The 144,179-nt window shown below is 38.2% G+C and overlaps 6 protein-coding genes across 7 annotated transcripts; 3 read left to right on the top strand and 3 right to left on the bottom strand.

The window, feature by feature from the left end:
• Positions 1–44,961: 44,961 nt before the first annotated feature.
• brd1a (bromodomain containing 1a) lies at positions 44,962–68,288 on the bottom strand. Of its 2 annotated transcripts, none has more exons than XM_084111348.1 (13): positions 67,979–68,288; positions 66,041–67,406; positions 65,741–65,897; positions 64,955–65,086; positions 64,715–64,843; positions 60,928–61,240; positions 59,586–59,825; positions 57,063–57,521; positions 54,023–54,131; positions 52,755–52,891; positions 51,969–52,078; positions 46,850–47,004; positions 44,962–46,157 (listed from the first exon to the last, which is right to left on the bottom strand). In XM_084111348.1, exons 2-13 carry the CDS (start codon positions 67,387–67,389, stop codon positions 45,974–45,976), a joined length of 3,474 nt encoding a protein of 1,157 aa, XP_083967474.1. In that variant the 5' UTR covers positions 67,390–67,406; positions 67,979–68,288; the 3' UTR covers positions 44,962–45,973. The 2 variants fall into 2 exon arrangements, with proteins under 2 accessions (XP_083967474.1, XP_083967475.1); XM_084111349.1 differs by having other exon boundaries at positions 44,963–46,157; positions 52,755–52,888.
• Positions 68,289–68,925: 637 nt separating this feature from the next.
• zbed4 (zinc finger, BED-type containing 4) lies at positions 68,926–78,630 on the top strand. The gene is made up of 2 exons (XM_084110719.1): positions 68,926–69,254; positions 73,813–78,630. The coding sequence occupies exon 2, from the start codon at positions 74,008–74,010 to the stop codon at positions 77,767–77,769; it is 3,762 nt and encodes a 1,253-aa protein (XP_083966845.1). The 5' UTR covers positions 68,926–69,254; positions 73,813–74,007; the 3' UTR covers positions 77,770–78,630.
• A 701-nt stretch (positions 78,631–79,331) lies between these two features.
• On the bottom strand, positions 79,332–85,886 carry alg12 (ALG12 alpha-1,6-mannosyltransferase; the record flags this gene model as incomplete). The annotated part of the gene is made up of 9 exons (XM_084110720.1): positions 79,332–79,651; positions 79,736–79,811; positions 79,895–80,064; positions 81,549–81,773; positions 82,484–82,586; positions 82,737–82,931; positions 84,780–84,953; positions 85,033–85,165; positions 85,728–85,886. The coding sequence occupies 9 exons, from the start codon at positions 85,884–85,886 to the stop codon at positions 79,414–79,416; spliced, it is 1,473 nt and encodes a 490-aa protein (XP_083966846.1). The 3' UTR covers positions 79,332–79,413.
• A 4,933-nt stretch (positions 85,887–90,819) lies between these two features.
• On the top strand, positions 90,820–103,208 carry creld2 (cysteine-rich with EGF-like domains 2). The gene is made up of 11 exons (XM_084110661.1): positions 90,820–91,178; positions 91,441–91,523; positions 91,633–91,743; positions 93,637–93,728; positions 94,889–95,065; positions 97,413–97,511; positions 98,558–98,641; positions 98,740–98,835; positions 101,580–101,663; positions 101,762–101,857; positions 102,852–103,208. The coding sequence occupies exons 1-11, from the start codon at positions 91,050–91,052 to the stop codon at positions 102,929–102,931; spliced, it is 1,131 nt and encodes a 376-aa protein (XP_083966787.1). The 5' UTR covers positions 90,820–91,049; the 3' UTR covers positions 102,932–103,208.
• An 11,754-nt stretch (positions 103,209–114,962) lies between these two features.
• LOC311082179 (uncharacterized protein) lies at positions 114,963–125,389 on the top strand. The gene is made up of 15 exons (XM_084112918.1): positions 114,963–115,221; positions 118,099–118,220; positions 118,846–119,075; positions 119,302–119,346; positions 119,465–119,509; positions 119,906–119,983; positions 120,224–120,271; positions 120,358–120,483; positions 120,575–120,745; positions 120,957–121,771; positions 122,079–122,389; positions 122,554–122,732; positions 123,333–123,505; positions 123,927–124,144; positions 125,099–125,389. Exons 1-15 carry the CDS (start codon positions 115,112–115,114, stop codon positions 125,350–125,352), a joined length of 2,925 nt encoding a protein of 974 aa, XP_083969044.1. The 5' UTR covers positions 114,963–115,111; the 3' UTR covers positions 125,353–125,389.
• Positions 125,390–126,108: 719 nt separating this feature from the next.
• LOC311081349 (uncharacterized protein) lies at positions 126,109–129,605 on the bottom strand. The gene is made up of 5 exons (XM_084111889.1): positions 128,161–129,605; positions 127,906–128,033; positions 127,476–127,638; positions 127,000–127,293; positions 126,109–126,902 (listed from the first exon to the last, which is right to left on the bottom strand). Exons 1-5 carry the CDS (start codon positions 128,262–128,264, stop codon positions 126,143–126,145), a joined length of 1,449 nt encoding a protein of 482 aa, XP_083968015.1. The 5' UTR covers positions 128,265–129,605; the 3' UTR covers positions 126,109–126,142.
• Between the last annotated feature and the right edge of the window lie 14,574 nt (positions 129,606–144,179).

Here is a 144,179-nt window from a genome sequence, read left to right as displayed (position 1 = left end):
CAGGCCGGCCGGCAGAAAATATTTATGCCGCCGAATGCAAATCACTCTGTTTGTTCCCCCGAGAGACAACTGCAGACGTGTTTTTTGCTGCCCACGAGCACGGCCGATGATGCTATATGTGTAGAGAAGATGCCCACTGCTAGTGCCCATCCCTACACACTAGCACAGCCCTTCACACAGGGCCCGCGCTCATATATTCGACTCGGGTCGATCACGCACGCAACATAGTGAACGTGCCCACTGCCTAGTGCCCACAAACACTATGTTCTGCATGCCTTGTGGTTTCTGTAAAGACGAAACCTGTGTGCATTCACTCTGCTCAGACAGACAGTGCACTCATTGCAGTAACTGTGCCCGCTCTCCCGCGCCCACACTTACTCACGGTATTTCTGGTGTCCCGGCCACGGCCGATGGTGCTATAAATGTAGTGTCGATGCCCACTTCTCAGTGCCCATCCCTACACACAAGCACAGCCCTGCACTTAGGGCTCGCGCAAATAAAATCGACTCAGGTCGATTGCGCTCCCCACATAGTAAAAGTGCCCACTACTCAGTGCCCACAAACACTATGTCTATCAGATCACAGGCTCTCTGTAAAAACGAGACCTATGAGCGCGCGCGCTGCTTACACAGGCAGCGCGCCCAAAGCAGTAAATGTGTCCGCTCCCAGCCCACATCTACTCGCACACATGAGTCCCACGGGACTCGCGCAGCCCTCCCTCACTCAGCCAAGCACTGTTGTAAGGTCGAGGACGAGCGCTCCGCCCGCTGTATTAAGCGCGCCCCCCGCCTCAAATGCCGCAGGCATAACGCCTACGTTTGTGAGCCCCGTAGCACCTCTGTCGCACGGCGAACAGAGCGCGCTCTGTATCCGGCCCTTAGCCAACCATGCAGATGCATGGGCAGCGCTTCCAGGGGTTTCGGACTGGGTCTTAGGCATTATAAAGAGAGGCTTCTCGCTACAGTTTTTTCGACGCCCTCCGCGCTTCATAGCGCGCGTCGAAACTTCGGTACCGCTGAAAGTAGCACACCTACTTCGCGCCGAAATATCAAAACTGATAAGCAAAGGGGCGATAGAGCTTATTCCCCGAGATCAAAGCGAACAGGGGATATACAGCAGATATTTTCTAGTCCCCAAAAAGGACGGCGGTATCAGACCCATTCTGGATCTAAGACGACTGAACAGAGTGTTAGTGAAACGCCGTTTCAAAATGCTCACGACCAGCAAAATTCTCGCGCATGTTCGCCGGGAAGACTGGTTCATGTCGATAGATCTGAAGGACGCGTATTTTCAAATACAGATAGCGTCACATCACAGGCGATTCTTGAGATTCGCCTTCGAGGGTCAGACATACCAGTATACAGTCCTGCCTTTCGGCTTGTCCCTGGCACCTCGTACATTTACGAAATGCATGGATGCAGCGCTCGCTCCTCTCAGACTCAGAGGCATGCGAGTGCTGAACTACTTGGACGACTGGTTGATCCTAGCCCAATCACGATCTCAGCTCGTAGAGCACAGAGCCATTTTACTCGATCACCTCGAGAATCTTGGTATCACGGTCAATTGGGCGAAGAGTTCACTGAACCCCAGTCAAACAATTTCGTTTCTGGGTATAGTTCTGGACTCACAGTCTATGACAGCGCAGCTGTCGCCACAGCGTGTGCTGAACATTCAGCGCGCGGCGAAGTCTTTCCGCCGCGGCGCTTTCACCCCGCTCAGGAAATTTCAAAGGATGCTGGGTCTCATGGCCTCAGCATTGTCAGTTTTCCGGCTGGGCTTGCTCCGCATGCGCCCGCTGCAGTTCTGGTTGAAAGCGCGGGTACCGCGCAGAGCGTGGGTGTCCGGTCAATTACGCCTCAAGGTCAATCAGGACTGTGTCACAGCCCTGGTGCCTTGGATGGCGAACGACTGGTACCAATCAGGTGTAAGCCTGGGGACTTCCTCGAGGGTTAGGATGGTGTCGACGGACGCATCCACCTCGGGATGGGGAGCGCTGCTCGAGGGCAGACCGTTCTTCGGCCTATGGTCGGAACGAGAAAAGCTCCAACACATAAACTGCCTAGAAATGCTGGCAGTGCACAATGCGCTGACGCGTTCTTGTCCCCACATCAAGGACCAACACGTCATAGTCCGTTCGGACAACATGGCTGTGGTGTCCTACATAAATCGCCAGGGCGGTCTGAATTCCATATCCCTGTACAGGCTGGCGAAACGCCTCCTACTATGGGCTCAGCACAACTTACGCTCGCTGAGAGCAGTGCATGTACCCGGGCTTCTGAATGTGGGCCCGGACAGACTGTCCAGGAACAACGTTCCTACAGGCGAATGGTCTCTACACCCACAAACAGTCCGGCTGTTGTGGGAGAGATTCGGCAAAGCGGAGGTGGACCTATTCGCGTCCCACGAAAACGCTCACTGCCCCGCATTCTTTTCAAAGACCGACAGCGCGCTGTCCCAAAGGTGGCCGCGCTGCCCGCTACACGCTTTTCCCCCCGTTTCCCTCCTGCCACAGGTGTTGGAACGGGTCAGGAAAACAAAATGCCCAGTGCTGCTTGTAGCACCGTTCTGGAAGAACCAGGCATGGTTCCCAGTTCTGATGCAGTTAGCAGACATCGCTCCATGGCCAGTGCCGTTGAGGAGAGATCTCCTCTCGCAGGCCAGGGGCTCGATTTGGCACCCACACCCGGAACTGTGGTCCCTTCATGTGTGGGCGCTCAACGGATACCCGTTGGTCTCGCAGAGGGAGTCATGAATACCATCACTGAGGCTAGAGCGCCGTCGACCAGGCGGCTCTACGCTTCAAAGTGGTCGGTTTTCTCCAGCTGGTGTACAGCTCGGAGCCTTTCACCCCTCGAATGTGAGGTAGCGGAGGTTCTCTCCTTCCTACAAGAGCTGTTGGATAAGGGCAGATCCCCTTCCACGCTCAAAGTGTATGTGGCGGCTATTTCAGCGTTCTCCGGTTCAACGCTGGGTCAGTCACTGGGAAGGAATGATTTAGTCATCCGCTTCCTCAGGGGAGCTAGGAGACTGAATCCACCCAGACCTCCTTCAGTCCCTATGTGGGACCTTTCTACGGTCCTGGCGGCCATGAAAGGTGCCCCTTTCGAGCCTATCCAGTCTATCAGCCTCAAACATTTGTCTTTCAAAACAGTGTTTTTGATGGCTCTCGCTTCAGTGAAGCGCATAGGCGATCTGCACGCGCTCTCTGTGAGCCCGACGTGCTTGGAGTTTGGTCCTAATGACTCTAAAGTCATACTCAAACCTAAGCACGGCTATGTGCCGAAATCCCTCAACACGCCTTTTCGGGCTCAGGTTATTTCCCTGGCTGCCCTGCCGGCGTCGAGTGAGGAAGGGGACTCGAGTTTTCTTTGCCCTGTTAGGGCTTTAAGAACTTATATGTTCCGCTCTGCTGCCTTCAGACAGACAGAGCAGCTCTTTGTCTCGTTCAGCGGACGTTCCAAAGGAAACAGAAAGTCTATCCAGATGGATAGTTGACGCCATAGCGCTGGCTTATACTGCCAAGGGCATTCAATGCCCGTTGGGAGTCAGAGCGCACTCTACGAGAGGCGTTGCCTCCTCGTGGGCTTGGTCCAGCGGGATTTCCTTACAGGATATATGTACGGCGGCAGGCTGGGCCTCTCCGTCTACATTTATCAGGTTTTATACCTAGAGGTTCCCGCCTTACAGGCTAAGCTTTTGTCGGTGTAATCTATTTACAGGCGCAACGCGCTACCGACTATACTGGGCAGAACTGTGTAAGACCCACGTTTTCCCACATTAGTGCAGGCTCCCTACCCTGGCTATGTGATGTCATATTCGCGTCTGTGGACATGTCTATATAAGGACGGAGGAAACCCCTCCTGTCTTTAGACTCTCCCTGTGAGGTCATGTTAAGCCTGCGGACGCTACAGTATAGGGAATTAAGGCTCCCCCCCTTATTCCCTGACTCTGTGTGAGTCTATCTGGTGATTATGCACTGTATGCCTGAAATAGCTTCCGGTGATCAGTGTTTTTATCCCAGCACGCACGGCGTTTTGCAAGGGGTTCCCGTAGCGTTTTGATAAAACGCAGTACGAGAGAACTCTCGTAAGAGAACGTACTCGGTTACTAACGTAACCTCGGTTCTCTCTAGAAGAGGGAACGAGTACTGCGTTCCCTTGCCGTGCGTTTGGTTCACTCTGGTTCGCTTCGGCGATCAAAATCAAGTGAATCAGCCTTCTCGAGCTCCTTTTATAGAGGTAAGCCACGCCCGTCTCGGCGGGAAGTGGCGAGGAGGGCGCGAAGCGCCCTCATTGGTCTGATGTTGCATCAGCCTGCGCTCGATAGGCTTATGCAGTTGCCGCAGAGCAGCCAATGAGCGGACAAGCCGTCTTGCTTCAGCTGTCTGCTGCTGCCGCAACGCGTTTTACATATATGAAAATTAAAGGATAATTTTTGCTTCAGTGTTTCGTGAAAAGAGACTTTTCCCGTAGCGTTTTGATAAAACGCAGTACTCGTTCCCTCTTCTAGAGAGAACCGAGGTTACGTTAGTAACCGAGTACGTTTCAGTTTTACAAAACATTGCAGATTAGAGTTTAATAACAACAGTTACAGTTCACACAAATACACAGTATTAATCTGTGTATTTGTGTAGGCCATTTTTTTCATAAATACTTCTTGTTATACTGGTTGAAACGCTCTTCACATCTTGATAGCAATAACAGAAGTGAAAATATTAAAAAATGAACATATATCTTCTTTGGAAGTCTCAGAACCAAAACAACGAGCTTATGCTGTTCACACTCTTTCGTAATTAACGTAATTAAGAGATGGCAACCTTTGACATTCTACTCTGAGCTGTTTACATCCTCAGACTTTATGCAGATTTATGCATTTCTATGGCAATATTATCAACGCTGAAATAAGTTTCTTAGCTAAATGATCACTTTTTGATCTATGATGTGCAATTTATCCAAATTTTAATAATCTCATGGATGTGGCTATTGTGGTATAAATGTGGCATTTTCTAATGGCTTTGACATAGTCCTTTTATATTTACCTGTATTAAATGCATATTGCCCACTTTTGCACTGTTTTCCTAAAGCCGGTGCTTGGACCTGTAATCTCTGCTTGCAGTTATACTTGAGTTTTGTGCTTGCAGTTATTTAAGTTTCTTCTTAAATTCATATTTGCATACCAAATCTCTTTTTTTAAGATGCTATTTTGCATGTGCTTCATATGAGTTTGGTAGTTTTGTGTACATTTCACCATTTCATCTATACTTCTGAAAACATACTGTATGTAAGCTCAAGATTTTGGATTAGTTCTCAGCTTAATTGGTTGGTTGTGATGATTTGATTTAATAGAGATCCTGAAACTGGTACTGCTACAACCAAAAACGTCATTAAACATCAAGCATGCTAGTACACTCCATTTACCACTATACCTAAACATTTTTAAATGCTTATTTTTGTCTTTATATGGCATATTATACTGGTATATCTTGATGGCATATCTTGATGGATGTGGAAAAAAAATTCATCACATCTGCTATGAAAAAGTTGGCTTTTTTTACAAAAATCACTAAGAAAGGTTTAAATCTACCAAAGACCTGGTTCAATTCAAACTTCCAATTTTTGCAGGAATATTAATAATGTTTTTAAGCAGTTTTCTTTTTCTTTTTCTTTTGACTTTTTTTATTTTAAACTTGAATCTCCCTACTTCCTATTTATCTTATAAAGTATCCAACAAAAAGCAAATTACTTTTTGGAATTTATGTGCATAACACATTATGTGTTAATGTATTTAACAGTGGCATAGAAGTGGCATATATCACATGACAGAAGTGTTTGCACAGTTGTGAAGAAAATTGGATTACCGAACAGTCGTCCTTTGGGTAAGAAGAAAGGCCCGGAAAATGTTATTCCACAGAGAAGTTTTACCGGCACAAACCAATCTGAGAGGCATAACAAGCCCTGTAGTGTTGGGATGCAGTGATGACAAGAGAGCTAAAGTCAACCTATCATTCCTCAGAGAGAAGAGGTGTCAAATGAGACCTGGGTACTTTGGCACGGCAGGAGTTTTGCAACAAGACCAGACCTCTTCTGTGGTCACCACCACATATTGAGATGACTGATGAAAAGAAATGCTGCCAATTCAATTTAATCATTGCTGACATGGTACACAGATTAAAGGGGAAGAAAGTGTTTCCTGGAACATTATGCCTATAAAACACTATATATGGGTACAGAGATACAGTATACAAATATGAAATAAAAGGAACTGTTAAATTATCTAGGCCTCCTAACCTTTAGCCTACTCAGTAGAACTGCATTCTATGGCGTGGGAAGTTTGTGTGTCAAATGTGCCAATCAAAATGCAATCAAAATGTAACTTTTTGAAACAGGCTGTCCTTAAGTAAACTGCTGCTATAGTATTAATGCTAGAAAGCCTATGCACATAGAAATTGTGATTTATTTTTCTTAATATTCTATCAATCAATTCTCAATTTTCACCATATAGAAAATGTTAAATAAGTGAACAAAAGACTGATTTCAGCTGCAGCTTCAGCGTCTTTTTATAATCTAGAGGTGGGACGCTTCATATTTTAGAGAGCATTTGATTGGACACAAAAACTGACGAGAAGCTGAAATGCAGAATGATGCCATCGAAATAATTGATCTGTATTGGCGGAAATGAGAGGCTGTACATTTTTAATCCATATATCTTCTAAATGCGAATTGTGTTCTTGTTGAGTACACTTCATTATAGATAACCTCCTTAAGGCTAACATATTCATGCTAAAAGGCAAAAAAAAACATTATTTGGATTTTCATGGGAATTTTTTATCATCAGTGGTATCAAACTCAGCTCCTGGAGGGTGACTGCCCAGCCGACTTGCCCAGCCAACCCTAATTAAACAAACCTGATCCAGCTAATCAAGGTCTTCGGGATTACTATTGGCCATTTCTCAATATGCATTCATGTATGTTCTTGTGGACTAGTGAAACATCATCAGTCGCTGCCCAAGTACTGTTCCAATTCCAAATGTCACAAAATGTAGTTTTAAGAGTTTTTCAGGCAAGAAAGTAGTTGTTTAAAGCTCATATTTGTGGTTTATTTATAAAGATAGTTCCTATTTGAAATTTTGATCTGACGTTTTTAGAGTTGTGAGATCCAGGCGATCACCGGGCGCTCAGCGCTCATTAACCCAGCCGAGAACAGCCTTAACTTGGTTAGTCCTTATGACGTTTGCAGCTGGCTCTGATGTCTCTGTAGTGGTTAAACATGAGATATAATTCATCTTGAGGCTATTTATCTAAGTAGCCTACACTGACTTTGTAAGTTTGACTGAATTGTTTGCTTTATCTCTTATTGTATAGCTTTTTATACCTTTTACTTTTATAATGGCTTTTATTGATCACTAAAACTGACATTTAACAAAAAGAGACATGTTTGTGTTTTATGTCATATTTCATTTTACTACAGTGAAGATAATCAGAGTACATATGCACATATTGCCTGAACATATTAATATGTTTAATATTTTTAAAACTTTGCATACTTGGTATTGAGAAACGCCTCTAGACACTTCCAGGCAGGTAAGTTGGAGCTGGTTGGAGCTAAACTCTGCAGGACAATGGCCCTCCAGGAGCTTGAGGAGTTTGAGACCACTGTCTTACAATCTCTTACAAATTTTAGTTACAGCAGCTCCGAAATAAGTGTATCATCTCATGCCATAGAAAAACAGATACCTTACGTGGAGACAGCACCTTGTTACATTTGCTGAGACAAGCTTTGGGAGCTTTGGGCTGTGGGTTTAAGATTACCCTTTCCTAATATCTCCCAGAATCCATCAACTGTCACAAATATGACATAGTGGAATGCAGGTGACAAGCCAAGCTCCCAAAGCATGATCAGGAGACTTCTGCTTCTCAATTTCCTATCTCACACCCTCACATTGCAGCTTTCTTGGGAGCAGTGGCTAATGGTGTCAAATGACCATTCAACTCTCTTAACACATTTGTCGTGTGATAGAAAGATATCACTTCGGGAATGAAAATGAAGGGGCCAAAGAATACAGCTCTAGTTGAGACCAAAGCTTCATTAACTCCTAACCACCAGACCTTGTGGTAAACACCTTTTGTTAAACACATCATAAGCTCCAAGTAACAGGTTGTTTTAGGTAGTTTTAAGAGGATGAGAAGGGTGACTTGTTCGGGAGGACAAGAATGAAGATGAATGTCATCCCAGAATGACAAGGACAATCATATAAGGAAAGGACAGTATGGGGGTAAGTACAGTATGGGGCAGTATGAGGGTTAAGGAAAGGACAGTATGGGGGTTAGTACAGGGTAGTGAATTGTGGATAGTCCTAAAACCATGCTTGCAAATTAATGGGATCTGGTAAAGAGACTTGATCCAGCATCTTGGTGTGGATCTGAGGGGCTGTTTACATGATACCGTTTTCAACCAAAATGTAAAACTTTTTATGTGTTTTGGCCATTCATTTACGCGACAACAGCATTTTGGGGGCCTAAAAATGCTTAAATATGTCCCCCGGGTAGACACACCCTTGTGCATTCATTATTAGCATTATTAATCATTGTGGTATACTCTTGCATATCTATTGTTTATAAATTTCATTCATTTTATCACAACTGTGTCTTCATTGTGTTGATTATCACTACTAGTTGTCCAGATTCTTACATATCCTTCAGATAAATCAGCTGACCAATTCCCTCTAGTTTACTTTAATTCTAAATTATCAAACAGCTCTTTTGGAAGTGTTCTTAAATTGTTAAGATAGTATTCTTGACTGGTGCAAAGGGGTCGGGGTCATCTGATACACTCATAACCACACCTTAAGTGACACGTGATCAAAAATCACTATGTCATCTGTTAATTGAGTAACACTGGGTTACGTCAATTGAAAAAGAAAGTCATTTTAGAGGTGGAGCAAGTTATCAGATTTTGATGAAAACATTTTTCTTTAGAATAATGTTCACTGAGAACGAAGAAAATAGGCTCGCTTTCATTTCATGTTGACTTTAAGCTTAGCATATTTTCAGTCATTGACCCCAATAACTTCCATTAGTCTATCTACAAACCTAAACAATTCTGATCATCTCAGCACTCTCTTCTGTAGCTTTCCCATTTCCAATCATTTACAGGCACTACTGATCAATCATGCCTCAATCCTCTAAATCAGGACTTTCTATATTCATTGAACAATATAAGCCAGAAGTGACAGGTATGATGGTGCCTTAAGCTTTACCAGGGGATCTAAAAGACGATAAAATCCGCAAAGACCAAAATCTTCAACAATCCTCAGGCAAGGGGATTATGGAAAGTGAAAGAAACCAGGATCCATAGAGGTGTCAGCCGGGGTCACTAATCTAAAAAAAATGGTGATAATTCATCTGCTGATAAACAGGATATTTGTGTGTCATGTTTCAGCTTGTGACTGGTTTTGTGCCACAGTCACAATTTCAGCAGAAAGAAATAATTGCATCCATGAGGGTGCATAAATTAGCTATTATTACTGCATATCCCAAGGAGAATCGCTCAGGCTTTGGTTTTGAATAATTTTCTTCAGTCCTAAATTTGAATAGAAGTCTCAGATGTGCAAGACTGATGATCAATCCAGGTATAAACTATCCTTTCCTTTTTATTCCTGTCAATGAGCATTTGATTATAGTCGATAAAAGTTCTGGATCTTACATGGTCATGATTGTTATATTGTAAGAGTGTGAAAATTTAGTCTTAGGCATTAAATTAGGTTTTTTTTAAAGTCTATATATTTTTTTTTTTTTACCTTCATTACACTGGCATTTGGAATAAAATCTCAAAATAACCAACATTGTATTATCTGAGCTAATTGCTTATCCTTGGAGTTAAGCAAACCACAAACCCTCAGTAGTAAATTGTGGTACATAATTCAACATATTGTTACAGATATGAATGATAGGCCAAAATTAGATTTTTGTTTGTTTGTTTGTTTGTTTTTTGTTGCTGTTGTTTGTTTGTTTTGTTTGTTTTTTTTAGTTTTTTTTTTAGGTGTGCTGCCACTGTAATTGTCATTACTGCTATAAGAAACTAGATTTCACTTAATAGTCAATAAACCCTCACAACACCCCTGCATTGTAGCAGCAACTTTTGCTGTGGAAAGCACCACTCACATAAGCGTAAAAATTTACTTTGCAACTGTCTTCTGCTGCCCCGCATTTGGCATCCATACAGTAAAAATGTTTTCAGCAGGATTTCATTTGCTTTGAGTTGTTTGCAGTCTCTTTTCCCTCTTAAGATAAAAACAAGCTTATAAAGATTATCCCGTGGCTTGCATGCCATTATCAGTAATCAGTGCATATTGACTGGTTTATCCTTTCACATTTCAAGTTCAGGTCTTAGTTAATCCACATTTCCCAAAGTAAAACTCATCTGCTTTGAGCCATCAATGCAGGCAAAATCAATTTGAAATAAGAACACGGCAAAAAAGGCTCGCTATTCTTTAACATTTCACCAATGAATATGTTGAATAAAAATAAGTTAGGGTGGCTCAGTGGGTAGCACTGTTGCCTCACAGCAAGAAGGTCCCTGGTTCAAGTTTGCATGTTCTCCTGGTGTCTGCATGGCTGCAGTGCTCCAGTTTCCCCCACAATTCAAAAACATGTAGTATAGGTGAATTGGAAAAGCTTAATTGGTCGTTGGTGTGAATTATATAATTTTATGAATCTGCACATCACAAGCAATCAGTTTCTGATGGTTGCCTGGCACAATAGTATTGGGATTGTAAATTTAACAAAATTCCTTTACTGGAATAGTTGCAGTTAACCCTACAGTAGAGATGTTTGCCTAGGTTCATAATGAGATATCATCCAAGCAATACTCAATGTAATTTGCTTTCAGCTTTCCTTGCCAGGCAACAGAGTTGCTAATTTCCCTAGAAGTCATTCAAATATAAAACTTTTTTTTTACTCCTTTTCTCCTTTTCCGCTGATCCAACATTTGTTTGACAAAGGGCCTCATTCTCAGTTAATAATTTTAAACGAAAATGGGGTCTTTACTACCCAGCAGCCACCTTCACTTCTTGTACAAAAACAGTTCCCTTTCAGTCGCTCACGTTCAACATAATGTCGACGTGACGATGTAATTGGGATCACTTCAGGGAGCCCTATCATCTTCGAGTGTCTACAGAACGAGCCAATGACCGTTGGCGTGCGTGAATTCACCTTTCACCTCACAGCGCGGGGATAAACAGTAAGCGGGCGCACGCACATATGAGGAGCTCTTTTCCAAAACGGGATAAATCCATTTCAGTAGTTTTCAGGAAAATTACATTTTTTACCTAGACCCACACATTTTGTGAATATTCAATTTATCCTGTTAAAATGTTTTTTTTTTTGGCTCAGTCTGAACATGTTGAACAATGATTATTAAATCAAACAACAATTTTGTTGATGATAAATTCAAAGTTTATTTATTTATTTTTCAAAACGCTATAAATCCATCAATTTTTGGAAAAAAATGATGGTTTGTCTTTTAAAAAACAAACAAACAAGAGAATGTGCAACATATAATCAGGTACTCATAGTATAAATTAATATAAATTAAATAAGTGCAAATGCATGAAATAAATAAAAGCCAAATAAAATAAATAGTAAAATAAAATAAATAGTAAAATAAAATAAATAGTAAAAATAAAATAAATATTTCCAGTGACATGTTCTAATATTGTCCACCACATAAAACAAATAATTTAAAAATAACACACATACAAATACCAGTCCTTAAATACAACAATGTTAAAAATACATTCAAATCATTTAGTAACACATTTAGGCTAATAGTCATTCGGTGCCGAACCTGAAAAAAGTAATAGTTTTTTGGTTTTTTTTAAGTTATTAAGTAATACATTTAGAGTAATTTTTAGTAAAGTGTCAAACCTGTAACAAGTAGGACCAATATGTCCACTACATATGCATGAAAAAAAACAAATTATTAAAAATATTCAATAATGATAACGATATTCAATAGGCAAGTCAGTCAGTAATAAATTAAAATAAATACAAACATTGGCAATTCAGTAAAGTGTCTAACCCCATTGTCTGCTTTACATAAAACAAATCACATAGTGTGTGTGTATGTCCTTTGAGTATGTGAGAGGAGAGAGCCAGTGAGTGTGTGTGTGTGTGTGACACAAGAGAGAGAGAGAGAGAGAGTGAGTGAGTGAGTGAGTGAGTGTGAGGGTGTGAGAGAGAGAGTCTTTTTTTGGGGGGTGTAATGTGTCAAGCCTATAACAAGTAGGACCAATTTGTCCAACAAATATGCATGAAAAACATTCAGTATTCAATAATGCATTCAATAGTGCAATACATTCAGTAAGGCATACAGTAAAGTGTCGAACCTGTAAAACAGTTGTCTGCTATACATCTAAAAAAAAATCACATAGTGTCTGTGTGTGAGATGTGCTTTGAGAGTGTGAGAGGACAGAGAGAGAGAGAGAGAGAGAGGGTGTGTGTGTGTGTGTGTGTGTGTGTGTGTGGATCACATGTTTATTTTAAATTTTATTTAAAAAAATAATCTCACCTAATGCTGTAAACATAGAGCGCCCAATCTGCTGGTATTATTAAAGTTTAAAAATAACAAATTAAATTAAATATAATGCAGTTTTTGTTATAATAACAATTATTTAATGACATAAGTAAAAATATAATAAATATGTAATATAGTGCTCAGCAAAATCTCCTCTCTAGCTATTTTTTCTATTCAATTAACATGCTATGGTCATTAAATGGCTTTCCTGAGGTAAATGTAACGTTATGTGACATAATTGTTCTCCTGCTGTTATATTGGCCTCTTTCCGTGGTTGAAAAACACTAATTGGTCGATATTATGTCGTCTTGCATCTTTAAATAAAAAAGTAACAGATGATCGGTTCACGTGCACTGAACTGAGGCGCTCAGCGATCTGTCACGTCACATTTACAAGCGGCAAAAGTATTTTTGTCTGAATTTCGTAATAAAATTGACGAAATCTAAGAGCTGAGAATTAGTTTAATATTAAAAGTACCTCTTTGATCCGCAATTTTTCTGTGCGTGAGAAAATGGATGTGTGGCGTGAGAGCGTGTGAAAAGTGTGAATTGCGTGAGAGTTGGCAGCCCTGACTTCTTTACAGGAAAATTATCTTTATCGCGAGGGGGAAACCTAAAAAACGGTATTAAACTAGTCAGTTCTGAAACGAAAGTTGTACTCACCAAACACTTTTATGAAGGTCGCCTTGCAAACGGGCACTTTCTCCGGATGTCTGTTGCACAAAAGACTGTACTTAACAGATACGTTCCGGTCTTTTTGTTTGTTAATGTCCTGGACTTTCGGACGCTTCCTTGTCACTTGCGTGATGTCCAGGAGATGAAGTATGGCCTGGTCCTGGTCAACCTTGTTTGGTTTTTCATACAAATATTTGAAATTTAACATCAGTTCGTCCGGCGACAGCCTCTCGGCCTGACAGAAACCTTTGGTGGCAGCTTTGTGTTGACATCCCACTGTTGGTATTAACGCACCATGAGTGACGAACCTTCTTTTTTTGTTGTTTTTTGTGATTTTCTTTGTCCAGTCTGCGTTTTCTACCCCCAGGTGTAGGTCTCACTGGCTCATCAAGGCCATCAAAAGTGTTACTACAGTTTAAAGCACTCATTTTGAGGAATGAATGAACATAAACAAAGTAACAAACCTCTGTTCAGATCACCGCCTATTTGGATTGCATAGAACGCTCACCGAATTCTGATTGGTCGAGAGGATATATCCCGTTTAGGCTAAAAATAGGTTCGGCACTTATCTCGTTTTGGAAAGAAACTGCATCTTGCAGTACATTTTAAACAAGGAAATATAGCGATTTGTCATGAAACGTTGATGGAGCAGTGAATAGGTTCAGTACACAGCAAAATGACATGACAAACTAATTTTTTTTTAAATGGCGTCTATCCCGTTTTGGAAAAGAGCTCTTCATATTGTCTTTCACTTCAGAGCCGAGCTTCTGTTTGTCTTCTGAAATCTACAAGACTGCTACTGTGTTGGAGTCTCTCAGTGTTGGTGTGACGGCGCGATCAGCAAGTGGTCGCGAGTGGCCACGAGCTTATGCTCACACAACTGCTGTATATTTCTTTGTCGGTTTCGGTGGGCGTTTCACTATAGTGTTTACAGCACTATTGTGAGAGTCTTTTGTAAAAGAGTATATTTTTATTTTCCTTTCACAAAAGAGCAACACAAGCGTGACCCTGCATCCTTTTCAGGATGTCATTCCGCTTGTGCGTTTCTGGGTGCTGTCGTTCCCTGGCGCCAGCAGACGGCCCCAATAGTTGCCTCACATGTTTGGGCATTCAGCATGCTGAGGCAGCTTTTGTGAATAGTTCATGTTCCCAATGCGGGAATATGACTATGACCGCGTTAAGATCGAGACTCGCTTACCTCAAGGGAGGTGCAGTCCCCTCGCCTATGCCCAGATCTAGCGTCTATTCTGCCCCACAGAATAGGCCTACTTCGGCCCTTAGCCAGGGTGATCTGAGGATCACCGTGAGGGTTTCCCCGGCGAGACAATCTCCGTGGGCCCCTCACGCCTCACAAACGCGGCTGCCACTGGAGCTTCCAAAAGAACCTGCTGGTCCTTCTCTTGAGTGACCAGTCATGATGTCTTTTGGTGCTCCTCCTGATGACCAGATGTCAATCGCAGCATCGGAGAGTTTCGCTCCTCTGGAGATGAAGATTTGGTTGTGTTACCCCCTTCGGGGTGTGTAGCATTGCCCGAGTCCGATCCAGAGTGGGCAGCTATGCTTTCCCGGGCCGCCGAGAAGGTCGGGCTTGAGTGGAACCCTCCACCACGTCCCGAAACTTCTCGGCTAGATGATTGGTTTCTCGGGGCGGGCCGTGCTGGTTCTCAGCGCGCTGCCTCGGTGCCTTATTTCCCGAAGGTGCACGAGGAGCTCACCAGGTCATGGTCGGCACCGTATAGTGCCAGACTGCGGCCTGCTGGCTCCTCCCTCCTCACCACCCTCGACGGCGGAGCGGGCAAGAGGCATGTGGATCTCCCGCCGGTGGAGCGTGCCATTGCGATGCAATTGTGTCCAGCGTCCGCTTCCTCCAGGCGGGGGAATCCACGCCTCCCGTCCAAGGCCTGTAAGTTTTCGTCCGGTCTCACAGCGAAGGCTTACAAGGCCTGTGGACAGGCTGCTTCCGCCCTGCATACCATGGCGCTCCTGCAGGTCCACAAGGCCCAGGCACTCATGGAACTGCACAAGGGCGGTTCTGACCCAGAGCTCCTCCGGGAGCTCCGTGTGGCAACTGACCTCGCCCTCCGGGTGACAAAGGAAACCGCACGTTCTACGTTCTATCGGTCAGGCGATGTCCACCTTGGTGGTCCAGGAGCGCCACCTTTGGCTCAACCTGGCCGATATGAGGGACACCAATAAATATCGGTTCCTGGATGCCCCTCTGTCCTAGGTTGGGTTATTCGGCGAAGCGGTCGGGAGCTTTGCCCAGCAGTTCTCGGCCGCCCAGAAGCAGACAGAGGCAATCCGTCACAAAACAAAACTCTAGAGCAGATGCTAATGGATAGTATGGCAGCGCATAGTGTGACAACCCTATTCTATAACCGTATGGACACCAGCACATTTTCAGGACAACCGCATTCTCGACAAACCCACGCTAAATTAACAGAATCACACTTGACGTAAGCCAAATTAGTTCCATAAATGCAGGTCCCATTGCATTTCTCTTAGATGTATTAAAGGGAACCTATTATGCAAAATTCACTTTTACATGGTGTTTGAACACTAATGTGTGTCCACAGTGTGCGTAAACAACCAGCCTATAATGTTAAAAAAATCTTTAACTTTCTAGAACTTTCTGGAATTTTCTAGAACTGATTTTCTAGAACAATACAAATCTTGGTATACATATATAGGAGAGATAGAGAGAGAGAGAGAGAGAGAGAGAGAGAGAGAGAGTGCTCAACTCAACTTGATACTTTTTGATATTTTTTTCAGTAGCAATATATAATATCACACAAGATATTTGATACTACCTTACCAGAAGAACAAGGCCATCTGGACCAATAATCTAGTGAAATGTCAGCAATCACATAGAAGAAGAGGAAGTGTGCCAATAGAAGAATCTTTACTAGAAGAAAAGTGCAACTTGGCTTTTCTCTGTCCAGCAAATAATTGTCTGCAAGTAGCAATACTGAGCCTTCTCCTAATTACCATCATTTTAATTGAGGTTGACAGATAGTGCTAATAATGCCAAGATAATCTTCTTCATCTGACTAATTCTAATTCCCATTAGCCGGTGATAATTCTCATTAAATTAACTTTACACTGGAGAAATTTCAAATAATGGGAATGAGACAAGTGTGTGTTGTTCTCGTGTCAGTGGGTCTGTTCTATTCTCAGATGTGTAGCAGAAATTGATTGTTTTTTTGTTTGTTTTTTTGTTTTTTTAAGAATAGCTAGAGCAGTAGTTATCCAGTTTAGCAGAGAAATGCAGAATGAGAGTGTGGAGCAGGGTGCAGGGCAACTGAGGCAGTGCCCCCTTAAAAAGAAAGCATTGACATACACATTTATTAAAGGGACACTCCACCCATTTGCATTAAGCTTTGCATTGTTAGAAACCCAGTCATACTGTTGAATGGTCGTGCAACACTCTCTCATTTTCCCCTGAGACGGGAGAAATCCGTTATTTACCTCTTACACTTCCTCCTACAATGATGCAAAAATCATCATTTTGCGTCATTGTAGGAGGAAGTGTAAGAGGGGGGGATTTCTTTTGAGACTACAGACACTCGTTCCTCATCTTTCCCAGGGGCGGGACCCGCTAAGCTACAGACCTATTACAGATCAGTGGGTGGGACTTTACTCTCTGAAACTGAAAGCAATATCCTCCATCTTGTTTGAAGCTAAGCTAACAGGCGCTGTGGAGACAGATGTAAAGTTATGACAATAGCGGAGAAGAGTGCTCAATATGATATAGAAGAAGAGGATTTCGGAAGTCTGATGCTTGAATCAGGTGTTTGTGGCTACCTTTACAAGCCGCATTATAGCGAAGAGCAGCCGAGGCAGAAGACCTGCCTGCCGTGGACGAGGAGCCCGGACTGGCTCGAGTTAGGGCGGACTGGTGGCGCCGGTGATCTCACTATGCAACTACGAACCGCTACGAACACAGAGATAGAGTCCGTCTGCGGCAAAGAATTTCAACGATGACAATTTCTCCTGGACGAAATCTCTGAATCAGACGAGGACACGGACGTTTGTGTTGTGAACTATCCTAGTTTCGCACCGCATATGTTCTGACTGAACATCCAGGTACCATGCAATAATTCACCTTTTCGAAAGAAATACAAACGAGGAGTAATGCACTAATGAGTTCGCCAACTAACTAGACATTTTGTGTGAAATGAATTTCAAGCTCTGGTGGTAGCTAGCCTTGTAGACGGAAGAGTGATTTCTCTTATAGGCAGATATGCACTGTTCTGGATTAGTGGGAGTGGCTTGCGGAGCTGTGCAATGTGGTGCATTGTGGGAGTTGTTGTCTTTCATACAAATGCGTCCTGAAGTTATTTTTTGTCTTTCCTCGGTCACGAAGGCACCAAATTCAAAATTTATTTTACATTTCGACTACATATATGACCCACTTTAAATAAAAAACAATGTTCAAATGGGTGGAATGCCCCTTTAACACTACAAAACAATTATTACAAAAATGTGAAAAGGAAAGTTTATAAAGTATTGAAGTGACATGAAGGCCAAGTATGGTAACCCATACTCTAAATTTGTCCTCTGCATTTAACCTATCCAACTCAGTGCACACACACACCTGGAGCAGTGGGCAGCCATTCACTACAATGCCCGGGGAATAATTGGGGGTTAGGTGCCTTGCTCAAGGGCACCTCAGTCGTTTCCTGCTGAGTTTTCTTTCCAGAGTTTCCAACTCTCTAAAACTCTCTAACTATCCTGTTCCTGGAGATCTACATACCTGAAGAGTTCAGATCCAAACTTGATCCAACTGCCCCTATTTAATAGCCCCTATTGCTATTCAACAGGGATGCAAAAAGTTTTCAGGGGAATTGAAAGTGTGACATGAATGTGAATGTGGTAACTTACAGGTGAAAAGTGAGTCACATGAAAGGAGGAAAGGAATACCTCCACTGGCTCATTACCCAGTCAAAAAACATACAGAATAAGTTTAAAAACGTACCACTTACACTGGTGTATGTGTGTGTTTCTATATTCTGTTTTACCTGTGTAAAAGATTTTAACCCTGAAGGCACGGAATATAGGCCTCAAAAGTTAAGCAAGTAAACATTATATACTCCAGCACAACTCTATTGATGAAATCGGAACCCTAGTTCCCTGAAGAGGGAACGAGACACTGCGTCGAAACCCTGTGGGAACACCTCTGCGTGATTGCGTCATGAAGCACGTATTAAACCAGTCCAATGGCTTGACAGAACGTCATGTGACGTCATCGACCAGGAAACTATAAAGCACATCTTAACCAAACAGTGTCAGCTTCTGATAGGCTGAAGCAAGTCGATCACGGGCATGCTGGGAGTATGGCAGGGTGACGCACCTTTCAAGGGAACTCGAGCTGCGTCGAAATGCTGTGGGAACGCTAATACCCACGCCTCCATAAGAGCAAGTGTCCGTCTGTGTGAAATCAATGCGCACATCTAGGCGAAAGCACCTGCGCCCCTGGATTGGTGCAGCCATACTCCTAGAGGAGTGGGCCCGTATTGCCAAAGGTGAAGACTGACTGGCCGACTCATAAGCAAGTGAGATGGCCTTGACCACCCACTTGCTCATCCTTTGCTTAGATGCCAGGCACCCCTTTGTGGGTACCCCAAAGCAAACGAACAGTGTTCAGACTTTCTCCACAGTTTCTCCCTAACTGGGCAGAGCAGATAAAGTTTCTCTAGGTCTGACGTCCGGAGGAGGACAGAAGGCCTGCAGTACTCCAGGTCTTACAGTATTAGTAGGAACCTTAGGAATGCAACCTGGTCTTAGGGTGAAGAAAAACCCTTTACCATACCAGGAGCAAATTCCATGCATGAGGGAGATACCGAAAGTGTTTGAATGTCTCCAATTCTCTTGAGAGACGAAATAGCGAGGAGAAAGACAGTCTTAAGAGAGATATTCTCAGAAACTTCCTCAATGGGCTCTTATGGCTCTAGGGAGAGGCCTTCGAGTACAACAGCCAAGTCCAATGTTGGCACCCTCGTGCGGACAGCTGGCCTCAGCCTCAAAGTGCCACAAAGGAAAAAAGTTATTAGTGGGTGTCTCCCCAAAGATACTCCACTCCAAGGGACATGGTAAGCAGCTATTGCCGCCACGTACACCTTCAGTGTGAAGGGGGATAACCCTGTGGAGAAGCGCTCCTGCAGGAACTCCAGCAGGAACTCCAGCACTACACCCACTGGGCAGTTAACCAGGTCCAACTGGTGCTCTCCACACCAGGAAGTGAAAAGTCTCCACTTCAAGGCATACAGTTTCCTTGTGGATGGAGCTCTGGAGTCCTGCCACAGACCTTGGGCTGGGCGACGTACACTCATGATCGCCCCCCAACCCGTGAGGGAAGCATCCATCGTTAGCGTGGCACGAAGACAAGGAGCTCCCAGCATGGGCCCTTGGGACAGGAACCAAGGTTTCCCCTCGGGGAGAACCCCTGAGCAACCACTGCAATGGTCTCATGTACAACAGACAGTAAGGTATAATGTTGGACGCTGCTGCCATCAGACCTAACAATTTTTGAAACTGCTTTACAGTGGCTGGCCTACGAAAGGAAGAACACAATATTGGTACACTTTGCCCACGAGTGTTGTGGAAGGATCGATATGTGGAAGTATGTGTCCTTTAGATCTAACGTGACAAATCAGTCCTCGGACCTGATTTGTGACACGACTTGCTTAAGAGTAAGCATCTTGATTTTCTGTTGAGCTTCCCTACAGCACATATCTAAAATCGGACAAAAGCCCCCCATCCTTCCTTGGGAACATGAAGTACCGGCTGTAAAACCCGGACTCCCTGCTGGGCGGAGGAACCCGTTCTATAGCCTCCTTTTGCAGAAGAGCTTTTACTTCTAGTTCCATAACCAGAGCCTGCTCGGGGCCAACCACTGAGGGTAGGACCCAGCGAAATATATTTGGTAGAAGTTTCCAATCTGCCAGAAGATCTACTAAGGATACCAGTCTCTCGTGACTGGCCTCTGGTGTATTTCGAACAGCAGGCACAGTGCCCTGAAGCGGCGCACCGGCAGGGAACAACTGGCCTGACCGCTCTAGAGCCCTCCTCGGAGGGACCGAGCAACCCTTGGGTAAAAACTCGTTGGGACCCTCTGTGCCCCGGCATGAAGGCGGGGTTGGCAGACCGGCCCTCTGAGGGCACCGAGGGGAGACGGGCACCGTATAATGAGGTGAAAACCGTCTTCCCCACGGAGGGGTTTACCCTCAGAAGCCCGACACCTCTGGCGTCAGGGTTTCTTGGCCTACTTAGAGATAATAATGGTCCTCAGATCTGTTTTACCATAAGTACGGATTTTAGAAAGGGCACAAAGCACTTGGCGCGTGCCCTTACAACAAGCATGGATTTTAGAAAGGGCACGGAGCATTCGGTGCGTACTCTTACCATAAACATTGATTTAGATAGTGCATAGTATTTTATACAGCTAAAAAGCCAGAAAGATACTTCATCTAATTTCTCAAAATTAAATAAAACCATAAACACTGATTTTAGAGAGGGCACGAAGCACTCGGTGCATGCCCTTACCATAAACATGGATTTTAGAAAGTGCAAAGTATTTTATGCAAAAGGCCAGAAAGATATTTAATTTAATTTCTCAAATTTAAATGCAGCCAATAACAATCAGAAGTATTTCATAGTCTAAATTGCAGGCTGAATATCCATATTTGAATACAAAAAGAATCATAGCTTGCAAACACACATTTTAGTTGTGATAATAGGAAAAAGAGAGAAAGGGGAAATCCTTATTGAGCTCAGTTTCCTCCTCTTTATAAATATATTGCGGACCCATAAGATCTGGAGATCCGAGCCATAGATTCTTTATGTTGACCCATAATCTACGCGCTACCTCAGCAAGCATGAAGGCGGGGTTGGCAGACCGGCCCCCTGGGGGCATCCAGGGGAGACGGGCACCGTATAATGAGGTGAAAACCGTCTTCCCCACGGAGGGGGAATATTTATATATATATTTATGGGTGAAAACTCCTGCCTAGCAAATTCTAAGACAGACAAAAAACACCAGGGACACAATTTCACATAGAGCGATTGCTGAAGACAAGCTGTTTGGTTAAGGTGTGCTTTATAGTTTCCTGGTCGATGACGTCACATGATGTTCCGTCACGCCATTGGATTGGTTTCATACGTGCTTCATGATGCAATCATGCAGAGGCGTTCCCACAGCGTTTTGACGCAGCTTGAGTTCCCTTGAAAGGGAACTGACCACTAACCACAACTTTCAGATGCCATTTTTATTTTATTTTTAGCTCTGTCATGTCATATCCTGTCACTAGAATGCGTTTCCTCATTAACTTTGAAACAGGAAAAAGCATCAAGAAGACTTAACCCTCACACCTAAGTCTTTTTCATTTACTTCTTATATTTCTCTTTTTATGGACAGACCGCACTGAGCTGTCTGACTCTGAGATGGCAAATAGGAACATGGCTTGTGTAACATTAGCAACACATTATTAGCTGTTTGATAACTTAAACAAGCAAAAGGCTAATTATATTCATTTTAAAGGTTACCGTAGTCGGATCTGGGCCAGATCAGATGGAGGACCTGCACCTAGACACGACCACAATGCAGACCAGAAGTGCAGAGATTGTGTCACCTAGACTCTCCCCTGTGAAGGCCTCATCGGCACAACAGCCAGTATCACAGGTCCTCAACAAGACCCGTCTCCATACCGGCATGATGAATCCGATCTTCAACCAGATGAAACTGGATTAAATATATTGAATGTTCCGATCCCAATCTGACTTCTGACCTGTAATGCTGCCTGAATCATAATCATACACTGTTCGTTCATTGGCCAGAGGAGAACTGGCCCCCTGACTGAGCCTGGTTACCCCCAAGGTTTTTTTTCTCCATTCTGCCACCTGATGGAGTTTGGGTTCCTTGCCACTGTCACCTCTGGCTAGCTTAGTTGGGGACACTTAATATTCAACAATATTATTGATATGACTGCATTGACACCATTGTCTAAGAACTAAACTGAGCTGGACGATGACATCACTGTTTTCTCCAGAGCTGCTGTATAGATAAATTAACTAAATTTATAACTAATTATTTTTACGACTGAAATTAATCAACACTGAACTTCCTTAAGCTGGACAATGACACTATTTTCTTCTAGAGCTGCTGTAAAGCCAAAACGATCTTTGTTGCATTATTTTCCTATTTTCACTGCTATATAAATAAAGGTGACTTGATTTCATTTGACTTGACTAAAAATGCTTCTTTTTTTTTTCACTTATGGTTTATCATTCTCACACCAGAGTTCAGCCCAATGCTGTTTCGTACTGGGGTGTTAAAATCTATAATTCAAATCAGTTAAAGTCCTCCTGTGGTAAATATCAAGTTTTTAATGTTGTTCATTTGTCTATGTGGTGTTTTTAATGTGCTTTAAATCATCAGTTAGAAACCTGGGTGTGCTATTTGATGGCAATCTTTAACTTGAAAGCCAAATTTCTAGCATTTGTAAAACCACATTTTTCCATCTAAAAAATATATCTAAAATAAGACATATACTGTACTGTTCTTAGTGTAGTTTATTTTTAGAGCCACTAGGTGGTGCTAGTCCATGTATGTTTTTGATGTTGTCAGAGAGAGTAACCTCTGACCTTAAGTGCAGCCATCTTGTTTTACTCAGTTGATTCTGATAGTCTCACGGTTAAAGCAGCTCAGTCTCTTCATCATCTTTGCAATCATTTATAGAAGCTTTGTCTGTAAGTATTAATGTGTTTGCTAGAAGCTTGTTTTTCATCTTTTGCTTGGAATTAGTACTAGTAATTTTAGGATAAAATTGATATTAAGAGAGACTATTCAGTACAATATTTCATGTATCTGGATTATTATTTGTGTATATTATGTCCAGTTATACCTTAAGCGAACTGTTACAATTATTAATGTACAGTCTTTAGAAAATTATTTTTCCATTTTTTCTGTATTTCAGTTTTACTCTGTCCCACTTGCATTTAAAGTGGTGGTGTTAATAAATCCATGCTTCAGTTCAACTTTCTTGTGGAAGGAGTTATCTGTCTGCCTAGTTGAAGAAGGGGAACTCTTTTACGAGGGCATAATATATACTATCAATGACAAATGCAGAAAAGTTAGTTCATGTGTTCATGAACCCAAGGCTAGATTATTGTAATACTCTACTGGGTGGATTATACCTAGAATATCAATATCATCTGCGGGCAGTAGATCATTTTCCTATTTAGTGACCAAACTCTGGAACAGTCTTCCAAGCGTTGTTCAGGAGGCAGACACACTCTGTCAGTTTAAAACTAGATTAAAAGCACATCTTTTTAACCAACCATACACATAACACACTATCACATTTCTATACATTCAAATCCGTTAAAGGATTGTTAGGCTGCATAAAGTAGGTCAGCTGGAACCAGGAACACTTTCCCACAACAAAAAGCTCAGGTTTTGGGGCTCAGGTCAGGAAGCAGACAGACTGGCTAAACTGATTGTCTGCTAGCTGTCTCACGTCACTGAGGTCAGATAAATCCCATCACATAGAGACTCTTTCACCTAGAAATCATCAAATAGAGACTGTGTCTGTTCACAGTTTAGGAAATTAGGAAATACAAAAAACTTCCAAACCCATCTAAGGGTAAAAATTTAATTGATTTTCAACAAATAAAAAACAAATATAATACAAATGAGCAAATGATAAAGCTTGGGTTGCTGAATATTCAATCCCTTACTTCAAAAGTTAATGATATGATTACTATAACCTAGATGTGCTGTGTTTGACAGAAACCTGGCTAAAACCAAACGATTACATGACTTTAAATGAGTCCACCCCCCAAGATTACGGTTATAAACATAAACCTCGTCTGAAAGGCAAAGGGGGAGGTGTTGCTGTAATTTATAGTAATATTTTCAGAATTAATAAGAAGTCTAGTTTCAAATATAATTCTTTTGAAGTGTTGGTGCTTAATGTAACAATATCTAGTGTAAATGATAAATCATGTTTGAGATTTATGCTGGCTACTGTATACAGGCCACCAGGGCACCATACAGACTTTATCAAAGAATTTGCTGACTTTCTATCTGAGTTAGTACTGGCTGCAGATAAAGTCCTAATTGTTGGTGATTTTAATATACATGTAGACATTCTTAACTCTATTGGAGTTAGACAACACGTGTCAGGACCTACTCAATGTCGTAATCATACTCTAGATCTAATATTCTAGATCTAATATTATCACATGGAATGATGAACGGTTGATGCCGTTGAAATTGTCATTATCTAGTCTCGTGTATACTTCGTTTAGCCAAGGCTAAACCGCCATCGAATCCGCCTTACAAATATGTTAGACCTGTCACTTCTGCCACTAAAGATTGCTTTATTAATAATCTTCCTGATCAGTTTCATCTCAGCATCCCAGATAGATTAGAAGAACTCGATATTGCGACAGAAACTCTCTCTTTTCCAGCACTTTAGACACAGTTGCTCCTTTGCGCTTAAAGAAGATTAAAGAAAATAGTCCAACGCCGTGGTACAACGAGCACACTCAGGTCCTTAAGAGAGCAGCCAGAAAAATGGAGCGCAGCTGGAAGAAAACAAAACTAGAGACATTTCACATTTCATGGAAAGAGAGCACGATTGCATAAAGAGAGGCCTTAAAAGCTGCTAGATCTGCTTATTTTTCAACCCTGTTAGAAGAAAATAAACAAAACCCTAGGTATTTATTTGAAACAGTGGCTAAACTAATGAAAAATAAAACTTCAAGCCCAGACGTTTCCAAGCAGCATAAGCAGTAATGACTTTATGAACCTCTTTCACTTATAAGATTGATAATATCAGGGAGAAAATTATAACTATGCAACCGTTTACTACAGTATCACATCACACAGTGCATTGTAGTCTCCCTAAGGAAAAATTTGATTCATTCATTGCTATAGGAGAGGATGAATGCTACTGAAAGAGATGCTTCCAGAGGTCATACAGTGGGGAGAACAAGTATTTGATACACTGCAGATTTTGCAGGTTTTCATAGGTACTCTTCAACTGTGAGTGACGGAATCTAAAACAAAAATCCAGAAAATCACATTGTATGATTTTTAAGTACATTTATTTGCATATTATTGCATGACATAAGTATTTGATACATCAGAAAAGCAGAACTTAATATTTGGTACAGAAACCTTTGTTTGCAATTACAGAGATCATACGTTTCCTGTAGTTCTTGACCAGGTTTGCACACACTGCAGCAGGGATTTTGGCCCACTCCTCCATACAGACCTTCTCCAGATCCTTCAGGTTTCGGGGCTGTCGCTGGGCAATACAGACTTTCAGCTCCCTCCAAAGATTTTCTATTGGGTTCAGGTCTGGAGACTGGCTAGGCCACTCCAGGACCTTGAGATGCTTCTTACGGAGCCACTCCTTAGTTGCCCTGGCTGTGCGTTTTGGGTCGTTGTCATGCTGGAAGACCCAGCCACGACCCATCTTCAATGCTCTTACTGAGGGAAGGAGGTTGTTGGCCAAGATCTTGCGATACATGGCCCCATCCATCCTCCCTTCAATACGGTGCAGTCGTCCTGTCCCCTTTGCAGAAAAGCATCCCCAAAGAATGATGTTTCCACCTCCATGCATAACGGTTGGGATGGTGTTCTTGGGGTTGTACTCATCCTTCTTCTTCCTCCAAACACAGCGAGTGGAGTTTAGACCAAAAAGCCCTATTTTTGTCTCATCAGACCACATGACCTTCTCCCATTCCTCCTCTGGATCATCCAGATGGCCAATGGCAAACTTCAGACGGGCCTGGACATGCGCTGGCTTGAGCAGGGGGACCTTGCGTGCGCTGCAGGATTTTAATCCATGACGGCGTAGTGTGTTACTAATGGTTTTCTTTGAGACTGTGGACCCAGCTCTCTTCAGGTCATTGACCAGGGCCCGGTTCCCCAAAACGTTCTTATCGCTAAGTAGTTCTTAACCTGAGTGATTCCTTCAGAGTGAACACGGGTGAATCTGACTGCAGTAGATGTGAAAGATATGAATAAAAATGATGTTATTTCAGCCAGCGCACATACCTGTATTTACATCCTGTTTTCGGTCGAAGTCCACAGTAATCGATTGTCGAGTTCACGCGCATACATTTAGTTACCTATGATCACGCGTGTGAACTCGACAATCGATTTCTTTTACATCTACTGCAGTCAGATTCACCCGTGTTCACTCTGAAGGAATCACTCACATTGGCTGTGCACTTGTAATGACACATCAAGGATGTTAAGAGGCTAAAAGCAGGTTTAAAACTTGCCCCATTGAAGTCAACAGGGTGCAAATTTTAAAAAGAGGATAACACGGCAACACCGATTTTTGTCGTTGTTCTCTGTATTGACAGCACTCCAAATTTACAAAAAAATGAGCTCAATGTTAAAATTGACCGGAGTTCTCCTTTAAGCAGCTTCCTAAGGTATGGTTCGGGGAACACACTTAGGAACATAAACAACTTTGGTAAGATATATCTTTCAAGTCTTCTTAGCGCACTAAGAGTGAGCGTTATTGGGGAACCGGGCCCAGGTCGTGCCGTGTAGTTCTGGGCTGATCCCTCACCTTCCTCATGATCATTGATGACCCACGAGGTGAGATCTTGAACTTCTTGCATTTTCTAATAATTGCGCCAACAGTTGTTGCCTTCTCACCAAGCTGCTTGCCTATTGTCCTGTAGCCCATCCCAGCCTTGTGCAGGTCTACAATTTTATCCCTGATGTCCTTACACAGCTCTCTGGTCTTGGCCATTGTGGAGAGGTTGGAGTCTGTTTGATTGAGTGTGTGGACAGGTGTCTTTTATACAGGTAACAAGTTCAAACAGGTGCAGTTAATACAGGTAATGAGTGGAGAACAGGAGGGCTTCTTAAAGAAAAACTAACAGGTCTGTGAGAGCCGGAATTCTTACTGGTTGGTAGGTGATCAAATACTTATGTCATGCAATAAAATGCAAATTAATTATTTAAAAATCATACAATGTGATTTTCTGGATTTTTGTTTTAGATTCCGTCTCTCGCAGTTGAAGTGTACCTATGATAAAAATTACAGACCTCTACATGCTTTGTAAGTAGAAAAACCTGCAAAATCGGCAGTGTATCAAGTACTTGTTCTCCCCACTGTAGATCCTCTTCTTAATATCATTAATTCATCTTTGTCATTAGGATACGTACCAAAAACTTTTAAGCTGGCTATGATTAAACCGCTTGTTAAAAAAACACAACTTGATCCTACAGAATTACTCAGTTACAGGCCGATCTCGAATCTACCTTTTCTGTCAAAGATACTAGAAAAGGCAGTATCTTCACAACTATGTTCCTTTTTAGAAAGAAATGATATCTGCAAGGATTTTCAATCAGGATTTAGACCGTACCATAGTACTGAGACAGCTCTCATTAGAGTCACAAACGATTTGCTCTTATCATCTGATCGTGGTTGTACCTCTCTATTTGTGTTACTCGATCTTAGTGCTGCATTTGACACTACGGACCACAACATTCTTTTAAATAGACTTGAAAATTATGTTGGCATTAGTGGAATTGCATTAGCATGGTTTAAATCATACTTATCTGACCATTATCAGTTTGTAGCAGTAAATTAAGAGATGTCTTATCTATCAAAAGTTCAGTATGGTCCAGTACAGCTGGTCCAAAACGCAGCAGCTAGAGTTCTTACCAGAACCAGTAAGTATGACCATAGTATGACCATATTAGCCCTGTTCTGTCAACACTGCATTGGCTCCCTATTAAACATCGTATAAATTTTAAAATGTTGCTGATTACTTACAAAGCACTAAATGGTTTAGCTCCCCAGTACTTGAGCGAGCTCTCAACGCATTACAGTCCTTCACGTCTATTGCGATCTCAAAATTCCGGCCAGTTGATTATACCTAGAATATCAAAATCGACTGCTGGCGGTAGATCCTTTTCCTATTTAGCACCAAAACTTTGGAACAATCTTCCTAACATTGTCCGGGAAGCAGACACACTCTGTCAGTTCAAATCTATACTAAAAACACATCTCTTTGGCCAAGCATACACATAACACATTATAGACTTCTATAATTCAATGTTAGGCTGCATAGATTAGATCAGCCGGAACCGGGAAAAAACCCATAAACCAGGTGCACTCCCCTGCACCTGGACACGATGACAACGCAGTCCTGAAGTGTCAACCAGTCCCTCCCCTGTGAAGGCCTCCTCTTCCCTTCCCTTTACCTCAGTACAGATAAAATATTGTTGGGATAATTCCGGTTCGCGTGGCTACGCAGACGCGACAAAAAAATAAAAAATAATAGTTTATTGAGGGTTGATTTGTAAAGAAGGACTACATGCCTGTGCACATATACTGTATATTCAAACACGCACACCTTTGGACTGAACATGTACGTCTGCGTTTTCGCGGGTTTGCATTTTTGAGGTTTGCATAGAGATAACGGATAATCTTTGCACCTTCTAACCTATTTCAGGGAGTGCGTTCTCGAGACACCAGGCACTGTTTTGTGCGGATGGGCGGCTGGAGCATGTTAAGGGTTTTCCTGTTAGAACGGTGTTGTGTTAGCGACCCCTAAGTTAATAACTAATGATCTTCGCAACGGAAGTGAATCAATCAACTGACTTGATGTGATGACAACAATGACTTGACAACATCCAATCTAATTGTTACATCGTAAAATGTCACTTACTTATGCCATCACCCTTGCCAGGGTCTGGGCCCCCAACCGCAGACCTCCAGAGTCCTCTGTCCTTCCAACTTGCTCCAGGTGTAGCCCTCCTTGGTCGGCCTCTTCTCCACTTTCTTTGGGGGTTCCACTTCAATGCCTACCTGTTCATGTTGGTTGGTGGTTTACGAAGAGCGTGCCCTATCCAGCCCCATGTTCTCTTTCTGATTGCTTCTTCAGCAGGGAGTTGGTGTGTCCTTTCCAAAAGGTTGGAATTGCTGATGGTGTCAGGCCAGCAGATCTAGAGAATCCTTCTGAGACAGCTGTTGATGAAGGTTTGAACCTTCCTGATGGTTATCTTTGGTAATCCTCCAGGTTTCAGCTCCATACAGCAACACTGACTTCATGTTAGAGTTGAAGAGGCAGATCTTTGTTTTCAAGGACATGTCTCTGGAGCTCCAGATGTTCTTGAGCTGTATGAAGGCCGCTCATGCTTTGCCAATCCTTGCCTTGACATCTGCATCTGTTCTGCCCTGTTGGTCAATGATGCTGCCCAGGTAGGTGAAGGACTGGACTTCTTCCAGGGGACTTCTATTCAGCATGACTGGATCCTTGCTTGTGGGTTTTATCTTGAGGATCTTGGTCTTATCTCTGTTAACATTGAGGCCAGTCCAGTATAAGTCACTTCATCAGTCTTCTCTTGCATCTGCTCTTTATAGATAGAATTACAAGGTGGTCAACAAAGTCCAGGTCCTCGAGCTGGATCCACTTGGCTCTCTAGTGGATTCCTTCATAATCCAGTCAGTGGCTAAAAGAATCAGCAAGGATGAGAACAGGCATCCTTGTCTAACTCCTGTTTTCACCCTGGAAGCTGTTGGTGAGCTACCCTCCATGGATGACTCTACAAGACTCTACATCATAAGATTTTCTAATCAGGTTAACCAACATTACTAGGATGCCGTAGTGTTGAAGGAGCTTCCAAAGGGCCTCTAGATCCAAGCTGTCAAACGTCTTCTCATAGTCGACAAAGTTGATATACAAGGAGGAATTCCACTCCAGCGACTGTTCGACTATGATGCGGAGCATTGCGATATGGTCTGTGCATGATCTATTCTACTGGAAACGTGCTTGTTAATCTCGGAGCTGTGGGTCGACAATGTCCTTCACTCATTCATTCATTAATTCATTAATTCAAGAAGAATATTCAGCCCGTTCTCATCCTAGGGCGTCATATATTGACGCTTTTGACATTTCGTCTACATCGAACGCACACGGCACCCTTTAGCGTCAATATGAGACGCAGATAGAAATGGGCCAGAAGGCGCCTCCTAGCGGTCTAACCGTAACCCTACACCAGACCTAAACCTACCCATAACCGAACAAAGCTCTGTGCGTCTCATATTGACGCTAAAGGTTGCCATGTGCGTTCGAAGTAGACGAAATGTCAAAAGCGTCAGTATATGACGCCCAAGGATGAGAATGCGTTGGAATATTGGGCTGTTTGTCTCATCCTTATCCTGATTAATTGGATGAAATATTCTGATTGGTTTCTTAGTTGGGAACATTTAATATTCAACAATATTATTGATCTGACTGCATTAACACTTTAAGAAAGGGAACTGAACTGAGCTGAATTGACGATCTTTACAATGGAACTGAATCAACACTGAACTGACTTCAGCTGAACAATGACAATATTTTCTATTTTAGAGCTGCTTTACACCAGAATTGAACTCTGCATAATTGAATGATTATCCTCCTGTTGATCACTGTAAAGCTGTTTTGAAACAATCTGCATTGTATAAAGCGCTATAAAAAATAAAGGTGACTTGAGCTGACAGTGGTCCTCCCCATCATTTGCTATTTGTTTTTTTTATGCATGTTTTTGCATGTTGGTTGCACCATATGACTTAAAAATACTTTGCCAACTACATTAACTTTCACACATTTGCCAGATCACAGTGTACACTTTATAAGGTCATACATTCCTGATGGTCAGTGAAACTAGTCACTGTTATAGTATGTGACCTACATAAAACATAATCTCCATGCTGAAGTAAGCAACAACCCTGCAGAATAATGCATTCAGACCTAAGCGCACATGCTGATATCCATTAGTACATCTCAGAGACCTGTGCCATCAGAGGAGGGCCACTGGGGGTCAGCAGCTAATTACGGTACTTCAACTCTGTAAAAGTCATTTGATGACACTGATGTGAGAGATTGATATTCACGCTTCACCTCTCTCTCCAACCACTCGAGCGTGTTGTTTACCTCCCGAAGCAATTAGACACCAAACAGAGACAGCAACTTATTTGCATTGAAGATACAATGCACCACCGTCAGTCTATCAGCACAATCAACAGCTTTCTAAACACTTTCAACAATGTCAATTTCAACACAACATCAATAAAGGAGTTTGAATTCACCATAGTTTCCTCTGAGCAGTGTTTATCTGGTGTTTTAGGGAAACCTCTGAAATCCTCTGTACGTTTTAAAAATGGAATCAAGTAAATATAAAGATAAGTGATGCACAAATATCCTCAGAAAATCTCATTATTCAGGAGCTGCCTAATTTCACTCCATGTGAAGGAGTGTCATGATGACATTGTCTCTGTGAAAATGTAGACTTGCTCTCTTTTTCTATTTTTCTTTCATAGAGTTACAGTGTCCTCTAGTGACAGAATAGACTTTGGAACATTGGCAAGACATGACAATGTGTTGACATTAGACATCAAATAATCTGTTAGGTTTTAAGTACTTCAAAAGTAGAAGTGCCATTGTACCAGATAGTAACATAATGGTACTTTGCTGCAGTACATATTTACACACACAAAAAAAAAAAAAAACCATTACAAAAATGAAATATAGGCTTCTATATAAATCCGTGTATCATTCGTTCAGTCGTTTTTTTATTTAATATTGAAAGTAGAAAAATGAGAAAACAGTTCATTTTTCGATTTTTCATTTTTTCCCAAAAAACGAAAAACAAGAATTCAGCTTTAGTTTTCGTTTTTCGTTCTGAGGTAGCAAAATTAATAAACAGCTTGATATTCGATTTCTACACATGGGCGGGAATGAAACGCCCCTTTCCTCTGATTTGTCAGCCGAAGATCAAACTGTCCCGTCATCAGTTCTTCCTCAGATCTGCACTGCAGAATAAGAGTCCTCCGTTGTGCGGATTCTTAACGCGTTTATTGCAACTTTTTCATATTTTTTTCCATCAACCAGACTAACGAATGGCTCGACACAATCCGTACTGGGGAATAGACTAGACAGGGCTTTTTCTTCTTTGTAGACCAGAGTTCTCAAGTGCCAGGGGTTTGCTATTTTCCGAACTGTAAAGTCACGTTTTTTAAAAAAAATTTATCATGAACCACGCTGTGTTTTATTCCTAAGTGACTATATAATGCATTTTACTTAAAATAATCTAAATGTTGACTTTCAAAAGTAGGCGCGTCAGAAGGCTATTCACTCTATTTTGGTTCATTTTTGGTGTGCGCCAGAAAGATGTTCAAGGAGTCTGAGACGCAGCGCATCATGTTGTTTTCTTTATTTTTTAAAGGTCATTTGTAGTCATTTTGAATGTACACAAATAAAAATATAAATTTTACTGCTTCGAATGACAGTATTAAAAGACAGAATATTAAGTTATTTCCCCTGCTGAGCAACAAATCCAAGTGATGGCGCTGGCGCATTGCTCGCTCACACAACATCTAGGCCAGGGCTATTCAATTAGCTTCATTCGAGGGCCGGATTATCAAATCGAAAAGTTGAGGTGGGCCGGTGGGTTGGTTTGGGGGTTTAGCTTATTTATTGAAACATAACAGTTTCAATAAATAAGTTAAAGTAAACCTAAAAAAGTATGGTATTTACTTGAAAATGTGGTACCCAACAGTATGCAGATATATAAAACCATAATAAATAAAAACTTGATAATTTACAGCTGTGTACAACTATTTTCCTTGGAACAAATACATTAATTATACAAACTCGTAGCTGTTGGTGAGAAATAATAATAATTTTATTTATAATTGTTACGCTTAAATGAAAATATTCTGACAGTGAGACTTGATAACCACAGGCTACTCACTCCCACTGTATAAAAAAATGCCTAAACACAGGTTAAAAACTATACGCACCTTTACAAAGAAACTGACATAATTTCATAACAAACATTAATTATATATTCATCTACCCACCTAATAAATCTAATGCAATATAAATCACTATATTTACTATTATACTGTATAATATTATAGTAAATATATATATTTACTATATTTATTTATTACTACACAGTAATTCAATATAAATATTACACATGAATAATAAATAATACAACCATGGTAAATTACTACAGCACATTCATGTTAAATGTTTGTAAGGGTGATTAGCGGATTTAAAGTGTTCTAATTTCGTTCATGCCACAATGTTTCTTCTCCTGCTTTCCTCATCAGTCTTGTTGGGAATGTTGAGGCTGTTTCATCTGATTTAATACTAGTTAAATCGTCGAGTGATTTGTGGTTTGTAACAGAGAGGTTTCTGTCGAACTGAAAAACGCTTCCCACTGGTTGTCGCAACGCTGTTTAATAATAGTGCCCGGGACCGGAGTAAACGCAACTATTTGTTGTTACTGTACTGACCGAGAAACCGCTTCAGATGATTCAGTGACGGAGCGGTCCGAATGAATCCGAATAGTTTTATATGGCGGGCCGGAAGGTTCAAAAATAGGACTAATGATTTGTCGTGGGAAGTCACTATACTATAGCCCCTAGTTACTGTCTTTCCCACTGATAGGCCAGCGGTGGATCTGTATACATACCCTCCTCACACAGCGAGCGACTCACTCTCCTCACACAGCGGGCGACTCACTTTCCTCACACAGCGAGAGACTCACTTTCCTCACACAGCGGGCGACTCACTTTCCTCACACAGCGAGCGACTCACCTCACACAGCGAGCGACTCACTTTCCTCACACAGCGGGCGACTCACTTTCCTCACACAGCGGGCGACTCACTTTCCTCACACAGCGAGCGACTCACCTCACACAGCGGGCGACTCACTTTCCTCACACAGCGAGCGACTCACCTCACACAGCGAGCGACTCACTTTCCTCACACAGCGAGCGACTCACTTTCCTCACACAGCGAGCGATTCACCTCACACAGCGGGCGACTCACTTTCCTCACACAGCGAGCGATTCACCTCACACAGCGGGCGACTCACTTTCCTCACACAGCGAGCGATTCACCTCACACAGCGGGCGACTCACTTTCCTCACACAGCGAGCGATTCACCTCACACAGCGAGCGACTCACTTTCCTCACACAGCGGGCGACTCACTTTCCTCACTCAGCGAGCGACTCACCTCACACAGCGAGCGACTTACTTTCCTCACACAGCGAGCGATTCACTCTCCTCACGCGAGTCATGTACACATTGGCCTAATATTATAATAAAATCATACCCTTCTCAAATACTGTGGTGGTGCAATAACTAAATATTTCAATAAAGTGTTGTGTTGTAAACGTCATAATATTCTGAACCAATAATCTTAAATTGATTCTCAGTGCACTCTTTTTTTTTTACCTTTATAAAGGCAATTTCCCCAACACTGTCATATTTAATGTTAAATGATATACATTTTAAGTCACTATATGGCTTTTACCAATCAAATTGACTATCAACAAAAATGTTTTATCCCACTGCAGAGAAAACAGAATCTGCATCAGAGGTGGCATTTAGATATTCAAATTTTTGTATGCAAAACAAGCATAAAACACATTGTTTAGCCACTTTAAAATAGACACCTGTAAAGCTTTTGTGGATTTTATAAATTCTTTAAAATAGAATAATCTTAAAATGGGAATGTAAACATACAGCAAGTCGAACGAGGAGAAGCAGAGTTGGGAGAAGAACAGAAAGAAAAAAGATTTTAAAATCCCGAAAAGGATGTGGAGTTTACCGGGATACGTTAAATAGGGAAACCAGGGACCAGTATGTGGACAAATTTTCCTGTAAAATATCCCGTATTTTAATACCTTAACTGTTACTCTCATAACATTAACGTTAGCCCTTCCATCGGACCGGTCAGTCTCTGTACTGTTGTCCTGTTGCTACCCCCCTTGCCCTTCCAGCGAAACAGATGTTTTCAAAGCATCGTTTTGCTTACTTGAAGGCAACCTTAGCGTGATATTGGCCTTTTTAAGATAACAGCGTGGTTGTTGTGAGAGCACGATTTCACGCCAATCTGTAAGCAAAGTCACGTTAGACCTAGCTTCACAACTCGCTTAGTTAACCCATTTAATCCCACCGGTCACAATAGTGACAGAAAAAAAATGTTTCATTTCTAAGGCTATAAAAATGTTACTGAATGATCTATCAATGCATTTCCAGCAGATATTGAAATAATAAAGGGTCTCAATGAAATATGTGCAGTGTCGCATGTTTACTGTAAATTGTCACATGACCAGAGCTGTTTATTTCCTGTTTGCGCCAAGAGAAAAGGATGGCAGCAAGAAAGCTCCCAAATAAAAGGGTGGTAAAGTATGTTAACATAAAGATAGGACATAGATTTTTGGTACATATCATGTTTAAGGTGTCTAGTATTGATATATGCATTTGCAATTACTCAACTTTGTTTAATGTGGTCATAGCACTCACAAACATGTCAGCGGCAACAATAGTGACCGGTGGGATAACCCATTGTATCTACATACTAATACACATAGGCTAACTGTTCTACCTTACTTTCTACCTAATTTTACACACACACACACACACACACACACACGGTCACGTCTGATCTCCACACACCCACACACAGACAGACACACACACACACACACCCACACACAGACAGACACAGACACACACACACACACACAGACAGACACACACACACACGGTCACGTCTCCTCTGATGTCTGATCTCCACAGACACACACACCCACCCACACACAGTCACGTCTTCTCTGATGTCTGATCTCCACACACACACAGAGAAACACACACAGAAACACACACACACACACACACACGGTCACGTCTCCTCTGATGTCTGATCTCCACACACACACAGAAACACACCCACCCACCCACACACACACACACACACACAGTCACGTCTTCTCTGATGTCTGATCTCCACACACACACAGAGAAACACACACAGAAACACACACACACACACGGTCACGTCTCCTCTGATGTCTGATCTCCACACACACACAGAAACACACCCACCCACCCACCCACACACACACACACACACACACAGTCACGTCTTCTCTGATGTCTGATCTCCCCACACACACACACACACACAGACACAAAAAAAACACACACACACACACACACACACACTGCATAGGTCAAATAGACCTATATTAAATCAATACAATGGTTGATACAACACAGTATCCCACCGGTCACAATTGTGACCGATCATAAAACACACTTTTTCACACACTTTTCCATGAAAATTTCAAAAAATTATGACTGATTGTTTTTAAAGGGATACTAATGACACATGATTTGGATATTTTTGTGTCTGGGAAAAATTTGGGATTAAATGGGTTAATGCTGCAGTTTTGTAGAACGAATTTTTGCTGTCAGCAGAGGGATAGCAACAGAAAGATGAATGTTGAAATTTTCATTTTTCGGGATATTTTATAGGAAAATACTAAAACGGGAAGACAGCGGGAAAAGAGCTCAAATGCGTGAGAAACCCGGAAAAAACGGGAGGGTTGACAGCTACTAACTACACTTTTTTGCCGATTTTGTCCACATAACGTTACTGGTCCCTGGCTTCCCTATTTAACGTATCCCCGTAAATTCCACATCATTTTCGCGACTTTAATATCTCTTTTCTTTCTCCCAACTCTGCTTCTCCTCGTTCGACTTGCTGTATGTTTACATCAAAGAGTATAGAAGTAACTTTTACTTGTGACTTGTGATTGGACTGTACGTCAGCAGACAGCAAAGCATTGGCCAATAGCAGAAGGCCCTCCCTCCAGGCTTTTTTTTAAGTTGCGAAGTTGCGAAGCTTCATTTTCGCTCAGTCTGAGTTTCAGAGTTTCAGAGCAGGGCTGCGTGACAACGCTGCCACAAATCACGTGAGTCGCAAGCTCGCAACTGTGTGGGCGTATCTCCGCAAAGTGGGTGTTGTAAACTCAGCTCTGAAAAAATAGTCTGCAATAGGAGTGCAAATGTAATGTAATGTAATAAGTTGCGCCCTTTCGAACCTCAGTTTTCAGAGTTTCAAAACTTTTTTTCACCTATTCGCACACCAGTTTTCAGATCACCATTTACAAGGTTTCAAATTTGGAAAACAAACTATACACTGGGAGAACAGTGACAAATTCGAAACTCTGAAAAAATGATTGCACAACACCGTAAAAAAGAGTGTTGCACTTCTGAAGAAGGAAAACTCAAACACAATATTATGTTTGCAGAGATTTTTATTTTTTTTACCACTTTGCAAGCCTGCAAAACTCTGTTTTCAGAGTTTCAAAACTTTTTTTCACACATTTGCACACCAGTTTTCAGATCACCATTTACAAGGTTTCAAACCTGGAAAACAAACTAATACAGTGGGAGAACACTGACAAATTTGAAACTCTGAAAAATTGTTTGCGCAACATCGTAAAAAATGTTGCAGTTCTGAAGAAGGAAATCTCAAAAACAACATAATGTTTGCAGAGATATTTTTTATTTTTTTTACATTTTGCAAGCTTGCAAAACTTATTTTTCGATCTTGCAAAACTTTTTTTTGTAAGATTTTGAGTTTTCGAACACTTAGTTTCAACCTTTCAGAACTTTATTTTCAGTTTTGAATCATGGCAGGATATTAATCCCATAAATTTCCAGCGTAAGTTAGGCAGTTAGGCCGTGACGGTGCGTTGCAAAAAAGGAAGTCGTCATAGATTGGTTCATATTCACCGGCAGTGAATAAGATAATCACCAACATTAATTATTTTTGTTCTCAATTTGCTCAAATATAAAATTGCTTAAATATCAAAATAAAAACTCCACTATAATATTTTTCATAACATTCAAAAAGAAGACAAAAAAGATAGAGATTGGTAAGTCTGGTGCTGAGAGTGTGGCTGACTCTGACGTCACCAAAGAGCAAGTAATACCAGAATAATGGCAAGATTAATCAATTTATTGAGAAACTTCATAAATGTTAAACTTTTCTTATTGAGACTTTAAGGATGAACAGAGAAATTTAGCAATGCATTACATACAATTGTTTTTTTTTACACAGGTTCATATTTTTCAATGGTTCTCAAGATTAATCAGCATTTGATGAGAAACTTCATAACTGTTAAATTTGTCTTGTAACAACTAAGACTTTGAGGATGAACAGAGAAATTTGGTAATGTATTACATACATTTTTTTTTACACAGGTTCATATTTTTCAACGGTTCTCAAGATTAATCAGCATTTGATGAGAAACTTCAAAACTGTTAAATTTGTCTCATTGTAACAAACTAAGACTTTGAGGATGAACAGAGAAATTTGGTAATGTATTACATACATTTTTTTTTACACAGGTTCATATTTTTCAACGGTTCTCAAGATTAATCAGCATTTGATGAGAAACTTCAAAACTGTTAAATTTGTCTCATTGTAACAAACTAAGACTTTGAGGATAACAGAGAAAATTGGCAATGTATTACATATAGAATATCACAGGTTCATATTAAATTTTGCCAAAACCAGCCGATCCATGAACTGCCTCTATAACCATTTCAAGAAGGTCATCCTCAGAAGAACTACCTCTAGGTAGGTAAAACACTGTAGAACAAGTAGAGGCATAGGGAAACCGTTTCAATTCACCCTCTTGGTCATAGAATTGAATTTCAGGCTGCTGTGGAAATCCAAGGGGTGGCACAGCATCTGCTCCAATGGAGACAACTCTGTATTTTGGGGTATTTGCTCTGTATCAACCCTCCCCCAAAGTTGAACTTGCAGACACGAGTTAAATGAACTTTTACAAGATAGAACTCACAAGTACTCAACATTATGTAATACTTTTAAGTTAATTTCTAAAAAACGTAAATTTCATATAACTTCATGGGGCATTCATGTTGAATACTCTTTTGAATGGTGCTATCAAATAATAATAATCTATTGCTAACAAATGTGATATGTAGAAAAACATGATGGTGTATGTAACTCTGAAATGTGTTTTACCTATTTTGATACCAGTGTGAATCAGCAAAAATGGAAATGTCACTTTTTAAGATTATTCTATTTTAAAGAATTTATAAAATCCACAAAAGCTTTACAGGTGTCTATTTTAAAGTGGCTAAACAATGTGTTTTATGCTTGTTTTGCATACAAAAATTTGAATATCTAAATGCCACCTCTGATGCAGATTCTGTTTTCTCTACAGTGGGATAAAACATTTTTGTTGATAGTCAATTTGATTGGTAAAAGCCATATAGTGACTTAAAATGTATATCATTTAACATTAAATATGACAGTGTTGGGGAAATTGCCTTTATAAAGGTAAAAAAAAAAGAGTGCACTGAGAATCAATTTAAGATTATTGGTTCAGAATATTATGACGTTTACAACACAACACTTTATTGAAATATTTAGTTATTGCACCACCACAGTATTTGAGAAGGGTATGATTTTATTATAATATTAGGCCAATGTGTACATGACTCGCGTGAGGAGAGTGAATCGCTCGCTGTGTGAGGAAAGTGAGTCGCTCGCTGTGTGAGGAAAGTGAGTCGCCCGCTGTGTGAGGAAAGTGAGTCGCTCGCTGTGTGAGGTGAGTCGCTCGCTGTGTGAGGAAAGTGAGTCGCCCGCTGTGTGAGGAAAGTGAGTCGCCCGCTGTGTGAGGAAAGTGAGTCGCTCGCTGTGTGAGGTGAATCGCTCGCTGTGTGAGGAAAGTGAGTCGCCCGCTGTGTGAGGTGAATCGCTCGCTGTGTGAGGAAAGTGAGTCGCCCGCTGTGTGAGGTGAATCGCTCGCTGTGTGAGGAAAGTGAGTCGCCCGCTGTGTGAGGTGAATCGCTCGCTGTGTGAGGAAAGTGAGTCGCTCGCTGTGTGAGGTGAGTCGCTCGCTGTGTGAGGAAAGTGAGTCGCTCGCTGTGTGAGGAAAGTGAGTCGCCCGCTGTGTGAGGAAAGTGAGTCGCTCGCTGTGTGAGGTGAGTCGCTCGCTGTGTGAGGAAAGTGAGTCGCCCGCTGTGTGAGGTGAGTCGCTCGCTGTGTGAGGAAAGTGAGTCGCCCGCTGTGTGAGGAAAGTGAGTCTCTCGCTGTGTGAGGAAAGTGAGTCGCCCGCTGTGTGAGGAGAGTGAGTCGCTCGCTGTGTGAGGAGGGTATGTATACAGATCCACCGCTGGCCTATCAGTGGGAAAGTCAGTAACTAGGGGCTATAGTATAGTGACTTCCCACGACAAATCATTAGTCCTATTTTTGAACCTTCCGGCCCGCCATAGTTTTAGACCGTTACTGACCGGCCACTTTGACGCTCTCGTCTCGCTGGCGGCGGTGTGAACGCACAGTTATGCAAGCGCGTTTAGAAAGGATCGAACTAAAAGAATGATTCATTCACGAATGATTGGTATCGCTGGTTCAGTCGACATAAATTCGGGACACATAACTGCTGAAATATTCGCACGTAAAACGTTTCTCAGGTTAATCGGAGCGAGTATCAAACTAAATTAGCCGCACCGCCAGGAAAAGAGGGGGAGGGAGGTTGGTGCCGTCGGGCCGGATGGAGATGATTGGCGGGCCGCATTTGGCCAGTGGGCCGCCAATTGAATAGCCCGGATCTAGGCTATTATCAGTTCACTTCTGGCATTGCTAACTTGACATCGCAGCCTATTCATTATTAAAATAAAACACAGTTAACCAAATATATAAAAATTATTCTGCTTAATTTAATTGGTCTTTTGTACAATATAAAGGCTGTGCTGCACAGTCCTACTTGCTGTTATTCCAAACTCATTTCCCTTGCTGTGAAGATGATGATTTAGCATATACTTGTATATTGGGACTCGACTGAAGTACGAAGCCTTCTTTACATTACTAGTTAGCATCCAAATGTTACATTGCAAATATGGAAACCTTGGACCGAATGAGAGATGCGCGAAACCAATGTCCGTACAGTTTCAGTTTCAATAAAGGACATAATAGGCTATTATTATAAGTTATTAGGTTAGGCTATATTTTTATTATACGGGCTACTTATTTTTCATTCTTGTTGTTTTCTGAATACCATTCATTTAAGGATTTGACAGGCTACAGTAAGGGGAAGTAAAATACGCATAGACATGTTATTAATAGCGTTTATAATGTTAATGTTGTATTTTATTTACGGTCTTTTACACTATTTCTGAATAGGCTAATAATAAAATGCGTTTGTTTCCCTCTCAACATGACCGTGCGCTGCGCGCAAGCGCACATCTTTGAGATATAAATTAATACATTTCAGAAGAGTATGTATTTTAATATCTCTGTTGTTCTCTGTTCTCCGGTTGTTAGATAGTCAGTCTGAATGACAGTTCATGCGTTTACGTTAAAATAGGCCTATTATATAGTTAATGCATTATTCTTTTCTTTGTGTATTAGTGTTAAAAATATTTAATTTACAACTAATTATATTGATTTATATCTTCATTTATTATTAAAAAAATAAAATAATTACTGGGTGAGGCGACCATGGTAGCCGTCACAGCCGTCATTTACCCTGCATACCCAGCTGATGCAAAGCGTATGTGAATTGATATCTACACAGAAGAAAGCCCTGTCTAGTCTATTCCCCAGTACGGGTTGTGTCGAACCATTCGTTAGTCTGGTTGTTTGATGAAAAGAAGATTAAATGTAGCCTAGTTGCAATAAACGCGTTAAGAATCTGCACAATGGAGGACTCTTATTCTGCAGTGCAGAACTGAGGAAAATCTTCGGCTGACAAATCAGAGGAAAGGGGCGTTTCATTCCCGCCCATGTGTAGAAATCGAATATTCAAGCTGTTTATTATTTTTTCTACCTCAGAACGAAAAACGAAAAATCAAGCTGAATTCTTGTTTTTCGTTTTTTTGGAAAAAATGAAAAATCGAAAAATGAACTGTTTTCTAATTTTTATACTTTCAATATTAAATAAAATACGACTGAACGAATGATACACGGATTTATATAGTATTGAAATTCATGTTCCATCGTTTTAAGAAGATACTTACATGAATACAATGGTACTACTACGATACATGTCCATAAAATACATGATACTACCACAGAACGTTTTAGTATCTTTGCATAGCAATGAAATGTAATGGAGCATAAGCACCATAATATTACTATCATAGTACCATCATACCAACAATCTTTTTTTCTTTTTTTTGTAAGGGTAAAAAAAAAATGCTGATCAACTCACTTTTCAAATTTGTTTACTGAAGCAAGACCTGAAAATGCATTTACAAAAAAAAAAGTAAAAGAAAAACAAAACAAAAAACATTGGTGCTACCAGGGGCCCGTACCATGTTGGTAGTCAGGGTTACTGTATTAGTTTTGAGTTGACAAAACCAAACCAAACCAATCAAACTTTGTTGGTACTATGATGCTGATCATTAATTTACTCTGTCAACTCAGGCTTTGATCCTGAGTTTAGGAGTTTAGGCTTGACATCAGTGGTGAACAGCCAATCACATGCTGTGGAACAGTGAAACTACGATTCACTTCTGAGAGAAGCAGCACTTATCTCACCTGCAGAATATAACGAGATTGAAAAAGTAAATAAGTAAAACAAATTTACACAGCAAAAAAAAAAAAAAAAAAAGAGATATGTCTATGAAACTAAACATCTTGCTAAATCTGTGCAAGTAAAAGTTGTGATGTTAGTTTATATAGTTGATATAGAGCGTATTGAACATTTAAGCTCACATGTAGTCATTTTCATAGCTTTATCTATTGATTCTAATGCTTATTTAAATATTACCTTCCAAGAGGGTGAAAAAATAAGAAGATCTAGCCGGTTTTAAGGCATTTCTGTATGCAATAGTGCTGTCTTTCCACGAAATGTGAAAAACATTTCTTCCAGCTGCGCTTCATTTTTCTGGCTGCTCTCTTGAGGGCCCAGTGGGCTCATTGTACCACACTGTTGGAGACTAGATAATGATCTGAGAAGTCATCGCTCTGCTGTAGAATTTCAACGGCATCAACATAGGGGTGTATCACGATTTTTGATCGTGGACGATTAACATGTCTCCACGATCTGCTTTTGAAGAAATATCGTAGTATCATTCTACAGTGCATACAGTGCATTCTGTCAGTTGCAGTTCTGACTCCATCTCAACATACTGTAATGCGACATACATTCACACATCACATGTTAAAGGAACACTCCACCGTTTTTTGAAATAGGGCTTATTCACCTTCTTTTCTACATTTAGATAGGTGGGCAAATGCATTTTTGTCTCAGTGCATGCATTGTTTTAGTTTGACAGGGTCGGTGCTAGCTTAGCTTAGCATAATGAATGGAATCCTTTGTTGCCAGCTAGCATGTCCGGAGTAAAAGTGATATAAAAAATATTAAAAAAACACCTAATTACTTCTTGTGGCCTGCGTATTCACAAGTACAAATAGCGATGCAGATTAACACTAGGCAATTTCCTAGGCAGATATTGACTTATATATTAAGGACTATATTAGGGGGAAGCACAGGCGAAGCACTGCTACTTGGGCGTGATATCTCTGCACCCAAGTAGCAGTGCTTCGCCTGTGCTTCCCCCTAATATAGTCCCAAGTCAATATCTGCCTAGGAAATCGCCTAGTGTTAATCTGCATCACTGTTTGTACTTGTTGTGAATACGCAGGCCACAAGAAGTAATTAGGTGGGGGTTTTTTTTTTATATATATCACTTTTACTCAGGACATGCTAGCTGGCAACAAAGGATTCCATTCATTATGCTAAGCTAAGCTAGCGCCGACCCTGTCAAACTAAAACAATGTATGCACTGAGACAAAAATGCATTTGCCCACCTATCTAAATGTAGGAAAGAAGGTGAATAAGCCCTATTTCAAAAAACGGTGGAGTGTTCCTTTAACGCAGTGGTTGAGTTACACTCACGGGACACTGCAATTCACAAAAGTTCATTATTTGCATGTGCTTTAAAGCCTTTGCGGGTTAAACATTTCATTTGCCTGCTGATGAGCTGTTTTAACATGCGCTTTCTTGAGCGCATGCACTCGCAGCGCACATGCACTAAAAGCCTGTTAGTTTAGTTTAATTAAATTTTTAACGTTTAATTTGGAGTCTTATTGCGCTAATACTGTCAAATACATGGTTGGTTATTGTCTAAATTGAAAGCAAACATTTGAGAGAAAATCGAGCGCGTTATTAGATGTGGTTACGGTCTTAAAGTGACAGTAGCCTATTAGCAAATGTGCTGCCACTTGTCCTTAAAGGAATAGTTCACCCAAAAATTAAAATTCTGTCATTATTTACTCTCTAAAGTTTTTCCAAACCTTAATTAATTTCTATCTTGTGCTGAACACAAAATAAGATATTTTGAAGAATGTGGCTAACCAAACATTTGCTGGTCCCTGTTGACTTCCATAGTAGGAAAAACTCGGGGTGGAATTCCACTTGGGGGTTGGATTTAAAGTAATGTAATCGTCTGGTTTTAGCCAGGTTTCTGTCAAACACAGCACATCTAGGTTATGATCTGTAATCATATAATTTACAATAAGTGCTTTTGAAGAAAGGGATCATATATTCAGCAACCCAAGCTTCATCATATGTTCACCTGATTAGCCAGTCTGTCTGCTTCCTGACCTTGGCCTCAGTTAGTCAAGGTTCAACTCTAAGACTTTGTGCCATATTACTACCCCAGGAGGGATGAATACCATCTATTTTCAACATGTCAGGTCTGCCTCAAAACTTTTCCAATTGTCTATGAACTCTATATTATAGCACATGGTATTTTTAGAAATATCTTAAAGTGCCATGCAAATAATAAGTGCTATGGTATAAAGCAATTGTTTAAATGAACAAGACTTAAATGGCTTATTTATGAATTTATTAAAAAAAATAAAAAAGGACAATATCATTAACAGTTCTATTACCAAATAAATGATGTGGTATAGAAAAAAAGTATTCCAAAATCTACCCACTGCAACCCAGAATAAACATAAATAAAGTCACTGTAAACAGTCTACTAGGACTCCTTTATAAAAGTAAGAATCATAAAAAAACAAGAATAATTCCTAAAGTTCAGTCAAAAAAAAAAAAAAAAAATCTCACTAGCGAATAGAATTCACTGAATTCTATTCCCCCCACCCCCAATAAATTAACACAAGTACAACAATCCTACAGCAAATATGGAGTTCCCACGCACAAAAAATACAAAACTTAAAAAAATAAAAACACAGTTGAAGCAAAACCATTCACTCAACACAAACAAAAGAAGTCGGGGCAGCATTTCTTTTGGTTTCATTAGAATTTTAGAATAACGCACTTGTGGTTTCAAAACAACAAGACCCTCTAATGTGAAAAACAGACAAATACAGTTATATATAGTTATATAAATACATCAAAATATGTTAAAACTGTTGTAAAAACATTCTTAGTTTATAAAAACATTAATGCCAAATAAAAGCCTGTGTAAAAACTTCAATAATTTAAACATAAAAAAGCAAGCACTCTCACATTGTTTCAGCCCTGATCACACAATTTTTCTCTACTTTTTCATACAATTTATTCATTTTGTTCATTTGTTCCAGCATCCATGAGTAATTATGCACGGTATAATTCACTAAAATGTATAAATACTATAAAAATGTATGTACAGTACCCATTATTGTAAATCTTCAGATTTAAGTTAGTGTTAAGTAATTTACATTATTTACAGAATTGACTTCTGTGGAAATGAGACTGGAGTGGAAGATATAGAGTAGCAGAATGGAGTGGAAGATATAGAGTAGCAGAAACCACAGAAGTCACACAGCAGGTGCCAGTCAGGAATGACAGTTACTAAGGCTTTGAAAAGTGCCTGCATTTGCATTTGCATTGTCTTAGTCAATGTCACTGAGGTCACTAACAGGTTCATCTTGGACATGAGTCAGATGGTTCATGGCGCGGTTGAAGGCGGTCTGAACAGCTTTGCGGACGGCTGAGGTGCGTCCCTCCATCATCTTAATCTTGTCGATGGTTTTGTCAATACCGAGAGGAACCATCTTGCATTTAGAAAGCCACTGCCTGGAAAAGGGAAACAGCACACACAATCCTATTTTATAAAACTTCCACAAGTTGTTGCACATTTGCACATTTTGTGTATATTCATGTGATGCTTGTGTTTTCAGTGATTGGATCACTCTACCCCAGTAAAAGCCAGATATACAAACTGTGACAACACTGTTATCTGATAACGATTGAGTAACTGAAGCCACATTTAGAGGTAGTCTGGCAAAGATTTTGACCACATTTAATGAATCCAAATGAGCTTCCTTCATCTGCCGTCAGCCTAATAAGTAATATGTAATGGGTTAGGATGGAAATAAAATGTAATGTTTGTTTAAAGTAAAGTAACTTTGTTCTTATGTTATTTGTCCTCATTTAATTGTTTCCTTGTTTAATTGCCTTTAATAATGTTTTAACTTTATATTAATTAGGCTAGTAGTTCTTGCTGTGGTATCAAAATTGGAATTGTGAATTCTGAAATTTAATTGAGTAATATTTATCATAAGTGCTATTCATTTCTTTGAGTAAAACTTTTCTAATTACGGAGAACAACCGCACAATTTGACATTGTTGTCTGTAAAACAAGAACAAGTTAACTGCAGATGTGCAATACTTAGTGTTAGAAGTTTGCTCAAACCCCTAAATATAAGGATTAGTAATAGTGGTGCTTGACTTCGCAAACACTAATAAATAACCTCTAAAAATCTCACCAGCTACGTTTGTTGTCAAAGAAGAGAACAAGGTAAAGTTTCTCTTCGGACTTGTACTGCAACTGTTCTCCGATCCGTAGCACGTCCAGCGGGGGCATTGGGATAGAGACTCCATTGTGCTGGCACCCCACACGTGGCATATGAGGGTCTATGATCTGTAATGAAACCGTAACATTAAAGAACATGATGACAATCCTGGAAACAGTAAAATGACTAGGGCTGCCCCCTAATGGTTGACCAAGCGTTAGTCGATGAGAAAAGGCTTGGTCGGCAAAATCTGAATTAGTCAATTGGTCACAGAACAAAAAAGCTCCACAGGAAGTGGCAAAGTCATGCAGTCCGTGACGGATAAATCGTTCACACGGCTGTCCATGTAGTAATTATATCGGGTAGGAAATCCAAAGTGTAGTAGCCTAACTTTAACCACTTTACATGACCGCTCACTTTAACATTAATCTAGATAAATGTGCGCTATTATTATACACATATCCAATTACACCATCAATTTATTGTAGTCATGGAGTTTCAGATTTAAAATTTGTTTAATATGCATTTAAACGTACATCTCTGCATTGATAGGGGGCAGCAGAACAAAATAAGAGCAATAGGTTACTTTTAGTTTATTGTGTTAGTATGACTACAGGGAAAACTAAATGATCGGACAAAGTGGATTAGTGTCCCAATACGTTGGATAATTACTTCTCAAAAAAAAAGAAAAAAAAGAAATTGCTAATGGAGGGCAGGTAACTGAGCAGACAAGTGTCACTCATTCAGAAGATGAGAATTCCTCATTCCTTCGCTGCAATTTGAAGCGGTTATGGAGTGAGATCCAAATCCATTGTTCAATGGCGTAAGTAAGAAAAACTCACTGTTCAGAGGGTCAAAGCTAGTCAACAGTCTAGAAAATCAAGAGGATTTGGCATTTCCAATTAATGCATTAAATTATTATTAGGCTAATTTTTTTAATTAAATTAATATTATAATTAATTTGCTCCACAATAAATTAATAGCACATAACTGATGCTCTACGAGGATAATAAAAGATTAGTTAGATTAGCTTACTCCTTTCAAAAACAACTTAACACAAAATCTCTCATCATCTCTAAGAAAATATACGCCATTAATGCAGTGTCAGATGACAAAAGCTCAGTCAGTTTTTACTTTCAGTTTCTGTAGTGAATAATTGACTGGGGTTTGAGACTTCTTCACTAGCATAACTCTAGCGCAGTGGTCCTCAACCTTTTTTAGGCCAGTGCCCCCGAGTGTAAAGGGACATGTTCAGCACATGCCAAAAATATGCTGATGCACACTGTCCGATAACTGATAACTAAGTGTCATGGTTTAAAGGGGACATCGGATGAAATTTTCACTTTTTCAGCTTTTTTTGCATTTAGTTAGGTTCCTGGCTTGTCATCAATCAATCAATCAATCAATCAATCAATCAATCATTTTATTACTAAAGCACGTTTAACAAACACGAGTTGACCAAAATGCTTTACAGACCCAACCTTATAAAACATATAGACAAACAAAACAAAGCACTAAATAAACCACATGTAGCTAAGAACAGTTAAAAGCAGCAGAGAAGAGATAGGTCTTCAACCTAGATTTAAAACACTAAATGGAATCACAGGATTTAATGTGTAAAGGGAGACTATTCCAAAGACGCGGTGCTGCTACCGCAAAGGCACAATCTGCCCTGTAAATAGATAAAAAAACACCTTTAATACAATCCCCTTAATGCCCACTCACTGACTCAGACACTCAAGGAGAATCCCATGATCCACTATATCGAAGGCTACACTCAGATCCAGCAGCACTAAGGCAGAACAGATCCCAGAATCTACTGACAAAAGCAAGTCATTGGTCACCTTGAGAAGGGCAGTTTCTGTACTATGCTGAGGTCTAAAACCCGACTGGAATGTATCAAAAGTATTGTTTTTATTTAAAAAAGTTGAAAGTTGGTTAAGAACTACCTTCTCCAGCATTTTAGCATTTTTGAGGTAAGAGAATCAGGAAGAGCTTGAAAATGGCTTTGAACCCGGACAGAACTAGAGATGCTGGCTCTAATAACGGAGATTTTATCCATAAAAAACTGCACACACAAAAAAAAAAAAAATCACAAGCTCTCTCTGAATTCTCGAAAACAATAGGGTATGCAGGATTTAAAACTGTATTAATCACACGAAATAATATTTTAGGACTTTACTGATTCTTGGAGATTAAGAATTTCTCAATCGGAGAAATGCCATGCCTCAGCAGCTTTGACAAACTGTTGATAGACACCATACAGATTGTATGTATCTCATAAAGTATCTTAAATGAGACCTGTAGTCTATCTTTATTCCATTTCCTCAACGCCTGCCTCTATTTTTGTCTAAACAGTCGACTCTCAATCAATGAGCCAGGGCTGAGATACAGTTTTTGATTTTACCTGTTTCCAGGGGGCAATCCAATCCAAAATATGATTACAGCCCATATTGAAATCAGATACCAGCTCCTCTAAACCCTGAATAGATGGATTGTACTCAAAACCTGGCATAAGGGCATTGTACTGGTCAGAAAACTTAAAGAGGCAGAACCAGCATTGATAGCCTGAGCTCGACTGGCACGGGCCCCAAAGGGAGCCCAGCAAATGTGACATTAAACATAATAAAATGATCTGAGAGCCCTATGTTCTCAATAGTCAGGTCATCCACCGGTACACCCCAGGACAAAACCAAATCAACAGTATGCCCCTGCTTATGCGTAGCACCATCGACAGACTGCGTGAGGTTGAAAGAATCCAACATTAACAAAAAATCTTGTACAAAGGGCTTCTCAGGGCAGCAAATATGAATATTAAAATCACCCTATATAACAAGGCTATCATACGGAAGAGGATTAGGGCCAAGCAATAATAAAAAAATAAAACCATCTCGAGATTAAAGTCATTATAATGCGAGATTAAACTCGTTAAATTTCGAGAAAAAAAAGTCGAAATACAATCTTGAGAATAAACTCATTAAATATCGAGAATAAAGTCGTTGTGTTTCGAGAAAAAACTCGTTAAATTTCGAGAAAAAAAACTAAATACAATCTTGAGAATAAACTCATTAAATATCGAGAATTAAGTCATCGTGTTTCAAGAAAAAACTCTTTAAATTTCGAGAAAAAAAGTCAAAGTAATAGTGAGAATAAATTCATAAAATTTCGAGAATAAAGTCATTGTGTTTCGAGAAAAAAAGTCGAAATGAAATGTAGAGAATAACGCATTCGATCAGTGTGAAAAAAACTGATCCTGGTTACAATCGCTGAGCCAAGTTCAAATCTTGTGAAGAGATAAGATCATTAATTAAAAATGTTTTGTTACTAATAGATCTTGTATTGTAATATCAATACAATTGCCATATTAGCATAGACCCCGCCCTGAGCGAGTTGTAGCCATTTTCTCCAGGCCCGAGCAACTGTAGTGACAGGAATGTCTCAAAAGCAACTCAGGTTGTTGTTGGATGCAAGAGTGAACATAACAGTCTTAATTTACTCCCGACATCAGAGCCACTGAAGACGCAGTGGATTCGTTTTATTTTTGAAGGGAATGCGAGGGGTCAATACAAAGGGACAATACAAAACAGGTTTTGCTTAGTTGGAAGTTGTTACTCGAGGATGTTCGTGTTACAGCTTAGTCTCTAGATCGATACTGGTCCCGGCAGTAAAAAAAAAGGAGAGCGTGCACTTTTTTACAGGTCATAGGAGTTGTTTTACGGATATAAAGTTTACCAGTTTATTAAGCACCAAAAGGCATAAGGTCTGTATATATTTGTCTACTGTTAGCTGTAACGAGTGCTTATGTGTAATTCTCTGTGTATGTTGAGGATAATGCAAGAGAGAAATAGAGATATAGATTATGGAAGACTTTATTGTGCACTTCTTGTACAGTGTATTCAGCTCTATGGTGATTTTCTGGAGTGAAAACGGATGCTTCATCTTTTTTGTGATGTACAATAAACTCATCAGTAAAGTTTTGGCCATCATTCGGACAGGGTCCACTAAAACAGGCTTGTACTAATAGTGGATTAAAGCAAGATGAAAGTTCTTGATCTGTTGGGTATTTTTAGCTAAAACTTACATTCACACTCTGGGGACATCAAAAATGTATCTTGTAAAAGGGGCATCCGATGTCCCCTTTAAAATGTCTTGGCATTGTTTCTAAGGCTTTATAATCGCATTCTAAAATATTACATTCTAAGAAAAAAAAAAAAAAAAAGGAAAAACCAAAGTTTCAAGTTAAGTCAAGTTAAGATTCCAGCCAAATGAGCATGTAATCCAGAACTATTAAGAACTATTGATTACATGACAGCTGCCTTATAAGCCCAAGAAAATTTCAAAGTCCAATTGTTACATTTTGAAATATTATAGAAAGCATGGGAGATGCATTAGGGATGACCCAAAATTTCATCCCACAAAAAAAGATCCAAAATTGCGGGGGGAAAAAATAATTGGCAGATTTTTTTTTTTAACAGAAACCATTTCTTTAAAATCCACTAACAAAAACAAATAACATGGATAAAAAGTGTGAAATTATCTGTTTTATGTAAACAGTGACTTACAGTTGAGACAGGCACACCCTCTCTCTCTCTCTCTGTGTGTGTGGAGAGAGACTCATGGAGAAATCCAAACAAGTTCAACAGGACAAAAATTCATTAAAGCTTATGGAAGCATAACTGTAGTAAAAATTTACTTTAGTCTCCATTCCTAATCGGTATTCCTAAGTTATTAGTGCTTCAATAAAAAATAAGTCTACTCTCACTTGTGCAAAGGCTGTTTAACATTAAATAAACGCTATACGTGATAGAAAAGAAACAATGTCACATGTTTTACTTGTGTCTGTAATGTCAAAACTTGTCACATGCCTGTCCTGTCTTGTGACAATTTTCAGTATTATAAAGAATAAATAAAACATAACATGACAATTTACATGACATAACATGAAACGTTTTTAAAAGCAAATTTCTGTAGATGGGTTTCATGAGTATCTGTAGATAGAAAATAAGAAAGCTTACAGGATGTGAATAAGGGAGGAAGAAAGGAAGAGAGAGAGAGAAATAGCTAGTTTCTACACATGCACACTCAGACTCACCAGGGCAGGGTAGGAGGGGTATCCACTACATTTAGCCCAAACTAGTTTGAGAGGTTCCAGCATAACTGTGGTAGCACTAGTGGCCATCCAAATACTGCTGTTGCCAACTTCTATGAAAGCAGGAATATCAACAAAACATGTTATGATGGCACAAACATTAAACCATGATACTGACAATAACTACATAGTTAAGACTATTAAATATCCATTAGGTCTAAGTGATTGCCAGAAATAAAATCTCAATATTTTAGATAATATCGCATAGTATTTACACTGAAATGTCAAGACTTTTTTAAGCACTATCAAACAGCAACGATAGACAATTAGATTCATAATGTTTACATAAAACAAAGTTAAATGTTTAAAATAAGGCACATTTTCATGCATGCAGACATTTCTAATTATTAACTAGACAAGGAACTAGTGTGAGTGTGTGTGGTTTGCATTGTAGAACAAAACATGAAAGTATCGGCAAGTTATGTTTACCACAGGCTTTACTCAGAAAAAAGAAAAGAAAAATAAACATTCTAAAACTGCACAGGAAAATCTCAAATAGACTATCGGGTTCTGACGTCATCCCTGAGTCACTCTATTTTCAGTGACAATGATAAATAAAATAGCCGACTTGCTAATTCAATACTAACTTGTTTATAGAATTGTTGAAAAAAAACACAAGATCACACTCATAATTGTGAATATCAACACAGCATGTTTCATTGATTGCAATGGACAACTTGCACAGGTGTTAAACACATCAGTAAAAAGAATAGCGATGTGGATACCTACCAGCAGCTATTCTAGCAGCTTTGGCGAAATTTCTACTCTCGATGCAAGCAATAATCTCACTCTTGTCCTCCACTGTGTTTCTCCGGATGAGGGCCGGCTTTCCCTTCCCACACTTCGGAAGATTAAGTGCAATACTGCTAAAGACAGATGAGAAAACATGATGGTGTGATGTGGGAGATGAGCTCAAAAAATGACAACAACAAAAAGCACACATGAAAATAAGAATATAGAGATGTGCATTTGATATATTTCTTTATATATATATGTGTGTGTGTGTGTGTGTGTGTGTGTGTGTGTACAATTATTGGGAACCCTTCATTTAACACTTTGAGCACCCTTCAATTGCCAAGAAAACAGCTCTCAATTCCCTCTTATAACACATTAAGTTGATGAACACATGGCAAGGGATTTGAGCCCATTCCTCCATATAGGATCTTTCTGGATCCTTCAGAGGTTTTATGCTTGTTGACTCTCTTCTTCATCTCATCCCACAGGTTTTCTATGGGGTTTGGGCTAGGGGACTGCTATGTCCATGGTAAAACCTTAATTTTGTGGTCAATGAACCTTTTGGTTGTAGTTGATTTTGAGGTGTGCTTTGGACCATTGTCCTGCTAGAAGATCCTACCAGTTATGCTGCCTGACGGGTGCTGATATCTACCAGAGTTTATGGTACCATGTGTCCTAACAAGTTTTCCCAGGCATTTGAGGGGAATGGGGGGATAACCAAACATAAAGGCACAAATATTTGGCAGGAAAAAAAAATGTGAAAAAAAGTCATGTAGTCCACATTTATTTTTTGTCTAATCTTACTTAATTTGAAGGTTTCATTTTTGTGCATATTTTAAATCAAAGACTAAGAGAAATCGTTAAAAAAAACTTTTATTATTTTTATTACTGTCTTTTTATTATTGTTGTGTATTGTAAATGACAGATTATTTTTCTCAAAAAGGGATCTCAAAAACATGGACTGAATGTGACTGTCACATGACAAAGATTACCAGAACAGAGCACCCATGAGCCAAGATGGCAGTCTGCAGGTTGTATATTTTCAGGTATTCATGAACCAGTTAAACAACTGCCGTTGAGTTTAATCCCTTGGAAAGTATAAGATAATACCAATTCTTTTGTCTACACTAGTTCATGTAAAAAATGGTAAACAAAAAAATAGACTACATGAAATAAGCACAATGCTATTGAAAGGAAATGGAATATGTCACTGTCACAACAGTAAATGTCATCCTCTCAAAAGTAGTCTCTCAACTACCCACCTGTTGCTGGAAGACATGCTTGATTCAGAAGCGCACCTGCGACGAGGCTCCAACTGCCTGCTAGAAGACAACTCCTTCTCCTGATTCAGGCCAAACCCGTTTGACAGCCCTGACAGACACAAGGAAGAGTGAGAGGGAGCACTTTTACAAAAGTGCTAACGCTATTAAAGGGATAGTTCACCCAAAAATTTTAATTAGCCCATGATTTACTCACCCTCAAGTCATCCTAGGTGTACAGTATATGACATTCTTCTTTCAGACGAATACAATCGGAGTTATATTAAAAAATGTCCTGGCTCTTCCAAGCTTTATAATGGCAGTGAATGGACGTCCATAAAAGTGCATCTATCCATCATAAAAGTTCTCCACACGGCTCTGGGGGGTTAACAAAGGCCTTCTGAAGCAATGCGATGCGTTTGTGTAAGAAAAATATCCATATTTAAAACTTTACAAACTGTAATCTCTAACTTCCACTAACTGTCGTACGCACGTTCACGAGAGACTGGCATTCCAGCATATGATGTAGGACGCAGGTGTAGCATACGTTCCGGTGATGAATGCGGAAGCGCAGAGGATAGAGCAAAACAAAACACTGGTTGCAAATTAGAAGTCTAAAACCAGGGTGTTTAAAGAAAAATGTAGCACAAACAATTCAATTCTTCACATGGATGTCCTTCGATGTCAACAAACTTGGTTCTCACAAGAACTAGCATATTCTCACGGGAGCGCCCTACGTCATACGCTGGAACGCCAGTCTCTCGTGAACGAGCGTAGGACAGTTAACGGAAGTTGGAGATTCCAGTTTGTAAAGGTTTAAATTAGAGCCCGACCGATATATCGGCGGGCCGATATTATCGGCCGATATTAGGCATTTTCCTAACTATCGGTATCGGCATTTATAATGGCCGATAAATTAATATTTAAAAAAATGCAGCGTGCAGTGATTTATGTAAGGATGGCGCTGCCAATAAAGCCACCTAAAAGCTGTCACAAAGAACAGGCAAAAGTGGCAAAAAAATAACGGCCGCGTCCATGTAGACACCGTGTTAAAGCTCATTCTGCTACGTTACAACATCAAGCAATATTCCAATAATTTATGTAATTATAACACTTTATATAGGGCCATTTGCATTAAGAGTAGCCAGATGGACACGCGAGACGCGACATGTTCAGAATTAATACACTTTTAGTAAACTACAGAACAGCGCGAGCGGGAAGCGGCGCGGCGCACCTCACAGGCAGAGAACGCGTCCGAGAATGGACACTGCATTAGTGATATAAAACGCACACACACAGGTCTGTTAAATTAAGCAATACTTTTAAGGTAGTCTAATATTTTTCTGACTAACAAAATTACTGACACAGTAAAGGGTAGATTTAAATAAAGAAAAACGAAATTTAAATAAAGAAAACGAAATTTAAATAAAGAAATTAAACGAAATTTAAATAAAGAAAAACGAAATTTAAATAAAGAAAAACGAAATTTAAATAAAGAAATTAAACGAAATTTAAATAAAGAAAAACGAAATTTAAATAAAGAAAAACGAAATTTAAATAAAGAAAAACGAAATTAAGTTAAATTAAAAAACGAGATTAATTTCGATTGATAATAACGGGTAAAAAGGCTAATACATTTTGTTTCTATTATTCCATTTTCCACAATGTCAAAGCAACACAGCTTAACCCAAAACACAAGCTCAGACATGCACTTCGTCCATACAAACTCCGCTGTTCTGCGCTCTAGCCAGAGAACACTCCCGTTGCTGTAACACTTGCGGGTCAGTTCTATTTCTAGCTTGCATGCGTTTTCCGCGTGGCTCGAGCCGCGCCTGAGAGACGCGTCTCACGCAGGCAGTGTGCAAACTCCAACCTGTTAACATGGGAGCCGAAATAAAAACGGCCATGCCACGCAGTCAGTGTGTCGCCGGCCTTATTCAAGCGCGAATGAGAACCGTTTCGCGGGGGATCCCAGATGTGAAAAAAAAAAAAAAAACGAATGTCAAATTTTCAAATCGAATACCAACCCACCGAACGAATATTCTAATATTCGGGTCCAGCCCTATAGCCTAGTTTCACGTTTAGTACATTTTGCTTACTACTTATTTAAAATAGTATAAAACTACTGTACATATGAAAACGTTTTCATTATGATATTATTAATTTTACTTTACTAAAAAGATCTGAGTTCTTCCTCCACTGGTAGATATTAGAGAAATTAAGATTAAAAATAGAAGATAAGGTTTTGTCAGTGACACTTTTGATATATTTATTGATACAAGTTATGTTTTAAATAACGTGACTAAATTAAAAGACAAAGTCCTTAGTGAAGATTATGCAACAGTATTTAGAATATAATATAATATAAAATGCAATGCAAACTAGCTTGGTTACAGCTCAAATTCTCATTATATTATTCACCCTGCCTCCATTACATATCTTTGTCACACAAGTGTTTGATCAACACATTTGCGTGATCATTGCAAAACGTTTATATATTTATTCTGTTTATACTGTGTATTCTATATACAGTACCCATCAAAAGTTTGTACACACCAATTGGAAAGTGTGTCCAAACTTACTGTACTATAATACACATAAATAATATTGCTACTGTATTATAATATACACATAAATAATATCGGCCGATATATCGGTATCTGGCTTTTTTTTTTATCGGTATCGGCATCGGCGCCCAAAAATCCATATCGGTCGGGCTCTAGTTTAAATATGGATATTTTTCTTACACAAACGCATCCCTTGTTTCCAGAAGGCCTTTATTAACCCCCTGGAGCCATGTGGAGCACTTTTATGATGGATAGATGCACTTTTATGATGGATAGATGCACTTTTATGGACTTCAAAACAGAAATGGCCATTCACTGCCATTATAAAGCTTGGAAGAGCCATATACACCTAGTATGACTTAAGGGTGAGTAAACCATGGGCTAATTTTCATTTTTGGGTGAACTATCCCTTTAATTTGCATTTATATCAATCACAATGGTCTTGCCCATTTTGACTCTCTTCCTGCAGATTCTACCTGTGTCCAGCCGTTTGATGGGCGATTGGTCCTCGCAACTGTCTCCACTAGCACTCCGTGGCCTCTTCCTGTTGTGGAGCAGCGTCTCCAGGCGTGGTATGACGACTGACAGGAATGTTTTTGCACCTAACCGAGAACTGCCCTTGGGAGTTTCACCATCATCCACGGGCTTATGAGGGCTTGTGCTTTTTGATTTGCGGAAAAGCACAGAAGTCCGTCGGTTTACTGGGCTTGATGGCTCAGCCAGAGTTGACGTAGCTACCACACTGACATCGCTGTCCTCTATCTGCAGATGGGAGTGTCCATTGAGTGATTGGGAAACGCTATCCTTGCGGCGTCTGTGTTTGTCGGAGCAGGGTTCTATAGGTTTCAGGGTGGGTGGCTCAGAGTGACTTCCCGCGTTCATGAGTGGCAGCAGTGAAACAGATGGCTCAAGCTTAGGTGGGACAGATTTATCACCTGCCATGAAACAAGGAGATACTGTCACACATTGTATAAATTGCCAATGCATGGCATTTTTACATTTTCTCAGAAAAATGCGAGCTGTATTGTAGGTGGCTGACTGGACGATGCTATCCAGTTGCTTATGTGTGTTTTCGGTGCTATGCCATGCAGTTGCTAGAGCAGGGTTTCTCAACCATCCTGCTCCTGGAAGGGCCAGTCATGCAAAGTTTAGTTTCAACCCTGATCAAACTCATCTGCTTGTGATTTTCTAATAATCCTGAAGACCTTAATAGCTTGTTCAGGTATGTTTGATTAGGGTTGAAGCAGGACAATGGCACACCAGGAACATGATGTTACAAAATGATGTTCAAAAGGTGTTCCAAAGAGTGTTCCATAGTAGGGCTGCACAATACCGACAAAAACTTTTTCTGTGATGTACATATTGCAATATGAAAAAAAAAAAAAAAAGGAATTTTCGCCAGGTGACGTGAATAGCTCTATTTGGAAATAATCAATCTGATTTTGTAGGTGAATGCATCTGTATATATTTTAAAACAGCTTAAAAAAAATTGAATTTATGAATTATTTAATTCAAATCTGATAATCACACTTACAAAGCCATATCCCAATAATTATTTTATTTCAATATATTGTGCAATTGTTAGGCATTTGCTTAAGGTGTTACAAGTGGGTTTTTTCCACCTCATAGACCACGATCTTCCTAACAGTTCAGCCAAAAATGAAAATGTCCTAATTATTTACTCACCCCTAAGCCATCCAAGATATATATGACTTTCCTTCCTCACCTGAAGAGAAATTAAAGGAATAGTTCACTTAAAAATGAAAATTCTGTCATCATTTACTCACCCTCAAGTTGTTTCAAACCTCTATGAATTTCTGTCTTCTGCTGAACACAAAAGAAGATATTTTGAAGAATGTCGGTAACCAAACAGTTGATGGACCCCATTGACTTCCATAGTATTTTTTTTAAATTCATAGAAGTTTGAAACAACTTGTGGGTGAGTAAATTATGACAGAATTTTCATTTTTAAGTGAACTATTCCTTTAAGGTTTTGAAGGAAAACATTCCAGGTTTTTTCTCCATCTGAGAAAAGATGGAGTGAATGGTGCAAAATGTAGTCTTACGTCGCGAGTAACCATCCCAATATGCTCATGTCACATGCGAGGCTCTGAACTCAACCCTCTCGTCTTGAGGTGAGTAAATAACCAGGAAATTTTCTTTTTTGGTTGAACTATTCCTTTAACTGATGCACGTACTTCAACTTGATTTCCTGTTAAGACTGGACTCAAGAACATTCACAGCAATGTGAATAAAACAATTAAAACAATTACATTAAAACAATAATTCTACAAACCTGGACTAGAGACAACGAAACAAGGGGACAGAATTATCTCTTTTCAAACCTCATCCATCCTGAGCTTTTCTCTCCCTCAAGTCAGGTCATTTAAAGTTCACTCATCGTGCCAAATGTTCACTTAGAATTCTTATATACCACATATAAAATATAATAATATGTCCAAGTGCGATTGGTAAAATTGTCTCAATTTCAAACATGTTAAGTGCACTTTACAGAAACGCAAGAAAGAGACCTGCAAACAGAATACGTTCAACCATGCTGATGGATTCCACTGTCGGGCCAACGGTTGATTCATATAAGGTCTTGGGAGTCTCTACTAATCTACTAATGAGTTTAATAAGGTGTGTTTGATATAGGATTCATACAAAGCATGCAGTGTTCTCCAGTGTGAACTTCAAGACCAGGGTTGGGAACCATTGTCTAACAAGGTGAAAAATGATAAGTCTCATTGATTAGAAAAGCATTATCACATCTGGAAACAAACAAGTAGTTGTTTGATTGTTTATATTAAGTGTATTTTGGGGCATTTTTAGCTTTTATTGGACAGGAAAATTAGATAGAGAGAGGGGGTTTGGATCAGAAAAGCTGGGACTCTAACCTGGGACAATGGTGATATGTCAAAGTGTTGCCGACAAGGCTTTGACAAATGTTTAACTGGTTAATAGCAAGAAAACTTCAAACCAAGATTTTTCAAACAAACCTTTTTGAAGGATATGGCCAGCTTGTTCCTCAGCATTCTTCAGTTCAGCAGCAGGAAGAGCTTTCCTCAAACTCAGCTCCATCCTCACGTCACCAATGATTTTCTTGAGCAGCTTCAGTCGTCTGCTCCGTGACGGGCTACATTTCATTGCCGTAGTTAGATCCAACTTTTCTAGTAGCTCCCTCAGCTGCTCTTCAAATGACATCTGCTCCCGATTGGCTGGAACCAATAAGCGGTCCACTGAAAGAAGAATAATAATTGTTTATCGATTGATTTGTTAAAACGTAGGGATGGGAACTGCAAGGAATTTAATGGTTCTGATTCCACTTCTATTCCGATTTAAAAATTCCATTAGTGATTCTTAGTTTCAAGGGAGCAGTAAATTGACCAGTACCAGTCAGTGCATTTACGAGTGATATTTATCAAGAAATGCCATTGCTTAGAGACAAAGACATGGGATCCCATCATACATTTAGCGCAATGCGGCACCAGGCACGGTGCAAGTGTTTTTTGCTAGTTTCAGCCCGACGCAATTTTTAATTTTCACGTCCTGCGCCACATTGTTTAAATAGCAAATGCATTTGTGCCCATTTGTGCTAGTCTGAAAACGAGGTGTGTACAGGCGCATTGTTGGTGCGTTGCTATTTTGAAGCAACTGAAATAGACTAAATTGCGGCAAAAAAAAAAAACTTCATTGTACTTTTTTGTTTTTATTTAAAGAGCGCGTTAGTAATATGAGCCTATAGGCGGGTCCGCAATGCGCGTACACTTTGTCCCGTAGATGGTCTTGCTTGTACGCTTTAACCTCGCACACAAGCAGATCCATTTTCTCGCTAGAGAAGCGTTCGGTTTTTCCACTTGCAAATTCTGCCATGTAAATAGCAAATCTGTCATGGCACCGAGCGCAACTGTCTTTTAAAAGGAATGGGAGATGAGACTGTGATTAGTTTATTGCACGTTACGCCCAAAACACACCCATTACTCATTAAGAAAATAGGGACAACCCTTTTAGACCATGCGCCGGGAGCGCCGACCATTTGTCCCGTCGTTAAACTAGCAAAAGTGAATTCGGACACGAAAATAGGGCCCATGAGCTTGAATAAAATATACTTCTTTTGCCATATTTTTTTTTAAAAGACAAAAGAAAAACAGTGGGTGTATGTTTGATTCACAATTTGTTTTACATGTAAATACACCATGTTTTACACCATCACATAAGGTGCAGTGAGTTTAGTTTGCTTTATGTCCATGAATAATTCCATTTTAAGCACAAATTGTCACTGTGGCTGGTGGACAAAAAAAAAATGTGTACCCTGGGTTACCAGTAAGTTTGTGCATTTACCATCTTCCCAGGAGAAGGGTGCGCATGGCTCAATCTTGGGTTGTTCAAGCAGGTGCATGCCAGTTTCAAAATCGAAGCCGATTGTCTGAACATCTCGACGAGTTTTCCTGAGCACAGCTCCACCCTGGTCTCTCAATCTAACAGCAGCCCTGTAGAAGAATGAATCCTTGCCATTGTACTTCATGCAGTTTTCAATAATGAGATTGAAGTCTGCTTCAAATTCATCCAGATATTTGTAGCCTTGTGCATCAATGCGTTTGCTCATGGTGGAAAAATCCATTGGGTGTATGATGTGGTCCATATAGTCAGGCACCTGTGAGCAACACACACAAAATAATGGTGAAATTCAGATCCGTGATAAAGACTCTCAAGCCTCTTCTATTTACCTGTATTTTCAAGTCATAGATCAATAGAAGAAACTTCATTCAATTTTGTAAGTGCTCTAAAATCAGGTATGGCTGATATTCAGAATTAAGTTATCGAAATCAGATCAGTAAAGGAAAAAGTGGTATCGGTGCACCACTACTAATGATCGAATTCATCACGCAGTGCTTTCAGAGTGTTTCAGAGTGTTAAAAGCACCCCCCCAAAAAAAAGCAAATGAAAGAAAGTGACGAAAGAGGAGAGAAATGGAGAAGGGTGGCAGAGCGAGATTAGGAGGGAGAAAAGGACAGGAACAGTGTCGGACTGTATGGCAAAAGATTGTGTGTGATCCAATGTGTTAATATCATAGACTGTAAAAAATAGGGTTAATATTGGCTATATTAATATTTGTCAAACAAAAATACTGAACTGCTCATTCAGCTTTAATCAACAATGGTTGAATGGTTGGTTTAATTAAGAAAGTACACTAAACTGATCATGAAAAACTCCTGGTTTGCTAAAATAATAAATTAAATATAATTAATTATGTATATACATATATAAATATAAAAATATAAATTTTATCAGCATGAGGCCGTAAATACTGTACTTGATGCAACAAAGTGAACGTTGTAAAACAATTTGTCCTTAGTGTCAGAAGTAGCGCAAGTGCTTGGAGTATGTCAGAAACAGAATAGGTCGGTTTTGCAAGAGCTAGAAATTATCTTCTTGACTTAATTTTTTAAAACAAGCAAACACAATGGCTATAAAAAAAGACTACACAACACTGATAAAATAGTAGGTAAAAAATTAATCCGAGATAAAACATGTAAGATCTTACTTCACCTTTAAAGGGTCACAAAACGCTAAACTACATTTTCTAGATTTCAACAAGTTGTTTGTGCTGCAGATCATATAATACAATGTTAGCATTCATTCATTTTAATTGTTTTTAACAGCATCGGTATAGATGATACTGGCCTTTATTCACAATATTTATTAAAGGGACATTGTGTAGGAATTTCTCCCATCTAGCGGTGAAATAGTATTTTGCATTCAAACAAATAGTGCTCTCCAGCGCCTCACATTTTCAAATGCGTGTTGCATCTACGGTAGCCGTTATGTACCAAAAAGCTATGACAGGATGTCTTATAATAGCACTTCGAGTTTTCCTTCGGGTGAACAGATTTGTTATTTAAAACAAACTGAAACTTGAATCAACAAAAAAAAGAATGTTACAGTATAAATTACTGACTGTGAAAAACATTAACTATGGTAGTACTAGTTAGTAGTAATGCCTTCTTTATTTGTTATATTTTTTGAAGTACGTGCATTGTTAGATATCATCATCATCCGTGCCTTCTCTAACGTTACTTTACTCAATAGCTGCTATTCATCAAAGAGCCTGTTTAACGTACTATGAATAGAATAGATAAATAGATAGAACTATAAATGTTCTACTGTCTATATAATAAAGTTCACAACCAAGCAATGAAAAAAAAGCTTGTAATTAAGACCGTAACATTGACTTACCTGTCGAGAAGAAAGCAGGCAACTTCAGCATCTCTTTTGAAAGCTTTCTCCTGCATTAGCTATCCCGACATTAACCCTTGTTTTTGTAATCTCCGGTCACGTTTCCTTTTACGGTCTATTTTGGACTTTTTTGACGACGAGGACTCCTTATCCTGTGACTCATATGTATGTATGAATAAACAGTGTATAAATAACCGTGCAGTGCATCCTTTTAAACTTGCCGCGGCAGTGACAAGCGCCTCTCTCTGCTCTGCTCCTCCGCTTCTGCTGACTTCAGTCACGTGACGCTGGTTCTGAACGAAAACGCGTTGTGGAAACGCGTTGGCCTAGTACTTTTTGTCCCTCTCTGCTATTATAGTTTTTCAAGATGGCGGAACTACATGGAAGCCTCCGAGGACCTACCCGTCCCATGTATATAAAGATAATAAATTCTTCGTTTACGAGGATTAGTCTGATCATTGGCATAGGTATTTGTACACCATTGAGGGCATATTTATGAATAAAAATATTGATTTTAGATAATAAAATACCTAAAAAGCTACACATTGTCCCTTTAAAAAGATGCCATTAAAAAAGTACTTATGTGAAAATATATTCATGAATACAAATTTTAATGTTGGGTGTGATTAATAATGATTAGTTACAGAAACATGTGCGATTAATTCACATCAGTGACATCACTATTATTTTCGTCTTTGTCTGTACATAAACATTCATCATTCAAACTGAATATAACGGTAATACAGCTGGTTGGACACTATGTGGTGCTATGGGGTCATTTTTGTTGTTCAATGGCTGCAATAATGCAAGGCTGCTCAAGTTCAAACTGACTTAATTATTAATTTTAAATACATTAAATAAACTTATAATTCATTTATTCTAAAAAAATAAGTGCAGCTAGATTAAATGAAAAGTGCTGTTCACCAAGCCTCTACTTTTTCAAGAGTTTGGTCATTCCTTTAATGGTCTTCAATGCGGCTAGATTGATACCTTCACAGTGTATATGGTTCACTCACTGTATTATTAATTGTAACCGGATCATGACCCACTGACTTTTCTTAAATGTGTCTCTGACCTCGCACAATTGTTCACATCAAATAAAAATATTTGTAATATTGATATATTTTGTAATTTTATCATTTTGATACGTTGGTAAAGAAAATCTGACTTTCAATACATTAATTTAGCTTAATTTATCATGGGTCGTAGACTCTTTATTAGGCAATTATTCATTATTCAAAGCTTATTTATTCATTGAGCTATTGATAGCAGCTGTTGTTAATAAGTTTTAATTCATATTTGTCTGCTTTTACCTGATATACAGTCAACCCAAAATTTATTCAGACACCTTCAACATTTCCCACATTATCACAGTTTATTCACTATAGTTTATACAGTTTATTCACTATAGACTGTCTCACAAATGAATTAGGTTGAATAGCTGTCGGCTATTAAATGTAAGTGTTTGAATAATTTTGGTCTCAAATTTTTATACATTTTACTGGTAGTCCACTCTATGAAGAATTTTTGGGTATAATGTGTCACAGTTTACTTTATTTTGCTATTCTCACTTACATTAAATTAACTATAGTGTCCTGCACCCACAAGTAAAAAAATATATAAAAAATTATATCTTGTGTCTGAATCATTTTTGGTTCGACCGTATATTGTGCACCCTGATTTAGCTTATAAAATTCTCCAAGCAGATGTTTTGCTTGAAAAGCATGCTTGTGCTATGTTTCTTTAAAATTTGCATTCGTTTTGTTATTTTCTTTTGACCACTTAAGTTACATTAAAATGTATAAAATACTTTTTGTATGTAGACAATCTATGCAAAGTGAAATGCCTTCTGACTTCTTTTAAAGTTAAGGAAACTGCAGTGCAGACCAACCTCTTTAATGCTGACAGGCTCTGCAAAAATGTGTGCCTGGTCTTTCTCCTGTAACTGATCAAGAACAGCCCTCAGAAGGACTGTGAAAGGAGTGAGTTGGAACTCCATTAAAGTCTGCTGGAGCTTTATCTGCAACAGAATCACATGAGTCATCATCCAAGAACATGCACATGCACACAGTTAAACATTAGCAATACAAATGCTTTATCTTGACGTAGGAAAGCATTAGTGTTATCATACCTCCTCTCTCTTGAGTTTCTCTCTCTTCCTAATGAGCTCCAGCAGGAGTCGTGCTCGCTCAAGGTCAAGTCTCAACCGTTGCCACTCTTTCAGCTGCTCCTTCAATGCTCGAGACTCCTCCTCTGACTGTTTCTGTCGTTACAATGGTTTAAAGTTTAAAAATAAACTATTATCAATAGGGTTGTAACGATACCCTCATGTCACGATTCGATACATATCACGATACTGAACTCACGATACGATATTATCGCGATACTCCAAGACATATGGTAAAAGGTTAACAAAAAATATGTCCCGTTGATTCAAATGCTAAATTTGATATTACATTGTGGGTGTAAATTAATAGGCTTGGACGTGGTGCTGGAAACCCAATGCACAGGACAAATAGAGACACCAGAATAAAAATATTCATGATTCTGAAGCTGAAAATACAGAATTATTTTAGACGAATATGTATGTATCCACTCTGTCACTGACTAGATATATTAAAATATGTTACTCTTTACTGGTAACATAAGACATTTGGCATTATCAGGACCCACAAATATTCCCCCATTGCATTATACATTATATTCAACATTAGATATAGTAGTTTATTGTAGTAATGACACTAAAACTCTGTAAACTTTTTCTTCACAGTAATTTTTATCTTGGGTGAACTATACACAATACATAGTCACTATCCACAATACATTGATGCATTTTTGTACTGCGATATATTGTGACACAATATATTGTTACAACCCTAGTTATTAATATTCAAAAATGTGCTTAGGCATTATTTACCGGTTGTGTATTTTTCTGGGAATGTAGGCTAGTTTGGAGGCGTCTGTTGAGCGGCACTCCATTCCTTGACTGTCTTTTCAGGGTCCAATACTTCAAGACAAGCTCGCCAAATGCTGTCTTCTTCTGTAAAGAAACTTGATTGAGGATTGTGTTTAACCTGTAGGAGAATGACAGTGTATAATGAAGTGAAATATTTTAAACAATGTTGCAATCTAGTAGCTAATGCTAAAAAGAGAGCATAGCACTGAAATGGCTTAAAAGGGTCTGATGATATCTCAAAATCAACAGATTCGAACATACCTTTCAGATGAAAAGCTGGGTACAGACACAGAGGGAACTGGGGCTACAACATCTACCTCATTGTTTTTAAGTCTCTTCTGCTTTTTTAATCCTGTCCTGCTGCTCTTTTTGTCCACTGACTGACAAAGTCTGTAATTTGTCTTAATGTCATTATATATTGTAAGAGGTCTTTTAACAGAGCCGTTTGGGGTGTGGGCCCCACAGTAAGCTGTCTTTTTTACTGACAAGGTTGGTAAACCCGAGTCAGTCAACTCTTTAATGGGCTCCATCTTCATAAAGAGACCGGCCTTCTGCGCACAGCTGACATGGAAAGCGGTGTAGCAGTTGGCTTTGTGGCACTGGATACAAGCCCCAACTCCTTTTTCTTTACAGAGGTAGCAGGTGAGCTTCCACCGAGCAGATGGGATGTTTGAGACACCATCGATAGGCTCAATGAAGACCGTATTGGAGAACCCAACCTCCGGAACCCATAAAGCACAAACCACGTGTCCCCATCGGTCATCTTCCGTCTTTTTGACTGCTCCTCCCTTGTTAGGGCAGAGGATGCAGTTAGCGGGTTGTGTAGGAGACTGAAGACAATGTCGGCAAAGCCACTGGCCCTCTGGAATATACGGAACACCATAACAATCCTGATGAACGGCTAGGTTGCACATATCACAGAAGAGGATGGCGTTGCTGTCCATGCAATCTCCATCCATACATATGCAGCAAACAGCATCTTCATCAATTAAGGACTGGAGGTTCTGTTGGCCCTGACTCTCTAAGAATGATTCTTTTTCAAAACGGTCAAGAAGGAATTCGAAGGCATTTGGGGAAACCTGGTTAAGGCCTTCGCACTTTCTTTTGTCGTTGACCAGCTCAAGCCAGGCATAGTCTTCTTCGTCCATATCATACTCCACCTCCTCGTTCAGCTCTTCTGAAGTTTTCTCCTCATACTTGTAGTATGTAGATGGTCTGTGTGGGATTGCTGGAAGATTGTAATCCACTGTGCGGAATTTGGGCTCGGGAAGTGTGCAATCTTGCACCGAAGCCTTTTGCACTGTGACAGCGGCGTTCTTTTTCTGCTGGTTGTTTCTGAGGCGTGCAGAACTTACCAAAACCTGCTGGTGTTTTTCAGCGTTCTCCTTATTGCTAGTGCACTCTATAATTTCCTGCGCCATGGGATCCTCATCCGTTATGATGTCGAGCTTGTCAAAGATGCTGATCCGGTGCAGCCGGCCATCGACTTCTAGTTCCACCATCGTCTGGGCCTGGGCGCAAGTCAGCGTCTTGTGGTTTGAGGAATGTTTGATGGGACAAGGCAGCCGCTGGGGGGTGTATACTTTGTTAGGCAGAGATTTTCTTTTCATTGGGGATCCCTACAAAGCTGAAAAGAGAGAACTACTGTTATTCCTAACACAAAACAGTGCAGCAGAATTAGTCAAAATAAGTCAAACCACGCTTATTTACTTGACTGCTCCTAAATAACTTTTCTGTCATCAGGGAGAAAGTTATTCAAACTTACTGGGTTGTCATGGTACAATGATAGCAATACCATGATACTTTTAATACATACCTCGGCAGTGCAATGTATTTCTAATTATACTGCAGTTTTACCTCGGTATTATTAAGGTACTACAAGAGAACATTGATTACTAATGCTTCAAATCGAAGCGTTTTCGGAATCATAGGTGAGAGTTTAGAGACGTACGATTCCAAGCATTTTGGTCATTATATGTGCATTGCAAACATTCGATTAGAAGCTTCTTTTTTTAACATCAGGGCCGCGTTTAGGGATCGTCTATCCCTTTAAATGCTGTCTAGGCAGGCATTTCCTTATGTGTTGAGACCATAACGATGCACATTCAAACGTTATCGCTTTATAACCCCATGCATTATTAAAACACGTTCACCCCTGCAAATCGCAAAACATTGACCGATATTTTAGGATCATATTACCTCTGATGGATAAAGAGAGGAGCAGCTTTCTAACGCGATGGCGAGATGGCCTGCCGTGATTCCGTACACAATGTTCTCATCCACAGCCCACTGATTTAGTTCTGCATGGGTAAATCTGGAATGCGGCAGAACCTTAACCACAGCGGCCGCCAGGACTATAATACTGGACTAATAATCACTAGGAGAACACTTGGTTTAAGTGCCATTCAAAGGCAGGGTCGTTTCCTTCCCTGCAACGAGCGGCGAGTCGATGCGATTCTGCGCCTGCAACCAACAACAATGCGGATGGTTCACTACGAATGGACGTCCTACCCGCAACGCGCTACGTCATGACGTACAGGCTGGGCTACATTACTTCATTGTTATTATGAACATATTTCATTAAGGAAATGTACTTTATTTATTTGGTTCTGTTTCCAGACAACTTTTTAAATTGTTTTTAGTCGATGAAAAATTCGTTCTAACTTTCCAAAGAAAGAAAGCGCAAGGAAGGCTGATCATAAAACATGTGACTTAGTTTTATTCAATTCGTTTATACTACTCTTTTTTATTTGCACTATTTATTTATAATATAGCCATGGTTGTTGTTTGTAATGTTATGCATCTTTAATTGTTTCAACAACAACAACAAAATCCCCAAATCCCAACCTATTTACATACATATTTATTTACATGTACATTTGTATCACTATCATAAACAGGAAATATACACGAATAGAAAGCTGGTTAAGGACAATATAGAGTACCTCTTAATCAGCAAAAAAAAATAAAAAAATTTACCACTGCCCTTAACACATTTAAATATCAAAGGGTGTTTTGCCCCACCCCTTCTGGTGCCTGACTACCCCTGAGAGAGACCCTCGGGTCAAGAAACCCCGTATGTTTGCTTGAGTGAACAAGCTCTACTCTTATCATTTTGTAGTTTTCGTTGTCTGTGTTTTGATTGTCTAGTCTATGCATGAGCATGCAAAACGGGGCATGCAAAAAAGCGCTTCGTAATTGTATTAAAAAGATGATGACTTTTCATTAGCCATGGAATAGATAGAATGATTGTAGTTTTATTTTATTTTGTAAACCCCACCCACCACATCGAAAGCCTCTATGACGCCAGAGATCCCCAGTTTCTTCCGTCTGACGCCGTGTGGCGCTACTACTGCGCACTGTTTACGGCACAGGAGACAAAGCAGCCAACTCAATTACAACACTGGATCAACCATACGCTTTACTTAACCATTTCACAGCCGAAACTCACTTAAGTAAACCTCAGGACACAAAGGTAAGCGATACGCATGTCATTAATCGAGTGTTTTATTTCGTATTAGACGCGTGCATGATTCTGGTTTAGATCCGGTGATCCGGGTAGTTCGACGAGCTTCTCTGTTTTGTGCGACCAGGATCCGGTTCTGCCTCATCAGGTTATGTCCTGTGTGGCCTAACGTAGCCACACCATTGAGTTGTCACTAAGTGAAATATCCTCATTCTAGGTCTTTAAATGGTTAAGTGTAGGCATTTTAAATCACCAAGCAGTCGTTTTTACTAAATAAATCATAAGGAAATACAAGGAAATAAATCGTGTCGGTTAACATCGTTATGGCAGGAGAGAAGTGTTTTCCTGTTGTTTTGTCTGCGAGCTAATGCACTAGCCGCTAGCATGTGTTGCTAGAGCTAGCGCATACATCTCGTCAGGTCGCGAGAGCGTGTGAGTAGCTCGAGCTTGCACTGCAACTTCCTCGATAGAAACGCCTCAGATTAATTGTACACATTTTTTTTATTAAACCTTTATGTACATATAATTGCATTGTCATTATTATTACAGTATATGGTTGCCCAAGTGTAAAATTTTGGTTATTCGTTTATTTACACCTTTATGTATCGTGACAACTGACAGGAAGCGTAAACGTTATTTATTAGATCTTTTACATTCATTCGAATAGTACTAGTTTATTCAGAGAAAATATGGCTATTGGGTTCCTCTTAAAGTCCAGGATTACAAGCTCTTTAATAAAAAAAACAAAGCAATTCAAGAAAGTAGGTATGTGTGAATAATACAGTATAGCTTCCTCCTCTGTGTAGTGCATAATTCATTACTGATGTTTAGGCATCCATAGCAAACCATATGCAGGTTCATTTAGGGCTGCTGTGGTGAAGGAATTTCCCTTGAGTAGCTCAACATCGTGATATTATCACCATTTTTTTGTTATTATTTATAATCTTTATGATGTGGTCAGCAACCATGAAGGAGATTAAAAAACAAAACATTATTAGCTTATTAATAATCCAAAAAGTCTGAATGAACACGCAGGAGAATAGCGCAAACCACACAATGCATAAACGTGAAATGATCTGAAACACAGTGCTATAAACAGGGGTAAAACAAAGGAAAGTAAACTAGCCATGTGAAAGTAATATCTAACTATAGAAACAAACAGGACATAATCAGTATCCAATGAAACTGAAAATAAACAGAGTGGGGAAACAGGAACTAAAGGAAACAGAACAGAATGTCAAAATAAGGGTCCACATAATAACATAAACCTGACAATACGCTCGTTGGGTTAATGTTAGGTTTTATGTATAACTGTTAGTTCCCGATCCTCGAATCTGACTCGACGAGAGGCTTTCTAAGACATTTCTGATATTTCTTAATAGTATCAAGGATCAGCACTCACTTTCATGTCTTTCGTCTTTTGAGAGAAATTTATGTAAAATCTGACAGTCTCTGGTAGCGCATATAACCCCTAAACTTGGCGATCAACTATGATCATTATAAACTAGTGTTGTCAAAAATATCAATATTTCGATATGTGTCGATACTGAAATATCTAAAACGATTCCAATTCTCCTTTCTGCAGTATCGATACACTGATACCAGCTGCGCTTTCTTGCTCTCCTCTTCGACAGGTCTGAATTTTGGCGCGGGATTGTGTATAATTCTACTAATTTCAGCAGGTTTTGCGCACACACACATACTAAAGCTGCCTCTGATATAAAAGAGCCAAAATTAGCTATTTTTTGTGGGTTATTAATGGTCAAATACACACAAAATTCAACATTTTAAACAGCTCAAAATGGACTTTCAGACAACAGCGAGTGTTTGAAATAACTTACTTGCGATCCGATGGGGATTCTGATCACCATATGAGGCAGAAATATAATTATATATGCGATGCTAAAGGCTACTTATGTTAATCATTGCGATAATAACTACCCATGTTTATGGAAAATACCCAAAGACTGCTTAAAGAACGTAGACAAATCAAATATGATTATAATTGTGTATTAATTTGGTTCCATGTTTTATCTGTCTCTTCCCTCCCTGTGCCTTGTTGATATTGGACTAATGAATCTACTAATTTGGCCTATGTCACACACTCCGGTTAACTCGTATAACGATGGGAGAGATCGCTCAAACCTCCTCACATCGCATAATTTTGTGGAAAATGAATAGAAATGTTCAGAAATGTGATGTAAACATGATATTTTATCAATACTTTTCTAAATGTGTAAGGCTTTGGACTTAAAGGGATGGTTCGGAGTAATTTCAACCTAGGGTCCTTTGCACCATGACCTCGAGCCAAACACCCCCCCAGAAGCCTTTTTTCCCTTGGTCGAACATTATTAAAGTTAGAGCTTATTTAGAGATATCAGCCGTATGGCTTAGTGTAGGCGCTAATGGATCACACCCACTGATTTGGGAAAAGCCCGTAAAAGTCCTGGCAGAAAGCGGTGCATAAGGATGTAGTGTTACAACGCCCAGTTCCAGGAATGCACTAATATTTTGTTGGTAGTACCAGTTTGCAACAATTATTAGTTAACACTAAGTTGTCAATACTCCGGAAAAAAAAAAATAAAAAATTTGGATATACCAAAAAACTTTTGGACTTTTACGGGCTTTTCCCAAATCACGGAAGTGACCTCGACGTCCGGGTTAGCGGTAAGATAAGCCATCAGGCAAGTGTTATTTAAATAAACTCCTGATGTACTTACAAACTTTCCAATGTCTTGTTTTATGAGCACAGAACCTATTTGTACTTCTGTAGAATTTTGGTACCATTCCGGGCATTATTAGTGGGGTAATTTACATGATACAACCTAGGATCCATTAGCGCCTACACTTAAGCCATTCGGCTGATATCTCTAAATAAGCTCTTACTTTATAATGTTCGACCAAGGGAAAAAAAGCTCCTGGGGGGGGTGTTTGGCTCGAGGTCATGGTGCAAAGGACCCTAGGTTGAAATTACTCCGAACCATCCCTTTAAAAGCCTTAATGGAGTTGTTTTGTGCATTCCTGTGATCGCAAATAAATGGAATCAGGTGTAACTGAATAGGTATGTGTCCTCTTTTTTATGTGAAATGGTAAATACAAATTTGATTCAGCATGATTGATGTGCACTCCTGACACATCAATAAATTACAGTTACTGTAAAAAAAAAAAAAAATTGAATCTTAAGTCTTTAAAGCTACAATATGTAATTTTTTCGCTGCCAGAGGTCGCATTTTCAAAACAATAACAAAGACGAAGCTTGATGACGCTTGAAGGAGAGTTGGAACTATGGGAGATGTCGTTTTCACCATCCAGAGATGTATAGAATTCACAAATCCTATAAATTATATATCAGTTAATAAATGAGTTATTACCTGTATGTTTGATCACACTGTTATATCATCTTAATGAATTAGCTGCCAGGAACGTGAAATGTAATGCTATTAGCCTGTTACTAATATGTGACTATTGTAATGTGACTACTAAGCGTGGATATTACGTCATTGATAGGCGACAATGACCAGGGATTAGCCATTATTAAAAATTGGAATTTCTCTGGATTTACAAATCCTTGGGAACTTTTGGGATAATGTAAGTACATTGTGAAAGTGGTTTTTGAATATTTTATTACAAAAATCGTACATATTGTACCTTTAAGTAAAGACCAAACGTTTTCTTTTGTCATGCTCATTTTGAGATCTAGCTAGTTTTCAGTTAGCCAGTGGAATGGTGGGGTTGTGTGCCCTGTTGTTAGCCCTGGCTCGCACTGGCCCGACAGTGGAAATGCAGCCGATCATGCCAATGAAGCTTTGACTCTATGGTTATTCTGTATACCTGTCAGTGGGTGGCAATAAATGAGTAGGCTATCCGTTGTACATCTTATTAGTGAGTCATTGACTCAACTGGTTTGTTAAAAACACAGAATCATTTACAATGAAACTGTGGATAGAGTCATGAAGATGAAGCTTAACTGGCATGATTGTCAGGCATTTACAAAACATATATGGTACTTTAAATATGAAAATAGATAATACAGATCATTAATTGGGTAAAAAGAAACATGAAATGATGGGGGAAATAAAATGTATAAATTAATATTAATTTACTTAAGTAATTAATACTGAGACACTTATTTAGGCAAAGAGCACTAATGAATTTTTTAAGATTTGAAGCTTGAAGTTGAGGACTTGCAACTTGACTTGGACGTGCCTGTCTTGACTCGTGACTTGAATGCAAAGACACGAGACTTACTAGTGACCTGCAAAACACTGACTTGTTCCGCCTCTATTCATTTCAATGTTGGGCAGGTCATTCATGTATTATACCTTAATACATAACATTGGGATACAAGCGTATCCCATTGATGTGCAAAGCAATATATTGTGACTGATCCTAAATATTTATGCACCAGTAGTGCTGGCCATGAGTAGTTCTTTTTGAACTATTCATAAAAACTAGGCTACTGTTTTTGTCAATGTGTATAGCATGTTTTATCACACAGTACTTTATACTCTTAATTGTATTTTTAATACAATCTTAATCTTTTTCTATCTCTTATCTAATTTTGCAGATTCTACAAATGAAAACAAGTGATTTACACTATCCTAAATGGAGGTCAATATGTCTGTTGCATCTGGGCTCAGATATAACATGTTAAAGTAAACATCTGGATGGAAGGAAGAGCCACACCCATGACACTTGAACAGTTAAAAAGCTACTTTGAATAGAGAGGTTTTTTGTCACTGCAGAAATTCTTTCTGCAATAATGGACGGAGAGGACAGCCTCTCACAGAAGACTGAGGATGCAAGCCACGATCATAATGGCTCCAAAGATAACAAGAGAATAGAGGCCAAAGGTACCTGTTTAAAAATCGAAGGGAAAGATGGTTATGTGTTCAAATCATACAGAATTACTCCTCAAGAGACATTGGAAGCAAAACCCCATACCTGTCCCTCTGAGACACTGGTAAAAGACTCTTCTTTGGTGTCTTTGTCATTTGAGGGCGCAGAGGAAGATGGATCTTCTGAGGTCGATGGGCTTTCAACAGAGGATTCACCAGAAATTTGTGAAAAGCACGACTCTCAAACGTCTCCAGCTATTTCAAATAAGAGCCAGAACATTGAAATAAATAATTCAGAAATTGAAACAAGTGTATGTATCAAAGCTGAACCAAATGAAACAGGTGAAATCTCTCAGGATGATGAAAAGTTATCATTTGATGGGGCCTTTGGCCCCTTTGCCACTAGAAGTTATGACGACGATTATGGTAACTTGTTCAGTGGGTACTCAAGTACTCTTTATGACGTCGCAATGGATGCTGTCACACAAAGCCTTCTATCATCCATAAGAAGTCCCCTTAACCCTAGAAAAAAATCTCCTGCTTGGAACCATTTTTTCATATCACCACGTGATAGTACCAAAGCAATCTGTATGTACTGTATGAAAGAGTTCAGCAGGGGTAAAAATGAGAAAGACCTCAGTACTAGTTGTTTAATGAGGCATGTCCGAAGGGCTCATCCCACTGTTCTTCTGCAAGATGGTGATTCATTAAATAATTTGTCCAATTCCTCATCTTTAATACCTCCCAATATATCACCAAACAATGGAGACCTGTCTGTAAGCATCAAGCAACCTACAGACAACCATACTCCACTGTCCTCCAGTCTAGCTGAGGCCACAGACATGGTGTCCAAAGACTCTTTACAAAAGGTCAAACCAAAAGCAGAAAAGAGTGTCAAGAGTGACTCTAGTGCAGTTCCTTCCCCACATTCCTTTAACAACCATAATGACGATGCCACAGATTTGTTGACTGAATGCCCTGGATCAGCCCCTAAGAGCTCAAGTTCTCGGCGGCGCTCAGCAGTGTGGAAACACTTTTATTTATCCCCTGCTGACAGCTCAAAAGCAGTGTGTATTCACTGCATGAATGAGTTCAGTCGTGGCAAAAATGGGAAAGACTTGGGGACGAGCTGCCTTATTCGCCACATGTGGCGGGCCCATCGAGACATAGTCATTGAAGAAAACGGACAGGGCTCAAGCATTCCTCCGCCTTACACCACTCCGCCAACATTGCTGTCTCGCACACAGGACTCCACAGAGGTCAAAAAGGAATTCCTCTGTATCTCACATCGCCCTGATACCATATCAGATGAAGTGCCCAATGATGACAGTGAGCACATGACTCTTGAAGATGAGGCAAATGATTCTACATATCAATCTGGGCTAGAGTCCTCACTTGATGCATCTTTTAGACTGAAAGGGGAAAATATACCTATGTCATCTTCTCCAGAGGAACACACTGAGGGGCACAGCGTATCCCAAGATCAGAGCTCAGTTTTTCAACAAAACAAGAAAATAATGAAACGGGTGAAATCAGAAGTATGGCATCATTTCATTGTCTCTCCTGTTGACCAACTCAAAGCATTGTGTCGATATTGTCCCTGTGTTATAAGCCGTGGTAAACGAGGGGACTTTGGCACAAGCTGTTTAATGAGACATTTGATGCGACGGCATCCTGATGTTCTCAAAACCCAAAAAAGCACAAGTGACAAAGTTTCCTCGCCTCGGTCACCTCATTCAACTCCTGCTGCAGAGGATGACATGACGACAAATGCAACGGACAGCCCTGTTGTTGAGAACAAACCACACACCCTGCCTGTTTTCAGTAAAAAGACTTCAAAGCTATGGAATCACTTTTCTATTTCCACTGCGGACCCAACAAAGGTGGTCTGTTTGCACTGTAGCCGCACAATTAGCAGGGGCAAAAAGACAACCAATTTAGGCACTAGTTGCTTATTTAGGCACATGCAGAGATTTCATGGGCATGTGCTTGAAAATAATAGTAATATCTCAGGTGATGTGTCATCTGCTGAAATTCAAGTTAAGCAGGAGCTCATGGACATTTCTACTTATGGGGAGAATGCAGAAAAGTTCAGTGAATGCCACCCAGCTGCCAAAAAAATTACCAAACTCATTGCAGAAATGCTTGCACTGGATCTTCAGCCATCAACTGTAGTGGAAAATCTTGGCCTGAACCGGTTACTGGAATACCTCCAACCACAGTATTCTTTACCTTCCTCATCCTACTTCACCAGCACTGCAATCCCAGAAATGTATGAAAGCGTGAAAGAAGTAGTTCTGACCCACCTAAAGGAGGCCGAAGGTGGAATCATCCATTTCACAACAAGTGTTTGGGTGAGCAGCCAAACTCAAGAGTACTTAATTCTTACAGCCCATTGGGTAACATTTGAGTCTCAAGTTCTGCCTCAGGGTCAAGATTTCCACTGCTCGGCCCTCCTTGGTGTTTCCTCAATTGACTGTGACTACAATGTGCTGAATATACAGAAGCAGCTTGAATACCTTTGGGACACCTGGATTGGTTCCTCAGGCCTTAAAATTGGATTTACTGTAACAGATAATCAAACTATTGGAAGCATACTAGAGAGCAGTGACCACACCACCATGCAGTGTTTTGGTCATAACATAGACCTCATTGTTAACGAAGCCATAAAAAGTCAGAGGATGGTTCAGAACTTGCTTAGTATTGCCCGAAAAATCTGTGAAAGAGTGCATCGTTCTGCTAAAGCAAAGGAGAAGTTGGCAGAGCTGCAAAAAGCTTATCAGTTACCTGAAAACCAGCTGGCTCAGGATGTTCCCTCTAAGTGGAAAACGTCATACTTCATGCTTGAGCGATTAGTAGAGCAAAAGAAAGCCATTGATGAGATGTCAATAGAGTGCAATTTCAGGGAACTGATAAGCTGTGACCAGTGGGAAGTCATGCAATCGGTCTGCAATGCTCTTAAGCCTTTTGAGGTAGCCTGCAGGGAGATGAGCAATCGCACTGCAACACTAGGTCAGGTCATTCCACTCATTCACATACTCAACCGAAAGATAGATATGCTTTTTGATGAGACAATGGGTATTGATAATATGCTGAAGTCTTTAAAGGAGGCAATGGTGACTAGAATGTCCCCTACACTTCATGACCCCAGGTACATATGGGCAACCATGTTGGACCCGAGGTATAAGACCTCCCTCTTTACTGAGGAAGAAGCAGAGCAGTGTAAGCATGACCTCATACAAGAGCTCGAGGTGTCTGCATCTAATTCTGTGGAGACTAAGCCACCACTGTCAAATGGATGTAGTGAAATACCAGCTTCATCAAACAGCTTGGCCTCAAACAAAGAGAACCTCTGGGCTCTTATGGATGACATTAGACAAAAAATCAAGCAAGAGGAGAGACCAAAATCATTGGAGCTTGCTGTGCTGGAGTATTTGGAGGAAGACATTCTTGACCAGAGTTGTGATCCTCTGGATTATTGGAACCTGAAGAAGTTACTGTGGCCTGACCTTGCCAAAGTAGCTGTACGCTATGTGGGTTGTCCACCCAGCATTGTACCAGCAGACACACTTTTTAGCACATCAAGCGTCAACTGTGCTCTGAATCAGTCAAGACCATTGCTAGAAAATCTTGAAGGACTTCTATTTTTAAAGGTCAACCTTCCTTTGATATATTTTCAGTACTGATGATCATGTATTTATATTTGCAAGGATGTTTCTTAGACTCTGATGAACTCTGATGACCACTCGAGTAACTTTTCTGAGAAGGCCTAATTAACCACAATTCATTTTACTGCGGTTCATATTCAATACACAAGAGCATCTGAATATTTAACTGAATAAAAGACTGCTTTGAGTACTACTGTTGAGTACACTTGATAACTGGAGTCTTATTCCTGGTGAAAAGTGTTTTCAGGGAGGGAGGGTTATTTAGTTATAGGGGTAGTTATTATTGTTTGTTGCTGTACTGATTCTTTTTATTTTATAAAATGTATCTTTGTCTTCTCTCTCCTTGTGCCTTATACAAACTACTTCAGGTCAACATGCTGTAAATATTAATTGATGTGCAAAAGCAAGTCGTAGTCTTCTGATTTTAATGATTTTATAAAATTGAAACTACATGCTGAATACTGTTTTTATATAAATACATGACCCAAAATAAATGCTGTGACTGAGAGATGTTTTAAATGTATTTTATTTAATTCTTTTATTGTGATTTTTGTGGCTCATGGTACTGTTATAATTAGTTTTTTTTTTTTTTTATAATTTTTTTTTTTTTTTGCCGTTGATCGTTTTGTTTGTATTTGTTAAAAAATGTACATAATGCTGTACTTTCAGGTTGAAATCTATTTGAAAATTTGTCTCAAGCACAAATCTTTTTTTTTTATATAAATCTAAAGGGTTAAATTATGGGACATCAAGGAAGTGTACTGTACATTTTATAAATAATTTCCAAAATATAATTTGATAGAGGAAAAATTCAAACTGGAATAATTTCTTTCTTTTTTTTGTGGTAATTTGTAAATAAAACTTTACACTTTGAAACCATGTTGCTTTTAAATTTGTTATTGTTTCAGGTTATGTTATTTTTCTTCTTCTTCTTGTGTTTGTCACCGGATGCAGATATTTTCCAAATTTGGATTATCTTGCTAAATATATTCTACATCTATTCTAATTCTAATCCAAACTGGAAAAAATGTGGCAGTGTAATAGGGGAGGAAAAGGGGTATATTATTTTGGCCTTTGTTGAGGAGGACAGTCTGACTGAAAAATCTGTATGACTTTCATTCTTCTGTGAAACATTAAAAATATATATTTTTTTGTCCATTCAGTGGATGTAAATGGTCTCCAAAATGGTTTTGTGACTAACATTCTTAAAAATATCTTTTGTGTTCTGCAGAAGAAATTAATGCATGTTTGTGTATTAATGCACGAGGGCGAGTATATGGAAAAAAAAATGTAAATGGGAACTATCCCTGTAAGTGTATTTATAAATCCAGATTTACATTATCATTCATGCAAAAGATACAGTTGAGACAAACCACTGGGAGGCATAGTAATTGCATGTTAAAAAAACAACATTTTGAGACGATAACTGCCATTGCAAAAACCTGCTTGAGCAGCCTCAATAAATATTTTTAGGGCAGTTAAAAATGTGTGTATGAAATTAAACCACAGTGAAGAGTGTTAAACTGCACTTACAATAAACTCAGGAATGTTCCCCTCAGTAAAACAGACTAGCAACAGAATTCAGATAACCATTTTTGTAAACATTTATTGGTCTTTTGGAAACATTTTATTCAGTTTGTCAATTTCACTCCAAAGCTTTCGTTATCTAGGTTCATTATTTAAATGTCTTTCTAGAAGCACAAGTTTGTCATTTAGCTTGATTTTTAGAGGTGGAAAGTGGGACATCTCAAATGCAAGGCTTTGGTATCCTGGGATGAAGACCAAAGGGTTGTGAGAGTCTTTGAGCAGCAATATCTTGGTTGCATTCGCTTCCATTAACAGGTGTGTATACGTTTTCATAACTGGATCTTCAAGGGTCAAATCCTCATTTTTGTCATATCTAGGAAATTAAAGGAAAAACATTGACAAATCACGCATTGCACATAATTATCAAATTATCTTTGATAGTTTGATGGTCACACACCTCCAGTTATTATTTAGCTCCAGAAACCGTGAGACTCCTGTTTGTGCAGCAAATACATCGATGTGTAATGACACATCTGTGTGGCAAGTATGCAACTTAATGAGATGCTTGGATTGCAATAATAATTCAATATTAAATGAGCAATCAAAATCAACTTACTTGCTGTTGCTGGCTGTAATCTATGTAGCTCCTGCATTGCTTTCCCTCCTGGGTAGTTGTGATGGGAAACATACAGAGAAACACTTGTGTATACTCCATTTAATATCAAATGTCCTACCACAACTATGGAGCCAATTTTATACATCCATGACTTCTGGTAGTTCTTCAAACTGTAACAAAACAAAAAAAGTATAAACATTTGTTCAAATGAAATGTACTGTTGAAATACTGCACTGTTTTAAAAGTAAAAACATTATAACATACGAGTAGTTGTGTTAACTGAAAATTGTCCATCATTTACTGAAATAAAAAAAACACTGATGAATGTAAGAAACACTGATGGATAATTTCAAATGCTTTGTGACAGAAGAAAAAAAAACTAACAGTAACACTTTACAATAAGGTCTCATTGGTTAACATTAATGTATTAACTATAATTAACTAACAATGAGCAATACACTTGTTACAGTATTTATTCATCGTTGTTAACATTAGTTAATAAAAATGTAATTGTTCATTGTTTCTTCGTGTTAGTTCAGTGCATTAACTATTGTTAACAAATACAACTTTTGATTTTAATAATGTATTAGTAAATGTTGATATTAACATTAGCTAAGATTAACAAATGCTGTAGAAGTATTGTTCAGTCTTAGTTAAATGTAACTAATGCAGTTAACTAATGTTAATAAATTAAGCCTTATTGTAAAGTATTACCAAACGTCCAAAACATCTTTTTTATTGTCATCTTTACGAGGTGCATAGGCTTTTTATTTCTATTTTTGGTCGAATTAGTTATTCATTTAATTAGCAGTAATGCAACAGGGTTTTTTTTATGGATTTCACTTTTTTTGTGCATGATCAGAAAAGGAATCTCCAAGTTTTTAATGACAGCAGGATTGGATCTGCTCCATCTACAATGATCCTTTTGAAATCAGATTCTAAATTAAAATAGCACTGTCACCGGATCATCATGATGGCAATACAGACACTTCATTGATTCTAAATGCGAGCGAAACTCAAAGTGGTGGTTATGTGAAGCCATACGCATGTTTTAAGTGCAAGAAAGAGACTTTTCTTTTCATTATTCTTTTCCCTGTGAAGCTGCTTTGATAATATATGTGATGTACAAAGCACTATAAGTAAAACTGAATTGAATGACTGTGAAACAAATGCACTTTAATGGGGTCATGAAATGCAGTTTCAGATTTTTATACTGTTTCTCAAGGTTAGTGTATAAAGTTTTTAACTTTTTTTTTTTTGCACTACGAAAATGGTACAATATTTGTAAAAATTATCATTGTCAATCCTCAGTTGTTTTTTTGGGGGGTTTTTTGTCAATCCTCAGTTGTGCGCAGCAAAAAATAAATATATTTAGCAGTGCTGCCTCAGAAAACAAAATACTTGGCACTGTCACTTTCAATAAAAGATATTTTGAAAAAACATGTTGAGAATAATCTCCCGATTTCATATCCATGCGTTTCAGGAGGGTAGAAAAGGATCATTCAAATTTTAAACTGGAGAGTTAGTTTCGAGTTCTGAAAAATTGCTGTATGTTTTATTGTAGAGTAACCACTTAAATGTGTAATTATCAAGAAAATGTATTCTCCAGTTCATGACCCCGTTAGCAGCTACTGTCAAAACATGTTCAGCTTACATGAAGGAACAACCGCAGGCAGCAATCATGTTGAACACGGGGAAGGTGTAGATGATGAAGCGGAGCTCCTTGTGGGGCAGAAAAGAGTACAGCAGAATGAAGCCTACGGTTACGATGAGCAGTTTTCTTGTCCGTCTGTCCAATAGGCCGAGTGGGATGAAAAGTATTGTGCTGCCGAGAGCTCGAGGGAGAGCAGAGTAAAAGTACCACAGAAAAGGGAAAGTTTGAGGCACAGAAGAAGTCAAGGAAATATACAAAGTTTTAACAGGAGACAGAATCATGCAGAAATACTTTTCTTTCTTTTTTTTGTGAAATATTACCCTAGTGAAAAAAACCTATACCAAAAAGCATTTATTTCATACTAAGTATACTACAAATCCATTAACATATTTACTGACATATCGCTTGAGACTTACTGATATAAATATTGTAATTAAACTTTATTTGGAGAACTTATTTATTGCACAATGCACATTTCTTAATATTAAGCCTAAAATGTGCTTAATGTCACTATTAGTAAGGATAGTATGATTCCTGTATAACATCAGTCTTTAAATGCAAGATATTTAACGTGTACCTAAAGTATAATTGCAATAGTTCCACTTTAGACCAGTCAAATATACTTAAGTATAGCTTAAGTTGGACCTCAGTACTATTTCAGTATAACTAAAGTGCATTAAGTACAAAATTAGTTGTTCCAATTTAGCAGACTTTAAGTATACCAATTTAGTATACCAAAAGTACAATTGCAAGGTATTTATATTAAGTACATGAATATGTAAATGTATTTGTAGTATACTTAGCATTGAATAAATGTATTTCAAATGCATTTTAGTATATTTATTTTCACTAGGGTAGCAGGCCCAAAAATGAACATTCTAGGTAAATGGTGACAATCTCACATTGCTCCATGCTGTAGTTTGCAAAAGGATATTCCCCAGTTGGAGCTTTTATTCATAACCGTGTTGTACCACAGTACCTGACCCTCAGGCCAGAGCAGCTTATTCCAGAAAACTGTGTCAACCATGACAGTGAGACCTACAAAAGAAATCAAACACACTTTAGTCTGTGTCCACGCTTTGATGAGAAATACAACATCCGAACATAGAAAAGTCTAAATTTAGTGGGTAGGCTACTAAAAAGTAGACAAAATATTGATAGAATTAACAGAATTTATACATCACTGACCCAAAGATAAAACACCAGCAGGTATGGCATGGTAAAGCAGCTGCAGAAAATGGAGTTTCCTGCTCAGGAGTGACATCAACAACATCAGGCCACAGAGGAGACACAATTCAGAGCGGAACACAATGATGGCCAAAGCAGAGAGCCAAATGAAGGAACCGTGTCTCTGGGCCAGCCAAGATGTGAACGCCGGCAGAGCTATTCAATAAAACACAATTTGGAGAAACTTTGGTATGCTTAAAGTGCTGAATAAGGCACACATATTAATAGAAAAGGATGTTGTTACAATGCCATTTTTATGAATAGGATTCTTATGGTGTTGTTTTAGCCACATACTGCAAAGGTCTGGGATTGACGACCACATTTCTAGAGTGAAGAATATAAATATTCCGATGTACCGTAAAACTTCAAATAATAGCCGAGTCCCAAATAGACGCCTGTCTCTTTTACACGCCTGGTGTGGCTACAGGTTTGGATAAATAAAGGCCGGTCTCAAATAGAGGCCTGGTCTGTTTTTTAGTTTCGGGTTGTATTTAATCTTCTAAAACAACTCGAGGTTTCGCACACCGGACGAGAAGCGTCGCGTCTATGACAACTCGAGGTATCGCACACCGGACACGCACTTTGTCAGTTAATGGCCAGCAATATTGTTGTGTGTAAGGACATTATGGAATTAAGATCATGTCTGTACTATGTTATGATTGAACTGTACAATTAAATACAATCGTTGCTTAGTCTGCAGTCTGAATTCACTTTACCTCAGAGCGTCCGTTAACTGAATGAATTGAGAATATCACCTAATAACATAAGCAATTTTCATTCAACCAGCTGATTTCTGTAAATGAATGTAAAACTAAATGAATACTGCAGCACAGGGTGAAGTCTCAACACTAAATTAAAGGCCTGTCTCATATAGACGCCGGTCTCAAATACAAGCCGGTGCAGTTCGGCGATTTGGGAAAATAAAAGCCCGGGCTATTATTTGAAGTTTTACAGTAGATGACTATATAAGCAGTGATCATTATCGCAACACATTAATTGATAAGCTCAGTCGATTACCTTAAAGGGATAGTTCACCCAAAAATGAAAATTAGCCCATGATTTACTCACCCTAAAGTCATCCTAGGTGTATATGGCTCTTCCAAGCTTTATAATGGCAGTGAATGGCTGTTTCTGTTTTGAAGTCCATAAAAATGCATCCATCCATCATAAAAGTGCATCTGTCCATCATAAAAGTGCTCCACATGGCTCCGGGGGGTTAATAAAGGCCTTCTGAAGTGAAGCGATGTGTTTGTGTGAGAAAAAGTAAAATTCAAAAATACAAAATTTACAAAGTAAAATTCTAGCTTTCAGCCAAACGGCCATACGCAGTTTACTTACGCCTAAAGTGCAACTTATGACATCAGAAGTAGCGTAGTGCATCATGGCGTAGCGTAAATATCAGCAGTACGTCGCATTACTCGCATAAGTTGCGCTTAGACTTAAGTCGAATCTGTGTGTTCGGTTGGCCGGAAGCTAGTTATTTTACTTTATAAAGTTTTAAATCTAGATATTTTTCTTACACAAACTCATCGCTTCACTTCAGAAGGCCTTTATTAACCCCCCAGAGCCGTGTGGAGCACTTTTATGATGGATAGATGCACTTTTATGGACTTCAAAACAAAACCAGTCATTCACTGCCATTATAAAGCTTGGAAGAGCCAGGACATTTTTTAATATAACTCCAATTGTATTCGTCTGAAAGAAGAATGTCATATACACCTAGAATGACTTGAGGGTGAGTAAATCATGGGCTAATTTTCATTTTTGGGTGAACTATCCCTTTAACAAACAATTATTGTCTATTAATCATAATATAAATATTGTACTCAAAGCCTAACGAAGGACAATGACAATTCACGCAATTAGTAGTAAACACAAATGTGTTATATAAAGTCATGTTGCTTTAGCTTTGTTTTTTAAACAAAATAATTAAATGGCTCCATGATATTGGCCAAACTCTACCTAAGAGCCCTATTTACTGGCTGTGAAATATGCAGACTGTACCTAAAGGCAAAACGATCACATTTGGGAGGGTTCTGGAACTGTAAAACATCAGATGGAACTGACTAGCGCAGATGAAGCAGAACAGACTGGCCACCATTGACCCAAACTGCCTCCGGACCTCTCTCTGCATCTGCCATAGTGACAGAATCACACATAGTCCAAGAACTCCTCTCACTGCGGAACAGAGAACAACAAAGTTGATGAAACTGAAACAAAAACAATGTTAAGCTACAAACTGTGATATCAGATATACCTAGGATTTGAGTGTAAAACTTTGGTGCTTGCAGGAGGGCAAGCACACACTTCATTGGTGCACTGAGTGCTGATATGAACAGGGGTCCAAGAAACGTCCGTGGAACCACACCAGGAAACTCATGATGATCATACTGGAGAAACCGTAATAACAAGGAATTAATAGAGACTTGATGCACATCCAAATTCACATACTTATGCACTATTCTACACCATTTTGTGAATAGTGCATTCAACATCACACTGGGAAAAAAAAGTGTGGAATGTTGTGGTATTTGTTTGTATTATATACATGTCCAAATATACTTATTAGACCCCCATGAGGAAAGTAGAAAGTTGTATCATTTTGGACATAATGTGCTCATGTGGGTCTTGAGTTGTCAATGTACTACACTGCAATAATTATTTGGACATACAAACAAGTCTCTGGACATGTTCCACTGTAATACCATGATTTTCTATTCAAATATTTTTCTAGAGCATAACGTTATTACAATCTGACCATGTAACTTAGGCTAGCCTTCCTCCATAGTACTTTTCACGGAACTCTTTCAATAAACTGTTCAAAATCCATCTGTAATCTTACAATTATATGCAATCAAAAATCACGAGTGTCTTGAGTTTCACGCTCTAAAACACAACTTATCAAACAGAACACAACCCAAAAAAAAAACGTCGCTTTTGATATGAGCTTACCTTTTCAAATTCAAATCCGTGATACAGAACATCGTGAATTGCTTGTAAATTAAAACTTTCTTCAACTTTAGTGTAGGGACAGGTAAACAAATGTAGAAATACAACACCGATCATAAAAATGAGAAGACGATGCTCATTCACCGCTTCCTTTCGCGCCATCATAGCGCGTAAAAATGGCGTACACGTCTTCAGCGCGTGCGCAAACGTCTGAACTTTAGAAATGAGTGGGTAGAATAGAATTTTGACAGCAAAGCGGTTCTGAAATGGGCGGGGTTTATAGCAGACCGAAAGTTATCTGTGATTGATCCGGTATGTTGAATCTAAATATATATTTAAGTCTTTGCTTTTGTATTCAATTCAGTGCATATTAATATGACAATTTCATGACATGATAAACATGATATATAAAATAATAATACAAGTAAAAAAAGAGGGGAAAAGTAAATAATATAAACAGAAAAGGGAACAGGTAAGATCATCATATAAATTGCATAACAGCTTCACATAGAGACCTGGTGCGTTTTGCTTTACTATTTTTCAACCCAAGTAGCCTAGCAACTCAATATAATTTTTCATATCTATCTGAAATAACAAAAAGTTGTTTTTTCCTTTAGCCCATTTTTGTTTATTATTACCAAGATTGACAATAAAGGCCACATTTGGTGGTAATCTTTGTCTATTAAGATAAAAATAAAAAAGACACCTTTTTCAGAAAAGTATACTTTCATGCCTAGGCATTTGGAAACAACTCTATCCAAAACATTTAGCTTTAAATGCAAAATAAGTGGACAACAATTTCTCAGTCCAACAGAAATCACATTTAACATCAGTACTAAAAAACATAGGAAGCACTATCACAAACTCAAAATGCCTATGTTTTGCGTCATTCATGGTTGTTCAAATCGATCAAACCGAGAAAACACAAGGAGCTTTTATTGTTTACGTAACTTTTATCGTTTTTAACTTTAAAAGTTGTTGCCTTTAATGGTGTTTTGCATCTGCTGATGCTGAAATTAATATGGATACCTGCTATACCTTTTGTTTGCAAAGCTCACGTGTAATTTTTTATTGATACAGGTCATTTTTGATTGATATTATTTTTGTTTTCAATCATGTACCTTTCATGCTTTCATGTAATAAAATAAATCTCATTTGACTGGATTTGACTTTTCTACTTGACTTGAAACCATTCTCTTTTATATCATTTGAATTGCTTATATTGTTGTATTATTGCAGTAACATTTCACTGAATCTTTCTAGTCACTATATTTTGCACATTTTAAGGATAGTGAAATTTTAACGTGAATATTACAAATGTGTTTACCCTGAATCACACTGCAGTGCAAACCAGAGGAAATATCCAAACCATGACACTGTTCTTCATGGCTATCTTCACTTTGAGGCACTGACAGCACATGATTATCATTTTTCATGTGTAAACTCTGGTAATCATCCACCTGTTGTCATTATGGACAGGTGAGTAGGGATCATCTTTTACAATGGCCAACACATGATAATATTTATTTTGAGATAAATGTGGTAAACGTATTTCAGAGAGTGAAGTTAAGGATCCTCCTTCAGACTTTGATGGCCAAGTTTGAAAAGGCTTGTGAAAATTGAGTACAAAGGTTTCTCCATGTTCTTTTTTTCAGTTTATATTGTGTAATGTTATGTATTTAAAAACTGGTGTTTAACACTGAGTACTCCAAAAAGCTTTTGGAAGAGCAAGGACATATTGACATTACAGAAGAACGACTTTCAAATGAATTAATGAAACTCAAGGTGAAGTTGTAAGATGATGTAACTTTGCTGTGCTTTTCACAATTGCATTGTCACAAAGCAAATTGACAACAAAAAAAATAGTGCCTTGGGACCATGCATAAGCAAGACTTCCATCGCTGGCACTTTTGAAATTATTTTATAATGCAAAACCCCACATGTATTCATGGTTTAATTATAGGATTTAACATTTCTATAAAAGAGCCTGGTATCGCCAGGATCAAATTATTTGAGTCTTTCTGATGTTCTACACTGTAAAAATAAATTACATCCCCAAGTCAAAAATTTCAAGTGACCGATAACATCTAAATTTGTCAATTAGTCTGACGTATTATTTCTCATTGAGCCAATGTTAACAGACTATTTCAACAAGAATTTCACTTGGGCCAATTGAAAAATTTAGATGTTATTGGTCACTTGAAATTTTTGATTTGGGAGGGTTAGAAATTTTTTACAGTGAATGTGGCATAGACTCTAAAGGTGTAAAATGGATCTTCTCCATTTGAGGGTGAGAGAATGTAAACAAGGAGCACTTATGACAAAGTATTTGAGAAAATTTGGTGAGAATCTGGTATTTCATTCTTGATGTGATGAAAATTTACAGTACTGTATATCAAAGTCACCATGCTTCACTGTAAAACATTTCTAACCTCCCCAACTAAAAATTGTCTAGTGACTGGTCACACCTAAATTTTTCAATTGGCCCAAGTGAAATTCTGTCAATTTTATTTATTTATTTTTTTCACTAGAAAATTTTGAGTTGGGGAGGTTATACTTTTTTTACAGTGTTCTAAATTTCTTTCCAAACTGGCACCAAATTGTTTTTGTTTTTGTTTGTTTTTACAGTAAATGTCCTTTTGTACAGAGCCCTTCTACCAGTCACTATAATTGTGTGTTCTTTTCCTATTTCCAAGTGGTTGGGCCGTGATTACGTTTCCTTGTGGGTTTGTGAACTCTGTAAAATTCAACATTAGAGCGAAAAGCCCACAAGATTATGCAGATATGTTGTCAAATGTGTTCAGAATTACTTTGGTTGCATACAGTATTTGACATCTTTTGTATGTTTTTGACACTGATTTGTAACATTACCAAGGCTGTGGGACACCACCCGACTGGTTCCTGGACCATGAACAGAGTATTCTGGTCTGGATCTAAAGGTATGTAACCGTCAATTGCTGAAAATGTTCATGCAATTATAACCATTTTCATTGAACATGTAATTTCACAATACGAAACAGGGGTTTCCTAAACAAGAATATGGCACTCACTAAAATTGGCAACCACCACTAGCTTTCAGTAGCAAAGCTGTGTTATTTGTACAACTCACAGGGCAGAGGTTGAAAACAAGTTTCTCCTGAATGTTGTGTTTGCGCAATCTCTTACCATAAAGTTACAGTATACAGGCACGTCTGCTTCATAATACATTAAAAAGCAATCTTTGTGGGCAAAAGTGCTACCCTCGCCTTGTGATAGCTTGGAATTTCAAGGGGAATCAGATATACTATGTGTTTAGATGTAGGTCAGATGTTCAGATATCAGATAGATTTTTGATCCTGAAGAGCTTAATTCGCTGGTTCAGGTGTTAAGCTGTGTTTACACTGGCACAAAAAATCTTTACTTACATCTTTGGAATTTGTTGCACACGTGTAAACACAAAAATCAGCATGATTTTAATCAGATATATCTGATATCTGAACATCTGACCTACATCTAAACACATATATCCGATTCCCCTTGAAATGTATGAATTTATTACACATACATATTGGTCTCTTTTTAAAAAAAACATCAAACATATCAACAGTTAAAAAAAGTTTAAAAGGTACAAACATAAAAGTAAAGGTAAGTATCAAAGTAGTAAGCTACATTCATGTTTTACCTTAAAAACAATAAGGCACAATGAGGTCTTTGACTTCTTGTTTTAAGCTTCACAGCTCAACCTTAAAAAACATAACACTTTACAATAAGGTTACATTTGTTAAGTTACTTGATTAGGTGTCATGAATTTAACAATGAACAAACACGTTTAACAGAATTATTAATCTTGGTCAACAGTTTGTGATAGTTAAGTGCATTAATTGATGTTAAAACGTTAAAATTAGTATGTATAATAAATACTTGCTCTACAGTGGCTTAATGTCAATTCATATAAGCTTAAGTTATTGCTTCAGACATGTTCTTTTAGAAGGAATGAAAGTTTTCTTAATCGATTTTCAAATGTATTGTTGAACATGGCAGGTTGAATACATAATTTGGTTGTATTTTATAGTCAACTCACCTCTAATATAGCACTTTATATAATACAGGTTGTTTCAAAGCAGCTTTACAGTGACATACAGGAAAATAATGATTAAATGATGCAAACAGAATTCAGTTCATTTCAGTAGTGTCATTGTGTCATTGGTCAATTCAGTGTTTATTTAGTTAAGTTCAATACTTGTTATAAGTTATAGAGAAAAGAGTGATGTCATTGTGTGGTTATGATTTAAGGCTGCATCACAATTCACAATATTACATCTCCAGCTCTTTCTGCTTGAAGATCGGGATACATCAGTATAGTATGTACTAAGTAATGTGATTCCAATTCAAGACTTCCCTGAGACAGTCATACAGCCTTAACGCTAGACGGCGAAAGTGAAAGGATAAAAAGCGAGGAAATGGAAGTAGAAGAAGAGCGGTACAAGTGACCATAGATATCTAAAGGCTAGATGTCTCTTGCGCTCTGCTGGCCAATGGAGATCAATGTCCGCACACGGCGGCCATCTTGCCACAGTGGACTCGCTCACTCGTTTAATGGTGCATATACTTTTAAATAACCATAACTTGCTCAATTTTCTACCGATTTTCAAACGGTTTGGTTTGTTATAAACGTCAGAGATGTAGTTATGACACTACATACATACACTGCATACATATGAATAATTATAACATACATGTTTAAGCATTCGGAATTATAGCCACGTTAATAACGTTTGTAAGAAACCAAACCGTTTGTAAATCCGTCAATATTTCAGCGAGATATGAGGATTTGTGTGCATGCTGATCACTCACCTAATGCACAGCTTCACTGCGGTAAGATGGCCGAACGGCGATGCCGGAAGTGAATGCGCCATAAAAGACATCTAGCGTTTATATATGATATCTATGCAAGTGACGACATCAGCGATTCCCTAATTGTTTCGTTGGAGGGGGCGTAACTTGTAGGGGCGTGGTTTGCAGTGCTGCGTGCTTGACGCAGTCGGATACGATTGAGCGTGGAGGCAGTTCATTGGCTCGTACGTTGATGGGCAGGAAAACTCTCCAATTAGATAAAGACACAATGTTACCGAAGGGCTGACGCGGAAAACTGAATCGAATGTCTAGCTGGTGTAGCGGCATGGAAATATGTAAAAGTGACATTCTACACATCTTTATTATTAACGTGTCATAATTTCAGGCACTAGATGTTAATTCAGGGCATCTTAACTAGCTGGAGACAAGGCCATAAAAACAGCGTTTTATTACTGGACAGCATATGAGCTAGACCACACACTTGATGAAACCATGTTACTCTCATATAATATTTTTTACTTGATGTTTGTTATTTTGTTTCTATCACTTGGATCTACCTATACAAAGGACTTTAACGCATTATGCTCAACATGCAGACAATTAGTCGACAATTTTGACAAGGTATGTACTATCCATCTCCATACATATCTAAAATAAAGTTAGCACCTTTAAAGCGACACATTTCATTAATTAAAGTTTGTTTTAAAATGATTAAACAATCCATACTGTTCAGAAAAGTGTTAGTTCGTAGAAAGTCTGGCATTAGAGATGCTTCATTAATTGAAATGGCATTCAGATTTGTTAAAATGGGATGCAAGTGTCCAAATATTTTTTCTTTAGGTTCACTTTAGATGTTAAGTGTTAGCCTATGTATTTTTTGCAGGGTCTTGAAAAAACAGCGAATCAAAATTTTGGTGGTGGAAACACAGCATGGGAAGAGCGAAAACTCTCCAAATATGAGTCGAGGTGAGAAGAATAACATTTGACAAAACATCTCAAAATAACATTTACTTGTGTGCACTAATGAAAATGCACTACTGTAACTGTCATTGACTAAAATGTGTGTTTTCTTCAGTGAGATTAGGCTGATGGAGATCCTGGAGGGCGCCTGTTACAGCAGCAGTTTCGAGTGCAACCACATGTTGGAGGAAAACGAGGAACACTTTGAGACATGGTGGTTCAAGAGGTCAGGAACTCAGATGGAGAATTTGTGCCATAGTAACTGAAGACTTCATTCTCAAGGCTGAGGTATACTGCGTGCCGTCACGTCTCGTGCACTGTTGAGTAGGCAAGCCTTTCTGAGCATTCTTCATTTGGCCTGTTTGCACTACAGCTGTTTTGTGATGCTACAGCTGTTGTGTCAAGTATAGGTCTACCGCTCTCTGAAAGACAAAGCAGCAGCATCACCGTATACTTGGGTACGGTGACCAGCTGTCTTGCATTTTGTGAGACAGGCCAGAAATTAGGAGCCTGCATTTCAATTAGGCCTGTATTATTTTTATTCTTCCCTGGAAAAAAAAATGTTATTTAAAAATCAGTCTTTCTAAGGCTTCTAGGCTATAGTCCTCCTCAGTATTGAATGAGACGGTCTAGTAAGGGTGGATGGCTATGTCATAAAGCTTTTCTTCCTCGGCAGTCACGGTACAAAAAAAAACTTTATATGAATTATAAAAAAATGTATATGAAACATTTTTAACCTTTATCCTTCCCTCGCACTTTTTAACATTTCCCTCGTAAGTCAAAATGACCCGAAGCTCTAAAATTATACTTGGTTTTTTTTTTTTTTTTTTTGTCCAGAAAGCTTATTTTATTTCATTTTGATTCATATTTTTTCTATTTTTTTAATGCAATTTTTTTGGGGAGATTTATTTATTTATTTATTTATTTTACCTTTAAATTACTAGAATTGATCAATAATAAATAAATAAATAAATAATAATTTAAGTACATTCCTCACATTCCTTCAACTTAAATTCAAAATAACTTTCAATTTCATGCATAAACCTTTCAATTCAGCTCAAAATATCTTACATTGGGTGTCTTTGCCGACCTCTTGTGGAAAAAAATTATATAAAATGATATTTCATGACTGTGCCACTAGACAGCCTTAGCTCTATGTCTATTTGGAGCAAACAAGCTGTTCCACTGGGTCCTAGAGTCAGTTATCTTAAGTATGCATTCAGGTACACCTGTAAACATTATAAAATATTTTTTTGGTAAAGTTCTAGCATTTTTAGCTTGAATTTTGAGCATTTTTTGGTTTTTCTATGGTTTTTCTATGCGTTTCTGAAGCATTCCTCGCATTCCATTCATTCCTAAGGGGGTCAAATTGACCTGCAAGGGAAGGATTTTTTTATTTTTTTACAAAACTCTTAATCCGTTAATTTTTTTGGTGTATTCTTGGTTCAAGTGCGACAAGAGTCTTAGGGTCTTGGACCCTTCTGATGAACACTCAACTAAAAAAAAAAAAAAACTATACCGAAACTTCCTACTGCTAAATAATTTTCCTGTAATTCTTTTTCATGCATTGGAATGTTTGCAAAGGATTGTGGGTGATTGGAGGAGCCTTTGTTTGACATCCTTCATTCAGTGCCAAGTCCTTCTCTCTGAATGATGTGAAACAAAGGCTGCCTTCCAAGGATCCTTAGAATTGAGACGGCCTTCAGTGTCTCTTGATGACGTTGTAACCTAGAAATGGAGCCTTACTAGGATGCAGCCTTCTGATTGAGAAGCATAAATTAAATTGTTTTAACAGAAATGTTCTCATTAAGACATGCTTCTTATTGTATGTAATCATGATTATGATGGCAGATCAGGTAAACAAAAAAACAAAAAAAAACGTCACCATGTTTTTACAAAGCTTGTCTGAATATTGACAGTCTGCACAGACTCTGTTAGTGATGTAATTTTTTTATGATACAGTACGGCACGCCGACAATGGATGTATACTTTGGACTTCGGTCTCATTATTGAAAGCATCTATTTATTAAATGCATTTTAGTTATTTAGTTAGTTATTAGGTTATTCTATCGAATTAAGAAATTAAGTCTTAACAGAATTGTTTGCATTTCTGTTGCAGAAAAACAAAACACCCAGATCTGTTTAAATGGTTTTGTATAGAGACCATCAAAGTGTGCTGCCCTAAAGGCTCATTTGGTCCTGACTGCAACAGTAAGTGAATTAAGCCTGACTGTGTTAGGCTACAAACACTTGTATTTTTACTTAATTTGTACACTGCTGTTCAAAGGTTTGGGATTGGTACTTTAAAAAAAATTTTTTTTTTTTAAATAAGTCTCTTCTGCTCACCAAGGCTGCATTTATTTGATTAAAAATACAAAACAAACAGTAATATTGTGAAATATTATTACAATTTAAAATAACTTTTTTTTTTTTTTTTGATTTTTTTTATTATTATTTAAAATGTAATTTATTCCTGTGATGCAAAGCTGAATTTTCAGCATCATTACTCCAGTCGTCAGTGTCTCATGATCCTTCAGAAATCATTCCAATATAATGATTTGCTGCTCAAGAAACATTTCTGATTATATCAATGTTGAAAACGGTTATGTAAAAAAAAAAAATCAGGGTTCTTTGGTGAATAGAAAGTTCAAAATTACAGCATTTATTTGAAATGGAAAGCTTTTGCAACATTTGTCTTTACTGTTACTTTTTATCAATTTAATGCATCCTTGCTGAATAAAAGTATTAATTTCTTTCAACAACAACAAAAAAAAATTCTTACTGACCCCAAACTTTTGAACGGAAGTGTTTAATGTTACAAAAACTTTATTTTGTAATGCTACAAAAACTGTTTTCAACATTGATAATTATAATAATCAGAAATGTTTCTTGAGCAGCAAATCAGCATATTAGAATGATTTCTGAAGGATCATGTGACACTGAAGACTGGAGTAATGATGCTGAAAATTCAGCTTTGCCATCACAGAAATAAATTGCATTTTAAATGTATTCAAAAAGGAAAACAGTTATTTTAAATTGTCATAATATTTCACAATATTACTGTTTTTTTGGGGGGTAAAAAAAAAAAAAAAAAAAATCCATTATCCTGGATTAATATATCCTAATATTAATGGATCCTGTGATCCATTAATCTTGATACAGGTAGCTAGCTATAAGCTGACAGAAATGGGATATAAACCATATTTCATAGCTTTTGCATCCAAAAGTTCTTGGAACGCATGCAATTGAATTTGTGTAGCTAGAAGAGTTTCCATTCATGGACTTATGTTTTTGGAGACTTTTAATGCTCATCTTGTGATGATGAAAGCTTATCTTGTAAAAAAAAATGTCCTATTTTGCATTATTTTAAGGTTGCATTGGAGGAGCTGAAAGACCGTGCCATGGGAACGGCAAATGTGATGGAGACGGAACAAGGGCTGGAAATGGGAAGTGCAGTTGTGATAAAGGATATGAAGGAGAGTTTTGTCTGGACTGCAGTGATGGATATTTTAGTGAACTGAGGAATGATACATTCTCCTTGTGCAAAGGTACACAAAATAAACAACTTGATTACCCTCATATGGAGTGGCTATAAAAAGTATGCATACCCCTTCTAAAACAGTTTTTGTGATTTAAAAAAAAAAAAATTAAACAAAGATAAATCATATCAGAACTTTTGTACCTTTAATGTAAAAAATTGCAACCTATGCAATGCCACTGAAAACCAAAGTGACACATTTCTGAGAAAAAAAAGGCAAAAGAGATTTCCAATACTCTCTCCAATACTAAACACGCACACAATTTGTTTTTGTTTTTACACGCATACAAACCACACTCTGACATCCATACCAACACACACAATATACAGATTCAGAAAACAGGAATAAAGCGAGTATTTGCTTTATAGGCCTAACACTGAGAATATGGCTCCATCTGGTAAAAAAAAAAAAATTGGAGAAATGTTATTAACAAATTTATTCACAAATTAGCTATTAACAAATTTATTCACAAATTAGTCTATTAACAAAGACTGCACCATTTTATAGGTAAATGGCCCTGGGATTAAAAATTGCAGTTTTTATGGGTTTCAATGGGGACCTTTTTGTCCTTAAGGTCCTGTGTGTAACTATTTTGTGTACCTAGTGTAAAATATATTTATTAAAGGAAATGGGGGTGAAATAGTAAAATTCCAATAAAAAAACAAAAAAAACCTAGAAGATGACAAAAATGTGCAAATAGAAAATAAAAAAAATAAAATTTACCTGTTGAACAATGTTAAGGTGGTTTTATCCACAGAACATCCAATGCCACACTAAACAAATGACATAGCCATGATTTTACACACTGCAATATATTAGGTGGTGGTATGCACCTATTTTCATGCAAGTGAAACGTCTCATCCGTCCTTCGGATGAGACGTTAAACCGAGGTCCTCTGACTCTCTGTGGTCATTAACAAATCCCTGGATGTCCTTCAGAAAAAGAGTAGGGGTGTAACCCCGGCATCCTGGCCAAAATTTGCCCCTGGCCTCTGTCCATCATGGCCTCCTAATCATCCCCATATACAGTATATATACTAATTGGCTTCATCACTCTCCTCTCCATCAATAAGCTGGTGTGTGGTGGGCATCATCCACGTGGATGCTGCACATTGGTTGTGGTTGAGGAGATTTCACCTTCCATGTAAAGCGCTTTGAGTACCCAGAAAAGCGCTATATAAATGTAACATATTATTATTATTATTATTATTATTATTATAAGTGTTCCTTGAATTTTCAACTTAATTTTTGTTCGCTACTTGAAGAATGTGAGTTGCCTATTGCACTAGGAGAGTCAGTCATCCGCTGAGCGAGGAGAGCATGTAATTTTTTTTACAGGCTCTGCAATGGTTGTGATATGACGTCAAACTCTGTGGCGCCTTTTAAAAATAAATAAATTCTACATATAACAAACAATTCAGATTGTAAAAATATACAATCTACTACAAAAAGATGGTGTTCTTTTAATTCAGCTAAGAGGTCATGCTGTGGCGTATCAATCTTCTATTGGTTTCATGTCTTCATGTGATATGAATTTACAGGTCAGAGTTAACTGAACTTGAACTTTGAACGCAGCAAATACGCAAAACTTCTTCACATGAGCTTGTGTTTCCAACATTCGCATGCGTTTGAATGCAAGTCATTGAGTTACTGGCAATAATATAGTGACTTCCCGTGACAAGTCATTAGTCTTAATTTTGACTATACTTTCTCCACTTGTTGATGATGATGACCTTCTTTACTGTGGTCCATATATCTAATGCCTTGGAATTTTTGTTGTAGCTTTCAACAATGAGATTCCATTGATGCTTTGTAAGCTCATTGTGGCCTATGGATCTTGTAGTTGCATGCAACCAAGATTATGTCAGAAAAATCTTACTAGGAAAAACTGACATTTATAGTATACCTGTCTTCCCCTGAAGTGACTATTCCACATTAGGTTGATTAGTGCAAAGTTGCATAAGTTCTGATATGATTTATCTTTTTCAATTTTACAAACTAGCTATTTTAACAGAGAAGTGTAGACTTTTTTTTTTTTATATCCACAGTATGTTCTATTATATGTTCTAGTTATAATATTTGTAAAATTGAGTTTATCCATATACTTTGGGTTCCAAAAGTGAGACCACCTTGAAAATATGGAATCTAAAATCTGAAAAAGGTTTTAGAATTTTGAAAAATCAAATACAAAAAATAGGTGAATTTGGTACATGCTGTTATTAAAGCAAATGGTAAAGCCATTATGATGTAAATTTGTCAATGCAAATTTTTATGATTTATGCTGATGATATTTGAGATTATTTGACTTTTTTTGCAGTTATGTATTTGTAATTTTATTTATTTATTTATTTTTTGAGAGTGCCATGAGTCTTGTGTTACCTGCACTGGAGGAACCAATCAGGATTGTAAAGAATGTAGGAATGGTTGGGAAGAGGACCAAGGAGGAGCATGCATCGGTAAGAAAGCTTCTCATGGCTACCCATGACTTGGGGAATTTAATTTTTTTTACTTTATTTAATGCCTGCAAAACATGGAAAACTGTGCATATGCTTTTTTCTAGTTCTGTTTTAAAATATTTCATTGATATGGAGTATAGTCATGTGCTGTCGTCCATTTATTATTCTGACCCATTTATATATCTTTTTTTTTTTTTTTATTGGAGACATTTGTACAGTAATATGATAAATTGTAATACTAAGAAATAAACTAAAAATATTTTTGGTGATTTCCTGATTTGTTTGTGAAAATGTTCGTACACCGATTTCACGCACAAATTTGTGCGTACGCAAGCTGAATGAAAAATGTGACCTTACTCTAAAAATTATGTTGGAACCTTGTAGGGCTGCACCATTAATCGCAATTAACATGGAAATCACGCTTAACCGTTTTGGATTATTTCTGAATATGAAATCGCAAAGGCTGCGTTTTTTTTTGTTTGTTTTTTTGTTATGCGGAGCTTGTCAGTGGTGTACGGCTCTGTGATCCATAGTAAATGCTCCTCCATCTGAAAGCACGCAAGTTTGAGTCACTTATAACGTGCATTTGAAAAAGCAACATGCGTCAAACATCTTTCCAAACATGAGAAGCTTTTATGAACCTCTTGTCCAACAAAAGACAACATTTAATAAATCAATCAAAGCATTTCAATCTTCTGTTTATTCAGATACAGCGATGTATGATGCCCATAGGGATTTCCTGGAATGATGTGTGTTATGTACTTCTGTGGGGCATTTTGGCGTGTTTACGCGAGAGCGCCTTCTGGTGTTCAGATGGAGCAGCATTTACTAATGATCAGCCGTGCTGCACTGACAAGCTGCGCAGAAAATAATTGCAGCCTTTGCCAAATCGCTAATCGTGCAGCCCTAGAACCTTGTAAGAAGCCCAGTTTATTAAAGTCTTTGTACATTTTTAGATGTTTAATATTTGTGATTATGTGATTCTACATCTCATATTTGTCTTTACCTGTATTGGTCCTGCATTTTTCAAATTTTCTTTATTGCAGACATCAATGAGTGCACCAAAGATTCAGCTCCATGCGCAGATAACCAATACTGCTTAAACACAGATGGTTCATTCTCCTGTAAAGGTTTGTTGAAATAATGATAATTATGTACCCTATATTACTTTAGCTTTATCATCAGTCACGCCACTAAAATAAGGTGTTACTGTTATTTTATATCCCAGCATGCAATACCGGATGCTCCGGTTGCAAAGGACCTGGTGCCGATAGCTGCCTCACCTGTGCTGATGGCTATAAGGATGAAGAAGGCACCTGCACAGGTATCACTTATCTTCATGCTCATAAACATTGTGTAACATATCTTACCTGGGTTTGCTTTGTCTCACATGGTAGAACTTTAGTGGCAATGATTGGAGTTGGACCATACACTCTTTCATGCCTTCATAGATATGTGAACAATTGGAAGCAGTGTGTAGTAAAGAACAGCAGGAGTGTGTTAAGGTTAAAGGAAACATTATGTGCTAGTGTGCTGCTGGTTTTAGACCATGTCCATAGTGAATGTTCACTCTTGGTGTGAATAGCTACTTGCACTGTTATTATTTACTTACCCTCAAGTTGATATTGCAGAATACAAAATGTGATCATTTAATCGATATCCTTTTGGATAAATTCAATACAATGGCATTAGATGGTGACTTAACACTTACTTTAATAAAGTACCCATGAGTCTCAGCAAAAAAAGTATGATGGTATCGCTGATCATTTTCCAAGTGCTTTGATATCAGGTTTTCAACCAAATTTGATCAAAGCACATGGAAAACTATAAGCTGCATGTACTTTATTGCTGACAATCTTGGGTGCTTTTAAGCGTTTAAATGAATGTACTGTCATTGGATTGAATTCACCCAAACAAATATTAATTAAATATATGGAAGTAAAATAATGACAAATGTTTTTGAAACAAAAAAGCTTATATAATTGCACTACTTGAAAAAATATGCATTGCATTAACCCTGCTTGCATTTTTATGGGCTGAAATTCAACATGGTTGTATATTTAAGCTGTGAATATTTCAATTCAAAACACTTCACACACGTTTTCATTAATAAAAATTCAATAATGCATATTCACCTTTCAGATTTCACTTCCAAAATATTCATTCTGTTTAAAAATAGAACCTATGATATTCGACAGGCAATTTTCGGTCCATTTTATTTCGCTTTACAAATTCGCTTCCACAAATTCAGTGGTTCAAATTCAACAGAAAATTCAACATTTCACATCCGGGAATGGCAGAAATTTCAGTAGATTGCCGATTGACAATCTCCATAGCTGTTAGTCGACCTGACCTGCAGGAGGTGCAAGCGGCTGTTGGCGAAGAAAACTATAGAGCAACGGGTTAGAGAGTCATTCATTCATAAAAACGGATTTACAGAAATGGAGCAAGTGGTAAGTATTTGTGATGATGATCAGGGCCAGTATATGGAAAAGCTGATAAAGACACAAAGGCGGTGTTAACATTTAAGTCTTCACAGTTAGTTTTGCACATGTAAGCAGCCTCTACCGTGAACTAGAGTTATAATGTTATTCCCCGATGCTGATGTACAGATAAAACGTTAAATCTGAAGTAATAGACATTTATATTTCTCTTGGTTGTTTAGTTTTCTTAACTTTATACTGCGGTGATGTGCTGCAGTACTAGTGTTTCCCTCAATATGTCATTCTCCAGGATTCCCCTGCGGTCCAGGACACTTAACGCTTAATGGACTAATACAGTAATAAAAAAGACCAAACTCGCACCTTATTGGGGATGTAGGCTATACCAGATGTAGGAACAAGGCAAGTGGACTCAGAATATGAACGTACGCGCAAAGTTTCACGCTGAGCGATTCCCATTGAAATACTGGCATAAAGTTGGCTTGACACTGGATATTCGACATTCGCACAGTTAGGGACCGTCTCTAAAGTTACATACGACATTGCTACACATGTTTCTAACTTCAATAGCATTTGAAGAGAATGACTTAGTCATAAAACCAACTGTAAAGTGCCAGGCATGATGCACACCTTCATTCAAAATATCTGCTGTGTAGTCTTTCCCCTAGCTTCAACTATGCCAGTACCAGGATTATTTTGCCCTGCACAAGCTATATTTAAACTATTAACTATATTTTGATTAAAGAAAATTATGCTTTTTTATTTTTAAAAAAGGTTTTAGCATTGTGACCTTTTAATAACAAATAAAGAACCCTCCCCACTCAATGGGTCTCATTCACTAATAATTGCGTGGATTATTTCATATTTGTACGAACAGGAGAACTTCTCACGAAAAATCTCTGCCCAATTCACAACACATGCATACGCACATGAATTTGTTCTTAATCTCGTTGTATTGTTAGTGAATTTGGAGTATTGTAATTGAGTGGCATGAGGTTAGTCATTTGCATAAAACGCGTCCAGACCATCTCTATATAAAGGCTTTCTGCACAACCTTTCCTTTACAGCCTTTCGTCACTCATATCGTCAAACATATGCCGCTCTCTGTAGATCCTCGACCAATGCCAAGTGTCATTCTCAAAACCAGTTCAAACTCAATATTAAACGCCTTTTATACAGACCCAGAATGCAGACCTCTCATTAGCCAGCTGTACATGCACATATATCTTTTCTTTCTTTTTTCTTACTCTTTCACTGTATGTGATAAAATATATGAAAGATTGCTTTTTGCCTATGTGGGGTTTCAGTTCGTAAAAAAAAATTTCCCCCCGTAAAATTAGAGCAAATTGGTGTATGAAAGTTTTTGGTGAATCATGATTTGTTTGTGAAAATATTCGTATACCAGTTTCCCGCACAAATTTGCTGAATGAGACCCATTGATTTTGAGCCAAAATGTGACCTCACTCTTAAAATTATGTTGGAACCTTGTAAGAAGCCCAGTTTATTAAAGACTTTGTAAATTTTTGGATGTTTAATATTTGTGATTTGTGTGATTCTAAGTCTCATATTTGTCTTTACCTGTATTGGTCCTGCATTTTCCTCATTTTTCAAATTTTCTCCATTGCAGACATCAATGAGTGCACCAAAGATTCAACTCCATGCGCAGATAACCAATACTGCTTAAACACAGATGGTTCATTCTCCTGTAAAGGTTTGTTGAAATAATGATAATTATGTGCCCTGTATTACTTTACCTTTATCATCAGTCACGCCACTAAAATAAGGTGTTACTGTTATTTTATATCCCAGCATGCAATACCGGATGCTCCGGTTGCAAAGGACCTGGTGCCGATAGCTGCCTCACCTGTGCTGATGGCTATAAGGATGAAGAAGGCACCTGCACAGGTATCACTTATCTTCATGCTCATAAACATTGTGTAACATATCTTACCTGGGTTTGCTTTGTCTCACATGGTAGAACTTTAATGGCAATGATTGGAGTTGGACCATACACTCTTTCATGCCTTCGTAGATATGTGAACAATTGGAAGCAGTGTGTAACAGCAGGAGTGTGTTAAGGTTAAAGGAAACATTATGTGCTAGTGTGCTACTGGTTTTAGACCATGTCCATAGTGAATGTTCACTCTTGGTGTGAATAGCTACTTGCACTGTTATTATTTACTTACCCTCAAGTTGATATTGCAGAATACAAAATGTGATAATTTAATCAATATCCTTTTGGATAAATTCAATACAGTGGCATTAGATGGTGACTTAACTTAACACTTACTTTAATAAAGTACCCATGAGTCTCAGCAAAAAAAGTATGATGGTATCGCTGATCATTTTCCAAGTGCTTTGATATCAGGTTTTCAACCAAATTTGATCAGAGCACATGGAAAACTATAAGCTGCACATACTTTATTGCTGACAATCTTGGGTGCTTTAAGCATTTAAGTGAATGTACTGTCACTGGATTGAATTCACCTAAATAAATATTAATTAAATTAGGTTTTGTGTAATGCAGATGAAAGAAATCATACAGCTTAATCAACATTAGGGTGAGTAAATGATAACACAGGCTAAATTTGAAATGCAGTAGCATACCATATTCCTAAAAGATGAAGAAATTGCAGAAATGGTCATAGTTTAATAGTATTAATTTTTGGGTAAGCAATTCCTTGAGCATTTGGTTGTAACACCATGAGGTTTTCAAAAGAAAAGCAACATTTCTACAGTGATGTTCAGCCTTTTTTCAATATTTGGGAACCACACAGATACTAAAAGCATGTTTAGAATGAGACTAGTTAGAGTAAGATGGCAGATTTCCACCCTAAGAATTAATTCATAAGTTTTACGAATAAATGCATACTTCTATAATTTTGCTCTTTCATTTCAGAAGAGAACAAGGATGTGCCTGAATTTAATTCTGAAGGTGTCCAAACTGGTGAGTCGCCTGAAAAACATGAGGACCTCTGATGTCACATGGCTTGGATGCAGAAAACGATCACCAGGACATACAAAGAGCCAAGAGACCACTAGTATCTGCACCAGTTTATACTGTTAGCTCTTCATCTGCAATAATCAAGACTGAAAGGCACTTACTTCTTAATGAGCAAGGTTTAATCAAGATGCATTTACAGATACATCTGGTTTTTTAACTTATATGCTGATTTGGATGTTGTTTGGATGTTGTATTTTTCTTTTTGTTTTTTTTGTTTTTCTTGAAAGTGAAATAAAGTCAAACTAAATCATCCATTTTCTTTCATTTTCAAGAGGTCATATTTAAGCACAGACTTTTTTTTTTTATAAACCATATTGGAAGTGTTCACATGGTTGTGATTCACATGGGGGGGGGGGGGGGGGGGGGGGGGGGGATGATGTAGCCTAAGAAGTAGTGTCTGGTGTCTTGGGCCAGATCCAGTGTCTTGGCCAAAGGCAGGAAAACACTGGACATGTAGCCAGTCAATCACAACACACATAGACAGACTACAGGCAATGTGATGTCTCCAATTCACCTGACTTGCATGTCTTTGGATTAGGGGGAAACCAGTGTACCTGGAAATATTAAAAAGTTGGAAAAAATACTGAACAAATAAACATGCACTAACAATCTAAAAATTGCAACAGAACGTTTGTATTCATATTTGTAACTTTTACAGTTGTTTAATATAGTCTTATACACTGTCCCATTTTGTGCAATCTTTGTGGGTCCAGTAGAAGTAAACGGGGTTTTATATAACAGAAGAAATTTAATACAATGTTGTGCCACCCAACAACTTCTCATGTGGTGGTCATGTATGATTTCACCCGACATACATAATTTCTATGCTGAGGTGGAAAAAGAAAAGAGGGAGGCTGGGAGTGTGTGTACAGGTTTGGCTATACTTGTGGGGGCCAAATGTCCTCATATAGTGAAATATTATGACAACTGACTAGTAAAGACATTTTACGGTCCTCACTAATTAGAAAGGCTTATAAACGATTTAAATTGTAAATCTTATAAACATTTTGGTTTTGCACGTTTCTGTGATGGGTAAGGGTTTCGGGTTTGTACAGTAATCAATATGTCTATGGAAAGCCATAAAACACGGAAACCCAACACGTGGGACTGTTTCTTTATAAAGCTGGATTTAAAGCAGCGGCAAGCAAGCAGGTGAATCATAATGAAAATATATAGTAAAAAATTCCTTCGTTTGTGGTTTCAGTAAAGTATTATTTCCTCAAAATTATGTTTTCACTGTTACTAACATCTATCTATCTATCTATCTATCTATCTGAGGATCCTTCTTTAACCATCTGTATATGTCTGTATATCCTAAATCCATTGCTGAGTAGTAATTGATTACATGTAATCCATAATATATAAAATTCCAAAAAATAAGTAATTAACATATCTTTGTTTAATACTTCTTGGTTTACAGGCATGTAAACTTCTGTGCAAAATGTTTCCCCATTTTTGAACTTTCACCATTCAACTTCATTCCTCACCCTTCTTTCTGCTCTCTCTTTCCTTTCTGCCATCTCTGACTTGAATTTCCTAACTGAACACTATTTTCTGTTATAAAAAGTAAATTAATAATTTTAACTATAAAATAAATAACATAATGTCAAATTACTTAATGAATTTGATTATAATTACTGAAGGTTATAAGTGGTCCACTTTACATTTATCCAAATATATTTAGCCAAAGTGTATATATATATATATATATATATATATATATATATATATATATATATATATATATATATAAACACCTTGCAAGAAAAACACATATTTAAAATTTGTATTCTTTGTATTTTATTCCCTGTATGTGAAGGGGGAAAAAAGCAGGAAATGTCACAATATTTCTTTACATTTTAGCAACCTTGTAAGTTAGAAATTAAAATTTGAATGTCAAAGAACTTACTACCAATAACTTAGTCCTCCTATGAGGTGTGGCCACACCCACCAGTATCAAACTACATCAGGCAAAACTATTTTATTATTTAAAGAAATAGTGTGCCTTTAATTAAAGACCATTGTTATGCTCTGAAAGTGTAAACTAGGGATATGCCCAAAGCCGAATACCTTATTCAGAAAGGCACAGATAATGGCTTCAAAATAAATAAAGAATTCTACCAAATAATAGGAAAAATATTCTTGTGTTTGCTGGATAACAGGTGAGCCAGGGGATAGCATATTTTAGCTATATAAAACTCTAAAATCATATTACAGTCATAAATTATTATGACTATTGTGTACAATAATAAGTGTGTGAGTGTAAACTTTATAAAATGAAATGAGCACAATGATCATCAATACCCGCATTGCTGTCTCTGCACATCTCTCAAAAATCAGAGTTTATTTAATATGTGTCATGGTATTAAACAGACATAGGGACGAAAGAGGCAGAACTGGAGAACACAATGGTAAGTTTATTGAACCAACTGTTGGATAAAAAGGCGATGTTTGGAGCACACACACAATAAGAGGACCCTTAGGAGGGGACGTTCTCATGACCTTGTGCAATGTTCCCCAAAAGTTCTCTAAAAGTGACGAAAATCCGGAACCTTTACAGAACGTTCCCAAAACATCCTCTTTTGGTTATGAAAGTAACCAAATTTATCAAAAGTAACTTTCATCAAAAGTAACTTTCATTTGAAAGTCACGTGTCTAGTATCTGTAAAACTGCATTTTTCCATCTTAAAAATATATCTAAATTATATGCTCTCATTGACAAATGCGGAACAATTAAGGTGTGTTCGACATCGGCTGCGGCTGGATGCAACCGATCGGCGAGAGTAGCCGCGTGCAGGCGGGGAGGAGCTGCAAACGGAGACGTGAAGTCGGACACTTTCTGGTTCCCGTAGTGACCGCTCACGTGGTGTATGCATACTTTACCGCAGCTGCAGTGAAATAAATGCAATATTTGCCAAATAATGCACAGATGTTTCAGAGACATTTTCATTCAATACTTTATGTAGCCTACTGCTTCATCCAGCGTCTGTTTGAACAAGAATAAAGTTCAACATAAGCTACTATCAATGAAGTGGAGTCTACTTTTTTTAAGCAGTTTTAATTTGATAAACATGACACAATATAACATGACAACGACATGAAAAGAGTGTTCACTGTTATAATAAACTGATTTGAGAGCTTTAGAGGAACTAAAGGTTTTCGAATAAACACGAAACACAAGTGATCGTTGTCATGCAGTGAATCCGGCCAATCGTGGAACAGCTGTGTCGTCATCAGCCCTCCTGCAGCCCAGTGCAGCCGCTCTTGAGAAGCTGCGCTGGCTGAGTTCTCCGGCTACTCTCGAATCGCTCTCGCGATACTTTGATGGCACACATCACAGTCACGTGGCGTCGGCGCTGCATCAAGTCGGACAAAATTTCTAACCGGCATGCACTGCTTCAAGTCAGCCGCCGATCGGTCTGCGCAGAGCTGCATGAAGTCGAACAAGCCTTTAGTTAATGCGTTCATGACATCAAGGCTAGATTATTGTAATGCTCTACTGGGTGGTTGCCCTGCACGCTTAATAAACAAACTACAGCTAGTTCAAAACGCAGCAGCTCGATTTCTTATCAGAACCAGGAAGTATGACCATATTAGCCCCGTTCTGTCAACACTGCATTGGCTCCCTATTAAACATCGTATAAATTTTAAAATATTGCGGATTGCTTACAAAGCACTAAATGGTTTAGCTCCACAGTACTTAAGCGAGCTCTTAACGCATTATAGTCATTCACGTCTATTGCAATCTCAAAATTCCGGCCAGTTAATAATACCTAGACTATCAAAATCAACTGCTGGCGGTAGATCCTTTTCCTATTTAGCACCAAAACTTTGGAACAGTCTTCCTACCATTGTCCGGGAAGCAGACACACTCTGTCAGTTCAAAGCTAGATTAAAGACACATCTCTTTGACCTAGTGTAGCGGGGGGCCGCTTAAGGGGAGGAGCTCAATAACTACCTCTACATGTGCACGACGACACGTCACCCTGTTTAACAGGGAAATATTAATACTCATGAATTTAATAACCCACAAAAAGGACACACAGGAACGTTGTTATCGAGGAAGGGCCAGAGACGTGGATACAAAGATACAAAAATTTGATTGTAGTCGGCAACAATCTTAAGACAACATTAAAAGACTGGGTCATCATGCAACACTCTCAACACTCAAGAAGTCAAGGAGGAAGCCGAGGCTTAAAAATGGCAGGTATATGGCGCTCGCTTTGTGTCATTTCTTTCCTAACCAAGCTTAAAGACGTGTTAACGTGCGTGTGGAGAACGTCTACACGTCTGCACGTCTGCCCGTCTGCACGTCTGAACGCAAAACGTGCCTTGGCTAATTTAAAAATAGCGCACGTACTTTTATGCAGCTACTTGTATGACGGATTAATAAATGACTAACTTACTAACTGTATTTTTCTATGTACATTTCTGAAATACATTTTCTGTAAAGCTGTTTTGAAACAATATTGTGAAAAGAGCTAGGCTACAGCTAAATTTGAATTGAATTGAATTGAATAGACGTGTCTTATTTGAGACACAGTTCGAACGGTGTGGGCTAGAAGACTTGATCTTTTAGCTATTAAAGCTATTATTAAATTAGATGAAGTAATTTTCAGCAGAGAAAATCACATTAATAGCTATTTAACATAGGCCTAGCTTTTAACATCCTCGAAGAATATTAAGAAAATACTATTTAGGTTTGGATACATAAAAAAACGAATCTCAACAGTAAAAAGCTTTGAATAGGCCTATTTTGCAATATCAATTATGCACGAGCATGTGGGAATATGAAATAGGCTATAGGCTACAATAATAATAATAATAAAGCTCTATAGTAGAGTGGATGCATTACTTAATTATATTCTTAAATTCTATGTTATAAAAAAATCGTTCTATGTACTTCTAGCAAGCTCATTTAAACCGAGTTGTAAATGCCGAAATGAACGGAGGCTAAATAAATATTAAACTACTAAATATCAATATAAAATTGCCGGTAGATGGCGCCAAGGCCCTGTTCTATTGAGATTACTGGTTGATGTTCAACCTATACTTTCAAAAATACAAATATATATTTTAACACCCACACAACTACTCCTTTTAGACAATTGTTCTGCTGTGGCGCTGTTTGGAACTGTATTTTCATTGACTTTTGTGTGAAATGCCAGTCATTAATATATTGTTTATTTACAGGCATTCTGGTTTTCTAAAAACTGCTCATTACAGAAACATTCAAATAAATATTTACAAATTTGTGTTTTACTTGGTATTTTTTTATATTCTTGGCATGTTGGCAATTCATTTTCATTATATATATATATAGGCTATATTTCATTATATTTCTGTTACTCAGATGTGAAACATTATGTGAATTTAAAGTGGCTGCGTTATAAATAGAAATATGGGTATAGCCTAATGTATGTGCTGTTGTTGGTTCCCATGACATGCTACATTTTAACATTTTAATGACAGTGTCTTGGCTATAAATTTTGCATTTCACTAATGAAGGGGAATGTAAAGCATTAAATCAACCAGGGGTGCGTTTCCCGAAAGCATCGTTGGCCAACAATGGTCGCAAGTTCATCGCAATGTCCATTGAACTCTATTGGTAACGAGGGAACTTGCGACCATAGTTGGCTAACGATGCTTTCGGGAAACGCACCCCAGGTCTCTGAAATAGCTCAGAGGTGCATGAAGCTTCATTTGACAAGCATATATATATATAACATGTTTATTAGCCTAACTTTCAAATAGACGAAAAAAAAAAACATTTTCTACTATGGTTCGTTTCTTCATTCGGATCTATTTGCGATCCATTCCATTCTAAACAAACAACGCAGTTTATATGCTTCGTCCTTGTTTCATTATTCATTAAGATAATAATTAATAAATGCACGCATAATTATCAGCGAAACTTGATCAATGTTGCAGATATGTTTTGCTATGCATGCACAAACAAATGCCTTTCAAACTTATGTGTGCAAAATTCAGAATAAAATGAATGTGCAGCAATTTGTACAAATAGAGAGTCTAGGTTTACTATAAGTTTTGTAGCCATTAAGCTCATTTAGTTTAATATTTGTTAAAATATTTAATTGTTTTTTTTTATTTATGTTGATTATGAACAGTGAACAGCACAAGTAAGATAGGATGCGCAATATCGAGAGACATGGAGCGGGTCAGACATGATTTTGACCACTTAATTAAGTTTTGTTTTGTAGAAAGACTTTTCTGAAGTGAATTTCGTTTTGTATAAATTGTATCTTAATTTTAATAATTTTTTTATCAACCGATTGCCTGGAAATATAGCAGACGATATAGGCCTAATCATGCAGGCGCCCGCGCGTGCATTGCTCGTGAACTGGAGCGCATCTCATCCTAATTTAACGAAACTCAGCATAGGCCTCACAGACATGAAATATATCTTAAGAAAGCTTGAAATGTCTTTTTAACAATTTAAAACTAAAAGAAATAGGCTACGCTCTGATTATGTAATCATGTGCATTTCTCTCTATAGGCGCGTTCACTATATGGAGATGGATCGTCAACTTCATCTTTACAGCTGTTGTTGCTGTTAATAAACTAAAAATAATAGGCCTATACTTTTATTAAACAATAAATTAAATGAAATTGTAATTGTATTAAAAAAGTAACAAAAAAATCCTGTTTAAGTTTTTTTATTTTTTTTATTTTTTTTACCTATGCTAATTACGCATTCAATTCAGGTTGGCTACTGAGTCCTCAATGCCTAGAAAAGCGCTGAAACGGAGATGAAGGGGAAACCGTTCTTATTTATTTGTTGGCTTATTTTAACTGGCCCATCCAGTTTTCTGGAGGCCCACCTAATCAAAATCCTGCTGCCGCTAGTGCTTCAGCGGTCTGATATCAAGAAATAACAGACCGCATTCCACATTGGAGTTCAACCAAGCCATGTAATAATGTTTAATAACTTTAAAACGGTAGAGCCTGTTCCTTTATAACATAGCCAAAGGTCGGTGTATTTTTTGCTTTATACATTTTAGGCTTATTCTCAAATTCAGATTGTGTTAGGGGGCGGGATTATTAGGCAATTTTAATCGGACAATTTGACCGGAGAGATTTAATTTTGTCGGACATTTCAACGGAATTACAACGGAAACCCTTGTGTACATATGTATGTCATTGTGATATAAAGAATATAAATATAAATCGTAGCCATATAGTTTAAATCTGAAAATACTGAACACAAAATACTGAGCATATTGTATAACATGTACTTCATTAACTGCAAAATTGTTAAGTGAATGCTTTTTACTGTAATTCTTATTTATGTAACAAACTTTATTTCCCAGGATTTAAAGATTTAGTGTAGCATTTATGATTATTGTGTGTGCTTAAGAGCAGAGTAAAGGTATGGGTATCTCATGTGCTAGACAGGAATAGGACCAGCATGCAGACAATACCATAGAATAAAGCAGTCATACTCTGACTATTTAAGTCTATTATTCTGTTATTAAAAAATGCTACAAATTACATTACAAACTCTTCGTTTTGACATAAAAATCCATTTAAAAAAAATCATTCAGTCATACATTTTACTTAATATTTATCTTGTGGAATAACTTCCAAAGATGCATGCAGAACCCATACAAATCTGTAAGACATTTAAAGCACTGAAAATATTTTACAAAAGCAAATGTATACTATAGCGAACATTGCTCCTTTCAGAAATTGTTAATGCATTGAGCCCTTAATGTACAGGAATAAATGACCCAAGACTTACTGAAACTTCTTACTAGTATATCAAGGAGTGGACATGGCAAATGAGCAGATAAGTGTCCCTCTGCTGCCACCTACTGACTTTAGTGGTCATTTACTGTCATTTTTGTTTTAAGTGTTTGTTTTTCCTGCAGGTGAAAACAAGATGAATTAAGCCTTTTACTTTATTTATCAGGGCTGTCAATTGTTTTGCCTGAGTTGGGTGATATATTTGTATGCTCTTAACATAGTAGCAAAAATTTTTGCAGTAGTCAAGTCAAGTCATCTTCATTTATATAGCGCTTTTAACAACGTAGATTGTTTCAAAGCAGCTTCACAGAGATAAGCGTATAATTTAAGGTATCAGAGATTGTTTTGGCTTTATAGCAGAGTTAAGTTATTTTCCATCTAAAGTAACCAGTATGACTAGGTTACATTTAATAGAGTGCTAGGCTTTATAAAAACTGTAGTGTAGCTCTATTAAATAGTAGGCTATATTTATGTTAAACTATTTTAAATTGAATGATTAATGACCTGTTCAGAATAAGTATAGCAGTAACCAGCAATCAGAAGTATGATAATTAATTTTAGTTTAAAATCCAATACGTTTTAAAGTGGTTTCAGATGGTTAATTAATAGCCTACTAAATGCAGCATCTATGAATGAACTTGAGGCATGCAGACCAGCTGCTGCAGGGCTTTAACAAATCTTAAACAAACAAATATATGACCCACTTTTTCTGAGTTTTACTAGCCCATTTTATTTGTCTCTCATCGTATACATGACAATATACTTTTATCTATCATTGGGATACAAAATGCATACTTAACAGACATTCATCATTATATAAATAAATAAATCCAATGTAGCCCTAAGTAAACTGCCAAAATAAGATTATCTATAATGTCTATAACAGTAGCCTAAATGTAGCCTATGAGAAAATAAGGAAAATAAGGCGGGCAGACGTGCAGACGGGCAGACGTACAGACGTTAAGACGTGCAGACGGACTATGGAAGGCCAAAAGGGCCAAAACGTGTGAAACTGTCGCGTTAACGCGTATTTACGCGTTAACACGCAATTTACGCGTTAACACGTCATTACGCGTTAACGCGTATTTACGTGTTAACGCGTAAATTGCGTGTTAACGCGTAAATGACGTGTTAACGCGTACCTAAATTTGGGACATTAGCACCACCTACTGGTTTGGTGCTGCTCTTGCTCAAACACAGAGAACCTAAATTAAGCTTGTAAATAGCAGTTTTTAAGGTGAAAATACATGTTCAACAATGACTTTTCAGAATATAGGTTACAACTAGGCCTACATATAATTACAGCATATTTTAAATTGGCCTCTGAAAGTCATGACCATTTTCACAATCACAATAGAAGTTGTGTTAGGATAATATTACACATTTCCTTCAAATTGTATTTTCATGTAGCCTATACTCCTACTGTAGCATATTTCTAAAGCATCTTTTTATAATTTAACTACTATGCATTATTTGTTAGAGAGCCCCTTCTGATAACACATTAAGCCTTGTGAATCTGATTGATATATATCGTATATATATCAACACACACTTTGCACATTATACATTATAATGTGTAAAAAAAAGCTACTTTCAATCACCTCGCGCCCAACGACCTACCCACTGTAGATATTTAGTGGCAGGTGTCTTTTTGTCATAAACACAGGAATTTTGTGCAAATATACTGTCTGTTATTGGAAATGTAAAAAAAAAAAATTCTTCCACTTGCTTGGGCGAGAAAAAAATCTCTTGGTGTGACTAGGGCTCTTACTGGCGCCCCCGGCTGTTTGCGCCCTATAGCAACTGCCTAGTTTGCCTATGCCTAGAAACGGCCCTGGCTATGTGTGTGAGTAGCCTATCTCTCTGTTCTGGAAATTATTTTGAGTATTAAAGAAACTTTCTTCATCATCCTGTTCTAGTCTGTCTTCCACTCAGCGCGTTGTGACAATAGCCAGAACTTAGAGTTGTTTATTTTTTTACAACATTGTGTTATTATTTATTTTATTAACGAAATGTCAATCTTCGTGTTTATAACAGATCGAAGATAGGCTACAATAAAATACAAAAATCTTCAAGATACAGCCTACAATCGTATAACGGATTGTCACCTTATAAACAGTCATTTGTGTGGTGGAATAAGCAAGTGGTGGAATAAGCAATGCTATATGTTAGCATCTTATGAAAATTTATTTTGTGATTTTATTAGTTAATTAACTAATTATGCTAACTCAGTTTAATGTAAGAGCTGGGAACTAATTAGGCTACTAATTAAATCATGTCAGCTATTTAATGGGCTATTGATTAGAGTTGCCATAGACTAAATATTTATAGGGTTATTCATTTAAGCACGGACTAATCGCATGTTTATATTCAATCCTGAGTGCAAAGCGCATGCATATTGCCGCAAAGCACCGGCAAAAGTGGGCTAATGATAATAAATGTGTCTGAAAAAATTACATAGCATTTTAATTGTTTATTAATAGTGTATTCTTAATCAGTGTTGGCAGCAAATGTATCTCCATATAATAGCTGTAAAGTATAGATGCGCAGATGGCCTATAGCCTATGAGTCATTCCACCGAAAGGGAATGTCTTTTCTTCTGTCCCCAGGAATAAAATAAAATAAAACAGCAATAAAATTGCATGAAAAATAACTCTAAAATACATTTTATTATTAAGCCTAATGTCCATTAAGCTAACTACAAATTTTAAATATATAATTAAAAACATTAGGATAATAAAAACTACATAGCACAAAAAAAGAAAAGAAAAAAAAGAAGCATTTTCTGCATGTCCCCATTTTGGCATAATTGAGTGGAAAGGATAATAGGCTATGTATGAAAATATGTTTGGAACATCTAACTACACTAACTACCGGAATTATGAACCATTGTAGACTGTAAATGTCATTTTTGTTATGTCATATAGGCTATTAGCTATTGAGGTTTTGTCTTTAGACCCATACAACGATATTCTTGTAATAGGTTATGATATAGGCTATTACGGTCGGTGGTTATAGTCCATGTCTTATGTTATGTTTCTTTCTGTTTCCCTTCTGTGTCGCTCTGCCTCTATGAGCGCGCAGCTCTCTTTCTCATAGGTTGACGGCAATGAGGAGAAGAAACGAGAGAGAGATGCGTTCCAGACAGAGAAGCAGCGTCTTTGTTCTATGTTATGTTTGTTTTGTTATGCTTTACGAATTATTTTCCGCATAGCCTAGTTGTTGTTGGCTATGTTAGATTATCTCAACCAAGCTTATTCAATGTCATTAGATTTTGTTAGCACAGACTGTTAGACCTTACCATTTTTTTTTTTTTTTTTACAGTAAAATACTGGCAACACTGTTTTAATGGAAAATGATATTGTCAGAATATGGCCTTTATTTAGGCTACCGCAAGGGTTAACACTTAACAGTGCAGTTATTAACAATAAAAACTGCTACTTTGGGTAAAAAATGTCGTCCTGTGTTCCGTCTTTCAAACTTCTCAACGTGCATGCAGTGTAAATAAAGCCGTTGCATCAATGAAATGATAAAGTTAGTCCACGGCGCAAATTTAATACGAAAAAATAGAAAATCTGTTATATTTCATTTATTCAAATGTTTGTTTCTGAAGTCACAATTTAGCACAATTAATTTAAAAAGGGGGAGAAAAGGCAACTATCCATTGATACTGGAAAAACAAGAAAAAGTATGTCTGGTTTTAATTTTTAATTTTTGCATTTGCATTAGGCTCTGAAAATTTAATTGTGAAGTGCGGGTCCCTTAACTATAGGCTATTTCTTATGTGCTTTTGTTTTGTTTGACTGATGGTGGCTAGCCTACTGGCTGAATGTGTAATTGCAAAGATGATTACTGAATAATGGTGAGGACTCCAAGTTTTGACTGTTGAACAATAAAAAAAGTTAAATTACAAAATAAACTTTTTCATTGCTTCTTTTCCATCTACTTTTTTAATATTAATGATTGTATACCAACATAATTATCAGGTCTACAAAATAGAAAAGCTATGAAAAGCTATGAAATCCAGTGGTAAAATCACATCTTAAAAAAAGACCACCACCGAAGACTATAATTTGACCTAAGAAAAGCCCTGTATTATTATTATTATTATTATTATTAATAACAATTAGTATTAATATTATTATTAATAACAATTAGTATTAATATTATTATTAATAACAATTAGTATTAATATTATTAATAATAATAGGCTATATAGTGTAGCCCCGTTGAGAAGAATTATGGGTAGAATTCGAATTCAAAATTTCGCACTAAGAAACGCCGCCGCCGTCCATTGGTTAGGAATCTGCCCGCGCATTATTCAAACTCCATTTTGTGATTTGAGGTCTTCGTTTTCGACAATCAAGATATTGAGACTTTGAGAGCTGATGGAGCGACACAGAAGGTTGAATTCTCTGGCAGATAGGTTCAGTTCTTTGATTCAAAACAGACTGGCAGAAGACGGAGAAAATTCTGCAGGAGAAGGACTAATCGACAGGTAAGCCTAGTAATGCTTGCTTAACTTGTAGGTTCGCATGGTAGAATGGGTTCTTATTCTTCTTTTTCTTATTACGGTATTATTATTGTTGTTGTTATTATTATTATGCATACGTTCTAAAAAGCCTACCCAGCTAACATGAGTCCAGCGGGCCAGTGGCGGCCCACCGGCGGATCACCGACGCTTTCCCGACGGTGGTCCGCTATCGTGCCGCTGGTTTATAATAAGTGTTTTCTGGCGGACCACGGTCGGTCCACGATTTATAATCAGTTACTCATGCTAACCAAAATTCACTATAATGGATAAAAAAAAAAAAAAGCAATGTACACCAATCTCAATGGCAGTTGCAAATCTATTTTTATTAAATTAATTTTCAGTTAACAGATGAAATAGATGGGTCATTATACGAAAACGTGCCATTTTGTGTCCCTCAGAAAAAAAGCTCTGTAAATCTTAATAAACCATAAAACAAATAAAATATTTTATAATTTAGTTTCCATAATATGTCTCATAATATAAGAATAAATTAATTTCTGTTTCTTTTGTTTTTAAAGGATTTTAATCACATTTTTGTGCAAAGCATCTTGCAGAAATGTTGAAAATGGCCTGTCCCTCAGTATGATTTTTCTACTTCTACTTGCTATTGAGGCCAAAAAAGTCAAAATATCATAAAAAACCATATACTTGTATAAAGCATTAAGTGTCAGTTCATTAGTCATGAATGGATTTTATTCTTAACATGTGTCAAATTTAGAAAAAAAAACACAATTTAGTCGGGTCCCTAGGTTCTCGTCAACCCTGTTACTTTTTATGAAAACACCTCTTTAAAGATAATAGACTGTTCCAAAAGTTGCATCAGTTCCAGGAAGTGACATCATCTGCCTTTCATGATGTTGATGGTAGAAAACAAGTAAGTGTTATCTTCTTTTAATGAATTTTCTTTGAGTTTATGTAATGTCTGAAAGACAGGGACACGCTCATTGTGTCAGCCCTGTTACCAGAAAAGCATAAGTTAAAAAGTTATTTGTACATATTTAAAAATGTACATATATTACAACATTTAAGCCTCTCAATAAGGCACATAATGTGGTGTCATTACCTATACCTCATGGCTAGTAATGGCCGCCAATAACATTTTTCGTCAACCCTGTTACCGTCAACCCTGTTATCATTCCAGGGTAACAGGGTTGACGAAAGTATGCTTTTGTGTGTCTTACCCATGTTGTAAACCCAAGAAGGGTTAAATCAAGGGCAACTGGACTTTGCTTTGCCTCTCATCCAAGGGGTTTCTTCAGTTCTAAATGACTGATGGGGAGTGCCAGGTATTTAACCTCTGTGGGGTTGTCACCCCTGAGCCAACCCTTCTTGGATAACTATGACCTGGGTGACTGAGAATTTTCACAGACGTACTTTTCTTACTAATAGTATTTACATAATATACAGTGGGGAGAAAAAGTATTTGATACACTGCCGATTTTGCAGGTTTTCCCACTTACAAAGCATGTAGAAGTCTGTCATTTTTATCATAGGTACTCTTCAACTGTGAGTGACGGAATCTAAAACAAAAATCCAGAAAATAACATTCTATGATTTTTTAAGTAATTAATTTGCATTTTATTGCATGACATAAGTATTTGATACATCAGAAAAGCAGGATCTACTTCATCCAAAAAGGGGCTTAAAGATTTTCAAAACAGTACTTTGAAAATCAAACATTAAAAGTGGGAAATGGCACGTTTTCGTATAATGACCCAGATACATTTGCATTGCATTTATCAGATTCTTTTATCCAATGTGACTAGTAATTTGTACCCTTATGAAAATTAACCATGGTTTTACCACAGCATTTGCAGTAAAACCTTCGCCGTTGATCAAAATTACCTATGGATGAACAATAATTTAAATAGGCTAATAAATAGGCCTAGTCTATATTGTCAGAATGTGGCCTTTTATTTAGGCTAGCGCAAGGGTTAACACTTAACAGTGCAGCTTGGTTTATTTATTGGCGGTTTTGGGTCTGAGAAATAGCTAGGCAGCTCTCTGGTTCAAAACGGTATTAGAGACGAGGCTGAGTGACTCCAGCTCCCTTTTAACCCGCTCCTTATTTGCCGAAATATCAGTGTTGCCAGATTGGAACGGTGATTTCCACCTTAAAACCTCTGCTATACTTAAAACCCGCACACTCCAAGAAAAAAAACCCAAACTTTCTCTGCCTATAACAATGCAGTAACTTTAATAGATTGTGATGATTCAAAGATCACCACCATTCGTTTTCCATAAGTTGATTGTACATGATAATGTAAAGATGGTGTACAGTCTACAAATGCAAAACAACATCATAGTGACACGCATGACTCCAAATAATGCCATAGACATTAATTAAACAAATTATATGTAATATAAACCCCAAATGTACATAACTGAAAACAAAAACTAAGAAGAAACATAATTATTTAAATGAAATAACATTAAATGTGAAGTCTCACGCAGGGAATTCTGGGAATGTCAATTTAGAGAAATAACAAGAACAGAAAGAAGAGAGAAGCGACGAGCAGAAACACAATAACTACATCTTACTTCAGACACAGCCTTGATGAAATCAAATTAACATAAAAAACATCAAATCCCTCAAGATCTCAGCAAAGGAGGATTAAACAACACTCACAAACAGCATTACCAGCTTCACTTATTACTAACCAGACTGACTTAACTTCTGTTCTGCTACAGTTCTGTTTGAGAATTAACAGAGGTTTAGATGTTGTTGATTTATTGTTTTAGTTACCATGATGGTGATTAGTGACTGCTTTAGTTGGGCTCTTGATAAGTTATACCTGTTCATTTTTTAAGTAATGTGTTCTGTATTTTGTGTTGAATAAGACTGAGGATGTTCCAAAGGGGACAGGGAACATCTGCGACACAACGACCACCGAGAGTGCGCCTGGCAAGAATAAGAATGGGTTTGATTCAAAATGGGAATGACACAATATATATGCCAAGGCGTAAGTGCATATTTTATGCTAAAATATGTAACTATTAAATTAAGTAAAATTTCACATAACTTGTACATGACAAGATTATTTTAAAGGTCCCATATTGTCAAAACTGAAATCCCTTGGCTTTCTTCATGATAACAGAGCTCTAGGGTCTGTAAACTATAAGTTTCGAAACAGTCGATCCACAGACAAATGCACACAGCCTGCATAAAATAGCTGTGCCATTTCAGGAGCCATTGTGACTTCTGTATAAATGTGATGTCAGAACTACTCAGTCTCCGCCTTCAGTCTCCACCCCTACCAATGGTGGCTCACTCAGAAAACAACGGGCCAATCAGAAGAGAGGCTCATGAATATTAGGTAGACAGACCAAAATCGACTTGTTCTTGGCAGAGCTCCTGAGAAAGGAGCTGTAAAATAAATATTGAGATGCTTTTTGGTGCTTATACAGCAAATATATATTCTTAAGGACATCAAAACCTAAAATAAAACTTTAGAAAGGTGTACAATATGGGGCCTTTAAATGTGCAGTAAGCTATTTCTGAAAACAGCTGTTAAAAGTGGATCTTGTAACCAATCAAATTGTTCTTTCTCATGCTCTGCCTAAACCTTTTTTTACCCCTCTTTACAGCTGGAACAACACAAAAACTATTGGTTGTCCCACATTCCATGTCTGAGAGGGAATTTGTGGCAAAAATAAGGGAGGAATTTCCTGAAGTGCAGCAGTGTGAATTCACACTCTGCCGATTAAATCGGCACAGGCAGATTATCCCATTAATCCTCCCCACAGTTTGCCCCGCTACCATAAAGTCCTGCCAAGAACTCAGGAACTCACGTTCTGCTGTGTACATTAGACCAAGGGTATGATTCTATCTAAATGTTTTTTCAGCTCAGCTCCTTTTATGTGCATTTTGCACAAGTGTCAACGTGATGTGGCATCTGACCAATCAGTTTTGAGAATTTCCTATCTGATCTGAGAAATGCTCAAAAGCAGTGAAGAAAAACTGTAGTAGATCATTTATGTGATTAAATGACACTTCTTCAGCAAGTAATTTGTTTTGATAGAATATATATAATTTTTTTTTAGGTTCTGGAGCGAGCTGGAGATGAAGATTTAGTGCAAGATGACAATGTAAATTTATCAATTGTTAAAATTTAAGATTTTGAAAGCAATCCATGATTAACATGTGTGACAGTTTACAGCAAGGGATATGTTTTTTTTCTAAGAACAGCTTTTTGATCTTTTTCAGGTTTTGGAGCCAGCTGAGGATGAAGCTATAGTGCAAGATGACAATGTAACAATTTGTTTAAGATATTAAAAGGAAACTTTTGTTCAGCAAGTAATATTTGTGTACTGTAAACTCTTTTCTAAGAACAGCTTCTGGCGATTTTCACAGGATGAAATTTGAGTGTTTAAGCTTTTGAGTGACCTAATTTTTTATGATTGAAAATGTGATTGGGGAAAAATGTAAATGAAAAAGTGTTTCACTACAGTTAGTAGGTTAATAGACCAGAGTTACACCAAGCTGTTGTTCGCTAGATCAGTTCCATTCATTATTCATGGATTCATTCTATTCACAAACAGAATTGAGTAGTATTTCTTATTGTGTTATATGCTGCACTACTACCTCAAAATCAACATTTACATTATTTTTTCTTAAATAAGCATGTGTTTATATGGATCTGTGCAGGATTTAAGGGCATGGAGGGCCCTAAGGCAACAACAAGATATAGAGTACAATAACTCCCTGGAAATTGACAGAGCAAGGGTAAGTAGGCCTATAATAATACAAATAATACTAGTTGTTTGGTGCCTGTATGATTTTTCAAAAAAAAAAAAAAAATCTGTTGAACACAAAATAAGATATTTTGAGAATGTTGGTGACCAGACACTTGGTTGTAGCTATTGACTTCCACAGTGGAAAATAAATACTATGGAAGTCAATGTCGACAAGAAACTGTTCTTCAAAATATGTTATTTTGTGTTTGTACATTTTCAAATGTAACAGGAGATAAGAAGGAGACAGATGGAAGAGTGTGAAAGGCGACGCAGAAAGGTATATTCAAATATGATGTCGTCAAAAATTTGGCCACAATATTTTTTTCTGTGTATGTAACTAAAAATGTTTAACTTTTTAAAAAGGCAATAGATGATCGCCGGAGGCATATATCAGCAATTCCTGAGCCGGCCGATGGTCTTATGATACAATTTAAATACCCAGATGGGAGAATCCTGAAGAGGAGATTCAATGTCTCTCAGTCATTTCAGGTTAATTGCTATTTTATTATCTACTTTTTACTTTTTTAATTTGTTGAAGAAAGTTGTTTCAATTACTGATAATTTATTTTGCTTCTGACAGGACCTGGTTGCATTTGCTGGTGTTGATGACATGGCAAGTGAAGTGTTCTCAGTGCAGTTGCCACTCTCACCAACTCCGTTATATAGCAATCTAGTAGGTACCCTAGAAGATCATGGCATAGATGGGCCTTCCACTCTTTATGTGTTGTGGTTATCTTCGGATGAGGTACAGGTAAGAACATGTGATACATGTGTGTTATTATGTGATTACTACAAATAGTAATTATCTGTGCATTATCATTATTATTTTCTTTATTGAATAACTACAGATATTTTTCATTCATTGGCAGGTTTCACTCCCCTCAACTATATATATATAATATTGTATAAGTATATATATGTATAAGTGTATAATACATGTGATGAATGTGTTATCATTTCAGGAATTGCTTACAAATACAGACATCTCATCGACTGGATTTTCACCCGCCATTTCACCCCCACGGTCCGCCATTTCAACCCCACGCCCCACCATTTCAACCCCACAGTCCGCCATTTCAACCCCACAGTCCGCCATTTCAACCCCACGGTCCGCCATTTCAACCCCACGGTCCGCCATTTCAACCCCACAGTCCGCCATTTCAACCCCACGCCCCACCATTTCAACCCCACGCCCCACCATTTCAACCCCACAGTCCGCCATTTCAACCCCACGCCCCACCATTTCAACCCCACGCCCCACCATTTCACCTCCACGGTCCGCCATTTCAACCCCACAGTCCGCCATTTCACCTCCACGCCCCGCCATTTCACCTCCACGGTACATCATTTCACCCCCACGACCCGCCATTTCACCTCCACGCCCCGCCATTTCACCTCCACGGTACATCATTTCACCCCCACGCCCCGCCATTTCACCTCCACGCCCCGCCATTTCACCTCCACGGTACATCATTTCACCCCCACGCCCCGCCATTTCACCTCCACGCCCCGCCATTTCACCTCCACGGTACATCATTTCACCCCCACGCCCCGCCATTTCACCTCCACGCCCCGCCATTTCTCCTCCACTATACGTCATTTCACCCCCACGCCCCACCATTTCACCTCCACGCCCCGCCATTTCTCCCCCACTATACGTCATTTCACCTCCACGGCCCGCCATTTCTCCCCCACTATACGTCATTTCACCTCCACGGCCCGCCATTTCACCCCCGAGCTCCGACATGTCTCTCTTGTCACCTGGCATACCTGAAGAGTGAGTAGTGAATGCTTACTAATTCTAATGCTTTCACAGACAATACTGCTCTTAAGCAATTAAAAACACAACATGCTTGCATTTGTAGGTCAATATTTATTCTGCCAAGTAACTAACTTGCAAGAAAAGAAAAAAACAATGAAGTGAAATTCTCTTGTTTTGTAGATCTACCAGTCTTTATTCTGGTGAAAAGTAGCATCCAAGTGTTATACAACATGTTTAAGCTTGTGTATCAGAATATGAGCATTTTAAAGATATGTAATTTAATTCCTTCTTTATGTCAATGTATTTTTTATCTACAATACAGACATTTGGACATTACTCACATTATGCTTTGCCTGCGGTCGAGGGTGAGGCAGAGGGCTATCACTGCCAATCAAGTTAATGTCCTCCGTGGGGAGGAATTTGATTGTGCGGTGAGAGCTTTCAGTCGGTCCACATTTGATCCTCAGTCCAGGCTGGATGTGGTGTTTGTGGATGAGAGTGGAGTGGGTGAAGGGGCTGTTGATGAAGGTGGGCCAACAAGGGAGTTCTGTCGTCTCCTCATGGTCCAGCTCCAGGAGCACCATATTTTTGAAGGGCCTTCCGAATCACGAGCTTTGGCTCTAGACAGTGTTGGTATGTTTGCTTTCCACACAATCATCTTAAATGTCACTTTAATACTATTATATTAATATATTAATATTATTATATTATAACATTAGTCACTGGGTATCCTACACTAAACACTAATAAATGGTAATGCATCAAGACCTTAAATTTTAAACAATTTTCCTCTATAGCTCTGCACAACGGGATATATAGGCTTGTGGGCCAAATGGTAGCAGTTTGCCTAATTCAGGGAGGGGTTTCTCCACACTTCTTCTCCGATCGGCTCTTCAGGCAAGTCTGTGGCCTTCCACCGCTTGCCCCTTCCATAGAAGAGGTGGCAGACCCAGAGTTGAAGGACAAATTGCGCAAGGCAAGTTTGTAAATACTTTATACTGTAATATCATTAGAATGTTAGAACAGTCAAGCGGCAATGTACTGGTTTGTAGATATGACTCTTTTTATGAACTGGACCTGTAACTCTCACATCACACATGTAAAGAGGTTAAAGTGTTTCCATGCATTTATTTTAATAGTAGTAATTACTAGTTAAATATGTAGTTTTAATAGATATATATCAATTGTCTATAAAGGACAAATGGATTTGAGAGTTTGTTATAACTTCAGAAATTTCCCATTAGTGAAGCATCAAATTCTCCTCTATTGTTAACATGTTAATAACATATTAAGAAGTCTATAAAAACTCCATAATAACCATTTGTGTCAACTACAAACTGTCTAGCACCCCCCAGCAACCGTTTAGAGCCACCTAGAAACCATATTGCAACATATTTCAGCCCCACAATATCGTACAGACATGGTTGTTGGCTCGTATGCAATCATGTAAAGCACCCTAACAAACGATTGCTGAGTTTTGCCACAGCAAGCACCACTCACATTTTCTCCAGAAAATGTAGATATCTGCCTTCCAGTTGTGCTTTACATTCCTTTCCTTCCTTCCTTCTCATACTAGATAGCAAGTGCTGGTACATTAGAGGAGGCCAGAGAGGCAATCACTGGAGCCACAGATGAGCTGTCTGTTATGGGAGCTTTATGCTACCTAAACTCCATGGCCCAGAGAGACGAACTGATGACAGCAATCCTGGAGTTTTACACAGAGGGCCGTATTCATGCCGCACTCCAGCAGTAAGTTATGGTTTAAGGAATGAAGAAAAATGATGAAGAGGAATTCTTTTGTGTGGCAGATGCATCAATAAGTCTTTATTCCAACTAGGAGACGTAATGAAGCTTGTAAAGCATTCAGATTCAGGGTGTGGAGCTTGTTTTTACCATGATAAGATTTCTTAATTTCTTACAGCAGTAGTGTGATTTTAATAAGTGTAGTGCTTGTGAAATGGACTAACTGTTTTTATAGTACATGCAATTCTATGAAAATACATGAAAATTTCTTCAATTGTGTTAATATTAAATTATTCTCAAAGAATTGCACATTGTACTTTCTGGAACCCAGATGTCATTGAGTGGTCAAATAGGTTTAAAAATGTTTACTCTGTGATATATTTAGTATTTACACAAAATATTTTTCCTACTACCATCTTTACTTTAGGTTCAAAGAAGGTCTAAATGCCCTTGGGCTCCTAGATGAGCTTGTGGCTCACCCAACAGTTTTTCAAGAACAATTTCTGAAAACTGATGCCCAAATTACTGCTGCTGACATTGTGGAGCTGTTCAAGCCACAATTCAGCTCACCAAGAGGCTCCCATAAAAGGAGACAAGAGACCAGGACCATTGCATTCTGGCGGGACTGGCTTCTGGAGGTGGAGGGTAAGACCGTTTTCAAACTCAGAAATTCACAAATTGTATTTTTCAACCACACCGTATAATTATTTTTGTTAAAATAATTCAAATTATCATAGATAATCGAAGAACTGCGATACAAGTTTTTAGTTTGGATAACAGTGATAAAAATAATAGAGTAAATCACTTTTTGAAAGTAACTTCAAATAAAAGTGCTTCAAATAAAGATTGTATCAATTACGTTGTTACATCAGCGGACAAGCAACTGTTTAAAGGTGCTATCAGTGATCTCGGTTGGCATAACCTCTTGTTGATGTTTGAATTATTATCAAACATAAGCTAGCTAGACCCTCCCTCCTCCTCATCCGTGCAATAACCCCCCAAACCCCACCCCTCATCATTCTTGTCGGTTATTGGCTGGAACAGTCTGTTATGTTTCGTGATACAGGTCGAACTGTTTGTTGCTCAGTTTGTTTGAGCTGTGTTTGTGGAGCCTGGGCTGTCTACAGAGACCACGTTTCTTTACAGTGTGTTCAGAGGACAGGCAGCTAGCGGATAGTGACGAGATGTTTGCGGTATGTGAAAAAAATGTTTTAGCCTAAAAAACGCGTGACATCACTGATAGCACCTTTAATGTATTTGTCATTGTATCATTAATGCAAGAGATTGTTCAAAAATTATGATTCATCCAGTGATTAAACAAGTGAAGTCTTAATGAGAGAGTCATTGAATCATTCATTCAAACTTTTTCTTTTTTAATTTTTAAACTTTATTAAATTGACTGCAGCAATAAACAGTTTGTCAGAACCTTGAGTAAATTACTTTTATTTTTATTTTTATTTTTTTATTGTCTTTTCAGAATTGTGTGAGAATTGTGATCTATTTAAAAGAAAAAAAAAACGTGATTTCAGAATCGTGCAGCTCTACCAAGTACTTAAACGAAAGAGTTTATAATCATACATATTTCTCATCACTTGACAGGTGGAGATGCAGCTCCAATTTCTCTACCCGATATTTTAATATTTGCCACAGGATTGGAGAGGGTTCCAGCAATGGGGTTTCAACCCCAGCCAGAGCTGTCCTTCCTCCATGAGGGTGATGAACGACTGGCAATGTACCCCACTGCAAACACATGTTTACTTATTTTAAGAATTCCAGTCAAGAATACCTATAGGGAGTTTAAAAGTGCAATGGAAACAGGGATTGGCTGTTCAGACCAGTTTGGTTTCCAGTAAATGTTTTATTTTTTTGTAGACAAGTTTTGTATTTTATCTGAGTTCCTGTCATGTTTTGGTTTTGTTTCATGTCTGTTACAGTCCTGTTATAGTCATGTGATCCTGCCATGTGTTCCTCATGTGAATGTGTCATGTTGTCCTTGATTGATTGTCTTGATTATGTCTACAGGTGACCCTTGTCTAGTAATTAGTCTTGTGTATCTAAGCCCTCATGTTAGCCGTGTGTCTTTGTCAAGTATTGTTCCTGTATTCACTGTTTGTAAGTCTATGTTCACTTTTTTTTTTTTTGAGATCCAGGCCACGGCATGCCTTTTTTTAATGTTTGATCTTGTTCTGAATAAATACTTCACTTGGGTTCTTCAAACTTGCCTTCAGTAGATATTACTTACATTTGTTCCTTTGTAACAAATTCATGTTTTTTTATTCCTGTTTAACGTGTTTGGATGTTTTTACTGAACTGTTTCCCTGTTCACCATTTCACACAATAAATAGGCTGAAATATTTTATATTGTTATAGTTTTATTGACTTTAACACATGAAAGAATTGTCTTATGAATGTTGCAGATATCAAGTTAACTGCATGTAAAATGAAACATCTAAACTAAATTGACTGGATAATAACTAGGATTCTGAAGCAGAAATATTATGAACATTTCAAGGAAAATCTGAATGTATTAGACAAAGCAAAACCAAACCTTAGTGAGATGAATGAGTGCTTAAAATGGGGAAAGAGAGATGTACTGTACATAAATACAATGTAAAAACAGTACAAAGAACAATAAAAAGGTTATTACAGAGAGTCAAGGAACCTAATGGCCTCTCTCAAGAGGTCCACTCCAAGGTTGTCTCTTGGTCCTCCCAAGGGATCAACAAGTTGCTGAAGTTCACCCAAGCGGTCATTGTCCAGGGTATATTCAGTCAAGGGGACCTCAACGCTGTCTGGCCAGTTAAAAGTGGGTACCTGAGGTGAGTGAGGCACTTCTGCATCCAGTTGAGCAGGCTGCTCATCAGCACCAAACACTCCTTGAATCCCAGTCAGATTTTGAGCCTGTAAGCGAAGACAGCCACGCACAAAGATCTGATATGGCGACATGTACCTTGCAGTTCTCAGGCGGTGATGGTTCCACTGATTGACAAAAAGATGTAAGTCCTGGTTAATTCGGGGAAGGTAGATGTAATGGAGTGCCCAAAGGTGCCTCTCATTGTTGCAGTCTACTACTCCATCGTCTTCTAAAAGGGTGAAAAGTGAATGGTACACATTAACAACACCTCTCCAAACATCTCCCCACAGTCTCTCAATCCGCTGATTGTGGGTGCTCCTTCCCCTCAAAGCACTCCCCCTGTCAGAACCTCGAAAAACCTCCATGAAAAGACAAACGGCATTGTTCTCTCCACCTTGGTCACAGCGAACTCTTGATGGCACACCATACTGGTCGACAGCCTCAACAAACTTCTCCATCACAGTGCTGCTTCGGTTGTTGTTTGAAGCTTCCAAAAATGTAACAAGTCTGCTAAAACCATCAATAGCCCCATGAATAACAATTCTCCACCTGAAAATTAAATGCAATATTAATACACTTGTTAAAAAAACATTGTCCTGACCTGAAGTATTTTATATATATATATATATATAAAAGAGGAAGTTACCTAATTAGCTTGTGGTTGCCATCCAGATGCCATAAAGAATTTGGCCCTGCAACTCGGTATGTCCGCCTGCGTAGTCTGGAAGACATGGCTCTGCGTGCAGCCCCTTCTGGGTTGGTCCGGAGCATACTTTGGCGAACACGCCTCCGTTGCACCAGCAGACCTTCTCCAAAAAGTCTTGCTCGTACAGCTTCTGGACCCAGTAAGTCATTGCCGTTGACCACCTGTTTGACTCTTTCATCCAACTCCGCATCAGAGATGTTTGTGAAATGGCCACGCAGAGATAGATTGAATGATCTGTTTAGGATCAAACATTTAAAGATAATTCTGAGTGTAACATTGATTTATTTTACTTAATTTTAAATAAATCTATATGATTTTAAGTTTGTAAGTAGTGAAGTCAAGCTGACAATTATCATTATGCAATTAAACAAAATTATGACAATACCCTTGGGTTCATAAGTAAGATCTATATTTACCCAAGACGTCGTTTCACAGTGCGACTTGAAGTGCCCAGTATTTCTGCAATCTGGGGTATGGTGAACTGTAAAGACAGTAAAAACTGCAGTTGTTCAGATGTGATGTGGCACTTTGGACGCCCAGTATGTCCCCTAACGCGTGGAACTTGATAACCAAGGAAAGCTGCAATAGAAAACATTGAATTAGATATAACAATGATTAGTGCTTTAACATCCACCTTACTTTGACTGTTTTTTTTGTTTGTTTTTACACTTTATCCAAGTATGCTTTACTTTACACTTTATCCAACTGCATGATTTATGTTTTCCATTACAGTGTGGGTACATTGAACATTAAAACCTCTAATGTGAAAGTATATTTCTGTATCCATCAGAGTTCCGATATAGTCCAGCCCATCCACTAGTTTCTCATAGTGAAAAACAACAATACCACCAGGTTGTCGTTGCTGCCGAACATCTGCCACAAACTCGTCAATTAAATTTAAGAGTCCGTCAGCTAGTTGGGATTCACAAAGTCTCCCTCTTGCCCATTGAAGACTCCGTGCCATCGTTTCCATTCTAGACAGAATTTAACAAGAAACAGGGCAATCAATGGATAGCCTTACCTTAATTTAAGTCAAATACAAAAATAGAGGAGCTGGAACAGATATTTCTTAATAATCAGTTGCCTTTTAGGTTAACTTACCTTGTAATTATTGTTTCAATAGAGTCCTGGTCGTCTGTTTGTGCCAATCGGGTGCACTCCCGAAATGCTCTATTGCAATCTGACAGAAACTGTCCCAGCGCCATTGTAATCCTCCTGAAAAGAAGTGTATTATAGTGTAATATAGTTACTTAGGAATAAAATAAGTGTAATATAGTTAGGAATATATTTAGGAAATAATGCTGATGTGATGGTTTCATCTATCTATCTATGATAGATATCTATGTAGCCTAGTTATGTCTGTCTGTCATCAACTCTGTATCACAGAATGGTAACTTTTCTTTCTGTTGTTATTTTGTAGATGTTTGTTGTAACAAAATGGCTTGAATGTAATTCTAGATAATTTAGTAAAACCATGGTTACTACAGTGATGGTTACTATGGTTTTACTGTATTGATACAATAGAACTGTAGTAAAACCATGTATCTATCTATCTATCTATCTATCTATCTATCTATCTATCTATCTATCTATCTATCTATCTTTACTTATTTGTTGTGTTATTCAGTTTATAATAAAGTTTATAATAACTGCATCCAATTTCTAGATTTTTTGTGTCATCATTTTATTTGATTAGTTGTGCCATAAAAGTAAAAGCCTTAAAGTATTTATTTTTTTATATATAATTGATATCGATTATTTAATTATCTTGTAAATACCATACAAATGTGGGGAAACTCTGGGGGAAAAAATGATTAAATGTGTTAAGACATAGGCTAGCCTATTCTAGTACTATAACTCGCTGTTAATAGACATATCACAGGGGGTTAAATGACCAAATATGTGAGTCGAAGAAAATGCATAACTCTGAAACATCAACTCTTATGGATTCCATGCAACGGTATTTTTGATGTATTGCATATAATGGCAGGCTGTCGCGCTAATTGCGAAGCAACAATCTCATGACAAACTTAAATAAAGTTTAAAAAAAAAACTATTTTCAACCCACCGTAATATGTTTAACAGTGTTTATTATAACCTAAAGCTAGTTTGTTCACAGTTACCTGTAAAGAAGTGTAATATATAATTTGGAAAAACGATGTATGGATTCCCGTCTCTCTACGATTCTCATCACGGGCGCGCACCGAACGGAAGATGCCAGGTGACGTAGGCTCATCGTAATCCATGAGGTAAGCGCTTTTTCGCAATCTCATGAATAAATACAATAAAACGAAGGTGTGCGTCACCAAATTAATAGTCATGAGAATGATTACAAACAGTAACGACAGGCGGTGTCACCGTGACACAACACCTTTATTTTATTTGAATTATTCATGATAGAGTGACTCAAGCACTACGCTGAACATACCTCATGAGCCATCATGAGCAACGACACTGATGGAAGGGTAACTTCCAGGAAACTGAATAGATAGATCACGAGTGTATTAGCACTCCAAATCTATCCAACATTTTGGCGAGAATATAGATTAATCTCTTGTTCTGTGTAGTATTAATAAAATATTATTACTTTTGGTCCTATATTCATGATTTCACAATGTAATATCCATTGTAAAAAAAGAAAAGCAGAAGTTCTGTTTCATTTCATTTATTAAAAATTCAAGCCAATCACTTTAGATTATTATTATTACGCATGTGTGTGTGTGTTTGTGTTTGTGTGTAGTGTGTGTTGTAATATAACTTTGTAATATAGCATATATATATATATATATATATATATATATATATATATATATATATATATATATATATATATATATACATACAGGTGCTTCTCAATAAATTAGAATGTCGTGGAAAAGTTCATTTATTTCAGGAATTCAACTTTACAGGTGAAACTAATATACACTTTCTACATGCAAAGTGAGATATTTCAAGCCTTTATTTGTTATAATTTTGATGATTATGGCTTACAGCTTTTGAAACCCCCAAATTCAAAATCTCAGAAAATTTGAATATTACATGAAATAAAAAAAAAAAGGATTTTAAATACAGAAATGTTGGTTCTCTGAAAAGTATAATGCATATGTACTCAATACTTGGTTTGGGCCACTTTTGCTTATGGACAGTTTCACCTGTTAAGTTGAATTCCTGAAAAAATTAACTTTTCCAAGACATTCTAATTTATAACCACCTTTATAGCCTATATATATATATATATATACATTATTTGTTATATTTTATTGAGCTTGTTATCTTCGAAAAATACTGCAAAACAATGCATCTCAAATCTCAGATTCTTCTAAATTCTCAGATTCAAGGCTTAATGGTGTTAACAGAAGGGGTTCTCTAACAAATAATGCATAGTGGTTCAATTATAAAAAGATACTTTAGAAATATGCTACAGTATAAGTGTACATGTAAATACTGTTTGGAGAAATGTGTAAATATATTACACAATTTCTATTGTGATTGTGAAAATGGTCATGACTTTTAAGGCTTGAACAGTTATAGTTAACTGTCTAAATATGCCCATTTAAAATATGCTGTAATTATTCTGAAAAGTCATTGTTGAACATGTATTTTCACCTTAAAAACTGCTATTTACAAGCTTAATTTAGGTTCTCTGTGTTTGAGCAAGAGCAGCACCAAACCAGTAGGTGGTGCTAATGTCCCAAATTTAGGTACGCGTTAACACGTCGTTTACGTGTTAACACGCAATTTACGCGTTAACACGTAAATACGTGTTAACGCGTAAATTGCGTGTTAACGCGTAAATACGCGTTAACGCGACAGTTTCACACGTTTTGGCCCTTTTGGCCTTCCATAGACGGGCAGACGTTCAGACGTGCAGACGGGCAGACGTTAAGACGGGCAGACGTGCAGACGTAATCCACACGTTAAATTCTAACGTGACGCCGCCGTCACGTCTGTAAAGATCAACAGCTACACGTTATTGACGTGTCTACGTGACGTGATATTTGCGTGTACGTCTCCATATAAAACAAATGGAGACGTACACGCACGTATACACGTGTGTTATCTGTCGTGCTTGTCAGTCTCGTCGCCGAACGGAACATTTCGAGCGCCATAAGGTACACTACTTTAGTGAGCACAAGGCTCCAATAATCACTCTTACCACCCTGTGCACAGGTATCACACACACACTCCAATACGGTCAAGCATGAACGCACAGCACTTGGTGACAAAACCTCCACCACAGCACGTGAGGGCCTACTAGCGGCCAGTGGTGGAAAGTAACTAATTACAAATACTTTCGTTACAGTACTTGAGTAGATTTTTAGATTTTTTCTACTTTCTTGAGTATAATTAAATTGTGGTACTTTTACTTTTACTTGAGTAGAATTAAAATAAAGTATTCAACTTCGCTACATTTATTTTTCACCAAAAGTACAGAGCAGAGTTTCCGCTAGAAAAAAATGGTGCCGGTCAAAGTGACTGGCAGAGGTTTCGTTTTCCGGACGTTTTGATGATATGCCGGTCAAATATCGCCTCTTAATTAGTCAAGTTGAGGAAAACTGGAGGAAGGCTATGTAACTTAAAAAATGACATAATCAGGCCGAATGCAACATGTTTATTAGCCTAACTTTCAAATAAAAAAACGGAAAAAAAACATGAACGTCCGATTGGCGTCAATCAACGCCAATTGTTTTTACTATGGTTTCACATTCATAGTTTAACAAACCAATCCCCCTTCCCCACATAGAATATCTGAAGCCTATTGTTTTTACTCAAGCGAACTTCAGTGTCTCTCCACAACCTGCAATGCGCATAAGCCGCGTAACCTTGTTAGGCGACTTCGCTGCTTCGTCTTGATCCGATTCTGCAGCGAGAACCCCCTCTCTGCAGGAACACTTGAGACCCATTTTCTACTATGGTTTTGTACGTTTCTTCATTCGGATCTATTTGCGATCCATTTCATTCTAAACAAACAATGCAGTTTATATGGTTCGTCCTTGTTTCATTATTCATTAAGATAATAATTAATAAATGCGCGCATAATTATCAGTGAACTTGATAAATGTTGCAGATATGTTTTGCTATGCATGCACAAACAAATGCCTTTCAACTTATGTGTGCAAAATTCTGAATAAAAAGAATGTGGAGCAATTTGTACAAATAGAGAGTCTAGGTCTACTATACCTGTTGTAGCCATTAAATAAGCTCATTTAGTTTAATATTTGTTAAAATATTATAATGTTATTTTTTAATTTATGTTGATTATGAAAAGTGAACCGCACGAGTAGGATAGGATGCGCAATATCGAGAGACATGGAGCGGGTCAGACATGATTTTGACCACTTAATTAAGTTTGGTTTTGTAGAAAGACTTTTTTTAAGTGAATTTCGTTTTGTATAAATTGTATTTTAATTTTAATATTTTTTTATCAACCAATTGCCTGTATTTAATAAATAAGCAGCAAATATAGCAGACGATTGGCCTAATCATGCAGGCGCCTGCGCGGTCACTTGCATTGCTCGTGAACGGGAGCGCATCTCATCCTAATTTAACGAAACTCAGCGTAGGCCTCACAGACATGAAATATATCTTAAGAAAGCTTGAAATGTCTTTTTAACAATTTAAAACGAAAAGAAATAGGCTAGGCTACTCTCTCCTACTCTCTGATTATGTAATCCATGATGTGCATTTCTCTCTATAGGCGCGTTCATAAGGAGATGGCGATCGTCAACTTCATCTTTACAGCTGTTGTTGCTGTTAATAAACTAAAAATAATAGGCCTATAATTGTATTAAACAATAAATTAAATGAAATTGTAATTGTATTAAAAAAGCACAAAAAAAAATCCTGTTTAAGTTTTTTTTTTTTTTTTTTCGCATTAAATTCAGGTAGGCTACTGAGTCACTGTCCCCAGTGCCCAGAAAAGCGCTGAAACGGAGATGAAGGGGAACCCGTTTTTATTTATTTCTTTTATTTTTTGGCTTATTTTAACTGGCCCATCCAGTTTTCTGGAGGCCCACCTACAATCAAAATCCTGGCGCCGTTAGTGCTTCGCAGCGGTCTGATATCAAGAAATAACAGACCGCATTCCACATTGGAATTCAACCAAGCCATGTAATAATGTTTAATAACTTTCAAACGGTAGAGCCTGTTCCTTTATAACATAGCCAAAGGTCGGTGTATTTTTGCTTTATACATTTTAGGCTTATTCTCAAATTCAGATTGTGTTAGGGGGGCGGGATTATAAGGCAATTTTTATTTGGACAATTTGACCGGAGAGATTTAATTTTGTCGGACATTTCATTTTTTTTTTCGGCCAATGTCCGGTAATTACCGGACAACGGAAACCCTGGAGAGTACTTTGACAAAGGTGCCGACGGAGCAACAGAGCGAGCTTACATTTCACAAACACTTTTCAAACGACTTGCGTGCGGTGGAGGCTGAGCCCTCAGCCCTGCGCTTCAGCCAATAACAGACAGTTCTGAAGCGCTTTAGCCAATAACAGACAGGTCTGACGCAGGTGCAAAACCAATCAAAACTTCCAGTTCAGCTGGGGGGCGGGGCGTTCAAACCGCGCTTTGACATTCAGTCACTGGCGCTCGTGTTTAGAATCCGTATTGCTAACGTTTCAATATTGTATTGAATATATAAGTGAGCTATGCTCATATTCTGATTTTAAAATGTAATTGTGGCAACTGAGCACATTGAGCAGTTGAAGTAAATAAAAAACTCGACTCATAACATGGACACCGTTATTGCTTGGACGGAGCAAGAACAATGTAAGTGTCTTGAAAACATTAACACAGTTCAACTGAAAGGTAAAGCTCGCCCTCTTTAACAATACAGTTAAACTAAATGTACAAAGCAAACTTTGTACAAAGCTGAAAAACCCTCAACAACAGTGAAATAAGATCGCATGATTTGTCTGTCAATCAGATGCATGTAAAAGCAATAGTAGGCTCCCAGCAGATAAAAAAAAAAAAAGAGCATTTAAATGTACAGTATGGAATTTTTCGCCACTAGGGGTCGCTAACCTCTTTACAATAACAAAGGCGTAGTTTGATGACGCAACACATGCTAAGAATTATGGATGTTGTCGTCAACGTCAAGCCGGCCGATCTAATAATGTTTATGGATGACTGAATACATCGATGCTTTTATCATGACTGTGATATGAAGCAGTTCGGGATTGCTAAGAGACAGCTATCAGCTCCACACGCGACGCGAGTCCCGCGGATATAACAGTTAAAAGGAATATGGACATTTCATTCTACCGAACTACACGCAGAATTACTACTCACAGGTCAGTTTATTAGACAAATTAAACTTGTGAGGTAACGCAGCGCTGTTTCACTTGGTCTAACATTACACTAGCACACTAAACTGCATTTGAATGTGTTGAAAAGTATGTGTTAGTTTGTCTGTATGAGACTAGCAGTAAGCTAGATCAACATTAGAATAACATACAGATCATATTCTAACATTTTATCATTGTTGAACTATATAACATTGATTAGTTTTATGTAAATGTGCTCACCTGTTTAATAAGTACATGTAGGAGCGGTCGAAGTCTCGGACGTGGAGCTCTTGTTTATATACTGTCTATGGGAGCTCTAGGCATCTCGAAAACACCGCGCTGATATTGATTCTCATTTTAGTTCTCCTTTTTTATCCAAAGTCTGCTTGCCATGGTCCGTAATGTTTGAACGAAACAACAACAGCGTGCAAATAGACATTGCGAACTCCACAGTTGTCTGCGTCTGTCGCTTTGGTTAATCAGAGGGCTCTGCTCATAGCTCTGGTTGCTATGGCAGCACGAGCGGAAACCAGGGACAACGCGGATATGACGCCATTGACTGCGACAAAACGGAAATAAAGAAACGTGCCGTGTCTAAAAATTAAATTAAAATTTCTCCTGGTTTGAAAGTTGTTGGAAACAGTCGGGATAATGTAAGTACACAACTAAAAAATATAACGTAGATATAGTGATTTTTGCTAATTTTAAAGCAAAAAAGTTACATATTGTGCCTTTAATTTAACGTTAACCATACCCCACTTATTTTTATTTTGTTTTTTTTTACTGGCACTTTTTTATTCATACTACATCTCTCTTTTTATCGGACCTTTCACTTAACCTTCTTTGCTTTCAATTATGAAATTATTCAAATAAAAACATTCAAATGATCTTACCTGGACTTACTTTTAAAGATTAGTAATAAAACATTTTCTCTTGACAACAGGGAAAGCTAGTATGTTTGCTTAGCATACCGTCAAAAACTACAATTTATGAGTTTAATATCATGTTTTGCTTCAAAAATCAAAATGACTTGAAATTACTTCTGTGGTTTCATGTGTGAGAATATATTATTTTATTAAATTCTATAATACAGGCTATGTTGATTAGCATTGCATTAATGGGTTAGTTCACCCAAAAATGAAAATTAGCCCATGATTTACTCACACATAATTAATATAAATGTCCTGGCTCCTCTGAGTTTTATGATGGCAGTGAATGGCTGAAAAAATGTAAAACCCAAAAAAGTGCATCCATTCATGATAAAAAAAAAATACTCCACATTGCTCCAGTGGGTTAATAAAGGCCTTCGGAAGTGAAGCCATGGGTTTTTGAAAAATACCCATATTTATAACTTTATAATCTAAAATAACTAGCTTCCGCCAGACGATCGTACGCATACTAAGCAAATTGACTTGCGCCACAAGAGGAACCTGTGACACATGTATGATGTAGAATGTAGGAGTATCGTAAGCTTAGACGCCTCTCGTGGTTTAAACAAATAGGGCTGTGCAACAAACTGAAGCTCCTCTTCTATAATATATATACGTTGTGCGTCGAGTGTGACGTCGAGTGTTCCTTACATGACTTTAGGGGGACGTCGTGAAAGAGGACAACGTTACAAAGAGGACATTTGTGATGTTAACAGAACGTTCCCACATTGTCCTCTGTTGGTCATATAATAATGTTCCCGATATGACTTTAGGGGAATGTTCCATATTGGTTGGTCACACAGCAACGTTACAAAGAGGACATTTGGGATGTTAACAGAACATTCCCACATTGTCCTCTGTTGGTCTTGGTCATATAATAACGTTCTCGAAATGACTTTAGGGGAATGTTCCATATTTGTTATTCTATGGTCACACAGCAACGTTACAAAGAGGACATTTGGGATGTTAACAGAACGTTCCCACATGGTCCTCTGTTGGTCAATTAATTACATTCCTGAAATGACTTTAGGGGAACGTTCCATATTGGTTATTCTATCATCACACAGCAACGTTACAAAGAGGACATTTGGGATGTTGACAGAACTGTAGACTTGGAATTAAACCTTTTCCCCGTTATTATTTGATTCACAGGACCCGACACCAGTTATCTTACCAAGAAAAATCTTTATTCTAATATGTCAGGAGAGAAACTGTGAGAAGATGTTATATTCATGCCAGGTCTATGCGTTTCCGTGTTTCTCTGCTGTAGTACAGTAAGATTGAGCTTAAATACACAACTGAGCGACTTTCATCTTCCTTTTAAGGTATAAAAAACATATAGCTTATGTTTAAAATGGAATGTATACCTAATTCTTACACATGGTGCAATCCACTTTCCCTCTGTGTATACATTAATACATTAGTGGTATACAAATGGTAAATTTGCATCAGTTGAAACATTCATTTTCTTGCAAAGAGCATAAGTGCATATTTATTATCTGGAGGGCAGGCTACACGAATAAACAAGGTATGCAAAGTGGCGCAATGGATCGCTGGGTCCTACCACCTTGGTGGAAACTTGCTGGGACCCGAGGGGTATATATGCCTCTTGCAAAGGCTTCAGCAGAGACCATTGAGGAACAGGCTTTGACCCCATAGGTGATTTATTTTCCCTTCAAGATTTAGTCACAGAACATCACTGGAACAGAACAATACATCCACACAGAGCAAACTTGAACTAATATAAACTTTTACTTACGATTAATTTTCACACTTTTATCATATAGTGACCAGTGGTGTTGTAAATACCTAAAGAGTTACATATGCCAAGTAAGAAAACATGTATGTGGCTCATGTGGTGTGATAGAACTTCAAGACCCTAGGCATAGTTGTCTATTCACCTTATTCCGCCCCTCCCACTTTTACTTCTGTCCAGTACTTCCGTTGTAAACCAACTTCCGGTTTAGCGGACCCTCATTCAATTTCGAGGAGAACTGCAGAGAAGTCTCACTGATAAAATGTCACATAAGATAAGCTAATTTGTGCCAAATGTGCTATGTACGTGTGTACCAACAGCACAGCAATGCACTGTTTCTCGGGGTAATTTTTAAACGACTTTTAGGTGTTTATATGACCCGTCTGCCTGTCTGATCGCAGCCCGGCCGATGTGTAGTGTTTAGCCTACATTAGCCACAAACATCTAATGTTGTAATGGTCTCACTACAGGACACATACACATGCTATACCTTGTTTGAAAGCTATGGTCCTCTAGAATTCAGTCGCTGGATTTATTTTACAGCCATTACTTGTGTTAGAGATTAAACCATAAGAAATTGCAGCTAGCAGTTAGCTAAGCTAACGTTACCCTCTTGTTCATCTAGTTGAGGCTCTACTTTCTTTCTACACCAGTTCGTGGCTATTTTTTTCTCATCTGTTGGCTATACACTGCAAATGTATCTGGTGGTTAAGCAAACAAACTGTGGTGTAATAATGTTTCAAACTTTACATGTAGTAGTGTTTGTGCACATCTTCATAACTAAGTAATAGCTATTAGAAAGACACAGCTATTAAATAATTTGATTGTGGCATTGTTTCAAAAGCTTCAAGTGAAATGTACTTTAGTACGTTGCAGCAGTTGTTAATAACCATAGGCCAACGCATTTGGCTATAATATTATAGTCTATCTACTTATATCAAGACAGTAACAGATTGGACAAGGGCAAACAAAGCGCTAAGTAGCTAAACCAGGAAGTGAGATTACGCGGATGGCGCCACCCAGTGCTACTTCCGGAATAAGGTGAATACAAATCTCATACAGCAATCATGAGAACAGCAACATGAAAACAAATAAGAAGAACCCGTCAGAGTCTAGAACTCTTGATTAGTTTGATTCCATAATAACCCAATGGATGAATTGCAAAGCAAGTGCATATTTATTATCTGGAGGGTAGGCTACACGCAGGGTTCGAATTATGATTTCATCTTTGTGGGGGTCTCTTTAAAAAAAGGAAAAAAAAGTAGCTTATGAGCAGGCGCGGTAGCTTAATAATGTAATATAAAAATATAAAAATTTGTAAATATAATACAAATTTAATTAAAAAAAAGCGTTGGTAACACAATTCAATTTAAATAGTCTACATTTGGTTTAATTTGTCGTTTAATGAGGTCTAATATATGCTGTTAGTTGTGAGAATTTAATCCGACATATTTGACCGTGTGCTTAAGTGGTCCAGTGGTAGAACGCTTGCCAAACGCGTCAGAGGTTCTGGGTTCGAATCCGCACTCTCATAAGTTTTTTTTTTTTTTTTCATCAAATCCGATTATGTTTATAAGTGGTTCTATATCAGGCAGAGACACGTTTGTGTGCATTTTGTTTTGTAATTTTACTGGAACGAATAGAGAGTCTCCACAACGGATTGAAGCGCGCCCGAGTGAAGACTGTGCGCGAGCCACAAACAAACACAGTATCTGCGCCAATGATCGCAGCGGCACTTTTATCACTTGATTTAAGCATAAGGATGTACCGTAGTGTGATGACGATCCGAGATCCCGCGAGATCCATGTGTTTGGCATCTTGTCCTATCTTTTAAGTTATGCTACAGTAGTCTGAAGGAAAAAGTGCTTTATTTGTAATTTAAAATAATGGTGCTGATGATTTTTAGAGACCCCCACAGGTGTATGATTTTACTGCTTTCATGGGAGCTCATCCTCTCTCTATGGGAGCTCAGCTCCCACTGGCTCCCACGTAATTCGAACCATGGCTACACGAATAAACAAGGTATGCAAAGTGGCGCAATGGATCGATGGGTCCTACCACCTTAGTGAAAACTTGCTGGGACCTGAGGGGTATATATGCCTCTTGCAAAGGCTTCAGCAGAGACTATTGGGCAACAGGCTTAGACCACATAGGTGATTTATTTTCCCTTCAAGGTTTAGTCATAGAACATCACTGGAACAGAACAATACATCCACACAGAGCAAACTTGAACTAATATAAACTTCTTCTTACGATTAATGTTCACACTTTTATCATATAGTGACCAGTGCTGTTGTAAATACCTAAATAGTTACATATGCCAAGTAAGCATACATGTAAGTGGCTACATGTGGTGTGATAGAACTTCAAGACCCTAGGCATAATTGTCTATAAAAATCTCATACAGCAACATGAAAGCAAATAAGAAGAACCCGTCAAAGTCTAGAACTCTTGATTAGTTTGATTCCATAATAACCAAAAGGATGAATTGCAAAGCAAGTGCATATTTATTATCTGGAGGGCAGGCTACACGAATAAACAAGGTATACAAAGAGGCGAAATGGATCGCTGGGTCCTACCATCTTGGTGAAAACTTGCTGGGAACCGAGGGGTATATATGCCTCTTGCAAAAGGGGCAGCTGATACCATTGGGGAACAGGCTTTGAGCCCATAGGTGATATATTTTCTCTTCAGATTTAGTCACAGAACATCACTGGAACAGAATAATACATCCACACAGAGCAAACTTGAACTAATATAAACTTATTCTTACAATTAATTTTCACACTTTTATCATATAGTGACCAGTGGTGTTGTAAATACCTAAAGAGTTACATATACTGTACCAAGTAAGCATACATGTAAGTGGCTACATGTGGTGTGATAGAACTTCAAGACCCTAGGCATAGTTGTCTAAAGTAACATGAAAGCAAATAAGAAGAACCTGTCAAAGTCTAGAACTCTTGATTAGTCTGATTCCATTATAACCCAAAGGATGTATTGCAAAGCGGTGCATATTTATTATCTAAAGGGCAGGCTACACGAATAAACAAGGTCTACAAAGAGGCGAAATGGATCACTGGGTCCTACCACATTGGTGAAAACTTGCTGGGACCTAAGGGGTATATATGCCTCTTGCAAAAGCTTCAGCAGATACCATTGGGGAACAGGCTTTGACCCCATAGGTGATATCTTTTCCCTTCAAGGTTTAGTCACAGAACATCACTGGAACAGAACAATACATCCACACAGAGCAAACTTGATCTAATATATCACCTTCATAGGTGATATATTTTCCCTTCAAGTTTTAGTCATAGAACATCACTGGAACGAACAATACATCCCCACAGAGCAAACTTGAACTAATATAAACTTCTTCTTACGATTGCTTTTCACACTTTTATCATATAGTGACCAGTGGTGTTGTAAATACCTAAAGAGTTACATATACTGTACCAAGTAAGCATACATGTAAGTGGCTACATGTGGTGTGATAGAACTTCAAGACCCTAGGCATAATTGTCTATAAAAATCTCATACAGCAACATGAAAGCAAATAAGAAGAACCCGTCAAAGTCTAGAACTCTTGATTAGTTTGATTCCATAATAACCAAAAGGATGAATTGCAAAGCAAGTGCATATTTATTATCTGGAGGGCAGGCTACACGAATAAACAAGGTATACAAAGAGGCGAAATGGATCGCTGGGTCCTACCATCTTGGTGAAAACTTGCTGGGACCCGAGGGGTATATATGCCTCTTGCAAAAGGGGCAGCTGATACCATTGGGGAACAGGCTTTGAGCCCATAGGTGATATATTTTCTCTTCAGATTTAGTCACAGAACATCACTGGAACAGAACAATACATCCACACAGAGCAAACTTGAACTAATATAAACTTATTCTTACAATTAATTTTCACACTTTTATCATATAGTGACCAGTGGTGTTGTAAATACCTAAAGAGTTACATATACTGTACCAAGTAAGCATACATGTAAGTGGCTACATGTGGTGTGATAGAACTTCAAGACCCTAGGCATAGTTGTCTAAAGTAACATGAAAGCAAATAAGAAGAACCTGTCAAAGTCTAGAACTAGAATAGACTCTGGCTTGTTGTTCCGGTTTTGGAGAGGACGCTGGCGCATGTTAGGCTGCCGCTTCTCCTGCCATATTTTATTTTAATTTTAGTTTATTAACTATTTTTATGCATTATTTTAAATTCTTCTGAATTATTTTAACTCTACACTTTTATGAGTTTTTCTGTTGCCGGTTTTGCACTTACGTGTCTGAACCAGCCTTTCGAAGTGTTTGTTCTGGTCTGTCTGCTGCACGCCGATCTCATCTGCTGCCGTGTTTCTCCTGCACTGGCCCTGCTACCTGTTCGCTGCCTGCTGTCGTCTCCGTGTGAGTGCAGACGGATCCCTGGTGCTATATTAGCCTGATATCCAGCAGGTTTCAGGCTCTTCATGTAATGGCTGAATAATTCTGAATGGCATCATGCGACTTCATTTAATCACTTGGATTATCGCCGTTTTCATTACATCAGGAACCAGCGCTAAGCAGAGGACTGAATTTTTGGACATCACCATGCTGAGGTACTCTCTATCTGAACTTTTATCTCTGGATCACCTTGGCCGCCCAAACTATAGCATTTTAAAATCTCTGCGCTCCTCGCACCACCTCCGTCGGCCTTGTTACTCTCATAGAGGCTCACGTCAGAGTCGTTCTGTTGTCGGTGCTGGAATCTCAGTGTTTTGGTCGAACTGTAGGCGCGTGCTGCGTCGTACTTCTGTACCTCGAGGAATTTGTTATGGAAATTTACGCTATCCAGAGACCTTTTCTCAAAATACTGTGGTGAATGTGCTCTGCAGCAATATGCGAATTGCTCATTTAAACACGAGGTCAATAAACAACAAAACGGCACTTATCACTGATACTATTTTAGATAGGAAAATCGACATTCTGTGTCTCAGTGAAACATGGCACAAAGAAAATGACTATCTTAATCTGAATATGTGTGCCCCACCTGGATATAAATACACTGATGTGCCTCGTGCTTGTAATAAAGGTGGTGGCCTGGCTGTGATATTTGGACCTAATGTCTCAGTTAATGTTATTGATGCACCTAGTGTTTCATCATTTGAATGTCTGGTTTGTAAAATCAATGGTGTTTCACCTGTTCTCATGCTGCTCATTTACCGTCCACCAAAACCTAATCCTGCATTTTTCTCTGAGTTTACTGAGTTGTTGACACTTCTTAGTCCACTCTGTCCTGCTATGGTGCTTGACTGGCGATGTCAATTTTCATATTGATAATCCTAACTGTGGAAATACTGCTATTTTCATGGACATTTTGGATGGCTTTGATTTTACACAGCATGTCACTTTTCCGACCCATAAGCTGGGCCACACATTGGATGTAGTTTGCTCTGCTGGTGTTGACATTAGATATCTGAATGGTATAGACATGAGTATAAGTGACCATAGACTCATTACTTTTGATATGAATGTCATGTCTTCACGAGCCACTTCTAAACGCAACGTAAAATTTCATAACATCAAGCACATGGACTTCTCGTAAAGGGCAGGCTACACGAATAAACAAGGTATACAAAGAGGCGAAATGGATCGCTGGGTCCTACCACATTGGTGAAAACTTGCTGGGACCCAAGGGGGACATATGCCTCTTGCAAAAGCTTCAACTGATACCATTGGGGAACAGGCTTTGACCCCATAGGTGATATCTTTTCCCTTCAAGGTTTAGTCACAGAACATCACTGGAACAGAACAATACATCCACACAGAGCAAACTTGGATGAATTGCAAAGCAAGTGCATATTTGTTATCTGGAGGGCAGGCTACACGAATAAACAAGGTATACAAAGAGGCGAAATGGATCGCTGGGTCCTACAACCTTGGTGAAAACTTGCTGGGACCCGAGGGGTATATATGCCTCTTGCATAAGCTTCAGCAGAGACCATTGGGGAACAGGCTTTGACCCCATAGGTGATATATTTTCCCTTCAAGTTTTAGTCATAGAACATCACTGGAACAGAACAATACATCCACACAGAGCAAACTGGAACTACTATAAACTACTTCTTACGATTAAATTTCACACTTTTATCATATAGTGACCAGTGTTGTTGTAAATACCTAAAGAGTTACATATGCCAAGTAAGCATACATGTAAGTGGCTACATGTGGTGGGATAGAACTTCAAGACCCTAGGCATAGTTGTCTAAAGTAACATGAAAGCAAATAAGAAGAACCTGTCAAAGTCTAGAACTCTTGATTAGTTTGATTCCACAATAACCAAATGGATGAATTGCAAAGCAAGTGCATATTTATTATCTGGAGGGCAGGCTACACAAATAAACAAGGTATACAAATTGGCGCGAAGGATCGCTGGGTCCTACCATCTTGGTGAAAACTTGCTGGGACCTGAAGGGTATATATGCCTCTTGCAAAAGATTCAGCAGATACCATTGGGGAACAGGCTTTGACCCCATGGGTGATATATTTTCCCTTCAAGTTTTAGTCATAGAACATCACTGGAACAGAACAATACATCGACACAGAGTAAACTTGAACTAATATAAACTTCCTCTTACGATTAATTTTCACACTTTTATCATATAGTGACTTATATACATGTAAGTGGCTACATGTGGTGTGATAGAACTTCAAGACCCTAGCGTAGTTGTCTATAAAAATCTCATACAGCAACATGAAAGCAAATAAGAAGAACCCGTCAAAGTCTAGAACTCTTGATTAGTCTGATTCCATTATAACCCAAAGGATGTATTGCAAAGCAAGTGCATATTTATTATCTAAAGGGCAGGCTACACGAATAAACAAGGTATACAAAGAGGCGAAATGGATCGCTGGGTCCTACCACATTGGTGAAAACTTGCTGGGACCCAAGGGGGACATATGCCTCTTGCAAAAGTTTCAACTGATACCATTGGGGAACAGGCTTTGACCCCATAGGTGATATCTTTTCCCTTCAAGGTTTAGTCACAGAACATCACTGGAACAGAACAATACATCCACACAGAGCAAACTTGGATGAATTGCAAAGCAAGTGCATATTTGTTATCTGGAGGGCAGGCTACACGAATAAACAAGGTATACAA

The sequence above is a fragment of the Abramis brama genome, assembly GCF_963993115.1.
Source record: "Abramis brama genome assembly, chromosome: 4".
In the NCBI taxonomy this organism is placed as follows: domain Eukaryota; kingdom Metazoa; phylum Chordata; class Actinopteri; order Cypriniformes; family Leuciscidae; genus Abramis; species Abramis brama.
Note: the sequence above shows the minus strand (reverse complement) of the source record. Positions and strands in the feature narration are given on the sequence as shown.

Bases quoted from the DNA above. Each gene is read 5' to 3' on its own strand.
- LOC311082179 (XM_084112918.1), top strand. From the start codon at position 115,112: ATGGAGCGACACAGAAGGTTGAATTCTCTGGCAGATAGGTTCAGTTCT. The intron at 115,222-118,098 runs GTAAGCCTAGTA...GTGTTGAATAAG, and splicing joins GGAGAAGGACTAATCGACAG to ACTGAGGATGTTCCAAAGGG. The intron at 119,347-119,464 runs GTAAATTTATCA...GATCTTTTTCAG, and splicing joins ATTTAGTGCAAGATGACAAT to GTTTTGGAGCCAGCTGAGGA.
- creld2 (XM_084110661.1), top strand. From the start codon at position 91,050: ATGTTACTCTCATATAATATTTTTTACTTGATGTTTGTTATTTTGTTT. The intron at 91,744-93,636 runs GTCAGGAACTCA...TTTCTGTTGCAG, and splicing joins GAGACATGGTGGTTCAAGAG to AAAAACAAAACACCCAGATC. The intron at 101,664-101,761 runs GTTTGTTGAAAT...TTTATATCCCAG, and splicing joins TGGTTCATTCTCCTGTAAAG to CATGCAATACCGGATGCTCC.
- zbed4 (XM_084110719.1), top strand. From the start codon at position 74,008: ATGGACGGAGAGGACAGCCTCTCACAGAAGACTGAGGATGCAAGCCAC.
- brd1a (XM_084111348.1), bottom strand. From the start codon at position 67,389: ATGAAAAGAAAATCTCTGCCTAACAAAGTATACACCCCCCAGCGGCTG. The intron at 65,898-66,040 runs GTATGTTCGAAT...ATTCTCCTACAG, and splicing joins CCCAGCTTTTCATCTGAAAG to GTTAAACACAATCCTCAATC. The intron at 52,079-52,754 runs GTAGGTATCCAC...CTGCTTTCATAG, and splicing joins AGCTGCTAGAATAGCTGCTG to AAGTTGGCAACAGCAGTATT.
- LOC311081349 (XM_084111889.1), bottom strand. From the start codon at position 128,264: ATGGCGCTGGGACAGTTTCTGTCAGATTGCAATAGAGCATTTCGGGAG. The intron at 128,034-128,160 runs GTAAGTTAACCT...AATTCTGTCTAG, and splicing joins ATTGAAACAATAATTACAAG to AATGGAAACGATGGCACGGA. The intron at 127,639-127,905 runs GTATTGTTGTTT...TTTCTATTGCAG, and splicing joins GCAGCAACGACAACCTGGTG to CTTTCCTTGGTTATCAAGTT.